The sequence below is a fragment of the Erythrolamprus reginae genome, chromosome 2, assembly GCF_031021105.1.
Source record: "Erythrolamprus reginae isolate rEryReg1 chromosome 2, rEryReg1.hap1, whole genome shotgun sequence".
Classification (NCBI taxonomy): Eukaryota; Metazoa; Chordata; class Lepidosauria; order Squamata; family Dipsadidae; genus Erythrolamprus; species Erythrolamprus reginae.
In genome coordinates, this window is record NC_091951.1 from 92314162 (window position 1) to 92458340 (window position 144179).

The 144179-nt window shown below is 40.2% G+C and overlaps 4 protein-coding genes across 15 annotated transcripts; 2 read left to right on the forward strand and 2 right to left on the reverse strand.

Moving 5' to 3' along the window:
- Positions 1-2647: 2647 nt before the first annotated feature.
- On the reverse strand, positions 2648-16659 carry ABHD14A (abhydrolase domain containing 14A). 3 transcript variants are annotated; one of them, XM_070738690.1, is made up of 6 exons: positions 16613-16659; positions 11314-11393; positions 9974-10244; positions 8289-8404; positions 5753-5988; positions 2648-3782 (listed from the first exon to the last, which is right to left on the reverse strand). In XM_070738690.1, exons 2-6 carry the CDS (start codon positions 11318-11320, stop codon positions 3600-3602), a joined length of 813 nt encoding a protein of 270 aa, XP_070594791.1. In that variant the 5' UTR covers positions 11321-11393; positions 16613-16659; the 3' UTR covers positions 2648-3599. The 3 variants fall into 3 exon arrangements, with proteins under 3 accessions (XP_070594791.1, XP_070594790.1, XP_070594789.1); XM_070738689.1 differs by lacking the exon at positions 16613-16659 and adding an exon at positions 12973-12998; XM_070738688.1 differs by lacking the exons at positions 11314-11393; positions 16613-16659 and adding an exon at positions 14675-15866.
- On the forward strand, positions 9991-35393 carry LOC139160611 (putative protein-lysine deacylase ABHD14B). 5 transcript variants are annotated; one of them, XR_011557975.1, is made up of 5 exons: positions 16704-16807; positions 28593-28823; positions 31995-32236; positions 33305-34051; positions 34308-35393. XR_011557975.1 is itself a non-coding variant. In XM_070738692.1 (4 exons), exons 2-4 carry the CDS (start codon positions 28616-28618, stop codon positions 33485-33487), a joined length of 633 nt encoding a protein of 210 aa, XP_070594793.1. In that variant the 5' UTR covers positions 9991-10289; positions 28593-28615; the 3' UTR covers positions 33488-35393. The 5 variants fall into 5 exon arrangements, 3 of the variants coding, with proteins under 3 accessions (XP_070594793.1, XP_070594794.1, XP_070594792.1); XR_011557974.1 differs by lacking the exon at positions 16704-16807 and adding an exon at positions 24811-24942; XM_070738692.1 differs by lacking the exon at positions 16704-16807 and adding an exon at positions 9991-10289 and having other exon boundaries at positions 33305-35393.
- A 12761-nt stretch (positions 35394-48154) lies between these two features.
- On the forward strand, positions 48155-105993 carry PCBP4 (poly(rC) binding protein 4). Of its 6 annotated transcripts, XM_070738695.1 has the most exons (16): positions 48177-48382; positions 55702-55814; positions 60374-60460; positions 78564-78733; positions 79907-79930; positions 80020-80052; positions 82123-82239; positions 82937-83068; positions 83486-83614; positions 84993-85067; positions 87590-87634; positions 88316-88391; positions 91550-91602; positions 100325-100494; positions 101874-102148; positions 105592-105993. In XM_070738695.1, the coding sequence occupies exons 4-16, from the start codon at positions 78623-78625 to the stop codon at positions 105630-105632; spliced, it is 1281 nt and encodes a 426-aa protein (XP_070594796.1). In that variant the 5' UTR covers positions 48177-48382; positions 55702-55814; positions 60374-60460; positions 78564-78622; the 3' UTR covers positions 105633-105993. The 6 variants fall into 6 exon arrangements, with proteins under 6 accessions (XP_070594800.1, XP_070594796.1, XP_070594797.1 ...); XM_070738696.1 differs by lacking the exon at positions 60374-60460; XM_070738698.1 differs by lacking the exons at positions 55702-55814; positions 60374-60460 and having other exon boundaries at positions 101874-102186.
- Positions 105994-122046: 16053 nt separating this feature from the next.
- Positions 122047-123351, reverse strand: GPR62 (G protein-coupled receptor 62). The gene has a single exon (XM_070738710.1). The coding sequence runs from the start codon at positions 123349-123351 to the stop codon at positions 122131-122133; it is 1221 nt and encodes a 406-aa protein (XP_070594811.1). The 3' UTR covers positions 122047-122130.
- Positions 123352-144179: the final 20828 nt, after the last annotated feature.

Here is a 144179-nt window from a genome sequence, read left to right on the forward strand (position 1 = left end):
AATCTAGGCCAAAAGGAAAATTAGTCTGAAAACAACTTCTATTGCATACAAAATGTAAGAGTTGGACTTTGTATGTGCTGCATTGTGCGCAGATAATTATTACCTAACTAGCCTTTCAATAATTATCTTGAGCATCTAACTGTGCAATTTAGCCTCCCTCTGGATTTTGTATTATTGTACTGTAGGTCAGCCTTTCCAACTCAATGCCTTACAATGGGCTGGATACTGCCATAATATCCAATTAGCTAGAAATCATTTGAGCACCAGGCCAAGGAATGCTGTTTTAAAATGTTAACATGCTTTCCAATATTAATCCGTATCAATGAAAAAAAGAACTAAAGCATAAGCCTAGTCTTTTCCATGTTACCCTATAACTAAGCAGCAGAGACACTAAATATTTCACTAAATAGTCCTTCATTCCTCTTCTCACAACAAAATACCTTACTCTGCCAGACTTGAAATTCTTGGTTTAGACAACTTACAACTCCGTCATCTCCGTTCCGACTTAATTTATTTATTTATTAGTTGGACTTGTATGCCGCCCCTCTCCGAAGACTCGGGGCGGCTCACAACAAGTAAAAACAGTCACAACAATCCAATTAATTAAAATGTTTAACGATTTAAGAGAAACCCCATGTAATAGCAAACGCACACACAAGCATACCATGCATAAATTAACGTGCCCAGGGGAGATGTTTAGTTTAATTATACTGTAGTTCATAAAATCATATACCAAAATGTCCTACCTGTTAACGACTACTTCACCTTCAACCGCTACAACACACGAGCACGAAATTGATTTAAACTAAATGTCAACCGCTCCAAACTTGACTTCAAAAAATACGACTTCAGCAACAGAGTAATCAATGCCTGGAATGCACTACCTGATTCTGTGGTTTTTACTCCTAACCGCAAAACCTTTAACCTTAGACTATCTACAATTGACCTCTCCCCCTTTCTAAGAGCTCTGTAAGGGGCGTGCATAAGCACACCACTGTGCCTACCGTCCCTGTTCTATTGTCTTCTTTTGTTACTTTTTCTCATTACTTATCTAATGTTTTATTTGTACAAATTATCACCCTATAATTGTGTGACAAAATAAATAAATAAATAAATGTGTAACACAGGTCACTATAAGCCATGGGTGTCAAACGCAATTTCATTGAAGGCCACATCAGAGTTGTTTGACCTTTGGGGCAGGTGCATGGGCTGGGGGAGGGCATGGCCAGCTCAACATTACTCATTGAGGCTCCATTTTCAGCTGTGACAGCCTCCTAGAGCCCTCTGCCAGTGAAAACAGCCCAGGGAGGCCGTCCCAGGCTCCAATTTGCTGGCAGAGGGCCAGCCGAAAATGGTGTCTGGGCGGGCCACGCACAATCTCCCTGAGCTCTGTTTTCACTGGCAGAGGTTTGCAGGAGGCCATTGCGGCTGAAAACAGAGCCCAGGAGGGCCGCATGTGGTCCTTCTGAGCCTAATTTTTGCTGATCCATTGTTTCCAGGGCAACCTCACGGGCCAAATCTAAGCAACCCATGGGCTTTGAGTTAGACACCCCTGCTATAAGCTAAGGAAAAGTTCACAATCTCCAGAAGAATAGGAGAGACCTGTTGGTGCAAGGACACAGATCCAAATGTTTCTATCTACAGTACTTTCTTTTAACCGCACTCTCAAATGAACACTTATAATTCTGACAAATAAAAGATGTGTCTGGATAAAATGAAGGTGCTATTAAAGGAGAACCGTAAAATACTGTATAGGCAGTTAATTTCTTCAAAAGCAATGGAATGTACTATATCAGGTATTTTCACTCTAGCATTAGTTTCAAAAGGTAGCTAAAAGAAACATACACTTCTGTATTACTTTCTGTCCTACTTTAAAACTATTACTCATTTTAAAAAGTACAAAATTTTCAAACCTCTTAAATATCATTGCTTAGAAATTTATGAATACCAGAATTGTTCAGACATAGGTTTTATCTCTTCTAATAAATGCACAGCTCTGTTTTGAGACCACAAGAAAACAGAAGTTCTTAGCTTCATTTATCATGGAAGAAAGTGAATTATCACCTTTTCTTATTCATATGTGGGTTGAAAATACCCCAATAATTCTGTGTGGAACAGACTACAGTATAGGAAGAAACTCACTTGAACATATTTAGAAGGAATTTAGTAATTGGGTGAAAACTCATACTAGGAGTCTGTGCATTCAAGCTGGCAAACCTGTTTGAAAATACAAAATTAGATTATAGGGAGGGAGGTAATCATAGGCATAGTTCTTGTAATAGATTATAATTAAAACATCTAACAAAATAGAATCTTATTCCATAAGGCAGGGGTGTCAAACTCGATTTCATTACAGGGTTGTGTTTGACCTGGGGGGAGGGGCAGCAGGGGCATGGCCAGCTTGATGTCACTCAAGTTGGGGGCACCTGTGGTGGCCTGAGCACTCTGCCAGTGAAAATGGGCTCCTGAGCTCCGTTTTAGGCTGCGATGGCCTCCTACAACCCTCTGCCAGCAAAAACTAACCTCGCAGCCCTCGTGAACTCAGTTTTCAGTTGCCATGGTTTCTTGTAACTCTCTGCCAGTGAAAATAGTCCCAGCATAGTCTCTGTCCAGCATTGTATATTTGCACACAGACACATAAACCAAATACCAATATAAACAATTTATTAACCCTTAAACAGTTTTCAACACTCAAAAACCTAGATAACGTGTGACCTAACGAGTAGGAGAAATTATCCCTCTCCTAACATGTGGCTTGTTTCTTCGAAAGGTTGACTCATTCTCCTTATGTCTTCCATATATTTCTTGCTCAGATGAGTCTGGATGACAAATTCTAACTAAATAGTTCATTCACAGAGTCAACATGTTACAGCTGGGCAACCAACGGATTACAGTGGTCATGAAGGTTAAAGGGAAAAAATACACTTTAAAATGTGTTATTTCTTTTCCAAAGCTTTTCTTCAAATTTCCCAAATGTCTCTTGGACAATTTCAAGTATTATCTGCTTCTAGCAAAGACAAGCACATCATTTTTTTTCTCCTTCCACTTGCACAGATCCTCCAAACCACAACAGTACAATTAAGATAAAGTACAACAAAATACGCTCAAAACGGAAGTAAGCCCACTAAAAGTAGTAGATGGTGGTTAATTGGGGGGCGGGGGGAGACAATCTTGAGATAATATTTGTGGCCCAAGTTTCTGAAATAAGATTTTGGAATTGATGCTGTACCTTTCACTTGAGAGATCAGCTCTTAAAAATGAATGAAAATTGAATAGTGATGTGCAGATCAAGTTCTTCAGTCTTTTCACAAACATGTTGTAAAAATGCTACCCTGCTCTGTATGTCCTTGATCCAATACTTCTGCCAATATGTAGGATTCTTGGCAATTATACATTGAGCACTTGTAAAAGAAGTAACCCCACAAAAAAGTAGAGATAAATTCTTCTATTAACAGTCAGAAAGCTCTATAGCCCTTGAAGTATATGGACCAGATTTATATGCACATCATCCAGGTTACATAACAGACAGTCAGTCTTCACTTTTTTCCTGGGAAAAGGAACACGGGGTTCAGCAGAGCAAGTGAGAATGGATACCACAGTCATTTTAATTCACCAAGGAAGTTCAGCAGTGCTTTGTGGAACTCCTGAGGCTTATCGAGATAGCAGGCATGGCCAGCTCCCAACAGCATGATAACTTTAGATCTGGGAATCTGCTGAAGACTTTTCAGAGACTGTATACCCAGGTCAGTATCACGCTGTCCATAAAGGATCAATGTTGGTATCTAGAAATAGTAAAACATAAATAAATGAGTAATGATCAACAAGCATTATGTAAACAGACACTAATAACACTTCCCGATCACTGCTAAACAATTGCCATTCCCTTCCGTGCAACTTGCAAAAGGGCCCTGTGAAATATATCAGCATAACATATCTAGATGCCCTTTCCAATGGTTTCACTTGAGGCAGTGATCAGAATCTGGATACAATGGGAATGACCTTGGGAGACAGGAGGAAGAACTGCAGACAAATAACAGCTAAGTCCACAGAAGGAATGAGGGTGTGGTGAACATATCAGAAGGGACCTTTGATTGTTTAGTTTCTTAGTGAGGCCAAGCCTAGTGAGGCTAAGTGAGGTGGGAGAAATGTACTGTACTTTCAGATTCTCAATATTCTGTTAATGTAACCATACAATGAAAGTTAAGAGCTAGTACTCCCAAGACTGTCATTAATACAGCAGATAAAGAGGGCCAATTAGTCTATGAATCCTAGAGGGTGGGATCTTCAATTATGGACCCTTCGGCCAGCTGCTCTTGGCTACTCAAATCAAGGGACAGAACATCAGGCACTTCAAAGGGTATTGTTATAGAAATGTATATTTTATTTATTTGCTCATGTGCATAGTTATTCATCTTTTACGCTTCTAAGCTTCTCTTCCAGCTTTTAAGCAGCTTATAATAAAGCAAAAAATGGATAACTAAAAAATAAGAACAAATAGCAGCCAGGCACATTCTAAACTTATCATCCATACAACCAGGAGATAAACTGTAACCTGTGCTTGTGCTCAAGCACAGAGGCAAGTTTTCAGGATCTTACAAAAGGCCAACAGGGACAGAGACAATCTAATCTCAGGAGGCATGATGCTCCAAAGGGCGGGTGCCACGGTAGCAATAAAAATAAATAAATGGTAGGAATTGGTGATGAAATGATATTTGGAGTACTGCAACCCTATGTGAACTATTAATACCTACTTGCTATGTCTGACATAAGGAGAACTACAAACCCAGCAAGTGTCTAGAACAGGAACAGTATTTCTTAAGTGGGGTTCCAGAAGAGATCATAAATGGAAAAACAATGGTGTTATTTTTTTAAAAAATTACACACTTTGTGCAGTGCTGGCACCCACCGGGAAAGAAATTTTACATTCTGCAACTTAGCTGCTGGCCTGCTGCTTAGCTGTTGTTGTGGACAGTGTAAAATGAGGATTGAGTGGGTTAGAAGTGAATTGTTTTGTGTTGTTGTTGTTATGTTTTTTGTTTTTACTATTTTTATGCATGAGTTTCCTGAGGCCTGAAATTACTTCCAGGGTTTCTCCAGGCTATAAAGTTTGGGAAAGACTGGTCTATACTGGTCAGCATATTGACACAATGATTATGCTACCTAATATCTGCATAGTAGAACTTCTACCCCCACCAGTTTCTTCCTGGCATCATTGTCTACATAACTTTCCCCATATTATGAGGCCCTATAGGCTTGTATAAAAAGCCCTCTATGCCAGACATCAAATTCTACACTCGCTATGAGTCCTTGAAAGGTTCCATTCATCCTCCTTTTCCACTTCCTTACTAAAATTGCAAGGAAAATTTAAAACATCTTTTCTTAATAAACTCTAGACCAGGGACCGTACGGTCTGCATTCCCAGGGAGACACATGTTGTTGCAAAACATCTGTAACTTCCCCCCCCCCCCGAAAGTTAATACTGAAGAGTGACTATTTCCTTGGGCTGTTAGAAAAAAAGGGTTAAACACATGGAAAATAGCCACTCTAATTTAATGGAGTTAAACGTTTATATTAAATCAAATCACTTGTATTTGCTGGGAATTTATGTATGTATTTTTTCCAAAATCATTTCTCTTTAAAATGGAGGATCTGCTTAGATTCACTGAGACTTTTTTTTCCTGCTTTGGTAAGAGAGATGTCGTCTTTCATGCAAATAAATATAATTAGCTTTTCCAGGCCATTGATCTCTTACCTCCAGCTGCTGATATTGTTCAGTTGTAAAATCTTTTGTACCCACTGGTGCAATAGACACAAAGCCCTTTAGCTGATCTCCACTAGAAAAGAGGAATGGAATGGAATATCGGCCACTCATAGATGAGCTTATCAAAATGGGCTTCTGAAGGCCCAGCTCCTTGAAGATTTGCTCCAGAAAGGAAATGCGGCCTTTTGCTGTCCCGACAGAGGTTGAACGTGGGGAGTTCCCATAACCTATTCAGAAACAAACAAAAATTGGAATGACTAAAATAAGTACAATTGGATAATAATTTTAAGCAAGCAGTGAGAATCTTTAAAACAATTCTAATAGCTTAAATCATTGATACCAAATCTAGAAATCAAGACATGCATTGTTCTAATTCATATCATTCTGATCTGCCTTTTTATATATAAAAAACCCTCCCTCCAGGTATGTTGAAATCACAGCTCCTAGAATTTCTCAGGCCACAGAACTGGAGGGTGCCAGCTTCAGGAAGGCTGTCATAACCAGCAAGGTACCATTATCCTACAACTTTCAAGGAAAAATTTGGCTCTTTTTTATGATTCTCTAGTCAAATACAACTTAAAGAAAAGCTGTGGCAAATTTACGTCCTTCCAAAGTAGCATTATTTATTTAAAGTATGTTTAAACAACACAACTCATTCCTGTGAGACTGAAACATGCTATAAAATACAGCACTGAATTTATGCAGAGGTCAAAGTATTCTCAAAGAGAAAAACAACATGGCTATGCAGTTATCCCAGTAATCTCTATAACCAAACTATTACTTCTGGCTTTTTTTTTTGACTAGTTAAGCAATTTCCCTAATTCTATAGCACCAGACATTAGAAATTCTTTTAAAATATAAATCATTGATAATGCAAGCTGAACTTTTATAAACTGACCCTGCAATATATCCATAGCGATAATTATAACTTTGCCCTTTGGAACATCTTGCCTCCAGGGGTGAGATTCCTCCTCCAATCTTCTGGTCTTCTGGAATGGCCTTAAAACCTGGCTCTGCTGGTTGGCTTGGGAACCCAATGGGAGGGCGCTCTGCTGGAGGTGGCTGACTGACTGAGAGTCAAAAGCCTACCTTGTGCTTTTGATTTTAACCTTCTATTTAATTAATGTTAATTTCAATTTTAAAGCTATTAATGTTTTCGTATTTATGCTTTTCATTAAACTTAAGACTACCCAACCCCAGAGACACTCTGAGGCTTACATTATAAAGAATAAAAAACAAAGACATTATACATAGCCAGACACAAATTCCAAGCACTGTACAAAATGTACTCAATAGGGACTCAACACCCACCTTACTCCCAAAGCCTAGAAGAACCAGGTTTTTAGGGACTTTTCAAAACTACTAGATTAGGGGCTAAAAAAAATCTCAAGGTGGGGAGGGGGATGCTAAACAAACACAAACCAAACATTTTCCTCCAGCAAAGACAATAAAATACAATAGTATTTCAAAGGGGGGATAAATCTGGCAAATATATTTGGCAATGAAATCTTCAGTGTGCTGCTCATCACAACCTTTTACAAGGCATGCCATTCAAACAAACCTGGCTCTCCCTTCTACTTAACAGATTCCAAGAACTTGTTCCCCTTATTAAATAATAAACTGCATTCTCCCTGTTATGAAAATAGATCAGAGACATTAGAAGGGCCTCTACAACTGTTGGTATTCACTCCAGGGGGTGAGAGAGAGAGGGATTACTGCCAATCATGGAGATGTGAGTGATTTACTAAATAATGCTCATCGCTCTAGAATAGAATAGAATAGAATAGAATTTTATTGGCCAAGTGTGATTGGACACACAAGGAATTTGTCTTGGTGCATATGCTCTCAGCGTACATAAAAGAAAAAAGATACATTTGTCAAGAATCATGTGGTACAACACTTAATGATTGTCATAGGGGTCAAATAAGCAATGAAGAAACAATCAATATTAATAAAAATCTTAGGATACAAGCAACAAGTTACAGTCATACAGTCCAAAGTGGGAGGAAAAGGATGATAGGAATGATGAGAAAAATTAGTAGAAATAGAAGTGCATATTTAGTAAAAAGTCTGACAGTGTTGAGGGAATTATTTGTTTAGTAGAGTGATGGCGTTCGGGGGGAAAATGTTCTTGGGTCTAGTTGTCTTGATGTGCAGTGCTCTGACGTATTGAGGGTAGGAGTTGAAACCGTTTGTGTCCAGGATGCAAGGGGTCAGTAAATATTTTCCCCGCCCTCTTTTTGACTCATGCAGTATACAAGTCCTCTATGGAAGGCAAGTTGGCAACAACTGTTCTTTCTGCAGTTCTACTGCAGAAAAAACTCTACTTTGGTTTGCTGCCTTCATCCAAAATGTGTTGCCAAAGCAAAACCCCCAGAAATGTATATTATTACTGAATATCAGCCCCAAAGAGAAAATGAAGCCAGAACTGAAAACCCAAAGTGGGATAATAATAATAATAATAATAATAATAATAATAATAATAATAATAATAATAATAATAATAGATATCACTGTTTACTCTTACCAGGCAAATCAATAGCTATTGCACGATAGCCATTCTCTGCAAGCAAAGCCAGTGTTCCTAGAGTCTCCCATGTCTTGGATGTGAAGGACTGGCCATGTAAGAGGATCACTGCCAGCCTGCGAAGGAAAAGAAATTGCAGCTAATGTCATCTTTTTTACTATTCCAATATGAGTAATGTATTAAAAAACACTCAAAATATTTTATTTTTATTGTAAAGCAAAATCTCTAAAATAATCTCAAAAAAGGAAGAGGGAAAAAAAATGGTCACTTCGAAACATCCTTCAAGTGTCTTTCAGGAAAATTAAGAATTGAGGGATTTTTTAGCACCAAAGTAATATTTGCCTGAAGTATGGTTAGGAAAAGTTATCTGGCCATGAGATACATAAGCAATATAACGAATACAACTTGGGGAAATAGATGCATATTCTATTGTTTATGACAACATTGTCTGGTAGATACATTGCAATACATCAGATCAGTGGTGGGTTGCTAACAATATGGTACGATTCTACAAGCTGGTAGCGGTGGCGGCAGGAGGCTCCACCCACCCATCCTGGGCACTTCTGCGCATGCGCAGAAGAGTTACACGCACAAAAGAGAGTGCATGGAAAGTAGTAGTGATGGGCTTCAGAACCCATCACTGCATCAGATATATTGCAATACAATCAATAGCGATCTGGTAATGATTACAATACATCCAATTCCCATCAATTAAAGAAGACTAATCTCAAACAATTTGAACACTTGAAAGAATTCATAAAACATGCTATATTATTAAATAAATTAGATATATTTGGCAATCTTTGCCATATTTATTTTCCAATCTTTAAAAGGTTATACACTATAGGTACTAGTACAAAAGGAAATAAATACTCAGATTATCTGATAGAAAGCATTCTTAAATAGTTTGAGTAAGTGCCTCAATCACTCATTAATGGAAACGTATGGCAGACATAGAGTAGGGAAAACGTATAATGCTCCTAATTGCAAATAATTTCTAATTAAGAGAAACCATTTTTTAGAGATGAAAAATTATGCTTTTACAATGTTTTACAAAATGAGATTGCTTTGTGGCAAATGTGGTGAGAAAAATTTATTTTGACCGCCTGCAATGTCTGAGTAGGAATTCTGTCTCTTATTTTATACACCAAAAAAGCCATAGATTAACACAACAAATGCACAGTAGAAAGAAAATTCCAGCATCAGCCATGGATTACCAATGCTGAATTACTCTGCACTCTGCAAAAAGTACTGTATTCTCTCTGTGGATCCAGGATCTAGTTTGGAATAATAATTGGGTTTTTTGAAAGCTTGCACGGTCATACAAATAGGAGCAGCTTTTGAATCAAATGAGTAATATGACATCCATCTTGGAAGTGCCAAGGAAAATAAATCAATAAATATATATTTCATCACCTATTCACTGAAATACAGTAATGCCAAAATGCAACTTTTACTGGAGCAAAATAAATCAACCATTCAAGAGAATTATTTACTTTTAAAAAGAATCAGACAATATTTGTCACATTTTGGTACTCTTTAAACTAACCAGAATTGCTGCCAGCAGCCCAAACTCAAGTTAATGTTTCTGTGTACTACTGGAATAGATAGGGTGCTTGAGTATTATTTGTTATGTGAAGGAGATTTAACTCTCTGAAGTCTGAAAAATCAGGAAGGTAACTTACCTTTCAGTGGAGGAAGCTCCATCTTTTTGTACCAGCACAGCTTCTCTGAAATAAACGGAAGGCTCCAAAATTGTCCCTCTTGTGAAGGTGACATTCCCAGAACCTGTACCCTTCACCTCTTCCTCCATGGCTCGTGGTTTAGGGATGTCTACTGAAGCAGTAAATTTTTCATGCTGGATTGTAGGAAGCAACAGGTAGAGGACAAAAGTGACAAGGATTCCTAGGACCAGCAGCGCCAGCCTGTTGCGGATCAAAGTCATAGTCATCTTTTCTGAAAGGATTTGAAAGAAAAAGAAAGATCCACTAGCTTGCTATGGTAAGGCAATGAGCTAACAAATACGACGCACCACAAAACTGCAGGATTACTGCTACAGTGTGTAAGACCATGGGAAAGCAAGTGACTTGATATGTTTTCTTTCCTCCTCAACCATTATGCCTTTTTTGAGGAGGGAGGGAAATAATTATGGCTTTATTTGATAAAAGAAATCAAGCTTATGATTGAATGTTTAGGATAATCATATATCAAGTTCATCTTGCTTAGTGTTAGCTATATTAACTTGTCCTTGCATCAGGGCTTAAATCTTTCAATCTCCATTGTAGCTACTGAAGTTGGAGATGGTGGGTAGCATTGCATAGTCTGACCTAGGGTTAGGAACTGAAACTCTTTGTATGCTTCATTAACAGTACCATATTGAATTACTATTTAAGATTCAAATATCTTTTTTTAATCAATACCAATATAACCAGCTTTAGAAAAATGGGGCTGTAAAAGTTAAGAATATTGTAATATGATTGGAGAAAGCCAGATTAAAATCCACACTCAAAGCATTAAGATCACTCGGTGATTCTGATCAGCAAACAAGGGTTATTACAAGGATCAAATTGCATGCAGAATTATAGAATTAAGTACATAATTTTGAAGATAGAGAAAGTGGAGGGTATATACAAACTATAAATTAGAACCAGTTTAGTATAGTGGTTAAGGTCATGTCCTAGAAACCAGGTGATTGTGACTTCTAGTCCTATTTTAGAGGGGAAAACTGGCTGGGTGATTTGGGGCCAGCCACTTTGTCTCAAGCCAACTAAGCTCAGGGGGTTGTTGTTGTGGGGAAAATAGGCTAAGAGAAAAATATTGGTATATTTTCTGCCTTGAGTACTATATGAAAAAGGCCATCTTAGGGTTAAAGTTAGGGTTGGAAATATTTTTTCAAAAAGCTCTCCTGTATCATTTCATCTATCCCACCTGTCTGGCAATAGACAAAAGCAGCTGCCAATATTAGATCCCACCTTTCTCCTTAGCAAGTATGTATCTATATAAATAAAAGCCAAATACCACTCACTCATCATGAAATCTCCAGAACCGTAAAGCCTACAAACTTGAAACTTGGCACGTATGTTCCTCTTGGCTTCTAGGTGCTCGCTAAGAAAGGATTTTTCGAAATGACCATCAGATCATTAGTATTTCTTATACAGTATTATATTAATTAACACACACTGATGCTACAGAGTTGGATGGTCTACTACCCCTCCCCACCTGAAAAGAACGCTGTTCCAACTGCCAGTTGCCTTATTAACACACTCTGATACTAAAGTGTACATAACTTTTCAAGCATTAGCTGTCAATGTATCAAGCCCGCATAACTACTCATAAATTTTCAAACTTTAACAGTCAATTTATCCAGCTATAAATCTTTTGGAAGGTATAGGATAGTCCCACCCGCCTTGCACAAATGACTTCTAAAGCCCAGAATTTGTATTAGCAGGATCCAGCTCATAATCAGAAGATAATTGTAGAAATTGTCTCCTTCCCTATAATGCTTAATGTTTTTATCAGCTGGCTGATTAAAAAGAAATGCATTCTACTATTTATTGCCAATAATTACAGTACTTTCTACATACCCATGCCACTGAAAACAATTTTAGTACAAGAATATGAAATACTGTAGATCTTAAATATAAGACAGCAACTATACCTCTTCCTTTTTTTTCATTTACAGTTTAAGATCTACCCAAGCCCCCAGGAAGGAAGATTCCCACTTTCTACACTTTCCTTTTTCTAAACTACTTATGTTAGACCCTACTGAAACTCAAAAAGATCTATCTTTCCTTTTATTTTGCTACTGAAACAAAATTCTGCTAAGTTTACTCAGTCAGTACAGAATTAAAATGCATTATATGTCTTTCATATTGGTGCTTACATCAGACCAGATTTTGCAAAACATTTGCCTATCCTTTCTTTCTAAACCTTCAGGTTTTGCTGTTCCTCTGAGGTTTTTTTCAGGTTTTGTTAATGATATGTCCAACTTGTCAAATTAGTCCTTTATCCATATTATGTGGTAAGACAAACACAAAAAGTAGTTAGATTTAATGCACAAATAGTGGAGTCTATGGCCTTTTCTCAACAAAAAATATATTAACCTTTTTTTACTAACACAGCAAATTTTATTTTCAAAAGTGATAGGAAAGCTGTAGAATACCCCATCCAGCATTCAGGGTGCATTCCAAAAGTAATGCAATTGAATTTCCTGTGCCGCTCCTATTGGTCAGAGTGGGACCGAAGCACTTGGAGTGGGGGGGGACAGTAAGCTTTGCCACAAAACCAGTCTCAGTGCTCTCCAAGCTGTGTAAACGGCAGGACATCAGTTATTGTAAACCTCTGCGTGCCGACCGTGTCCCAAAAAAATTGGAATCGACGATTGAGCGATGTTACGTGATTAAGTTTTGTGCTAAACTGAAATTGAATCTCTGGGTTTTTTAATACGACCCAGAAACAAAACGCCAAAACTCCAAGTGGCACACAAACCAGTCCCCAAGCCCCAAAAGGCAAGAATGAGCAAATCAAAAATGAAAACAATGCTCATTGTCCTTATCGACAATAAAGGAGTGGTCCATAAGGAGTTTGTTTCTCAAGGACAGACAGTTAATGCTGCCTACTACGTGGATGTGCTGGAAAGACTCCGAAAAAGGGTCATCAGGATGAGAAAAGACATCTCTGCTACCTGGCAACTCCATCACGACAACGTGCCTTGCCACAACGCGCTATGAGTCCGCAAGTTCCTGGCCAAACACCAGGTACCAATGTTGCCCCACCCTCCCTATAGTCCTGACGTCGCCCCAGCAGACTTCTTTTTGTTCCCTCGGATTAAGGCAGCCCTGAAAGGAGCCTGTTTTTTATCCATAAAAGAGATCCAATCAGCTGTGACAAAGACCTTGTGAGAGGTCCCTGAAGATGCCTTCCAGGGCGTGTACTGGTCATGGCAGAGTCGCTGGAAAAAATGTGTAGATGCCCAAGGACAGTACTTTGAAGAATTTTAAGTGTTTGTGCAAATCTGTTCAATAAATTACTTTTTTAAAAAGTGCATTACTTTTGGAACACACCCTGTATATTGTATCCATGCAAAAGCGCTTACAAAGGAACAGCTATTTCTGTGCCTTTGAGGAAAATAATTCAGTTTCCAATATGTGAGACTGCCTTAGATAAATATTTAGGTACCTCATTTTCTAGCTGATCTCACAATAATTGGGATTTTGTATTCAAATATTTCAGAAGTCACCATCTTGATGCACAGATTTTAAAAAGCACCAAGTGCTTCTCCCACCCTTTTACCATTAGCCAGGACAGCTGTAAACAGCAATCAGACTAATTATATTAATAACATCCAGTCATCACAACAATCAGGAGAGGAATTATTTTCCAGATCTCCTAAGCATACTGATCTACAACTATACAAAAGTTGAACACGAAGCTTTCTGTCTTTGTCACTTTTCCAATATGAATTTGCCAAATCCCACAAGTGAGGTTGCCATTACAGTATAGACACTAGTCTCTCCGAAAGCAATTCCTGCTGGGCCTTCTAACAACAATTGAGTACTAATGATGAAAAATATACTGTAGGAATGGCCATATATATTTGGAGAGATTATCAGTTGTAAGGAACATGCATTTTTTAAAATCATAGCAAAGTAATTGTTACGTTTATTTATGTACAAACCTGGTTAGTATTTCACAAAATCAAGTTTAGGCAAAGCCCATCTGCAAGCAAAATTGAGTATGTGAAAAAGAAACATCAATCCATTATTTTCTAGAACTATGGGATATATTCTTTTAAAGAGTTCTGTATGCTTGTAAACACAGTAATGCAAACAAATCTCTTCCTAACATAATGCCATTTAATAATCCTTTATAAATACGTATATGATGTAGTAATTTTCTAATTGATTACAAGGATTAAAAGCACTCTTTTCACCTCTATCAATATCAGAATCTTGCAAATGAGTATAAAAATATCTCTCAAGCTTTTATGCTTACTAGTAAGAGATAAAAGACTCGCAGAGGAAGCAAACTCAAAAGGAACCAATATACTCTATTTCATTAAATAGACTCAGGTAAAAATCCTACGTCATATGTTCCTGATTGCATATTTACCTATTCAGACCTATGCAATGTGTGATGAGGAAGACAAAGGCCTTCCAAAATTACAAGCCTTCCCCAATCTAAAGTGAAGGCTTGGTTTGCATGTCTGCAATATCATGGCACACCAAAACTAGATTTCATTCCACTGAATCTGTTACTACTGGTATTCATTATCCTTGCTTCAAAACAACAGTCAAAGATTTCTAAAATAATCTTGTCAACACTATACACAAAAGGAGCAAAGTCTTCTCAAAGTCTGTACTAATTTTTCTCTATTTACCAACTACCTTTTTGGATTTCATCCAGTAGATGAACTGCAGACTGAATGTCCTTGAAGATGTATATTTTCCCCTGGAACAGAACCTTTAATTTTGCAGGATACAATACATAAGCCTGGACTCCTTCCTTTAGGAACTGTTGTTTGAGAGCCACAAAACGTTTCCGTCGCGCATATGTCGGTGGGCTGAGGTCAGGAAAGAAGGATACCTTGTGTCCACAGAAGTTTGTTGTACAGAATGTCTTCAGTATTTTCTCCCGATGCCGCAAATCAGAAAGAGTGATTAGTACAGTACTACCGTTACCCACCTGGGCATTATTTACTGGGAGACGGTAAGCACTTTCTATACATTGTTTGCCATTTAAATCTAAGGCAGCCGGTAACAGATTTTCTATGAACGGGATAAGGTTCACATTTCCAATGGCTGCTGGGATGCCAGTGACCCTCAAGTTCCGAGCTCGCAATTTGTTTTCTAGAGTCTCCAGCTTGTAGTCAGCTACCAATTTCTCTTCTGCCAGCTCCTTCATCAAAGTCGCATGTTTGACAACGCAGCTTTGAGTAGATACCACCTTTGCTTCCAGGGCTCCCACGCGTTGATCTGTGTCTTCCAAGCGTTTCTCAAGTTTTGCTAAACCAGCAGAGAGAGATACCAAGGCCTGGCCTAAGGCATCGTGTCCCGATATTATTTGCTCCAACAGCTCCTGAACTGAATTTGCCACATGAGGGGGGAAGAAGTGTGCATCCTGAGTTCTTCCAAGATCCATCATAACCCTTGTTCTAATTCCTTTTTGGATTATTTGGAACTACAGTATTAGCTAAATTCCCGCTCAGAACTGATGAAACATCGTATGTGGAAAATAGCAGAAGCGGCACCAATCCTGCTGAGACAAGCTGAAGCTTTCCACTGCCTTTGCTTGGTTTAAGTATACAAGGACACACCTTTGTTTACCAGGTAATTTTTTTAAAAAAACCTCAGACTGCGCACACCTACTCAGACAAACCCTGTTTCTCTTCAAGCAGTGTCACTGGCATGTAAGCGTGAGAGGAAGGGATTGCTTAACGAGATGGGAAAATATAAATCTTATTAGGACCTTCACAAAGGCCCATGAGACCAAGCAAGAGTTTCACACCCATCTTCTCCCACTCTGCTCCCCACAGACTTCTTACGCTGGCCCAGTAAGCTTTTCAATTCCAACCTCTGATGTTTCAGGCACTTTCCAAGACCCCTTCGCCCCCCCCCCCCCATAATGAGCCCACTCCTAGGTGGGAGACCCAAGCATCTGCAGGGCTCCTGTTCTAACTCCCACACCCGGCATCCTGGACCATAGGCCATCAATGCAAACACCACCACCCCCAAACCTTTTTGCATTGGGAACTGGAGGAGGGCAACCAGTTCTGCGCGAGGGGGGGGGGCAGTCTCGGCTTCCATACCATCATCATAATAATAATAATAATAATAATAATAATAATAATAATAATAACAACAGTAGTTGTTTATTATTATTATTATTATTATTATTATTATTATTATTATTATTATTATTATTATTATTATTATTATTATTATTATTGCTGGGTGTTTTCCCCCTTTGACAGGGCGCTTCTCTCCAAAGACCTGAGGTGCAACACGCGTGCACTTAGGAAAAAAAAGCAATATCTGCAAGAAAAACTTCCGAAGGCTGCGAAGAGACACCCGCACAATTCTTCCCCGACTACCCCAGGCGGGGCAGCGATCCCTCGGCGGATCCCTTCCATCGGCCCCGGGTCCGGAGGGAAGGGCGCCTAGGCCGACAGCCAGCCACCCGCCTCAGGTGTCTCTCCCCGGCCCGCCCAGCGCGGGAGGGCCTTTGTCAGCCGCCGGTCATGGACCCTGCGAGCCAAGCCGGACGCCGCGGGAACAAAACGCTCCTCCCTCCGCGGGGCAGGCCAGCCGGCCGGCCAACAGTACCTGTGCTTTGCAGCCGCTGCTTCTTCTTCTCTCTCTCCCGCTTTCCCTCTCCCTCCCTCCCACGAGCGGGCGCTGCGCGGGCTGGTGACGCGAAGTCTTTTCCTCCGCGACCCGGCAGCCTCCCCGTGCCGGGCCCCATCTAGCGGCCAAGGAAAGCCCTGCCGCCCGGCGAGGATTGGGAGGCGCAGCTGAAATGTGTGTGTGAGGTGGTGGTGGTGGTGGGTTTCTGTCCTTCGGTGCCGGGGGAAGGGGGGGGGGGGGTTTCTGGTCCTTGTGCCTTCCTCAGACCTTCCGCATCTCCTCAGAAAGTGTCTGTGGCCTGGTTTTGTTTGCGGGCGGGATCGGAGCGCGTTCCGCGTTTGAGGCGAGGGGAAATTCAAGGCGTTTTATTTCAATTTAGAGGGGCTTTTTTTTTCAAAAGGCAAAGTGGGCTTTCTGGGTTTTTTTAAAAGACGTTTCGCTTCTCAACCCAGAAACAACTTCAGCTCAGAGCTCAAAGAAGCTTCTTGGATGATAATAAATAGTAACTACGATACACATTAAAGGAAAAGAAGACTCTGTCTTCTATAAAACCTGGAAAAAATGGTACAATTGGTTACAAAAGAGAACAAATAAAGGGGAATAATTAATCTACCTACGCCACAAAGAGGAAATTTGACAAAATTTATTTGGAGTGATTTACCTTTTTTCATTGATGTCAGAATTTATAATTAGATAAACCTCAGATTTTTTAAAAGACCTGGCAAATCCTATCAAATTGATTAGGAAGGTATTAATCTGTTTGAGTATGTTTTTCTTTTATCTAATCTTTCTTCTCTTGATATAAATTATGTGTTTAAGCCCCTTTTATGTATGTTTGTGTGTTTTGCTTGTTTATTTGTTTGAGCTTCTTTTTTATTTACATATGAACATAGAATTAGAAGAAATATATCGATATGAAAAACCACGTAAGATGTAAAATTGTATATAAAGTAAAATACGCAAGGAAAGAGAGACTAAGGTATCTATTTTCTGTATGGACCATTGTTTGCTTTTATGAATTTTCAATAAAAACTTTTAAAATCAATCAATCAATAAATAAATAGTAAGAACAGAGTTGGAAAGAACCTTGGAGGTCTTCTAGTCTGATGAGATGAGGGTGAGGTGAGATGAGAAGCAAAACATCTTCAAAGAAAAAACAGAAAGTTGCCTCTTGAAAAAGCACCTTTGGGACAACCAGGTCCTATTGTAGTAGTAGTAACGATGATGATGATGATGATGATGATGATGATGATGATGATAATAATAATAATAAAATGCAATAGATAATAAACATTGAGAAAATCACAATCTGTCAGTTGCAAAAGGCCATACGTACTTCATACACGCATCATACAAAAATACATGACAGTTCTAGATGCTTGGGAAGTGTTTGACTTGTGATATTGTGATATGAAGTCCAGCATATAACTCTTGTTTGCTGTGTATTACTGATTTTTTTGATGATGATAATAATAACAACAACAACAACAACAACAACAACAGTAACAGGTTGGAAAGGGACTTTGGATTCTTCTAGTCCAACCCCCTGCTTAGGCAGGAAACCCTACACTGCTTCAGACAAATGGTTGTCCAACATCATCTCAAAAACTTCCAGTGTTGGAGCATTCACAATTTCTGGAGGCAACCTGGATGACTGAATACTGTATCTCCCTAGACATCTAGAGGGGCAAGGATATTCCTTTATTTACTGCCTTAAAAAAACAACCCTGTGTGGATATGTGATTCCTAGGAGATAAGCTTGACTTGGAGCTGCTGGATACAGGAAAGCTACTAAATGGGAGGAAGAAGATGGGAGGAATACTAAATGGGAGCAAAATGTTGGCTAGATGCCTCTGTTGCCAACTTGTAATCAAGGTTCCTAGTTTAGAGACTAAACTAAGGAAGCCAAACAATTCCTAAGATAAGGGTGATTGGGAAGGAGCAATCTTTTTCCATACAGGCCTTTTCTCTCTTTCTGTCTCCCATCGAACATTTTATGAAGGAAACCTGATCTTTTCTGGTGTTTTCCAAGTTTTTGAACTTCAGACACTCTTATCCCATAAGGCTGGGTAAGGGGCTATCAAAAGAGAAATCCAAACTCACCTGTGGGCTGCCCAGCCAAAGAATGCACACTACCTTTGGATAGATACTTAAGTGATTAATTATGCTAAGCCATGGTTTGTTCAAAAAGCATAGTGTGCTATTCACCTATACACCCAGAAAGCAATGGCTTAAATTATGGTTTTCATGCAACACACAAAGTCAAAAGCAAATCATATTCAGCATGTTTCATGACAAAATTATTCACACCAGGGGGGGAAAAACCATTGTTTTGGGAAAATGAATGTGCAGATGGTGAACATTGGCTGCTTATGATGTATTTAGGCTGTATTTCCAATTCTGCTTAGTCTATGTATGGCTGTTTTTCTTTCACATCAGGCTAAACCATAAATAATAAGATTTGTTTACAGCAATCAGATTGCAGCTGCAAAATTGACATGATCAATAGAAGCAGCGGAGATGTCCACAAAACTGGATATTGTTTAGTACTTGGCTGCACTACAATGAGTTTATTTGGATTTAGTTTAGTGAAGGTATGGAAATACAGATTTAAATTGTGATTTATTTAAGACACAATAATGGCTCAATGTGATAAGCAAATTCAGCCTATTTGTAAATAGATTACAAAGACGTAAAATATTATTAGTTTGAACCCTTTCTAATCCAGCACAAATCCAGGCCAGTTTTGTGTCATAGATATTTTTGGACCAGACTACCTCTGAGACTGCCTTCTGCCGCACAAATCCCAGCGACCGGTGAGGTCCCACAGAGTTGGTCTCCTTAGGGTCCTGTCGACCAAACAATGTTGGTTGGCGGGACCTAGGGGAAGAGCCTTCTCTGTGGGGGCCCCAACCCTCTGGAATCAGCTCCCCCCAGATATTCGCACTGCCCCCACCCTCCTTGCCTTCCAAAAGAATTTAAAAACTCATCTTTGCTGCCAGGCCTGGGGGTTTTAGATCTTCCCCCTGACCAATGAATGTTTCTTAGTATGATTGTTGAATGAATTGTTAATGATAGTTTTTAAATCAGAATTCTAAGGATTTTTTTTAATGTATTATTCATTGGATTGTTTATTACTTTTTTTTTTTATATGCTGTGAGCCACCCCGAGGGGCGGCATACAAATCCAATTAAACCTTAAACTTTAACTTGTCACTCAGAGAAATTATTATTATTATTATTATTAATTAGTTTTGTATGCCGCCCCTCTCCGGAGATTTGGGGTGGCTCACAGCATACAATATAAAACAGTGAATACAGAGACAAATCTAATTAATTAAAAAAAACTAGGTAAGCTAAAAAAAACCATTATATTAAAAATCAAATAAACAAATTCAAATCGCAGCCATACATCACAATTATTGGCCAGGGGGTCAGTAGAAGAGACTATGTTTGTTTCTATTTTGTTCAGATGCTTAGCAGGTGTTGATGTTATTTTCAAATGTTGATGCCTAGTAAGGAACAGTATTCCCCAAGGAAAACCTTGAACAATTTTAATGAGCTATTGTTATGGAAAAAAAGGAGCTGCTCTTAGTATAGTTCCCCCCCCCCTGAATTTTTCTTAGTCATTAGATCAGAGTCTTAGGCTGAGTTTTGTAACCTAAGAATGCATGACTTGGTTATTGAAAATGTTGCTTCTATACTTGTTGGGAGAAAAAAGCATAGATTAGCCAATAGTAAAGATAAATATATTATTAGTATATAAATATATTATCAATTTTTTAAATGAAACCTGCCCTGAACACCAGTATATGATTGACTAAAAATTTTAAATTGCCCAACCAAGTGTTGCTTCTGTTTTTCCCTTCCTCTAACAAGAAACACAAGGTTGCCTTTTTCTCCTTAACTTAAAAAAAAATCACATAATTTCTACAAAAACCCAGACATTTGCACTTTTATTCAATCCCTTGCAACTTGTATTTTGCATTGTGCAAGAAGGACAGATTAACAATACAAGTTATTCTTCAAACATAGCTGAAAAAACACAGAGGGGGGTCAAAATGGCACCAGGTTTGGATATTTGTTTGTATGCATTTATAAATTAAGCCACACGAACTGAGTTAGGTCAGATGAAGAGATTAACTAGTGCAGTGTTTGTCAACCTTATCAATTTTGAGATATGTGGAACAAAGCCTGGACTAACTACAGGAAAGTTCATGCCGCAATGCCATATAAATGTTTCTGTGAGTGCTTCATACTATACACCAGTGTTTCCAAAACTTGGCAATTTGAAGATATCTGGACTTCAACTCCCAGAATTCCCCAGCCAGCTGGATGGGGAATTCTGGGAGTAGAAGTCCAAATATCTTCAAGTTGCCAAGGTTGGGAAACACTGCTATACACAGTTAACAGGACTCTAAGTACCCGTTAGGTCCTCCTGATTGGCTAACACACAGGCAGCCAGCAAGCAAGGAATATGGGACATCTTGATTGGTTGCCAGTCTGACAACTCAACTATAAAAGAAGCTGTCAGACACTTGGTTGCTGTTCTATTCTATCACTGTTGCCTATGGTGCTAAAGGTAGAAATCTTACCTCTATTCCTGTCAGCCTAGGTTACCTCCAGTCTAACACTCGCAATGAAGGAGTGGAACTTCTGACAGAACGGCTGGCATTCTCCCGGGAAGCTAGCATGCTTAAGCTGAGACACTTCACAGCTGAATCACTTCAGAGCTAGTCACTAGCTGGGGCGATGAGAAGTCGCTAGGCGCCTGCCGCTCGAATCCATCCTTGTCAGGATGGCCGCCCTACCAGCTTTCGCTCCTTTCGAGCCTGCTACTGAGATATTCGATGATTACCTCATGAGCTTTGAATGTGTTCTTCATGCTAACGGCTTCACAGAACTCTCCAGCACCAGAAAGCTGGGCTATTTTCTCAGTTCCTGCGGTAGAGAAAAGTTTTCCACAGCAAGGACTTTAACAGCCCCGCAGGCTGTCTATACAGTGCCATGGGAGACGCTCTTAGAGAAGCTATTTAACCATTACTCTCCAACTCCATGTTCCATTGCAAAGTAGCATGCCTTTTGCCATAGGTTCTAGAAAGAAGGAGAATCTATTATTTATTTATTTATTTTATTTATTTATTGGATTTGTATGCCGCCCCTCTCCGCAGACTCGGGGCGGCTAACAACAATAATAAAAACAGCATGTAACAATCCAATCCTAAAACAACTAAAAAACCCTTATTATAAAACCAAACATACATACACATACCATGCATAAAATTGTAAAGGCCTAGGGGGAAAGAATATCTCAATTCCCCCATGCCTGGCAGCAGAGGTGGGTTTTAAGAAGCTTACGAAAGGCAAGGAGGGTGGGGGCAATTCTAATCTCCGGGGGGAGTTGGTTCCAGAGGGCTGGGGCCGCCACAGAGAAGGCTCTTCCCCTGGGTCCCGCCAAACAACATTGTTTAGTTGACAGGACCTGGAGAAGGCCAACTCGGTGGGACCTAACTGGTCGCTGGGATTCGTGCAGCAGAAGGCGGTCCCTGAGATAATCTGGTCCGGTGCCATGAAGGGCTTTATAGGTCATAACCAACACTTTGAATTGTGACCGGAAACTGATCGGCAACCAATGCAGACTGTGGAGTGTTGGTGTAACATGGGCATATTTGGGAAAGGCCATGATTGCTCTCGCAGCTGCATTCTGCACAATCTGAAGTTTCCGAACACTTTTCAAAGGTAGCCCCATGTAGAGAGCATTACAGTAGTCGAACCTCGAGGTGATGAGGGCATGAGTGACTGTGAGGAGTGACTCCCGGTCCTATTAACAAATGCATGTCTGCTCTTCGCACAGCCTCCATGAACTGTCAGTTCACAGACCTGCATGATCTCTTACTGGACCAACTGGTCTGTGGAGTTAGAAACCTCAGACTCCAGTGTGGACTTTCAGCCCACACAGAGCTGAACCCAGAGACTCCTTAAATGAAGCCAGAGCTTCAGAACTCTCTGAGTGGTCAGTCATTGAATTGTAGAAGTACCTTCCCTCTAGCTCGCTGCCCAGCAGAAACCAAATGAGAAGTTGTGGGTATTCCATCACTGGGGGGTTTTAAGGAAAGATTGGATTTGTATAAACCTCCTGCTTGAGCAGGGGTTTGGACTAGAAGACTTCTAACATTTCTATTATTATTTGACTTTCCTCAAAAATTCAAAAGGACTGTGGAAGACAACACTGGAGGTCAGTTCAAGGTATCGCCATAAGTGGCTTTTAAGTATGGCATATACCAAGGTGATACACTGTCCCTGCTATTATTCTGTATAGGTTTGAACCACTCAGCTAGGTAATTACAAGGATCAGATACAGATATAAGTTCAATAGTTGAACTACCATTAACATCCTCTTCTACATAAATGACATTAAGGATGAACAAGCCATCAACTTGTTGATCCACCTGATGGATTTACAGTAAGGACACCAGGATGTCATTCAGACTGGAGAAAAGTGGCAGAATGGGAGTCAAGAGTGGGAAAAGTTGTTACGACTAACAGAGTGAAACTACCAGTAACAGACATATACACAACTACAAGTACTTTGGTATCCCACAAACACATAGGGGTTAGTTGATGATACTACAGGGTCAGGTAGTGAGTTAGATGCATCAACTACTCAGTTACTAAAGTTGTATTTACTGCAGTCGAGTTTAGAGCGGTTTACTTTAAGTTTGTATCTGTTATGTGCTCGTGTGTTGTTGTGGTTGAAGCTGAAATAGTCGTTGACAGGAAGGACATTGTAGCATATGATTTTAGGTCATGTTTAAGGCGACATAGTTCTAAGCTTTCTAAACCTAGGATTGTAAGTCTAGTTGCATAGGATATTCTGTTGCTTGATCAGGGTTAAAATGTACATGTAATGGTCCCTGGTAGCTGTTAATGGAATTTATTATGGACTAAGATTAAATGATAAGGCTTTAAAGATTTACTTATAAGTAGGGAGAGATTTCTTCTCTTTTATTTCTTAGAGAAACTGCTAGGTTTTGATTATAAATTGATTTTTTAAATTAAGATTAAATTATGTATGTTAATATTTCTGATCTTAATATGCTACTAGGGTTAAATTATGTGTTTTTGTAATGACTATTGACAAGGTATAAGATATGGGATAAAAGGGTTTTTTAAATTGAAATATTATTGAAGCTGTTAAGTTACCCAAATTGTTGTCTGAGGGTAGGAATCACTTTTATGTATCTTCTTTTTCTTTTTTGTTTTCTACCTCCGTTCACTTTCTTTTTACATTTTTATTAATTTGTATTCATTTTTTATCTTTGTATTTGTAAGTATTAATACCATTATTGTAAAAAAAAAAAAGAATGACAGGGAGGGAGAGAAGGAGGAAGGAACCCTGGAAGGAAAGATGGAGGGAAGGGAACAGAAGGGAAAGGAAGAGGGAGGGAGAGAGGAAGAAGGGAGGGAGGGAGGGAAGGAAGGAAGGAAGGAAGGATTTCTGATGTTTCCTGCCATCTTTCCGCAAATAATATGGAAGTTGCTCCTGTTCCCATTGGTTGTTGGGTTTGTTTGTTTGTTTGTTTGTTTGCCCAGCTGTGATCATTCTGTGTCTCTATTTAGGTAAGGCAATATGTCTGAAATGATGATTTAACATGGCATGGGTTGTTTAATATTACTTTGCAATTTTTAAAAATTGTAATATTAATTTGGATTTAAGCTTTTTTTAAAAATGACTTAACTCTGCCTTAGTTATAAAGCCAGCTGAGTGGTTTTAGCCAATCACACTCAGTCCTAAGAATGAGGCAGTGGCAAAACTATTGCCAGGAAAACTGCACAAACTTGTTTAAACACTTGACAGAATCAAAAATTAACTTGAAGGCATGCGCGCGCGTACACGCCCCCCACACACAAACACCCCCACATACAAACTTACAAAACCATACACACAAATGTTTGTTCATTCCTTGTTAAGAATAAAGATCGGAAGACATTGGAAAACAATATAAATACCATATTTATATAGTAAGTGGTAATATTAGAACCGCTTACCTGCAAATTGTATTGAATTATTCTAGAAATAAAGTACATATTTTGTTCATGACCACTAGGTGTCCCCAGTGTTTGTTTAAACTTTTGCTTAGAAAGTGTTGCAAGTTTCCCTTTGCCCCTCTTTCGTCAAACTTTCCCTAATACCTTTGGACCCGGAAGTTCTGGCGAGTGCTAAATCTTTCAGTGATCGGTTTGCATGCGTCTTGCAAGTTAGCCTGTTCTGGAAACTTCACCGTTTTGATTAATTAAAGCAATAACTTGGTAAGTTTTACAGAGACCGCATTTGTTTTTGTCCCCCCCTCCCTTCGGCTGCTCCAAAGCAGCCGATTCACTCTTGAGAATGGGTCACTGGATATATTATGAAGGAGATTGCATTGAGAAAAATTATCTTCATTTTATTTGTCTAGTACTGTATACTTTATTTTGGACTCCCTATTACACTGCAGTTTACATAGGAAAACCTCTGACGAAGAGTGATTTGGTTCTTGAATCTTTCCATATTACCTTATTGAAAAGACATTAAAAAGATCGCAGCCGTTTGCAACGAAACCCAAAATGTCTGTGGGAATCCTGTCCCACTAACTGCAGTTTTCAGGCAAAACATCTTTCTTTCTAATTATTTATTACTTGTTTAATCCAATTATGAGATTGCATGATTCCTCAATGACTGAACAGCTTACAGATAAGAGGAAAAATACAGATAAGAGGGAAAATACAGATAAAAGGAAAGTACAGATAAGAGGGGAAATACTATATGTTAAAGGAGAACATGGATGTGACCAGGAGAGCTAAAGCAAACTGAACGGAAAGGGATTGCTTGTATGAAGATTTATTTGCCTGGATAGGAAATGGACATTTCTTTTAGTTCAGTTTCTTTGGGAGGGCTTTAGGGGACTTTTAACAGGTTAATGTTATATATATATTATTGGAAATTATTAATTATATATTATTATATATATTGGAAATATATATAATGTTCTATATTACATAAATATAATAATATAATAATAATAATAATAATAATAATAATAATAATAATAATTTATTAGATTTATATGCCGCCCTTCTCCGTAGACTCGGGGCAGCTCACAACAATAATAAAAACAATATACAATGTAACAAATCTAATAATTAAAAGAAAGCATCTAAAAAATCGTCATTTAAAAACCATTGCATTATATATGATATATATATTATATTATATATGCAGAAGAGAGCAACCAGAATGATAAAGGAACTAGAAATTAAAACATACAAGGAAAGGTTGCAGGAATTGGACATGGATAGTCTAGCAAAGAGGAGGTCCAGGGGGGACATGATAGCAGTCTTCAAATACTTGAGAGGCTGCCACAGGGAGGAGGGGGTCACATTATTTTCCAAAGCACCAGAGAGACAGACTAGGAGCCAAGGTTGGAAGCTGTCCAAGGAGACCTTCAACCTGGAAGTAAGGGGGAACTTTCTGACTGTGAGAGCGATCAACCAGTGGAACGGCTTGCCCGCAGAGGTGGTGAATGCTCCAACACTAGTGACCTTCAAGAAAAGACTGGACTGCTATTGGACTCCTGCACCAGCAGGGGGTTGGACTAGATGACCTGCAAGGTCCCTTCCAACTCTAATAATAAATACATAAATGATATGATATGATATAAAATTATATACACACACACACACACATTAGTATTAGAAATAGAAAAAAGCAGTTCATAAATATTTTTATATCTTACTTACATCCTACTGTTTATAGCATCAGTGTCCATTCTGACCAGTTCAGGCATTTACCTGTGACAAGGACCCTGCAGTTGTTTCAGTATACAGACAATACACATAACACAACCAACAATCCAGTTATTCCACTTATTTTCTTCTCCAGGTTTATTGTATTCTACAAACAGAAAAGTATTGCCAAAGTTTTGTTATACTCCTTGCCTAATCCTCACTGGCTAAGCAGGCAAAAGTGGTTGTGTCTTGGACATTGCAGCCAGATAGTTGTAAGGGCATGTTTTATGTCTGTTTTGTGTCAGAGTGCTTTGTTGTTAGTTGTACTGGCATTCATCTTATTTCATTCTCTGGCTCAAATCTGGGCACTACTTCACACTTGACTGGATTTTCAAAATTACATAACAGCTCAGCAGGTAAGAACATGTGAGTAACAGATTTGAATTACATCCCCCTCCTGTGTTAAGTAGGTCAGTAGTTCGCATGACATGCAATGTATTAATGATCTAGAGCAGACCCAGCTCTATTTTTATAGCAATTTAAAAAACAGAATTACAGAGAAAACTATACAAAACATTTTTTGAAAACCAGGACTATGCAGAGATCTAATAATTTAATTACTAGTTATAATATCAAAAAGATAAAAGAATTTTTAAAATGTAAGTACCAGATCAGCGAAGGAGGACGCTTTTAAGAATGAATGTACCAAATCAGTTACCTAAGTATGTCATGCAGTGGTGAAATACATTTTTTTTTTACTAGCAGTTCTATGGGCGTGGCTTGGTGGGCATGGCAGGGGAAGGATACTGCAACATCTCCATTCCCACCCCACTCTGGGGCCAGCCAGAGGTGATATTTGCCAGTTCTCCAAACTACTCCACATTTCTGCTACTGGTTCTACTCAAAATTTATTTATTTATTTATTTTATTAGTTATACTTATAAGCCACCCAACTTCTTGCGGACTCTGTGTGGCGTACAATATTTAAAAAAAACAATATAAAACAGTCTAAAACCCATTAAAAGAAACATTCATATCCTTTGTGGCCAGATCAAGATAGTATATCAATGGCCACCCCAGGCCTGCCGGCAAAGCCAGGTCTTCAGGGCCTTCTGGAAGGCCAATAAGGTGGGGCCAACACGGACTTCAGGGAGCAACTGGTACCAGAGAGCCAGAGTTACCACAGAGAAGGCCCTCCCCCGTGGCCCTGCCAGCCCACACTGTCTGGCCGACGGGACACGGAGAAGGCCAACCGTGTGGGACCATATCAGTCGCTGGGAACTATGTAGCAGGAAGTGGTCCTGAAGATAGTCTGGCCCTAAGCCCTTTAGGGCTTTATAAGTGATAACCAACACTTTGAATTGCACCCGGAGACCAACTGGGAGCCAGCGCAGCTCGCGGAGTGTTGATGTGATGTGGGTATATCTCAGTGCACCCACAACAGCTCACATGGCTGCATTTTGGAGCAGTTGTCTCCAAATGCTTTTCAAGGGTAGCCCCATGTAGAGTGCGTTACAATAATTGAATCATGAGGCGATAAGGGCGTGAGTGACCATGAGAAGAGTCTCCTGATCCAGATGAGGTTGCACTAAGTGAACCTGTACAAAAGTCCCCCTAGCCACAGCCGAGAGATGTTGCTCTACTCTCGGCTGAGGCTCTAGGAGGATGCCCAGATTTTCCATAAAGGGCAGGTTGGAGACAGGATGATAGTTTTTAAGGTCAGCTGGATCCAGGGAGGGATTCTTATGGAGGGGTCTCACCCCTGCATCCTTTAATGGTTGCAAGCAAGACCCCTCACTCAGAAGGCGTTGATCAAAGCCTGGAGCCAGCCTCGTGTTACCTCCCTACTGGCCGAAACCAGCCAGGAGGGACATGGGTCCAAAAAACAAGTGGAGGCGCTCATCGCTCCTATGGCTCTGTCCACTTCATCGGGTATCAAAGCTCTTAACAGTATTTGGTCCGATTCAGATTTACTGGTCCTCCAATGCCTCTCCAGACGTCTCTTCTGCTACCGGTTCTCCAGAACCTGTAAGAAACTGCTGGATCTTACCTCTGATGTCATTTAATAACAAAATTTAATCTGTTCTTGCAACATATTATAAAATCAATGCCAAAGGGAATCATATTGAATCTTTTTTCTGCCTGCTTTTAAAAATTTGCTACATTTTCTCCTTGTTTGATATTCCTGTCTTCAGGCTTCCTAGGAGATCCCAAAGTGATGGCTGCCATACAGGTGACAGAGGAAACCATCATAGTGGGTGGGCAAACTCTGTTCTCCCGCCAGGCTAAACCTACACAACCGGCTCCTCGTCTTTATGTCTTGCTGCTCCATGGCATTCGTTTTTCATCAGAGACGTGGCTCAACCTGCAGACTTTGTCTAAGTTGGCAGAAGCTGGATACCATGCTGTAGCTATTGACCTGCCAGGTGAGCTTGACTCTCGGTGGTCAGTGGAAATTTGGGCAAAAGAAAGACATATGTCTACAATTTGATATTTAAGAAGACTGTCACTTTTGCCTCTGTTTCACCAGAAGCAAAAATAAGGCAGAATATATAAAATCTGATTTCAAAAATCTGGTTAAAAATGAGGCTTTTGTATTAAGTGATATAATACCCAAGTAAAAGGATTACTATTCTTTCTCAGACTAATTATGATGTTAACATGATAAATTATGCTTATTTTTTAATATGTCTATTTGTGTGTGTCGTGTTTGTTTGTTTATTTTTCTGTTGAATCAACAGAATCAACCATATTCCCAAATATGGGAGGGGGCATACTGGTTCCTTTTTATCACTACAAACACACACACACACTGTGTGTGCACACTGATTCTAAAATACAATTTAGCTCAGTTCAAACATCAATACAATACAACACATTGATTGTTTTAGACTAACTCTGGTCTCACTGTCATGTTATTCAACTTCATAACTCTGTTTCCATCTTTATGGTGGTCTTATAAAATGGGCAAACAAAATATAGCATGTAAGAAAACATATAAAAGCTGTTCCTTATGAAAGAGATGTGTCAACCATTTTATATGTTTTTATGGGTTCAAGGGAAGACATAGATTTTCCCTCCAATGCTTTAAATGCAAGGGATATTTTCAATAAAATACATCCAATTTGCTGGTTGTGACTCTTCCTGGATACTCTAGTTCATTCCTTTTTCCTATCTGCAGTCAGTAGCTTATATTCATCCTCATTTCTCAGTGTGCCCTTTTATGTTTTTTTTTCTTAACATTTTTTAAAGTTGTGAAATCAGGGACTACCTTCCTCTTATGATATATTGGTTACCTTATAATAAAAGTTTAAATATTGTATAAATATGTGGGAACGTAGATTTTTAAAATCAGTAATAATAGTTTGCAATAGTGGTGAATATCTGTAGCTTGGGTGCAGAGTGAGGGTGATGTTCAACATAGTCGCTTAAGCCAAAATAAAATGATTGTGATGGGCATAACCACCTTATTTCCCCTTTGGTTTTTAAGCAAAGTGATGGAGTCAGTAAGCAAAAAATAATGCCACTTAAGCTTTCATTTCCGCATCCCCTATTAATTGCTTGTCACAAGTATGAATGGTAATCATGTAACTGCAGGATACTGAGACAGTTGTGAATGCAAGGATTGGTTGCAAAGTTATTTTTTTAATGCTGTCATAACTTCAGTTGGTTGTGGCATAGGGCCATCAGTAAGCAAGGTCCATGAGCAATGACAACTGGTGAAAGGGAAATACAAGGGTCGCCCAGAAAGTAATGCACCATGTTTTTTTTTCAACAATTATTTATTGAACACAATGAAACTTACACACAAGAAAGAATGATGTTTCTTCTACACTCCCTATTTTTCCACGTAGCCTATGTTCTATTGCCTTCCTCCAGTGAGACACAGGGCGTGTATGCCCTGTCAGTACTACTCCTTGTTCTGGTCACGAAGCCATTTCTGCACTGTGCAAATCACCTAATGGCCTCACTGTCTATGCCATACTTCTGTCAACTGCAGATTCTCCACAAACACTACACAAACGTTTGTGAGTGTTCCCAACAGTTTCTTTCTCCGCAGTGAGAAATTCAATGACGACACGCTGCTTGTAACATACATCACTTACAGACGCCATTTCAAAACACTGCTGCAGCTATGCTTTCTGTCTGAAGGAACGCAAAATTTACACACACCCTCCTGAGAATTCAAATAATGTATATCTAAAATTTCACATTTATACCATTACTGTAGGCTGAGAAAAAAAATGTGGTGCATTACTTTCTGAGTGACTCTCGTATGTACAGGTCTTAGAAGGACTTAGTTGTTTTCTCTTCTGCCTTGGAAAATCTAGTGAATCAATCCACATGGAAACATAGAATGGTCCTTGTATCTTCCGGTTGCAGGGACACATACCTTCACAAAGCCAAGACTTGCAATTGGATGATGTAGTGAAATATAACAGGATTTTAGAGGTGTTTCCTATCTGAGTCTACCTATCCACAGTTCTCTGTCCTGCTGAAAAGAATAGACAAAAACATGATTTACCACAATTTTGATGGCATTCTATTGGGGGCTTCAAGTGTCACAAAAATGAAACTCAGGGATTACATGCAAGCCATGAATCCCATCTACCCCATTTATAATGTAAGTGCTTATAGATGGCTCAATCCTCAAGCAATCCAAAAGGGAAGTTGTCTCTCTGAGCTGGGAATGATAGGAGTTGTAGTTTATTTATTTATTTTATTGATTGATTGATTTTGTCCAATACACAATGAGGGTTTTAGTGGGTATACACATAGTAAAATACATGTTGAAGGTTATAGAGGATATACTCATAGTAAAATATATCTAAGAAAGAATAGAAGAGAAGTTATAGGAATAGAACATATCAATGAAAGAATAGAAGAAGAGATATATGAATAGAAGCAAGGTATAGGAGATATAGGAGAGCAATAGGACACGGGACGGAAGGCACTCTAGTGCACTATACTCGCCCCTTACTGACCTCTTAGGAATCTGGATAGGTCAACCGTGGATAATCTAAGGGTAAAGTGTTGGGGCTTTGGGGATGACACTATGGAGTCAGGTAATGAGTTCCACGCTTCGACAACTCGGTTACTGAAGTCATATTTTTTACAGTCAAGTTTGGAGCGGTTAATATTAAGTTTAAATCTGTTGTGTGCTCTTGTGTTGTTGTGGTTGAAGCTGAAGTAGTCACCGACAGGCAGGACGTTGCAGCATATGATCTTGTGGGCAATACTTAGATCTTGTTTAAGGCGTCTTAGTTCTAGGCTTTCTAGGCCCAGGATTGAAAGTCTAGTCTCATAGGGTATTCTGTTTTGAGTGGAGGAATGAAGGGCTCTTCTGGTGAAGTATTTTTGGACATTTTCAAGGCTGTTAATGTCTGAGATGCGATATGGGTTCCAAACAGATGAGCTGTATTCAAGGATGGGTCTGGCGAATGTTTTGTAATGTGTGATGTAAAGTAGTGTGAGATTGCCAGAGCAGAAGCTACGTAGGATTAGGTTTAGTTATTGTCCAACTGAGGATGCTTGGTGGGGAGGGCTACATGTACAGAAAATGTGTGATGCGGGATGTCTTGTTTCTTACGATCCAGGATTCGGCCGCTCTAAAGATGCTGTTGCTCCAGCTCCTGTTGCAGAGCCCGCCCCAGGCAGTTTCTTGAAGGATGTCTTAGAGGCCCTGAAATTCGAAAAAGCAGTGGTGATCAGTCCCTCTCTCAGTGGCATGTACTCGCTCCCATTCCTTTTTCAGCACAATCACCTTCTGAAGGCCTACATCCCAGTGGCTCCCATCTGCACAGATAAGTTCCTTCCCACCCAGTATGCCAGTGTCAAGGTATGTTTAGGGAATTCTGGGGCAGGTCTTATTTGGTACAATGGATAATTAGAAGGGTTGAGTTACCTCAGTTATGCAGCTGGCATTTCACAACTATGTGAGGAAAATGTGGACGGAAGTGGGTTTACAGATTTATTGTAAACCTTGCAGGAATTCGTCAGCTGTCCACTAGGGGGCAATGCACACTGCCTTACCCTCCAATACAATACCAATATGGTAAAACAGACCTATATTCAATCTGGAGAATATTTATAGCTTTGTGAAGATATACCAAGAAAATGGGCAATACCATTCTAAAAGAATTACTCAGATAAGTTCAAGAAATTCTCTCTGGGTTCAGTTTCATTTTATGCATGTTTTATTGCATTAGCCAAATAAGTTCCACATTCGCAGCAACAGTAAGAATCTGGTACACTTAAAATGAATTGTAGTTTTGAATGTAGAAGAATTACAACAATCCCTGTGATAAATTTCTGTGAACATTCTCTAACCATTATCATGCCTCTTGTCACGCATAGAACATTTAATTTGACCCCTGTCAGATTGCTCCATTTTGGGATTTTAGCATTTTCCAATATTAATCTCTAGCATGTACCTTTGCCCTTGCAAATATGACCTGCACATTTTTTTTAGCTAGGGTGATGGTGGGTTTTTGATAATAATGGGAATTCCCCGTGGTCCTGCTGAAAATATCTGCTGCAGTCACTCTGTTTTTGCAAATGTAGAAGGTTTGTTTTTGCTGAAGATTTGCATTTCTATCACCACCAGGAAAGGATCATCCTCTTGCTAATACTGACTGGATGTATTTATAGCCTGAAAACTGGGCTAAGAGCATGCCATTATAAAACACAGAGAGCAAGTACAAATTAGCTGCATGGTTAATGTAGCCACATAAATTGAACAGCAATACGGGAAGCATTTTTTTCTTCCTGGAAGAGAGCACCTCCGTCTCTATTTTTCATCTGAACTAAGTTTCATTATTTTATTAGGATCTAAGACAGGCAAGAATGCTCATTCGTTGATTGAACCAGGCTTGATTTTATCTCTCTCTCTCTCTCCTGCATACAGACACCAACTCTCATTGTATATGGGGATCAAGATGCCGAACTGGGTGAAGTGAGCCTGAACAACTTGAAGAATTTACCTAATCACAAGATAATGATGCTGAAAGGGGCAGGCCATGCCTGTTACATTGACAAGCCAGATGAGTGGCACCAGAGGCTGCTGGATTTCCTGAAGAACATAGAGTAAACAGCAAATCAGCCAGCACTGGCCTAGCCAACCCATAATCAATGAGGACCTAACCAGTTTTTCTAACATACACATGTAAGGAGCTAGGATTTCTTTCTGCAGTTCTGTCAGAGTGGGGCCCAGGTTCTTTATGGACTGTCTAACCATGATAGACCTAAAACTATCAGAAAGTGTTACATCCAGAATACATTCATTGATTCATTATTTGTTATTGCATAATTAAGATGACCAGATACGATTTTTCTTGCTTGGGTCATGAGATATTTGAAGTCAAATTTACATAAAGTAATCATTCATAGATCTGTGCATGGATATATTTGGAATTGGTCCTCAGTATCATGAGCTCTACTGCCAAGATTTTAATCAGGAACATTTTTTTTCAAAGCTGATTGAGTGCTGGCTGAGATAGATGTAATAAAGGTAAGGCAATGTCTGGGATATCTTTATAAACAATAATGATTTATTTATTTTTACTTAGCACACCAAAGAATCTATCCATTAGTATCATCATGTATGACATTGGAGTGGTGATTAAAATTTTAATCCTGGTTTGCTAGCATTCCTGCCTTCCGTAAACTCCTTAAAACCCACCTTTGCCGTCAGGCATGGGGGAACTGAAACATCTCCCCCTGGGCACGTTTAATTTATGCATGGTATGTCTGTGTGTGTGTCTGTTAGCATATGGGGTTTTTAATATTCAAACATTTTAAACTTGTCTGATTACCCATGATTTGTTTCTACATGTTGTGAGCCGCCCCGAGTCTTCGGAGAGGGGCGGCATACAAATCTAAGTAATAAATAATAAATAAATAAAAATCAGACAAAGTTACTATGACTGATTTGCTGTATTAACACAAAAATGTCAAAATATATTTTTCTAACCCATAGATTCTTCTATAACCTAACTTTCACTGAGTCCTATTATGTCTTTGTCCTTGCTATCTTTGTTAGGACACTTTTTAGTTTTGATGACTGGACATAGCGTTCTCCAATTTGATGGACCACATGTATGTTGGGTTTTAATTTGCATAATTCTCAGCTGGCTTGGAGACCCTTCATGGGGAATTGTGATAGTCAAAATGTATCTGAGTTGGATATTGAGTAGCAGGTTTAAAGAAAGCCATACTGCAATTTATGCTATTTGACCCACACATATTTTTGCATCTGGATGAGCTTCTTTGGGATGGAAGAACTGCATACAGTTTTCTATTGCCAGAGCCCATAATGGCACTAGAGACTTTGTGAAGAGTACTGTTGGGGCAGAATATATCTTAGCATTATCCTCTGACTTTAATGAATGCTATATTGGGGAATAATGTTTTACTTTCCCCTATTGTTTTTCAAAGAAAATTTACAAGGTCTATACATATGTTACATGACATCTCCATTCTTGGAAGCCTAATTTCTTCAAGAATGTATAAGTAATTCATAGTGATAAACTATCCACAGATAGTGTGTTCATTTTCTTGGGCAGATATTTTTAAAGGTTTTTTAAAAGATTATAGGGGCTACCTAATTAGAGCTGTGCTTGACCATAGCTGTAGAACTAGCAGGATCCCCTGGATAGTACCTATATAGTAAATTTAAGGAGAAACTGATCACACTTTTTGAACAAGAGAGAGTGAGCATCCTGTTGCACTTTCATACTTTTTCCTTTGCTCTCGAAAAAGAATCAAAGGGAATGCAGACTTCTGAGAATAAGATTAGAACCAGAAAAGTAATGATAATTGTACAGGTGCTGTACCAGTTTTGATTATCAAAATGGATTCATTTGTAAACAAATAAACCTGATTAATATCTGTTTTTAACAGTGATTCTTTTTAAAAAAAAAGAAATCTAAATACACTGCACTTCTGGAAATTATACTTGGAGTAGCTTTACAATAAAGGTATGAAAAACTTGGTAATATTTTGTCTGTGTGGAACTGGTTTTAGTATTACTTGAAAGTCATACTATTTTACTTTTTCTCATAGATAAATATGGCCTATAAGTATAAATCAGAGACAGAGTCCACATATATTAACAGAGATCAACATCATAAATAAATGTTTAATCCATCATTTGGACAAAACATTCTGGAAAGTGGCATTGCCTTCTTAAAACATCAGAAGAGTATCAGTAGCCATGCAATTAAATTCAAGACATGATTCTTGACGAACTTATTTTTTCTTTTAGGTACACCGAGGGCATATACCAAGAGAAATTCCTTGTGGGTCCAATCATACTTGGCCAATAAAAAAATTAAATACAATTCAATTATATGATAGTCCAATTGTAAGTGGAAGAGGCTCATAGCCTAAGAAGCTGAGACTCTGCCAAATCTTAACTTGACGGTCTTCAAAACTGAAATTTAGTCTCAGACAGTATAGAACTAAAATTCTAGAAAGAGAGAAGAACTCTTTCTATTGGGGAGAGGGGAATTCGTGGTGTAGCAAGTGAGGATAATTAGAATACTGGGAGAATCTCAATGAATCCCTGTTGTTTTACTCTTATTTTATCAGGTTGGTCAAAACTTCAGAACAATGGGAAATCATGCTGTAAAAGAGAGAATGAATCTGTAGTTCCCTTGATCTGATTAGTTTATACCGGGGCAGATTGCTCTTACCTGCTGCTACCGGGATTCTCATGTGCATGCGTGCGCTACACATGTGCATGCACCCCCAGTGGGATTTTGCTTCTGTGCATGTACAGGAAGCAAAAACCACCAAAAATTAAAGAAAAAGATGGCGCCCGAAGGACTGGCACAGGAGTGGTCGTGCGCAAATTGCACAATATGGCAGCCGCTACCGGTGTACAGTCGCCTACTGCACCGGTAGGCACCCACCACTGGTTTATACTTTTCATATTTCTCAATCACTGCTCCGAAGGACTAATGGGAGCTGAGCATTTGGAGTGCCATCAGGAACAGATGGATCTGTCTTATACAAGACCAGATTATCCAACCAGGATTGGGATTTAATTTAATTAATTAGACGTGTATACCGCCCCTCTCCGAAGACTTGGGGCAGCTCACAACAAATACAAAGCACAAATCTAATATTAAAAACAATTATAAAAACCCATTATAAAACAGTCATACCCTCCAATTAAACCAAACATAAAATGAAACAGCTAAGGATCAGTTATGTCCCCCAAGCCTGGTGGCATAGGTGGGTTTTCAGTAGTTTGCGAAAGGCAAGGAGGGTGGGGGCAGTCCTGATCTCCAGGGGGAGTTGATTCCAGAGGGCCGGGGCCGCCACAGAGAAGGCTCTTCCCCTGGGTCCCGCCAGACGACAGTTTTGTCGACGGGACCTGGAGAAGGCCAACTCTGTGGGACCTAATCGGTCGCTGGGATTCGTGCGGCAGAAGGCGGTCCTGAAGGTATTCTGGTCCGATGCCATGTAGGGCTTTATAGGTCATAACCAACACTTTGAATTGTGCCCAGAAACTGATTGGCAGCCAGTGCAGGGATTTTCTCTGTGTAGAAAAAAAATACATAACATTTGGGATTAAAAAGCCACAAAGGCCTTTTGAGTGTTATATGGGTACTGTATGCAAAATATAGACGATTTTGGGAGAAAAATAAAACTTGCATTCCTTTTCAATTTGATTAAAATCAAATTAAATCCGTTAGCATAAATACTCATGTAACTAACAACATTTGCCTTCATTTACCAAATTACAACTTCGTGACAATTTGGGGATGGATTTCAGAAATCACCTGCAAGGCTTTCTAAACAAGCACCCACCTCAGACTCTGCATCAGTGAGGTAGGCCATGTACCCTGCCTACGTTGAGGATAACATCTCCCCACTGTGCCTTCTCTCACTGCATGCACAGTCCAGCTTAGTACAATATGAAAGAAAATGCCAGCTCAGCCCTAGTATAAAACCACAAGTAGATTCCTTTAAACTCCTAGGGGATTATTACATTAGCAACCAAGGCGAACAGATGGGAAACAGGTTAAAGATGGCTATTCCAGAGCCACCTGGCCTAGTTCCTTTGTGTTTGTTTTTCCCAGATGGACTGTGGACAGATGGAGCCAGCGGTAAGAAGTAGAGAAGAAGGCTGTAATCATCACACTGAGCTCTGAGTAGCTGAAGGCCAGCCAGGATGGCTGTGAAGTATCCTGCCAGGCAGAGGATTTGTTGGCAGAGGGTGGGCCAGGCCTGATGGGCCTTTAGTCCACAGCCAGAGACATCCCTTGAAATCTAGGATCTAAAGCCCTGGGATTGACTGCATCTCAAAGTGCACTGGCATTTCTAAGAAGCTGAGACCTTTAATGTGGAAATGTTGTGGTATGAAAACACATCAAAGCTACTGGAATGTGGAGTGGACCCATATGCAGAGGCATTAGTGTAAAACGAGTAACTGGTGGGAAAGGATTCAAGTCCGACAAGACCAACCACAGCTATATTGGCCGAAAATATAATCTGCTATGGTAGCATCACTGTTAATGAATCTTCAAGGCAAAAGATGTTAGGGACCTCCACGCGTTACTACACTATCCTTCCAGCCAACTGCCATAATTAAAGTCAGACTAATAGTGAGAGATGCTGATAGGTGTAATTCAGCAATATCTAGAGGCCCAATTTCCTTCATTTTATTCAAAGCATTCCATAAGATTTAAGTCAGACAATTTCAAACCCACTTCTAAGTGTCTATTGAAGTTACAGCTTCCGGAATCTCAGCTCTCAAATTCTCCCTAAGAACTTTTTAGAAAATTAGTATGGTTAGAAAACAGCCGTACAAATTACTACTCATCTGTAGCAAATGAAGTATTTCAGTGAGAAGGCAAGGTAGTTTTTACAACTGGAGAAACATGTTTTACTTCTCTGTATTTCTACTTCCAGGCCTTTGAACAAGCTCTTTTATGCCTTAAACAACATGTGATCGTTTTATTTCATGGTAATTCAGTGTAACGTATTATCTTGCCATCCAGCCTTTGGTCTTGCATTTGATTCTAAAGCAGTAGTACAGATATTTCTGTGTTTATTATGGATTACATATTTCTTATGTATTTTTGTATTATTTTATAACAAAGCATGGGAATATCAGTAAAACCTTTACCTTTTTCATGTGTACAAGTATGTAAACATGGATTTTAGTAGCTACTAAAAATTCATCTAATGGCTGGATGAATATTTTTATTTTAGCACTTGAAGGAACACGCTTTAGAAAATCCAGTTAGGCTTTCATTAATATCCTAATATGGTGCTGAGGCTGTCATAAGAAGCACTGGATTATTTCCATATAAATATAAAAAACAACAAGTCTACAAAGAATAATTACTTACATTAGTAATCTTTGCCCCAGTAAAAGCATGTTCTCCCCTCTTTTTTTCATGGTGGTGGGCTCCTGCCTACTAAGAAAGGTTGACATCACCCGAACGACAAGTCTTGACGGTTCCCTCTCTGCAAGTTAATCCTCCAATCTGCCCGTTCATGGACACATACATGCTTATGCAGACATGCATACATGATGTCTCATTTCCAATTTCTAGATAGAACCACTAACTTTCTACCTTTTTTAAGTTTAAGTAGTTGTCTGATTATACTTCTGGTGGTTCACTAAGGAAGTTCAAAGAAGAAAAATCTTCACCTACAAGATTAGCTAAAATGGGCCCAAATCTCTCTCAGATGCGCTGGAAATGGAAAACAACACCAGGGACATACTACCACATGTGTTGGGAATGCTCAAATGCACGGGAATTTTGGAATAAAATAAAATAATGGCTAGAAGCAATATTGTTAAAAATAGAACGGAAACCTGAACTCTTCCTATTAGGTATTAATATGGATAAATACGATAAAGGAACAATATATTTAATGTTACACATTTTGACTGGAAAAACACAAAATACAGTATTGTCTTGTGTCGAAATGGACAGACTCACAATGGAACTAAAGGATAAAACTGAATCAGAATACATTGAAATCAGGGAATTTAAGAGGAATGTTGGTATTATATCAATAAATAGGAGATGTGTAGATTTTCATATTATCAAAAGAAAAATGGAGCTAACACTACATAAAATGGAGATATATGTATAAGGAGATAAAGACCTATACAGTGTTCCCTCGCTTTTCGCGGGTGATGCGTTCCGAGACCGCCCGCGAAAGTTGAATTTCCGCGAAGTACAGATGCGGAAGCAAATACACTATTTTTGGCTATGGACAGTATCACAAGCCTTCCCTTAACACTTTAAAAACCTAAATTGCAATTTTCCATTACCTTAGCAGCCATTCAGATTATTACTCACCATATTTATTTATTAAAGTTTATTAAAAAAAAATTATTAAAGGCAGACGAAAGTTTGGCGATGACATATGATGTCATCCGGTGGGAAAAACAGTGGTATAGGGAAAAAACCCGCAAAGTATTTTTTAATTAATATTTTTGAAAAACCGTGGTACAGTATAGACTTTCCGCGAAGTTCGAACCCGCGAAAATCAAAGGAACACTGTATTTAGAAAGAGAAATAACTCAGTGGAAACATGAAAACTGGAATATCACGTCATGTCCATGTTTTTTTTAAATTTGTTTGTTTTAAATTGTATTATAAATAAAATCTTAAAAAAATATTTTTAAAAGAAAATCTTCGTGATTGTGATTTTAAATATTTTCCACATTCACTGCTCTTTCAAGAAATCTCCTGCTATGTAGAGTGTGAGCTACAGTACTTCTGAATGTTTAAGTTCTACTTACACAAGATTTGGTGCCACAACAGGTGCTTGGCAGTGAACTCTTATGAATACAATGAAGCAGACAGATAACAATGACAGTTCCTTCTCCCCTCCACCTTTAGAGCAGTTGCTGTTTAGTGCACACACAATTTCTTATGTACTCAGTTGCATCCAGTTCTTCCGTTTGGATAGTTGGTAGCAGCTCACATTACTGTGTAGCTTTTCTCACATCCCACACGAGCGCCACACATCACTGCCAAGGCTGTGATGATGACTGCTCACTGGTGTAAGCTGCATTCTTCATTGTGTGCTTCAGATTTCTGTGCAGATTTAATTGTGAGTGAATGGGGTGAACTCTATGTGTTCGGAAAACAAGGATGGTGTCATAGAAGTATAAGCCAAAACAACAGATGGGTTTTTGTTCAGTCATTAAAGAATCGGGGTTGAGAAGGAATTTTAGTTCAGGAGAAATCAATAATCAGGACTTCTGGGCAAGAAATTGTGCAGTGTAGCCAATGGCTTCAGCAAATGAGAGCCAGAATGAAAAGCCAACTCTTTGGAATTCCTCTCTAGACCAGGAGAGGAAGAAGATCAACCCCAGGTGCTCTAGACAGTTGCTCCTTGCGAGGAGACCACAAATCAGTCATTTTCAGTGGGTTTAGAGATCTGGGATATGAAAAAACACCAAACTAATAGCTCAGTGCCTTTAAAAAGGACTGCATACATAGACTTCTTTCTTAATCACTTTTGCAAATTTTGTAAATTTCAGATATTAGGAACTTTCATAATGCCATGTTCTTACTAGGCCAGGTAAATTTGATTCAATCTTTCATTCAAAAGACGTTTAAAAAAAAATTGGTTTGGAATAAATAGCAAGTAGGTAATTAGAACATTGATGTTTGAAAATTACAAATGAACAAAGGATCTAGATGGATTTCAAATATATTTTGAAACAAATTGTAAGAACCATCCCATGGGAAAATGCTGTTGTTCTGAATTGTGTATGATAAGATGGGATCTGGGAGGTAGGACATTAGATGGAACTAAAGATGTGGCTTAAGGCACCACACCAGTGGTGGGTTGCTCCCGGTTCAGACAGGTTGTGTACGCGAGCATTCACACGAACTGGTAGCAAAATAATTTACAACCCACCACTGCACTACACCATTACACGGTCAGATGTCTATGGGGCTCCAACTCTCTACTTGCAATTGAAATCACAGAGAAATTGAACTTACTTTGTAGTTTAGATCAGTGTTTCCCAACCTTGGAAGCTTGAAGATATCTGGACTTCAACTCCCAGAATTCCCCAGCCAGCATTCGCTGGCTGGGGAATTCTGGGAGTTGAAGTCCAAATATCTTCAAGTTGCCAAGGTTGGGAAACACTGGTTTAGATGACTCTATACTTTAAAACTGACATTGGTTCTGGAGAAGACTTCTGAGAATACTATGGGCATCCAAGAAAACAAGCAAATGGACCATTGAATAAATCAGTTCAGAATTGTTCTAACTTGAGGCATGAAGGACTAGGTTTTAGACTCATTATCAAGGACCTATCTCTCTGTAAAAAGCTGCAATGCTGGGAAAAGTAGGAAGAAAGAGGACCGCTAGTGGTAAGGTGGACGGACGCATTTACAATGTCGATGAGTGCTCTGCTGGAAGACCCGAAGGATCAATTTAGGGACAGATCATCATGGAGAAAATCTATTTATGTGGTCGCTAGGAATCAACAATATTTTGATGGCCTATAATTGATCAATGAAAAGGACTTGATCTTCAACAGTTGCAGGAAAGGATATCTAGAAGCATTATCAGAATGGTGCATAAGGTCCAGATTTAGTTAAGTTCCTTAAGCAAAGAGATACAGATCTTATATTATGTCACAATCCCATTTAAAGGGTTTTTACATGACTTCTATCCCCCCCCCCCCCTTTTACATGGCTTCCAGGGATGGGAGTCATGTAAATCCCCATGCTTGGAGGTATATTACATCTGACAATATTCAAAAATAAAAATTTCCTTAATTTGATTATTGAGTGAATGAATCCATTTTGCAAGTTTATATTTTCATTATACACTATACACAAAATGTCCTAAACCAGTAAAGTCATTAAAGTCTGGGTTATTGATAATCATGTTTCATTTGCTATACTCTTTTTTTTTAACTCAGTGGTTAACAATGTTAAATAAACTGCAATATATTATACAATAACCATTCCTAAAATAATTAAATATTTACAGCATATAAAAATCACCTGAAGTTTTTAAAAAGGGGATTGATTCTTACATCTAAAAGTAGGTTTTTTATACATGATTTTACCAAAACATATCATGTGAATAAAAATTCAATATAACTTACACAGGTTACTCAGATATAGAAATATAAGTACTGTAAATGTTTTATTTTATTTATTTATTTTGTCCAATACAAAATGAAGGTTGGAGAGAATGAACATGTAGTAATATATATCAAAAAAAGGACAGAAGAGAAAATATGAAAATAAAATACGTCAATGAAGAATAAAGGAGAAGATATATGAATGGAAGAAAAGATATAAAATATATAGGAGAGACAATTGGACAGAGGACGGAAGGCACTCTAGTGCACTTATGCATGCCCCTTACTGACCTCTTAGGAATCTGGAGAGGTCAACCGTGGATAGTCTAAGGGGAAAATGTTGAGGGTTGGGGGTTGACACCACGGAGTCCGGTAATGAGTTCCACGCTTCAACAACTCGATTGCTGAAGTCATATTTTTTACAGTCAAGTTTGGAGCGGTTAATATTAAGTTTGAATCTATTGCGTGCTCTTGCGTGTTATTGCGGTTGAAGCTGAAGTAGTCATTGATGGGCAAGATGCAGGATATGGGCAATACTTAGGTCATGTTTAAAGCGTCGTAGTTCTAAGTTTTCTAGACCCAGGATTGTAAGTCTAGTTTTGTAGGGTATTCAGTTTCGAGTGGAGGAGTTAAAGGCTCTTCTGGTGAAGTATTTTCGAGCGTGTTGATGTCCGAGATGTGATATGGGTTCCAGACAGATGAGCTGTATTTGAGGATGGGTCTGGTGAAAGTTTTGTAAGCTCTGGTGAGTAGTGTGAGATTGCCTGAGCAGAAGCTATGTAGGATCAGGTTAACAAGTCTAGAAACCTTTTTGGCGATATTGTTGCAGTGGGCTTTGGCACTTAAGTCATTTCATATTGGTATTCCAAGGTCTTTTACTGAGTGGGGGTTGTCTGTGAGATTTTGTTTATTCAGTTTGTATATGAGGTTCGGATTCTTTTTGCCGATGTGGAGGACAGAGCATTTACTGGTTGATATTTGAAGTTCCCAGGTGTTAGACCAATCTGAGACGAAGTCGAGGTCTTTTTGGAGAATAGCTGTGTTGTCCGTGCTGTTGAAGTGTTTTACATCGTCAGCAAAAAGAACAGTTACTTGTGATATGAAACTAGAAACTAGAAGGCAACACAGTATACCTCTTTTAGAACACCTTATATCTCAGCCCCACCTGATAGAAGCAGACCTAAAGAAACCTCTTTTTACTGTATTATAATGATAGTGTCCCTGTAGGCAGAAATGAATTTCTTCATGTACATATGGCTTGTTTTCAAGATAATTTTAATAGTCCTTAATAGAAAAATTGGATCGGATATTTATTTGAATGTAGAAGCTTGCAATCCTCATAAATAAAGCATTGTGTGTTAGAAAATCAACTTCTTGTTTCAAGAACCTAGTCCTGTATACTTGGCATTGTCCATGGTACACAAAAAGAGGAGTAATGCTGCCTTTGTCATGCTTTTGATACACAAAAGAGAGGAGTAAATACCCTAGAGGAATGATGCTGTCTTTCTACACTGAGAGTACACTTAGATCTATACCATATGCATTAGCTCCTCTTCCCCATATTCTTAGGTATAACAATGGATGGATCCATCTCTTCTCATAGAAACCAGTATATAACAGACCTCTTACTATTTTATAGGGCTGAATGTTTTTACCTGCATGTTCCCTCCACCCCCGCTGCAAAAAACACGCCTTTATGGCAACAGTGGGCAATTTAAAAGATCTGTTGGCAGTCATCTGCTGGCAGAAATATTGCTGCCAACAAATAATTAACATGCATGTGTGAACTGATTGCTCTACTCGCCTTTCTTTCTGTGATGCCTACTAAAATAGATAGGCGCATTTAAACAGCAATTGCATTATGAGACAATGCTAAGCATCCAAGTTCCCTTCATTACTTCCCTTGCAAATTGTCCGTCCTTCGCCTGCATTTTGCTAGCCTGGTGCAAACAGCTGGCTATGTTACAGAACCTACTGCACTGCCTGAACAATTATACATTTAGGCGTGGAAGGCACTCTGTGACCACAGCTGGGTCTGGTCATCAGAACATATTGTAAGGTAATAAGGAAACCCTTTTACATGTTATGAAAGCAACAAAGACATTGGGAAGTTTCTTAAAATAATTTGCTTAATTTCACTGCAGAAAAAAAGGGAGGGGAAGAGACTTGGCTTTAATACTTTGGGAAGATAACACATTTATTTCTCTTCTGATCAAAACGATAAAGAGGAACCGATTTCTCCTGGAAGTGATGGACTCCCTTTCACTGCATATTTTTAATTAGACGCTGGGCAAAACTTTGGGGAAGTTTTAATTCTGATTCTTGCCTCGAAGGGATGGGGGTCTCAAGTTGCCTATCTCTGATTCAAGGAATCTTTCTTTCATGACTGCTATAGAAGATAACTGACCTAAATTGGCTGCCGATCAGTTTCCAGTCACAATTCAAAGTGTTGGTCATGACCTTTAAAGCCCTACATGGCATTGGATCAGAGTACCTCCGGAACCGCCTGCTACCGCACGAATCCTAGCAGCCGATAAGGTCCCACAGAGTTGACCTTCTCCGGGTCCCATCGACTAAACAATGTCGTCTGGCGGGCCACAGGGGAAGAGCCTTCTCTGTGGCGGCCCTGGCCCTCTGGAATCAACTCCCCCCAGAGATTAGAACTGCTCCCACCCTCCTTGTCTTCCGTAAACTACTTAAGACCGACCTATACCGCCAGGCATGGGGGATTTGAGACATCTTTCCCCCAGGCTTATTATAATTTATGTTTGGTATGTATGTGCTGTTTGGTTTTTAATTATGATAGGGTTTTTAATTTTTTAATATTAGATTTGTGCCATTATAATATTGTTTTTATCGTTGTTGTGAGCCGCCCCGAGTCTTCGGAGAGGGGCGGCATACAAATCTAATAAATTATTATTATTATTAAAGACCACAAAAGATTGCAGCTCCATGGCAAAGCTCACGTGGCATAAGCGGAGAGTGCCGTAATCAAAGCCTAATGCCCAGATCCGGTAGCAAATGATGGAGGTGAGACCCTCGGGAGTTGCCGGCAGCTGGAGAGAGAAACAGCTTGATCTGCTGCATATACAAGGGGGCAAAGGTGGCATAACCGACAGCTGAATGATAGACAACACATGGTTTTCCTTTTCAGGACCCATTACTGTAAATGTATTATATATTTAATCAACCATCCACCATCTATTTCTTTCAGCTACAAGCAGCTTCTGCTAGATGACAGAATTTATTTTCAGGCACTTTTTTTCAGCTAAGGGAAGCAAGGAGTGATCATGTGTCAAAATGCTTATGTGGCATCTCTAAAGTGCTGGGTGGTCTCTGGTGGGTTCCTGCAATGCAACAGCATTTCCATTTAGCACCACTTCCCCCCTCCCCATTTTGCTTTTTATTAGACAAGAAAGCTTTTTCTTTTCAGTCCAGAACTATTGTTTAATTTAAAGGCAGGGGTGGGGTGGGGGAAGCAATCCTCAAATAGACAAGACAATGCAAACCTATATTTTAGTTTGCACTTGAGGACTGAGACAGGAATTCAGTGTAGCGAATAAGGGGTTGTCATTGAAACAGTCCAGCAACAGTTCAGGGCATGGCTGTAAGTCTTCTAGCTCTGAGTGGGTGATAAAAGCACCCTGCTTTGTCATCCTCGTGGGCTCCTGGTGTATTTTTGAGTTAACCATTAAGGCTCTTTGTCACAACTCAAGATCAGGGTTTACTCAGTGCATGCCTTTCAAGTGAAGCAGGCTGTGCATGAAGAGAAAGCCTATTTGGTGGTGGCCTCCAGCTATAGAACAATCTACTCCGAGAAGCAGATCCATTTTGGTTTATTTTGGCACTAGACAAAAAAAGAAAAGAAAACTTTTGAAAGCCTTCCTAATCCATGCTAACATCAAAAATACCTCTGCAACTGTTCTTCTTGGTTTGATTATTATTGATTATACTGTATTTTTAAAAAGAACAACATCCTTCTGTTCAGCCCTCCTATAAATAACCAGAAGCATGGAAAGGGCACAGAGGTTTTTAAAAGCAACCTATAGGTTTCCTCTGGACTGGCAGGAACACAGTGTTCGAAGGACATAGTTTGTGTTAATGGTGCCGATACTTTCCTCTGATGTAAGACTGCAATGGTCTTGAGGGTGTAAGAACAGTTTAACCATCTTCTTGAATTGTATTCTACAAAGATGGAAAGTATATTACAATAAAACAGCTATAATCCGCTTCTCTCCAAATGTAACATGAATAGGTTCTGGCTCCTTGAAAGATATATAGGATTTAATTCAGCAACCTCTCCCCCAACTTAATGCCTTACCCACCCACCTACCCACCCCCTTTGGGATTTAATCACAATAATTCCCCACAAATATGTCTGGGACGTCAGAAATCCAACCACATTGTGGAGGCGGGGGGAGTTACTAGTTTAGCAGTGTGCTGGAAATCAGGTCGAACTGGGGGCAACAAACCAAGAGATATATTAGCGGAGAGCATACTTTAATCGGGTTTAAAAAATGCATTAAATGCATTTAATGGTTAAAAAATGCATCAAATGCTAAAGACATCTTAATCAATCCCAAACTCACACATGTAAAGGATTCCAGCCTATCTTACTTTAGGGATAATCTGACTCACTTTTCCTGCTGGTAAAATTGCAGGGTAGTGCACAAATCACCACAAAGATGTGGTAACCGCACAGCAATTCTACCAACTATTTTTATTTATTTATCTATCTATCTATCTATCTATCTATCTATCTGTCTGTCTGTCTGTCTGTCTGTCTGTCTGTCTGTCCGTCCGTCCGTCCGTCCATCCACCCACACACACACACACACACCTACGTACCTACCTGCATCTATCTATCTATCTGTCTGTCTGTCCGTCTGTCCACCCACCCACCCACATCTATCTATCTATCTATCTATCTATCTATCTATCTATCTATCTATCTATCTATCTATCTATCTATCTATCTATCTACCTACCTACCTACCTACCTACCCCCTCTATCTACCTACTTACCTACCTACCTACCTACCTATATCTATCTATCTATTATTTTGTCAAGTACCTATTGGTAGTAAACATAGATATAACGCTGTTTACATACATGAGATGGGTACTAATAAGTGGGAAACATTAGGACAGGGACTGGGATGGCTACTAATAAGAGGGAAACATTAGGACAGGGACGGTAGGCTCGCTGGCGCACTTACGCACGCCCCTTACTGACCTTCTTGAGAGTCGGGTGAGATCAACAGTGGGCAGTCTAAGGGTAAAGTTTTGGGGGTTCAACTCCTCTCCCTCCAACTCCTATTGCAGAATCACACGCGTTCTTGTTTTGACAAGACAGCCGGCAGGTTTGGCGTAAACAAATTGAAGGGAAAAGCGGGAAGACCCAGCATCGCGGGCGCACAGGAGGGCCAGCCTTCCGCCACCTCCTGCTCTCGCTTGGCTGCAAAAGCCGAGGCAAGCGATGCCCGCTTCGCTCACCAGTTTCCAGGAAAAGAATTCAAACTACAAACAGAGGAAGGGCAATCTGCATTGCGAGCGGGGTGGGTGGGTGGGGGAGAAGGGGGGGTGTATAATGTCTCTGTCCTTGGCAGATGGTCTTACCCAGTGTGCATTGTTCCTTTAGTGTCTCCTTTATCCACTGTAATTGGATCCTGGAGGGAGCCAGCGAGCCAAAGGGAGGGAGGCTGGGCGAGATCGCTGGGGGCGGGAGGGGAGGCAAAATAGTCCCGAGGCTTTGGCCTGCGCCTCCCTCGTCTGTCAAGCGCTCGGTTTCATTGTTCCAGGCTGATGTCACTCCCAGTTGTTACAAACGCTTCTTCGGGTAACAATGTGGGACTAGGAGGCACAAAGGACCTCGCCGGAGCTACCCCAAAGGTAAGAGGTGGAGAGAGCGAGGAAGTCGCCGCGCGTCTTCGGAGTTGAGGGATGATGCTAAAGGAGCCGGGCGTCTTGGGGCTGTGAGGGGGGGGGGGGCGCGTAGGGGAGCGAGGCCGGAACAGCACGCGCGCCCCAGCCCCACCATTCGCCTGCAGAGCAACTTTAGCAAGCCGCGGGAGTCGCTCGCTCCCTGGCCGCCGCCGCATGCAAAAGCGCGCGACCACTGGGCTCGGCTCGGCCGGCGGGAATTCGAAGGGGAAAGAAAGGGAGGGGAGGGAAAAAAAAGTTTGGCCGCCCATCTGCCCGAGCCCTGTCTTTCCGTGACTGGTTTTTGGACCGAAGTTGGAAGCTTTCCTTCAGGGGAGCCGTCAGGCCGGTGTTCCGGTGGGTTGCGGCAAGCGGGAGTGAGTGGCGCTAGTTGTCGGCGCCCGGTTTCCCCTCAGGCGCGCGCGCGCGGACCGCCGCGCGCCATCCCATCCCGGCGCTGTTGGCTTTTTTCGGATCCACAGCGCGGTTCAAAATCCGATGCCTGGGAAGATCGCCCCCCCCCCGACTCTCCCCTCCTCCAGGAGTAAATCCAGCGGCCTGATTTGGCGCTGCGTCTTGGCAGAACTTTAGCAGGTGCGACCGGTCGCGCGTATTTCTCACGTTTCCCAGTTTGTGGGTGGGTGGGTGAGTATTCAGTTAATTGAGGCGGTCGGAGTCCCAAGAAAGGACTACCCTCCCTCGGAGAAATTCGGCAGTTCCGCCTTCATCTCAATTCCCAGCTCTGGTATGTATGTATGTATATAAGTATATACGCATGTATGTGTGTGTGTAATATATATACATAGAAACATAGAAGATTGACGGCAGAAAAAGACCTCATGGTCCCTCTAGTCTGCCCTTATACATACATACCTATGAGTGTGTGTATGTATATAGATATAGATATATAGATACATAGATATACACTGCTCTAAAAAAATAAAGGGAACACTTAAACAACATAGTATAACTCCAAGTAAATCAAACTTCTGTGAAATCAAACTGTCCACTTAGGAAGCAACACTGATTGACAATCAATTTCATTTTATTGTCAGCACATTCAACTTTGTACAGAACAAAGTATTCAATGGGAATATTTCATTCATTCAGATCTAGGATGTGTTATCGGAGTGTTCCCTTTATTTTTTTTGAGCAGTGTATATAGATACGGTATATAGATATATAGATACATAGATGTGTATGCCGCCCTAGGGACTCAGGACGGCTCACAATAAAAGCAGGTATAGATCAGCATAAAAGATGTTTCAGTTTAAAATACTTATTCATGAGATCGACCTTGGTAATCACCTCCCCCCCCCAGGTCAATGGTCCAATATGTACCAAACCTCGCTACTGCTCGAGGATCTTTCATCCTTCTTGTGCCACTCTGTTCTCTGGTGATTCCCTTAAACACAGGCTTTTCTGGTTTGGAACCTTTGAGCCTTCCCCGGAGCTCTTTTGATTTTGTTAGCTTCCTGTCCTGCTTTATGTGTGTGGTTCCTCCAACTTCCTAAATTGTCTGCTGGCACAGATGAGTTGTTAGCACTTTTCGACTAACTTCAGGGCTGTGCCGTTCTCTATAGCTTGTAGTTTACACCTGCCTGTGACATCTCCCCTCCCTCCTTCCCAATTCCTATATTTGTACCATGTTCATCTTCCTGTCCTGAGCTTAGAACTGGCATGGCCTATTTCTGTGCTCAGATTACTATTGTGGTGAGGCCCTTGGGGACAGCTTGGGCGATGAATCTCTACCCAGCTCAATACATTGGTTACACAGCCTCTGTTTCCAGAACCTGCCCCCCCCACCCTGCACTTGGACAGCAGATTGCATTCGTTCTGTACACATCCTTTTGTTCCCCACCACTACAGAATGCTAGCCCTCTTCCCAGTCATTTCCCATCCTTTTTATTATGAGAAGTGGGAAGGCGGGACCCATTATGATAACCAAAAGCAAGGATGAAGATAGTACTGGCTTGGTCAAGGGAGGGCAATTTTGTTCAGCCAGCCTTAGGTTAAGATGATGCCAAGAAGGGTATACAGCAGAATTGGGTTCCTCCCGGTTAGGACTGGTTCAACTGAACCAATAGCAACCCGCTGGTGATGTCACAACGTCACGGAACTGGCTTGGTCAGTGCCGCTCTATGGGTGCTGCCATCTTTCTTTTTTAAAATCGAATTTTGTTTTTCTTCTGAGCATGTGCAGAAGCCGAGTTTCCGGCACTGCGCATGCATCTCCATCTTGTTTTTGGCTTTTGGGGGGAGGGGTCTTCAGATTTTTCAGCATTGCACATGTGCATACGTGGGAGGAAGTGAACCGGCAGCGAGGTAAGTTAAAACCCATCCCTGGTATACGGTATTTTATTTTTTGGTGATAAACTCTTTTTTTACTAGCAGGTGACCTTCTTTCCACCTGGTGTGCTCCTGATATGTTAAGAATGCAACTCCCACAATTCTCATGATGGAGAGGGCCACCAATGACCTATCACCATACACAAAGTGGTCCATTGTGTCACACGACCACTCTAGGGCAACTTGTGGGGATAGATTTATCTCCCCAGAGCTGTCTGACAGTATTGGGGAGGCTCTGATATGAGGTCCTTGTATAAAATTTCTTTATTGTTTTCAAAAATATTTATCACAAGACTTGATCGGTTTTACAGATCTTAATCCATCTTCATTACCTTTTGTGTATATCTTTAATTCTTTTACATCTTACATTTAATAGTACAGTATACGTTTATTTATTTATTTCATTAATATAATACAGTTTCTGAATAAGAGAAAAAGAACATTTGCAAGGTATCTGATATGAGGTCCTAAGCATACTTGCTTTAAAAAAATAAGTTGCTAGTCCTAATTCCAAGCAGATGTTTTTCTGCCCAAGTTGGTACCTCCCAATTTGTTAGAATAGAATGAAACAGAATTCTTTATTGGCCAAGTGTGATTGGATTGTTACAACTACTGACAGCCTGAATGTCTAGCCAGAGCAGAAGCGCAAATTTAGGAAGGGCTGGAAAAGCTAATTTGCTAAAGAAATTAAGTTAAAGTGAGCTTTGAAATGTTGTTTTCTCCTAAAAGGCAGAAGCATGTGTGGCCGTAAGTAAGTTTTACATGTTTTCTTTCATGTTGCAAAAATGAAAGTACTGTATACAAATGTGATCCTGCGAGCCCCAAGAACAAAGGTTGGATTTTATTCCCATCCAGAGTTTTGCTCCTTTAACTACAGGGACCTGTAGTTGAAGGGCCACCCCGGGCTTTTATGCAGCATGTCCAGAGCGACAGTCCAAAAAAGACTGGGCCGGAGCCCATTTTGAGTGCAGGATCAGGAGTTTAAACACATGAAATGGATTCCTGGAATATCCACAAGGCATAAGAGACCCCCTAACCCTTGTCCTTAAAAAGGGTCACAGATCTTTGGTTCCACCTGCTCAGCAAAGAAGCGGTGGAGGGCTACACACAACTCTGGACTGTACCTTTTATAGAATTTTCTCTAACTAATTTTGCCTTTTTAAAAAACAGCCCTTGACCTCATTAAATAAGTAAATAAGACCCTTGTCTCCTAAGGGGTGCCTCCTCCTCCCCCTCCCTCCGCTCTTCTGATAATAATCTATTTCATGTGACCAGATAACTCATCCATAAGGCCTTCTGTTGAGGAATTCTGCAGGGCATCCTCTACAGTAAGAGCCCTGTTCTAGTGGATTTTTCATCCTCCTCTGGTGCTTTTACAGCCTTTATTACATTATCCCAGTTCCCTCTTTCTCCTCAAACATTTGCCTCTTTGTCTTGCTGAGATCCACACATCCTCCACCCTTCCCTGCCCATGCAGTTTGGGAACTGCACATCAATATTCAAAGCAGCAATGAGGTCATTTTTCCAAGGGCTTCTCCTCTCCTCCTCTTCACTATTCAGGAAACACACCAGGAATTGTTCTTGTGCTCCAGTAAGAGATCCCTCTCATGTGAAAGCTGGGGGTGAGTGGGGGAAGATTAATGAGAAAGCTGCCCACATAAGCAAGCTTCCATTGGCAGCTTATTAAAACTATGTTATTCTTTGTGCTCTCCAGCTGCATTGGTAGGAAGTGGAAAAAGAGTTCTTACTTAGAGTGGCTTTGTAAAAGTATCAGTGTTTAGCCATTATTTGGAAGATAAACTAAAATCACTAAATGATGAGGATTTATCATTTTTAATTGCTTTAGGGTGTGATTAGAATCAAGCCCAAAGATCCTGTCTTACCAGCCCATCATGTCCCTCTATTCTCATCAGTGATAAAAATAAGTTCTGCTAATACAAATTTCAGACTGGTGAGGTACTGCTTTTAACGTGTCCTCTTCTGAATATTTTCCAGTAGACACATTCATATTTGGTTCTTTTTACCCAGTAAAAAGAATGAAAGGCACTCACTCTTTAAAAAAAACAATTGGGAATGATTGGATGGGAGAAATTGTTAGTCAACGTTCTTCGTGACAAAATCCACATTAACGTGTAGCAAAGTTAATGCTGGTTTTATTATGCTGAAGCTGGACTATTACATCTCAGTTTCATTTCTGTACCTTCCAAAGAAGGTTCTCATGGTTAGTAAGTTAAGGACGCTCTAAAGAAGTAGCAGGATGAGCTAAAGAAAGATAACACTGATGATGTCATGCAACAGGGGGGAAATTGAGTTTTCTCCGGGGAACAGAATGAGACAATAAATCAAATTGCAGATAATCAAGGTCAGGAATGAGAAATGATGCAGAGCCCTCTTTACCACAATGCAAAGTGAAACCCATTTCTCAGATATCAGATTGTTAAGGGAGCATCTTTTTCTTTTCCTGTTCCCATATATTGGAGAACTCCAAAGACTATAGGCATTATTTTCATTAGCAAACATTCACTTGTCAATACGCACTTTCAGAGGGATATACATGTACACCATACACAAATATACACACACACACACACACAATTTGAAGGCTGTTGTTCGTGAATGTTTACGGGTAATGTTAGATTTGCCTGTAGTATTTCAGAGCAGACTGGGATAGGCCTGTGGGATTTACTACGCCTGGGCCTAGGTTTCTTCAGTTCTGAATCTACTTTGCAGAGTCTGAATGTCTACTAGTCTGAATTTAAGGTTATAAATTTGTTGATAGAGTGATTTTTTAAAAAAAAAAAAAAAGGAGGGGGGGAGAAATTTCCAAGTGGTACAAGCATGGTTAAATGCTTTTCCCACATCTTCCTTCCTTCCTTCCTTCCTTCCTTCCTTCCTTCCTTCCTTCCTTCCTTCCTTCCTTCCTTCCTTCCTTCCTTCCTTCCTTCCTTCTTTCTACTGGAAGAGATAATGCCCGAGGTCTAATTGATTTTTAGAACAAAAGGTGGCAGATCTATTCACCCTGAAATTTTGAATGTGCAAATTATACACCCAGCACAAAAACTATAAAACAAATCTCATCAGTCTTGGAAAAGAATGGGAATACTGCCAGAAGGCTGCTTCTGAATGCTCCAAAAGCTTATATAAAATTAAAAATGGCCTGGGAGTCCTATGGGAATGTAAAGATGAAGTAATATTTATTGAATGCATGTATATTGAGATGTGAATAAGATGATATACATAATAATAAGGAGCATTTGTGTATGACATTTAATGTGTACTGAGTTCTTCAAGTATAGTAATATATCCTGGCAATATAATTATTGCTATGCACAATTGCTGCATACGGTCCAATGCACAGGCCTATTCCCTTAGCTTTCTTGTAAAAGTAGATATGAAAAGGTAATAAGTTTATATATATATATATATATATATATATATATATATATATATATATTCGTAAATTTTCACGGGTATATGTATGTAGATTGTTCTGAGTTCGGGTTTTGCCCTGTGTAATGTTTTGCATGTCTATGCGACGTTTCGGCGAAATCACAAGATTGGAACTACAGCCTGAAGATGGTGAATGTGATTTCGCCGAAACGTCGCATAGACATGCAAAACATTACACAGGGCAAAACCCGAACTCAGAACAATCTACATATATATATATATATATATATATATATATATATATATATATATATATTTGTTTTCGTAAATTTTCACGGGTATATGTATGTAGATTGTTCTGAGTTCGGGTTTTGCCCTGTGTAATGTTTTGCATGTCTATGCGACGTTTCGGTAAAATCACATTTACCATCATCAGGCTGGAGTTCCAATCTCTGTGTTTTTGCAAAAACACAGAGATTGGAACTCCAGCCTGATGATGGTAAATGTGATTTTACCGAAACGTCGCATAGACATGCAAAACATTACACAGGGCAAAACCCGAACTCAGAACAATCTACATATATATATATATATATATATATATATATGACATGTTTTTTTGCTGAATTTGAAAATTAAGGAGACTAGGATAGATCTATTATATATATATTGTATATATATTATACACACACACACACACATATATACAGAGAGAGAGAGAGGCAGATAGATTGCCATCTAAAGCCCAATGCCAAAATTAGTCAGCTGCTCCATTGTCTCAAAGTACACCTTGCATCAGCCAGGAATGCTTCTTAGATTGGCAAAGTACGTTACAAACCAGTTGCTGGAAAATGGGCTAATGTATTAAGCTTCTTCTTTGTAAAATTCTAAACTGGTAAGTTCAACTTAAAAACTATGTAGGGGGCAGCTCTGTGGCTCCAGGAGAAGAGACTAATGCTAAGATTCATTGAATCCTTGATAATTTATTTTGAGCAACAATTTGACATTGGACTTTATGATGATGATGATGATGATGATGATGATGATGATGATGATGATGATTATTATTTATTGGATTTATATGCCGCCCCTCTCCGAAAACTCCTTTGTGTCAAAGAGAACATGACGGGACAGATAGGCTAAGGCAGTGATGGGGAACCTATGGCACGGGTGTCACAGGTGGCATGTGGAGTCATATCTGCTGGCACCCGAGTTGTTGCCCTATATCAGCTTAAAGGTGCATGTATGTGCCAGCCAGCTGATTTTTGGCTCACACAGAGGCTCTGGGAGGGTGTTTTGGGCTTCCAGAGAACCTCCGGAGGGATGGGGGAGGGCATTTTTATCCTCCCCCCACCTTCAGGGAAGCCTTTGAAGCCTGGGGAGGGTGAAACACGAGCCTACTTGGCCCACCAGAAGTTGGGAAACAGGCCATTTCCAGTCCTCCAGAAAGCTGTTTTCGCCCTCCCCAGGCATTGAATTATGGGCATGGGCACTCACACGTGCATTATTATTATTATTATTATTATTATTATTATTATTATTATTAATTAGATTTGTATGCCGCCCCTCTCCACGTGCACACATACTCTTTCGGCACCCAAGGGGAAAAAGGTTCACCATCACTTGGTTAAGGAATAACTAAATCTAATGTTTCAGATATTCTGGTAAGAAATTAAGATTTATTTGCCCGCATATGAAATAATTTTGTCAAATAATATTTTATTATTTAAGAACTGCATATAATGAAAAAAATGTGTATTCACAAACTAGAATGTAGCTAGGGAAATATTGTAATCCTAGCTAATAGAGAAAAAGTTTGTTTTTTACAAGAAATAGAATTACAAAAGCTGTCCTATCCGTGCATTAAATAGATGCAAGAGAATGAAATTAAGACAACTTTCTAACTTTCTTTTTTCTAGGTTTCTTGCATTCATTAATTAGGATATCACAAAACATGGTTTCCATGATTTTTATACATGGATGTGAATTCAAATACTTGGACTAAAGTTAGTTTTTTTTCAGGAGAAGTACTGTAATAAGATATGTAGCTTGGATTATCAGGAAGATGCAAGCCCAAATTCCTCTCCCCATAAATTAATTCACCCAAATAATTCAAAGAATCAAATGTCCAAATTAAAAACAAATCTCTTTATCAAGCTACAGCATTTGACTATTAGATTGTGATTTGCTTTTTAGGACTTGAACTCATGTTTTCATATTTTTTAGTTATCCATATTAATATTGACTAATAACTAATGAGCCTGTGCGAGTACAGTACTTAGTTTTCAGTAATACTCCACTATTCTGACCATTGGGAAATGTTTGATCTTGGCTTTCCATGTTGGGTTGCTCTGGTTTTTTGTTTTTGTTGTTGTTATTGTTCAGTTGACTTTACACTGCATAATTTCATTTTTCTAATTTCAACAAATAACTAGAATACATTTGAAGAATAGTGATTGATCCCTTCCATTTTTAGAAAGCCTACCATAAACATATTAATCTGATGAGACAGGCAAGGGCTATCTCCAAAGGAAAACGAATATCACATCTCTAATCTTTTCCAGTGGTAGCCCCTTGCTAATCTTGTCTGTGCTGAAAAGCTAGGAAGGATTTGGTATTATTAGTACTTGGTTGAAATACATATGCCACACCCTCGAGAATTCCAGAGCCCTGGGAAAATTGAAAAATCACTCTAAAAGAAGGCAGTACAGCCAACCATTTCTGGATTATTGTCAGGAGAACTGTGTGGTTATGTCCATGAAGTCACCAGGACTTGAATTGAAGTTGAAGAAACTTTAAGCTTACCTATATTAGATGTTTATTTCTTATCAATCGCCTAAATATTAATGTGTTTTGACATAGGTCACCAGTGTATTAGTGCCTACCTTACAAATTAAGAAAAATTACCGTACTTGGTTAGGCCCCCTAGAGAAAACAAGAAAAGTTAATATTTTCTGACTTCCGGCTCAATAATTAACAGGTTCCACAGCACTTTGACAGCCCAACACCTGAACTGTTTGTGGCTGAAGCTGGATAAAATTCAGTTTCCTCCTCCGATGGTAATCTGGGGGTTTTGAGAGCTGGGCTGAGACCTGGGAGCCAAAGTGCTGTCAATGGATCAGGCACTAATAAGATGTGAGTGCTGATGATCCCTTCCATTGGCAAATATTGCCATTCTTACCATCTGTTGTCTTTTCAAGCTGTGGGTTGCTTATATTGTCTGTGGCATCTTTGTTTTCCCTGTCATCTGTGAAACCAACAATAGCCACAGCCGGAGATTTCCTGTCTGACAGGCTTACTTTTGCCTCAGTTTCTAGAAGTGGGGGTCTGGCATTTCTTCATATCGCCAAATCCATCTAAAGTATGACAATATGAAAATGTGCATTGAGATCAATCATATTTGATGCAGTCTAAGCATGTATGTTCAAAAACAAGTTCCATTGATTTAATGCCAAGTCAGTAAGGACTATATGTTTGGGACTATAACCTCAACAATGCCGTAGTTCTTTGACCAGAGATGAATTCAATTCAACATTCAACATTTCTGATACCCTTCTGGTTTCAAGTTGCTTTGTATCTCTTTTTCTTTCTTGTTTTTAAGATGTCTGCTAGTTCATTATCATTCCACATAACTGAATAGCTGTCTACTTTGCACTTGTCCTTTATTTTTGAAATTTTATTCAGCTGGGAACAGAGCTAAAGCTGCATTTTGTAGTTTTCTACTTTCTGTGAGCAAGTCGCATATTTGCTCCTCAGAATTTAATTCCTGCAACTTTATGCCAGAAATGTAACAGTGACAGTAAAATGCCTATGTAACCCACTGAGCAGTCCTTTGTTTTTTTAATCACAAGATCCATTGTCCTGGTAAAAATAACTACTGTACTTGGATTGTGCGAACAAACATCTAGGATCTAAATTGACCCTTATAGCATTGACGTTACTGCTGAAACTTCTGAACTAAGCCAGTCTCCATGGTCACCAAAGAACCAGGATATAAATGAGATTAAATGCTTAATGAGGTTGTGTTTCAATCACATGTATGGAGTTATATTGATTACTTGCTCAGGAAAAGTATTTTGCTATGTTGAACCATGCAAATGGCATGTCATTGTGTGTGATCTGCCAATCTAGATGTAGCACCCCTTGGATAAGAAATATGAAGCACTTGAAATGTAACATTACACTTTAGTAACAAATGATAATACATTTACATGTGAAAGTTCAGTGTTCTTTAGTCAAAATAAACTCTGTTTACAAAGTTAAGCCGCCTCTCTTATTTCTACTCTTATTTTCTTGTCAATGTATTTGTTCCCTAATGTATAAATCTCTAGCTGCACATTAATAATAGTAAATGCTTGGTATGGGTCAAGAGCTGAAATCCATCTGCAGAGATAATGTTAAGTATTATCTTGGCAAGAGTTACATTTTCATTGCATGACTTTAGAAAAATAAGTGCCCTCTGTCAATTGGCGTGTGAGTAAATTAAAATATAGAAAGCAAGTCCTTTTACAATGAACATATACTAGGTACAGAAATATATGGGTGTCCTCCTAGATACACAGCTGAAGATAGAGCAACAGCTCTCAGCTGTGACTAGGGGGGCTTTTGCACAAGTCTACCACTTGCAGCCCTACCTTGACCAAGAGGCGCTCCACACAATCACTCACGCCCTCTTGACTATTGCAATGCGCTCTACGTGGGTCTACCCTTGAAGAACATTCAGAAACTTCAGCTAGTGCAAAATGCAGCAGCGTATGCAATAACGGGTTTACCAAGGTATGCCCGTATTACTCCAACTTTACGTGAGCTGCATTGGTTGCCAGTCGGTCTCCAAATGCAATTCAAGGTGTTGGTTATTACCTTTAAAGCCGTAAATGGCTCAGAGCCAGACTATATACAGAACCACCTCCAACAGAAAAAACATATAGCCCCTCCCTGATACCAAGCTGAAGGGATCAGATCAGGTGGCCTAGAGGTTAATTCTCTGCCTTACAAGGCGGAAGCCCCGGGATCAAATCCCATTAAGGGTATGGCTAGCTGATGAGGCCAGAGCAAGGCCGAAATAGCGCTATCCTAGTCTCCCTTAATTTTAAAATATTCAGCAAAAATACATATGTGATACATACAGAACATAGTTTGTTGGCTATGAATAAATTAACTGCCTCAAAATGGCCCTGGGTTGGGCCTAGAGGCAAAAAGGAGCTGTGACGTTCCATCAATATACCAGAGTGATCCAACAGAAAACACACACACACACACACACACACACACAAACACACACACACACACACACACATAAAATAAAATAAATAAAAAACATCCTTAATAAAAAATGAAGTATTATGGAGCATACAGAATAAGTGGAATACTTACATGGATAAGTAATGGTATAATTTTGTTTAAACTGATTTTGTTGAATTGGCTTATATACAGTATCTTTTTAACTCAGAGAACATATAATACCTTCATCTATATTAAAATTTAATTCTCAATTTACGTTGTCATCTAAAGTTTATAACAGCATTTTGGATTGTTCCCAAGGTAAGGGAATGAATGCATCTCATTTTTAGTTACATGCTTTGATGAAGTTGTCAGTTCCTAGGATTGTTTTGGTCCTATTGAGAACTCTCCTAGAATCGGTGCTACTATTCATTCATTCATTCATTCATTCATTCATTCATTCATTCATTCATTCATTCATTCAATTTTTATGTCGCCCTTCTCCTTAGACTCAGGGTGGCTTACAACATGTTAGCAATAGCACTTTTTAACAGAGCAAGCATATTGCCCCCACAATCCGGGTCCTCATTTTACCCACCTCGGAAGGATGGAAGGATGGTTCAACCTTGAGCCGGTGATAAGATTCAAATCGCTGATCTGCAGATCTACAGTCAGCGTCAGTGGCCTGCAGTATAGCATTCTACCTGCTGCGCCACCCCGGCTCTATGGTAGCACTTGCTATGCATAGGCCAAGAAAGGCTCAACACCATAAATCCCCTTAAAATTATCTTCCAGGCCTCACCAAACGTTTGGAGTTGGTAGGTATATTAGGAATTTTGAGAACATGTTATGTCCACTAGGCAGCTTTTTTATTCACCAAATGGCTGCCACAGACCAGTACAGTCATTTACAAAGTACTTTGGTTTACAAGAATACTAGTCTTTCCCATTTCCCACCGCATGATGCTCTCTACCACCCGTGCTTATCTTTGTCTTTTTTCTAGGCAGCTGTGCACACTTCTAAACAAAGTACTGTACTTCAGCCACTGATCATGCTTATGGTGAGGCCCAGAAGCATCTTGAAAATAAAGGTGATGTTAGATGTGTGTTTGGGGGTGGGGCATTTTGCAGCAAGATGGAGTTCTGTAAACAAAATGGGTGGGAATAGGAAGATTGATGGGTGGAAAGAAAAGTGCCATGTTGGTAGATGTGACCTTGGAGTGTTGTATTTTGTCCTGTGCAGTTTGGAAACTTCTTGCCAATCTTACCATTCTAGAGCCACTTGAATTGTACGCCATGTTAAAAGTCCACTCTGCTTTTTTTCATAGCATATCAAACTTTAGGGTTTATGGAATTAACATGAATCATTACAAAAAGAACTTTAGGAAATGATGTCCTATAGTTTTCTAATGAGTTGGCCATCTGTCTGTCTGACTGTCTGACTATCTATCTATCTATCTATCTATCTATCTATCTATCTATCTATCTATCTATCTATCTATCTATCTATCGGATATCAAATTGGCAGCCCGCGGGCTGGATGCATCCAGTGTAGGTCACAACCAGCCCAGCTCTATGAAGGGGGAAAAGTCATAAAATGTCACGTGACGGCAAAATGATGCGCCAAGTTTTACACCTATGATCTATCTAGATTAGTTTATTGAGACCATGAAGTCAGAGTAGAGTATCCGAATTTAAAATCACAATTCTTAAAATTCCATTTCTTTCAAACACTCCCAGTTCTGCTGCCTTCTACCTGATTTTGTATATGGTAAGGATATAAAAAGAAAAGCATAATAGAAGGAAGGTATACAAATACAAAATTATATTGGTATTGTATTTATCAGTTAAACCATTTAATTCATATTATTAGAAATTCAAATAGCATTCAATCGGTAAAATTTGAATTAGTCCTGAAGTAGCTATTTACAATATCCTTCTTCTATGACATTCAGAAATTAATATCTACCATCTCAAAGCTATTTTTAAAATTATGTTAAAATTTTTGGAACAAGTACAAACAATATTTATCTCCAGATCTTTCTCTTTCCCCCTCCATTCCAATCATCCTTTTTGTAAGCATGAAAATAAATTTGTTCTATTCAAGGAATAGCACAGAAGACTTTATAGAATTAACTATTAAATTATTGATGGAAACTCTGGTAGTGATGAATATATTCTACAAAAGATTTGTCACAAGTTCTAGTGAGTCAAGTTCAATCCTTCTCTCATGAATTATTTATGTTTCATCAGCTCAGACTATTATCAGCAGTTGAAGGATGGTATACGTATACCGTACTTCATTGAAAAGCAAGGGATTTTTTCAATCTTATATTAATCATACCTCTTATATTAATCATAAGTCTTTAAGAACTTTAGGAAGGCAATCTAGAATCACTACTTGATGAATCTGATTGGAACTTTTGGCAGAGAATGAGATGCAAATTATATGAGCATGAAAGTGATCTACGGGTGGCATTCCATTCTGTTAAAATTTCAATTATGTAAGCTTTTTAATTTTGTTGATATGGTTGCTATCTTTGTTGATTAGGGACAATTAGGTAGTTGCTTCAAATGAATGTTGCTAATGAACTATTGTTGAAATTAGAGGATCATTCAACTGACTTTCACAGTTAATAATGTTGTTGATTTATTGTACATTTCCCCCAATAGATAAGAATTCCTGCACCCTAAGGAATTGATTCCTTTTCCGTTGTGAATACAAGGCTTCTTAGCTGATAAACACTAGAAAACTACAAAACATCTGATTAATGACATTTTAAAGTGTTACTTAATTGTTTTAGCTGAAAAAATGTAAATACTTCAGAAACCAATTATTAATTTTTGGCAACATTTTTTCCTAGGGAGACCACTAGGAAATTCAAGAATTATAGGAAACAAACATTCTTTGGTATTACAGTAGTATGAAGCATATACATGTGTCCATATTATGATTAGGAGATCAGCATTTTTCATCCTTCCAAGTGATGGCATAAAGTCATTTTTCAAGACAAGTGGTGATTTTACAGGCACACCTGTGTAGCTTTGTTGTATTATAAAGTGGTTTTCTTTCAGCTTGATTGTTGTGAGCTGCCCCGAGTCCTCGGAGAGGGGCGGCATACAAATCTAAGAAATTATTATTATTATTATTATTATTATTACTGTTGTTGTTGTTGTTGTCTAGACCAGGGGTGTCAAACTCACTTTCATTGAGGGCCACATCAGGATTGTGTTTGACTTCGGGTGGGGGAGGCTTGACATTCCTTGTGTCGGCGTTTGTGGTGACCCCAGCACTCTACCAGCGAAAATGGGCATCTGAGCTCCATATTCGGCTGCGAGGGCCTCCTACAACTCTCTGCCAACATGGCCCTCTAGAGCTCCATTTTTTCTGGCACAGGCACCGTGAGCCAGTCCTTCACTGTTTCCAGCCTTGTGGGCCAGATCTAAGCACCTGGCAAGCCTTAAATTTGACATCCCTGGTCTAGACTGTAGCCCTACAATAGAATTTATTGACATCGTTCACTTAAAGCTATTGCCTTTGGCCCTGCTTTATTTTAAACATCAGATATGGCCCCTTTGCTGAGCAATAGCATAATCTTCACTGATTGTTTTTACAGTTTTTTGCAAAACAAGAGGTGTGATTTGGTTAGCAAGGACGCTTCTGTTGGCCAGTCCAGGCAAGTTTAATCATATAAAGCTGCAATCCTCACATCCAGCAGACTGCCTCACTTGAATCAGTGTAAAATGTTTTTTGAATAAAATAATATTGGATTATTGAATAATAATGGAATGTAATCAAATTTAATCATATGTGTGTGTATATATATATATACACACACACATCAACAACATTAGAAATCCAAATATCTGAAGATAAGATAGGAAGCATATGTGCAAATTTACATAGTGACACAGTAACAACACATTAAAATTCATAGTATTTTGATTATGATATTTCAAATAATAGTCCAAGGTGGTTTGGTTTGGCTCAAAACATCATCTGAAATAGACAATTTCTCATCCTGTGTTTTAAAAAAATTACATGTTATATGTTTTTCTTCGAAATAAATTATTAATAAAATCATCATGAAATTTAACAATTTCATGATGGCATTTAACAATTTAAATTTAACAAAGGTAAGTAGAGAAAGGGTTTATTGGTAACAGCCAGTTATGTTGAAAAATACCTGAAAAAAGACTTCATAAATACAGGCTGGCTGCCAGTAATTCCTCTGATTGAAAGCATAACTTTAAGGTATATAGCAAAAGAACTTAGACTCATATACTCCTTCATAGTGTTTTTTACAGCCCTCTCTAAGTGTTTTTACAGTATCAATATATTGTCCCCAACAATCTAGCTCCTCATTTTACCCGCCTCAGAAGGATAAGAAAGCTGAGTCAACCTTTAGCTGGTGAGATTTGAACTGCTGAACTGCAGCTAGCAGTCAGATAAAATAGCCTGCAGTACTGCACTCTAACCATTGTACCATCTTGGTTCTTTCTAATATAAGATCTAACATTTAAAGAAAATTTATCCTATGTTTGATCAAAAGGCTTATCAAAAGGAATGTGTTCAACTAACCATTGTCCTTATGTTTTAAAAGGTATGCAAATATTTACTGAGATTATATGTTGTCAGGTAAATTAGAGTTGATCATAGGCATTTACTACAAAACTGTAGTGCCCAAAAACCATGAAACCTATATTGTGACATCACAGCATAGATTCCACAATACCATAATCCTAACCTTTCCCACTTGCATTCTAGGGGTGTTGTCACAAAGCATTCACAAACCTTGCTTGCTTTTCTCTACTGAATTTGTGGGAAATTGTACAGTAGTGATTTTTGCTATTTGAAAGAGAAATAGTTTGCAGTGACTTTGATAAAAAATACAAGCATTTTGTTTTGTAATGTTCCTCTGGAACAGTGGTTCTAAACCTGGGGGTCGGGACCTCTTTGGGGGGGTTGAATGGCCATTTCACATGGGTCATATAAGACCACCATAATAGACAAATTTCCCATGGTGTTAGGAACTAAAATTTCTATTCTGGCGCCTTGGAACATATTTTTACAATCTGACAAATCAGGCGTCTACAGTGGGGGTGTCCCTCTGACCTTCCTGCCAATCAGCTTAAAGCTCTGATGGGAAAATTGACGCTGGACTTATGGTTAGAGGTCACCACAACATGAGGAACTGTATTAAGGGGTCGCAGCATTAGAAAAATTGAGAACCACTGCTCTGGAAGAACAACACTGGAGGTTCAGAATATTTTTGAATCTTTTTTTGAAGTAGTCAGTTATCCCATTGGTGATTGTTATTTATAAAATTAAAAATAAAACTTGGCCATTAAAAAAAAGAAATACAGAGAAAACAACATACAAAAAACAATTTAAAATATCATATCCATTTAATTAATTAATAATCATAATATCGAAGCAAGCGAAACAAAAATAACCCAAGAATTAATTTGCTGAAATTATATGGACATTTAATCCAGCCCTTTCCAGTAATGGAAAATGGTTAGGCTGAAAATCAGAATTGAAGCACTGATCACATCAGAAATAATAATAATAATAATAATAATAATAATAATAATAATAATAATAATGTATGGATCATCGACATCGCAATCCCAGGGGACAGCAGAATTGAGGAGAAGCAGCTAGAGAAATTAGTGAAATACAAAGATCTAAAAATCGAGCTGCAACAAATCTGGCATAAGCCAGTGAAAGTGGTCCCAGTGGTACTTGGCACGCTGGGCGCAGTGCCAAAGGATCTCAGCAGACATTTGAAAACCATCGGAATTGACAAAATCTCCATCTGTCAATTGCAAAAGGCCACTTTACTGGGATCGGCAAACATAATTCGCCGCTACATCACGCAGTGATGGGAAGTGCCCGACTGGTGATGAAATATGAAATCCAACATAATGATCTCGTTTTCTGTGTTGTATTGACATAATAATAATAATAATAATAATAATAATAATAATAATAATAAATAATAATAATAATAATAATGTCAGTTGTTGTTGTTATTATTATTATTATTATTATTATTATTATTATTATTATTTTATTAGATTTGTATGCTGCCCCTCTCCAGAGACTCGGAGCGGCTCACCACAGGAATATAAAATACAAACCAATGATTAAAAAAGCAAAACAGTTAAGGAGTGTGAGAAGCTGGAGAAGTACCAGCAGGGCTTGAAGGAGGAACTAGACAAGATGTGCAGCATCATGACTGCAAGTAGTTCCAGTCGTGGTAGGAGCACTCGTGGTAGGAGCAAGATCCTGTGCAGAACTCTCAAACCCTCAGCTCTAGGTAGGGAATAGGAGATTGTGGAAGACAGATACAGAGGGGTAAAAAGGGAATGGTTTTTTTAAATAATTTGTTTATATACATTTGGTGCAGTGGTTAAGGTTAATCGGGAACCATGACCTCTGATCTTGCCTTAGGCATAAAAACCACCCGGGTGATGTTGAACCAAAAAGCACAAAACCTACACACTGTACACTAAATTCCATATTATAATGTGTTTGTTCTTGTAAAATATGGAATCTATAAACAAAGGGAGGAAAACAAATATCTCATTTTTTAAAATTAGTAGGCTACAAATGAGAACGTTCGTGTGTGTGTGTGTGTAAGTAAGTGTGTGTGTGTCTTTGTGAAGGAGAAGCAAAGTAAGACTTGCACTTCTGAGACCAAACTTGTGTCTGGAAGCAGTGGTACCTCTATCCTTCTCTGTGCCCCACCTCATGACTTCACTTTCCTAATCCTTTTTCTAAAGTCTTACCGCATAGGAGCGGCATGCAGGGCTCCCTTCTTTAGAAGGTGGAAGAAGTCTGATGGATTGACGATAGTTGTCCAGCCTGCCATGACTTGTCCTCCCAAACAAAGCCCCAGGTTTTTCTGACACTTAATCTGCCAGGCACGAATAAAGGCGGTGGAGTCTAAGTAAGCCCCTTAAAACTCTTTGATAAGACAGTTGCCGCCTGGGACAGCTGAGAGATCAGAAGGGAGGTGGTGACCGCGGCTGCATTTACACAGCTGTTGCTTTCTTGCCTCATCCCAGGGTTAACTAGCATTTTCATCCTGCTTTGCTTTTGGATTTTCAGCAGGGATTTAATATCATTTACCTTAGGTAATCAAAGAGGAAATCATCATAATCACCAACCCAAAGCTGCTTGGAATCCCTAGTTCCCCAGAAAAAATGATATCTATGAAATCAGGTCAAGGTGCGGGAAGTATATTGTCCAGCACTGAGTGTGAGGAGTAAGATTAGGATTGAGACAGCAGGGCAAAGGTTACCTAGAGGGCAGTACTGGTTTAAAGATGGATTAGCAGGCAGACATGCATTGAGCATGGACATTTTGGAGTGGGGAAGGTTTTTCCACGGAGAAAATAGAAAGAGGGAGCTGAGAATGAGGAGTGGATTCATTTCATGCAAAAACAATAAAAACAGCAACAAAAGACAAAGTAGACACGGGGAAGCCTTATCATGGCTTGATTTGGAAAATTATTTGGCATCCATGTGTGCTAATTTTTTTAGAGAAAAGAGTAGGCTAAAATTTCACTTGCCAGCTCATGTGAGGATGTGAGCTCCCATCTCTGAAGATATTAGGCAGATCTGGCACTTGGGCACATCCAAGTACATCCATTGCCATCTTCCACCTGGCAAAGCACCTACCTCTATTAATGGTAGGGCCAACCTGAACTGGAAAGGAAATAGAGGCATAGAGAAAGTGTATGCAGACTAATATTTGGTGCTCCTAATATATACCTCCCAAATGACACATTCAAAAACTCAAAAGCAAAGGAATGGCAAACATGGGAAAATATATTTCACAAGTTACAAGCTACTTTATCATATAATATTTCCAGTGGGAACAGTTACACCCACATTCTAAATTAAATATGGGATGGGAGATGGTTATACAAATCGAAGCTGGGGCGGGGAGGGGGGATTGAAACCAAATAAATATTCATTCATTCATTCTATTTTTATGCCGCCCTTCTCCTTAGACTCAGGGCAGCTTACAACATGTTAGCAATAGCACTTTTTAATAGAGCCAGCATATTGCCCCCACAATCCAGGTCCTCATTTTACTCACCTCGGAAGGATGGAAGGCTGAGTCAACCTTGAGCCGGTGATGAGATTTGAACCGTTGACCTACAGATATACAGTCAGCTCTAGTGGCCTTCAATACAGCACTCTACCTGCTGCGTCATCCCAGCTTATATATTTATTGCATTTCTTTGTTATCTTTCAGTGTAATTCTAAAACAGTATTTCTATGCATTTTTGTTTGGGAATGAACTCTATGAAAGTTCCCTAGAGTAATCTCATGGCCAGATAGGTGGTAAATAAATTTAACAAATAAATAAACAAAGTCACTAAAATGCATAACATTGTATTAAGCAGTAATATATATAAACATTTTTTTTAAAGTAAAAGTTCTAGATTGCCTTTCCATCATTTATCTTACCCCTGCTTCCTACCTGATAAGAATGACAAAGCTTTTATTTCTACATAGAAATTAGCAAAAGACAAAATTTCAATTAAAAAGAGTAAAAATTACATTAGTGCAATTTTAATATAAATAGTTTCAAGCAAAGGGATGTAATAGGACCGTGTGCTTGGTGAGGCTTTGGTTTGCAACTTCTGAAGTCTTATTTTCTACCAATATGTGATCATGACTTTTGACACTTGTTTTATTTCTGTAAAATTACACCTATAGAACAGCTTAAATGAGACAGATAGGAATCTGATAAATTAGAGGGCATAGGTAGGGTTAGAACCTGTTAGAAAAAAACAAATTCAACCTTACCAGCACTCATAGTAACCATAAAACATTTATTTAGGAGGTAGGGAAGGAACAGCCACAACATTTTCTTATATCCACAAAGCATTCCAAACACTTCCATGTGTTTATTTTTTTCCAATGATTTATCTATTGTACTCACTAACCCTAAAATAATTTGGTATAACTTACTTTAAATCCCCATTGGAAATAATGGGGATAATTAGAAGAAGGGGATGGGAAATTCATCACCACTTGTACATCTGGTCTAGCCATCAGATGCCTTTCTTCTTTCTTGGCTGAGCAACTGTCTAGTTCTTTTGTGTTTTTTTGGAGGATGGGGAGATATTTTTCCTTCTTTCTAATTCCAACAAGTGAGCAGGGAATTAAGAGAAATATTTGCAGCAACAGGATGAAGCACAACTTGAAAATAAGGAAGGGATAGAAAACTTAAAAGTGTATATATTAAACTCAACTTTAATGTTAAGATTTATTGTTTTAATGTTTTATCCTATTGTTTTTAATTGATTGTAAGCCGCCTGAAGTTTTCTTCCATAATAAACAAAGAAATAATGACTATATCATGAAAAACACACACATTAATCATGATGACTTTTATGGCTGGCCCTAAGCAGCTTCCAAAGTCGAACAGTAACATGACTTGCAAAATACGAATAAACTTGGTAACAAATCCATTCCACCAAGCACAGCATCACTTCTGACCTAAGACAAGATAATGTATTCCATGTCCTCTTCAGTCCCCAAGGCTTTTCAAACTTGCCAGGTGTAAGCAAGTTTCCAAACAATAGGGGAGGGGAAAGGGCTGCTTGAGGATCAAGTTGATTCCCGGGAGGGAAACCCGCAGTAGGGAGTATTCACATCAGAGCCCCCCACTGCCAGCTTTCTTGATGGGTGGGGATTTTCAGAAAGCATTCTCTGCAACAACAAAAAAAGAGAGAGAAAATAGGATGAGATTATTGCTCTTGTTTATTGAGGACTTTTTGAAACTATTTATAACACCCGAAAAAAGAGAAGTAAAGAAAGAAGTAGATAAACTTATCTTTATCTGCCTGTTCTTGAGTGCAAACATAAGATTATTTCATTTCATTTTTTGACCATCCCTAATATTCATACAAATCTACATAGTCTACAATATACAAAACAAAATGTATACAAATAATGCATTATATATATAAAAAGGCTGTCTGTTGGTATGTACATATTTTCAGACCAAACGGTATCCAGAAGAAAACTATTAGCTATTTTTCTAAATAATATGATCTCAGGGGGTAAATTGTTCATGCAGCTACTGTAAGAATATCCTTCAGATTCCAATCCCTGATGCCTTCAATATAGATACCTGGAGACTTTGATCACTAACAGTCAAAAACAAATGCACTAGCTACATTGGGGGCCAGCATTTCCATTTCTTAAGAAGCAAATGTTGTCACCCTTCCCATAATTATAAAATTAGGTTTCTTTGAAATGAATAGTATTCAAGATCATGCAAAGTGTTAATACCACTTTTTAATGTCTTGGTAAGGCTATACTGCATTCAGTTTTGTTCGAATCATCGTAAAAAGGACGTTGAGACTCTAGAAAGAGTACAAAGAGCAACGAAGATGATTTAGAGGACTGGAGGCTAAAACATATGAAGAATGGTTGCAGGAACTGGGTATGGCTAGTTTAATGAAAAGAAGTACTATGGGAGACATGATAGCAATGTTCCAATATCTCAGGGGCTGCCACAAAGAAGAGGGAACCAAACTATTCTCCAAAGCTCCTGGAGGTAGAACAAGAAGCAATGGGTGGAAACTGAACAAGGAGAGAAGCAACTCCGAGTCTATGGAGAGGGGCGGCATACAAATCTAATAAATAATAATAATAATAATAATAATAATAATAACAACAACAACTTAGAACTAAGAAGAAATTTCCTGACAGTTAGAATAATTAATAAGTGGAACAGCTTGCCTCCAGAAGTTGTGAATGCTCCAACACTGGAAGTTTTTAAGATGTTGGATAACCAGCTGTCTGAAGTAGTGTAGGGTTTCCTGCCTAAGCAGGAGGTTGGACTAAAAGACTTCCAAGGTCCCTTCCAACTCTTTTTATTATATTATTAAGGCGCACAACCCCCCCCCCCCCCGATTCTTCACTAGTTAACCGCCTTGTGTAATGGTTATTTGTAGGACCATGGTGGTGAGGCTATTTTTTCCCCTTAGTTTGGCATCTCATTCAAGATCTGATCTGCAAAAATAAAAAAACCCATTAGATGGCCGAAAAGAAACGATCATCTCATGGCTATCCAAATTTTTGCAGCTCTGATCTAATATTCCACCTATTATTTTGCTTAGACCAGAGTCTTCACCACGCACACACATACTGTAAAGTTTGCTTCATTAATATTTGTTCATTGAAAACAATAGTCCAATAAACAGGAACATGGATAAAAATTGGTATATAAAAAGAGTCCTTTTGATGTCCCAGTTCTTAATGTGTGTGCAACTTCTTCTTTCCTGATCAAGGAATTCATATTTTTCTTATTTTATAAGAATTATGTACCACTACAGATAGTGTATCTTCTTTAATGTAGTTGTATTTTTAGCCTCTTTCAATAGAAACTGACTAACACTACCTAAGTCCTAATCTAAGAACCTCTTTCATTATTCATAATAATGCTCTCCTTTCCCCAAATGCACACTCTTTCTTGCAAACTGTAAACTGTTACTGTATGCATGCACTTAGGGGTGCAGTTAAACAATTACTATGTTTATTAAGAAAACAATTAAAAACAATATTATTTTCTTCCTGTGCTCCTCTAGGAGTAGGCATGTATATCTAGAAAATGAAGATCGGTATGACGATATTAGAAACCGGTATGATTCGTAAATAGATTTTTGGATCAGAAAGAGAGGGAATAACCTGGATCAAATGAACTTTACTAAACCAGGACACTCAGTTTATAATCTGGAGCACTTTTTAGCTTCATCTGTTTTGCAGAATTGTTGTGAAGATCAAGTGGAGGAAGGAAAGAATGCAAAAGAAATATAAATTGACATCCTATTATTTCTTTAGTTGAAAGCCTCTTTTAAATTTATGTCTAAAAATATGAATGTGACTAATACATATGTTCATTGGAGAGTTAGATTAGTAGTGGAAAATCGGGGTTTGATTGACAGGTGAACTATAATATCAGCCGCTTTCATTAATGTTGCTCTCTTCACCTGATATTTGTTTATCAGGATTAAAATTCCAAGATGTTTTTATCTAGCCTGTGCCATGTCCCCAAAGCCCTGAGCTGGATCCTGTAAATGTTCTCATTTTATTTCCTTACATCAGTGCTGTAGAGACATCTATGAAGGTTTTTAATTATTCCTTTTCAGAATGATTTATTAGGCTTACAGTAAATTGTGATAGTAAATTAATAAAAATAATTCTCAAAATATTCACCAACAAAAGACAAGTAGCAAAAGACATCTCATTCTGAGCTTCTAATTACATATATTAATGTCTTCATAAAGATTTGCAAGTGGCCAACCAAATGGGTGGATAAATGACCCCATTTTTCATTTTCTTCTACTGTATATGTTACAATTTCTAAAGCTCCTGAACAGAATGAAGCTTGTTAAGACAAAACATGTTTTAAAAAATGCCAGCTATACAAGGTCTGCAAAAAATTGATATTATTACACACTTTATAAATGTCTTCTTGGAGTTACGAAAAGACTGTAATGGTGTATTACTTTAAACATAGAGATTAAGTGTTAAAATACAGAGATATTATGATCTATGCAAAGGCTATAATAGTACTACAGCATTAATTGTAACCTATCCCCCTTGCAGATAAATAACATGTAAAGGGTTTTTCAAGTGCTCTTAAAAAAGATAATGAGACCTTAGTCTTTCTGAGCTTGGCAGGAAGTATTTCTAAGAAAAGGGAGATGTCTTGAAAAATAAAAGCTCTGCTTTAAAACAAGATGACAGCTCAGTACATTTGAATTCAAACAATTAATTTACTTTGCAGTCTGATTCTCTACATTGTACTCAGGGCAACTTCCTCCTAATTTCAATGCTTGTAACAACTCACTTTAAGATGATGTTATGTGGTTTTAATTTAAGGAACTTTCACATCATTATGACTTAGAACATAAGAACATAATAAGCATAGGAAGACCTTTTTTTGAACCCAGAAATATACAAATAAGCAGATTTATTCTATTTATTCTAAATCACGGGAGAGTTGAAGGTCTCAGCTGCAAAATTAGGAGCAAGTATCAAGATCCAGAAGTGGTTTAGAAAAGAGATGAAGGGGAGGATGTATGAGAGGCATGTAAAATGCACTCCAATCAGAAAGTGAATAGAAAGTAGGTTTCTCCTTCCTCTCATTGAACTTGATATGGGTCATTCAATTGAGCTGAATGATAGGAAATCCGGAGCAGATTAAAACAATGCTTCCTCGTGGATTTTGCTACAGTGATACCTCATCTTACAAATGCCTCGTCATACAAACTTTTTGAGATACAAACCCGGGGTTTAAGATTTTTTTGCCTCTTCTTACAAACTGTTTTCACCTTAAAAACCCGCCGCCGCTGGGATGGACCGCCTCCGGACTTCCGTTGCCAGCGAAGTGCCCGTTTTTGTACTGCTGGGATTCCCCTGAGGCTCCCCTCCATGGGAAACCCCACCTCTGGACTTCCGTGTTTTTGTGATGCTGCAAGGGGATCCCAGCAGGGGAATCCCAGCAGAGCAAAAACGGGCGATTCGCTGGCAACGGAAGTCCGGAGGTGGGGTTTCCCAGCAAGGGGAGCCTCAGCGAAATCGCAGCATCGCAAAAATACAGAGGTCTGGAAGTGGGGTTTCGAGGACTTTGGTGTTTTTGCGATGCTGCGATTTCACTGATGCTCCCTTCACTGGGAAACTCCAACTCCGGACTTCTGTTGCCAGCGAAGCGCTCATTTTTGCGATGCTGAGATTCCCCTGCTGGGATTCCCCTGCAGCATCACAAAAACACAGAAGTCCGGAGGTGGGGTTTCCTATGGAGGGGAGCCTCGGGGGAATCCCAGCAGCGCAAAAACGGGCGCTTCGGCTGACAAAAGGGGTGAATTTTGGGCTTGCACGCATTAATCGCTTTTCCATTGATTCCTATGGGAAACATTGTTTCGTCTTGCAAACTTTTCACCTTAAGAACCTCGTCCTGGAACCAATTAAGTTTCTAAGACAAGGTATCACTGTATTTCTATATCAGTGTCTCCTCAGTTTGATCCTAGAACCCTTAGGGCCAGCGGTGGGCTACGAGCCGGAACGCTAAATTGCGCTCGCCGCCATGGCTCATAAGTTCTTGCGGGACCAGTGCAATTTTGCTGCTGCACCTGTGAAGGTAGCAAAATTATGCCTGTGTTTCAGTGAGGTTTTACCTGCGGCTCCGTGCGCAATTTTGCTACCTTCACAGGTGCACTAGCAAAATCACGCTAGTCCTGCAAGAACTTATGAGCCGCTGCGGCGAGGGCAATTTAGCATTCCGGCTCGTAGCCCACTGCTGCTTAGGGCTCTCCGAAGACACCCTCAGGGATCTGTAAAATCAGAATTATACCCAGCCCATATTGAAAAATACAATATTAAAATTCCAACAAACAGTGGTGAAAAGTTGCAGGAGTAAGTGTGTCAAATTTAATTTAATATAATAAATAATAAATATAACACACACAAACAGAAGTTCTTTGGTGAAGCCCTACACAATTTTTAAAAGTGGGAAAGGGTTCAGAGACAAGTTCAAGAAACACTCTTCTAAATGTAACATCATCCACCCACCCACCCTCTTCTGAAAAGATTAAGAGGCAGATTCATAAAAGTTAAGACCCAACTGTTATCAGCCTTAATAGTTTTACGTGATGGCCCCAGCATAGCAGTTGATGCAGTAAGAAAAAGGAAGAGCATTATGGGACTCAGGTGGTTTCACTTACAAGCTTCCCAAGGGAATCTCATTATCAGCTCTATTGACTTGACCTGAGCCAGCATGGCTGTTTCTTCTAATCCAAGGCCATCTGGAGTTAGCTCAGTACTTACCGTAGTACTTGTTATTTGCCTGAGAGACAGTCCAATATTGTGGCTAAATCTACTAATGTTTACTGTTATTTATCATGACATCCATACTGTATTTCTGGAGGTCTGATTCACGGGACCAATCCCAAAAGGATTTATTCTGACAGTCCTGAAACAATTTCTTGGGGAGGGTTTTTGCCTGTATATTGTCATATGGAGAACCCTGTAATGTCAAACCAGATTGTCTCTGAGGCCAGGAGTTTCAAAATAGCCCTTTATCATATACCCAGTCCTATTTTTAAGCCCTTGGTTGCTTTGTTGTGGTTGAGCACACAGACTGGAGAAATGCTAAATCTTTTGTCCTTCTGCACTCTCTCTCTCTCTCTCTCTCTCTTTCTCTCTCTCTCTCTGTGTCTTTCTTTCTCTCTCTCTCTTTCTCTCTCTTTCTTTATCTCTCTCTCTCTTTCTTTCTCTCTCTCTTTCTCTCTCTCTCTTTCTCTCTCTCTCTTTTTCTATCTCTTTCTTTCTCTCTCTCTCTCTTTCTTTCTCTCTCTCTCTCTTTCTTTCTTTCTCCCTCCCTCCCTCCCCCCTCTCTCTTTCTGTCTTTTTCCTCACTATCTGCCCTGATATTATATAGAATGTTTCCAAAAGGGGGAGGGGGAAGCTTTTGAACAATACTTTGTACACGCTACACACATACATCCAAAATTCAAGATGACCACCAAGACTTTGAATAAATTGGTAATATTTTCCTATTTATATATTGATCATGTGGAAGCAGACTGGCACCCAGACAGTCAGACGGCATCAATCTCTGAAGTAGCATCAGTTTTCCTAACAGCAAGCACTACTGGACGGAGCCTCTTAAGGGGCCCTTTCTGTAGCAGTTCAGATCTTTGCTAGGCGTATTGCAGTTGACAAACGGTTTCCTCATCTACAGCCGCAGAATATTGGCCGAAGCCCCACCCTTTTTGGTAGGCATGCTTGGCTGGGGCCACTGGAAGAAAAATCACTAAGCATTAGCAAGCAATCAAATATATGAAAGATGACCACTTAGCAGCTCTTCCAATGCCTTCCATTAAGCTGTAAAGAAATAGTGAAGGAAAAAAGAGAGTACCGTTTCTTGATTCCATGCCAAAACCTGCATCAATCTCTGCAAATGTTTTCTCTCTCTCTTAACAGCTTCTCCTCAGCATTTACTTGTATTCAGTTTATCATGGAAATTGAATTCAAGGGAAGTTTTAGATATATATTTTGATATATATCTAAATACAGAGAGAGAGAGACTTAATCTCTAAGTGAGACAAAAGTATTTGTGGAGGTTCTGCTGTCTTAGAAAGACAAAGCAAGTTAGATATTTTGAGAAAAGAATAAATATCCAGCACTACCTTGAAGCTAAGGGCTACGTTTTGTAATACCATTGTTGTGAGATCCATCTGTGACATGGTGGTAGAGTTAGTCATGCTCTATACATATTTCCAATGAGATACCTAAAAATATTAGGACAAAGATGGGCTGAGACAACCACCAGGAATCTTTGCAATATATAAACTCTTTTGTCAGGCTTCAGTGGAAGCTTAGCTGAAACTGAATATATACACGGTAGTTGTTTCTTCCTTCCTTCCTTCCTTCCTTCCTTCCTTCCTTCCTTCCTTCCTTCCTTCCTGCCTTCCTTCCTTCCTTCCTTCCTGTCTATCATCTATGCATTTGTATTAATCTTCCTCCAACCTGGCACCTCATATAATTCCCCAGATGGCATGGTCAGCAGAGGGATTATGGAAGTTGAGCTGCAATACATCTGGAGGACCTCAGAGTAAAGCTGATTTAATATCTGTATGTTCGTATCTATAAACAGGTCACTTGATTTTTGTTATTGAGTTATGATAGATATCTGGAGACAGGTGTCATTTAAGTAGAGATTTGTGCATATAGGAAACACTTGGAGTCCTCGGAGAGGGGCAGCATACAAATCCAATAAATAAAATAAATACTTGCAATCATAAATTGGATTTTTTTTTGCGGGGGTGGGGCTCTTATTGCTAAACAGAATCATCAGTTTATTCTGCTTTGGTTTTTATATGTCGATTGTTGCCAGGAAAAGAAGGATCTCGAGCAAGGAGGAAATATATCTTTGGATCTATTGTCCACAACTTCATAATACAGTGATATCTCGTCTTACGAACTTAATTGGTTCCGGGACGAAGTTTGTAAGGTGAAAAGTTTGTAAGATGAAACAATGTTTCCCATAGGAATCAATGGAAAAGTAATGCGTGCAAGCCCCAAACTCACCCCTTTTGCCAGCCGAAGTGCCTGTCTGTGCACTGCTGAGATTCCCCTTAGGCTCCCCTCCATGGGAAACCCCACCTCCAGACTTCCATGTTTTTGTGATGCTGCAGGGAAATCCCAGCAGGGAAATCCCAGCAGCGTAAAAATGGATGCTTCGTTGGCAACAGAAGTCCGGAGGTGAGGCATCCCAGTGGCAGTGGCTTGGGTTTGTAAGGAGAAAATAGTTTGGAAAAAGAGGCAAAAAAATCTTAAACCCCGGGTTTGTATTTCAAAAAGTTTGTATGACGAGGGGTTTGTAAGACGAGGTATCACTGTACTTGCTTTCAGCTATGAAAAATTACCATTCCTTTCCCATCGGGGAGACATAGATAGAACAATATTATTTCTGGAACAAGGAAGATAGGAAGGAATAGCTGGCTTTGGTTTTGTTGGGCTCTAGGATCCAGGATTTTGTCAACTGACTCTGGATGGATACCCCAGAAAGACACGGTCTGCCACTTGGAGGGAAAGCTAGGTCTTAACAGCTTTCTGGAAGACCAGTAGGGAGGAGATAGCACAGATCTCTGGGGGTTGTTGATTCTACAGGGACAGAGCCACCATAGAGAAGGCTCTTCCCCGAGGTCTTGCCAATCAACATTGGCGGACGGGTCCTGGAGAAGGCCGACTCAGAGGGCCCTTACTGGCCGCAGCGAGGTATGAGGATGGAGGCAGTCCCATAAATAGTCTGGTAAATAGTAAAACGTAAATGTTAGGTTTTAGAATAGAAAATAATTCTTTATTGGCCAAGTGTGATTGCACACACAAGGAATTTGCCTTTGGTGCATATGCTCTCAGTGTACATAAAATAAAAAGACACATTTGTCAAGAATCATGAGGTACAACACTTAATGATTGTCATAGGGGTCAAATAAGCAATGAGGAAACAATCAATATTAATAAAATCTTAAGGATGCAAGCAACAAATTACAGTCATACAGTCATAAGTTGGAGGAAATGGGTGATAGGAATGATGAGAAAAAACTAGTAGTAATAGTAGTGCAGACTTAGTAAATAATGTGACAGTGTTGAGGGAATTATTTGCTTAGCAGAGTGATGGTGTTTGGGAAAAAAACTGTTCTTGTGTCTAGTTGTCTTGGTGTGCAGTGCTCTGTAGCGACGTTTTGAGGGTAGGAGTTGAAACAGTTTAGGATGCGAGGGGTCAGTAAATATTTTAACTGCCCTCTTTTTGACCCATGCAGTATACAGGTCCTCAATGGAAGGCAGGTTGACAGCAATTGTTTTTCTGCAGTTCTGATCCTCTGAAGTCTGTGTCAGTCTTGTTGGGTTGCAAACCAGACAGTTATAGAGGTGCAGATGACAGACTCAGTGATTCCTCTATAGAACTGTATCAGCAGCTACTTGGGCAGTTTGAGCTTCCTGAGTTGGTGCAGAAAGAACATTCTTTGTTGTGCTTTTTTGATGTTAGGTGACCATTTTAGGTCTTGAGATGTGATAGAACCTAGAAATTTGAAGGTCTCTACTGTTGATTCTGTGTTGTCTAGTATTGTGAGAGGTGGTAGGATAGGAGGGTTTCTCCTAAAATCTACCACCATTTCTACGGTTTTGAGTGTGTTCAGGTCTAAATTGTTCCGGTCGCACCATGAAGCTAGTTGTTCAACATCCCATCTGTATGCAGTTTCATCGTTGTCACGAATGAGACCAATCACTGAAATGAGACCAATCAAATATTATGTTTGAATTAGGATGTAACTCTAAGCCAGTGATGGGCTACCAAAATTTTTACTACCACACTGTGGGCGTGGCTTATGCATTTTGTTTCAACACCTTTCAGTGCAAATTGGGTGCTCTGGGGTGGAGCTCCAAATTTTGCTACCGGAACTGCGTTCCTGGCCGTTCCCATAGGAGCCCATCACTGCTCTAAGCTTCACAGAGTTACCCTAAGATGGGTGGCCAATAAATTTTATAAAACAATAAAATGCTCTTACCCCTTCAACTTAAGGGGATGATTTACAAGCAAGGTACCATGTGATGATTTAAAAAAAAAAAAATTCTCTACATCTGCAGATTTGCCAACTTCAATACCTTCTAGGCCCAGGGTGTTGATTTTCCTTAGAAGCAAATCCATGCATTCCTACACCGTGGCATCACCAGATAGGATGAGTGGCTCAGATAATGGATTGGAGGAAACAGAACTCAGCATTACTCTCACTCTCCGGATGCTTATGCATGGAAAGGTAAGTACATTGAGGACTGCCATATTAGGCTTTGGTTTTTGTCTCTTGCATAGTCCATAACAAATCTCGCACAGGGCAGAACTGCCATTTAAACTACAAGGAAGTGTTACTTTGCAAATCCCAATATTAAAGCCTGGTGTTCTACAATATGATTCCAAATTTGCATGGGAGTTTGAAATATTCTCTCCAACCTAGCGTATGTTTTTCAGCACTCTGCAGAGACGCTTGAGGTGCAGTTGTGAATTAATCAGTTAAAGCAAAATAGTGGGTTAAATTGCCAAGATGACAAGATTACCTTTGAAAAGTGTTCGGAAACTTCAGATCGTGCAGAATGCACCTGCGAGAGCAATCATGGGCCTCCCAAGGCATGCCCATGTTACACCAACACTCCGCAGTCTGCATTGGTTGCCCATCAATTTCCGGTCACAATTCAAAGTGTTGGTTATGACCTATAAAGCCCTTCATGGCATCGGACCAGAATATCTCCGGGGCCGCCTTCTGCGGCACGAATCCCAGCGACCGGTTAGGTCCCACAGAGTGGGTCTTCTCCGGGTCCCGTCGACTAAGCAATGTTGTTTGGCGGGACCCAGGAGAAGAGCCTTCTCTGTGGCAGCCCCGACCCTCTGGAACCAGCTCCCCCCAGATATCAGGGTTGCCCCCACCCTCCTTGCCTTTCGCAAGCTCCTTAAAACCCACCTCTGTCGTCAGGCATGGGGGAATTGAAATTTCCCTTCCCCCTAGGCTTATAGAATTTATACATGGTATGCTTGTATGTATGAGTGGTTCTTTAAATTGGGGTTTTTTAGATTGTCTTTTAATATTAGATTTGTTCACATTGTCTTTTTATATTGTTGTTAGCCGCCCCGAGTCTTCGGAGAGGGGTGGCATACAAATCTAATAAATAAAAATAAAAAATAAAAATAAATAAAAAAGATTAATGCAAATTCAGCATTAAGGTGGGTTTTTTTAATCTAATAGAAGGAAAAGAATGGCCATGAAAGGAAGAATAACCCTTTCGTTTAATTTGTCAAATCCTGAATGACCTTTATTTTCCTTTTTTGAGAAGGTGGGTGCGATGGCTTCCTCGTTTTCCAGCCAAAAGTATATGCTCAGGCATTTCTAGACACAGATTCGGATATCTCTTCTAACCCCATTTCTCTTTTGTCTCTGCAGGAAGTTGGCAGTATCATAGGCAAGGTAAGATCGATGCAGGTCACACTGTGATTTCAAAATTCCTTTGCTCTACGTTCTAAGACTAATTGTCTTTATTGTCCTTAATCCTACAGAAAGGGGAGACTGTGAAGAAGATACGAGAGCAGGTGGGTATCATGAGGGAAGATAGCCCAAATACACATGACCTGATATTCCAGAGTTTCACAAATTCAGCAATTTTTAAATGTGTGGATGTCAGCTCCCAAAATTCCCCAGCCAACCAATCTGGGAGTTGAAATCCACTCAAGTTGCTGAGGATGGAAAATAAAATAAAATAAAATAACAAAATAAAATAAAAACATAACATAACATAAAAGTGATCTACTTGATAGTTCTAGCCGGATAAATTTCTAACAAAAGCGAAAATCTGTTGTAAGAAAGTAGGGAGTCAAAATGAGGATCAAGAGGAAAGTGCTAGAAAATATGGAGAGACGGAAAGCGGGATCAACCTACTTGTAGTCACTGTTTTTCTGAATTTAATTGATAATTATTCTAAAATAATGAGTACAATTCTCTCTAGCTCCTCATTGTCACTGAATAAACTTAAATACGATCTAAGTATTGCCCACAAGATCATATGCTGCAACGTCCTACCGGTCAATGACTACTTCAGCTTCAACCGCAACAACACAAGAGCACGCAACAGATTCAAACTTAATATTAACCCCTCCAAACTTGACTGTAAAAAATATGACTTTAACAATTGAGTTGTCGAAGCGTGGAACTCATTACCGAACTCAATGTAGTGTCAACCCCTAACCCCCAACATTCCTATCCACAATTGACCTCTCCAGGTTCCTAAGAGGTCAGCAAGGGGCGTACATAAGTGCACTAGTGTGCCTTTTGTCCCCTGTCCAATTGTCTTTCCTTTATCTCATATATCATATATATTTTCTTCCTTTCATATATCTTCTCCTCTATTTTTACATATTATCTATATATATTACTTCATGTCTATTCTCTTCCGTATCTATTGTGTATTGGACAAATGAATAAATAAAATAAATAAATAAAATGCTACTAGATGAGATCAGTACTGGTATTTCTGCCTCTTCAGGAGGCAATTGGACTTTCTTGTTTTTTCTTTGAAGACATTTTGCTTTTCATCCAAGAAGTTTCTTCAGCTCTGACAGGATATCGGGGAATGGAGGGATTTATATTCCTTGCAGACAACTATCCCCACTATCCTGTCAGAACTAAAGAAGCGTCTTGAATGAGAAGCAAAACGTCTTCAAAGAAAGTCCAGCGGTCTCCTGAAAAAGCACCTTTGGGACAAGCATGACCTGGATGACTTGAGAATCTTACAGAATCCGCAGAGATGCTTTAATGCTATACTGCATGAACCTGCCCAACGATGCTGCCCTTTGCTTTCAGAATTTGCTGTGCCATTATTATTTTTTTGAAGCTCTGCATCATGTCTGTATTTATAATTAACTGCCGCTGTTGGATTTGCCAGTTTTATTTCAGTATTAATCTAGGTTATGCTCACAATGCAAAAGACTTAATGAGAAGAGGAATGGAAAATAGAAATGAAACAGACTTTATTATCTGTATTAAACATATTATTACATTCTATGATGAAATAATAATAATAAGCGTATGAAGTATAGGTATAGGTATGAAGACCATTGACTTTTGAATTTATCCTCTCTTGAAATGAGAGAATTTGATTCTCAAGTAGCAGGTTTATTTTTATTCTGTTCAGTTCTATTCAATTTTTAGGGATTTCCTGGACAAGCCCCTGCAGTTTTTTCAGCACGATTTTTCAGAAGTGTTTGCCCGTGTCTCCTTCTTAGGGCTGAGAGAAAGCAAGTGGCTCAAGGTCACTTTGTGCCCAAGGCGGGATGAGAATTCGCAGCCTCATAGTTTCTAACCACAACGTTGTTCTTTTAGCAGATACCTCCCAGACAATTGCAGATGTGAGCCATGAGAAAAAGAGGTGGGAGCCATGAAGTCCTTGCTTCTAATTTAAATTCAGACTAGACTCCCCAAACAGACAGGGCCTATCTCTTCTGTCCCTCAGCCACATCTGCAGTAGGCAGATAGCAGCCAGCTACTTGGCAGAGGATTGAGATGTTTATGAAACATCTTGTGCGCTTGATAAAAGCGTTCTATAAACAATTAGAAAACTTAAAGCGTATTTCCCCTTGATTATTCCTGGTTTGCTGTCTCTTTAGAGCACTGCCCGGATTACCATCTCAGAAGGATCCTGCCCTGAGAGGATCACAACCATTACAGGTTCCACGGATGCTGTTTTCAGAGCTGTTTCCATGATTGCCTTCAAGCTGGAGGAGGTGAAGTAGCCTCAGTCTCCTTCTGCTGCATGTTGCTCACTTGCTCACATTAAGTATATTGTAGCACTAAAAAAAAATCTTATCAGTTTTCCTTTAAAGCTAGAAGCTTTCCAGTGAAAGCTGGCATAAACCATATCTAGTTATTGAGAGCTTACAACGGCTGTTGCGTCTGTGATCCAATGGTGATATTTCATACCCGTTCCTGCCAAAAAAAGAAGGAAGAAAGTCATGCAATTTATTTTTTGAGAAAATTGATTTTGTAGTGGGGTTTTGAAACAGGGGAGTTCTTGATAATTTTCTGGCACGTACTGTATCTCGTTAAAGCATTAAAGTTAAACAGCAATTTGTTGTAATGTACTTCTCTCTGTATATATAATTCAAGTTTCCCTAGGAATTCCAAACCACCGTATTAAAGCCAGTGGGGGTGATGTGACTGTATTTATATCTCAGCAAATTGTATCTGTGATTTAAAAAAAATCAAGTTAGAATATTATTAGGAATGCAGCATGCAAAAAACCCTGGATATCATCAAATAGTCAATCTTAGAAATTAAGAGAGAAGAACTAGATTCTTAGGGGGGGGGGTTTAACCTATAAATGGGGATTCTAACACAAAATGCTGCATGCTAATAATAATTAAATGTGGCTTTGAAAAGATCCCTTTGCACTTGAATTGAATAGCAATTCTTTTATTTCAGGACTTGGGAAATGGAGCAACCAATGGAGGCACCGTCTCCAAACCGCCTGTAACACTGAGGCTAGTCATCCCAGCTAGCCAGTGTGGTTCACTCATTGGCAAAGCTGGAGCCAAAATAAAGGAAATCCGAGAGGTAGAGCCTTCAATCATCACATCTTGTTCACATAAGCATTACTGTTACTTTCTTAATTTTCTTTTTAAAAAATGTGCCTTAACTTTTTTTCTTTCTAGTTTCATTGTCATTGATGTGATGCTCCCAGAGTGAATGGCTTAAATCTCAGAAGCTGGCTTGCCCACTTCTTTCTCATTAATTAAAAAACTGAAACTAAATTTGCAACTTTTTTTTCACTTGCATTTCTTTGTGAAATTCAAATGTACAAGAAGTCATATCTATGCCAGGGAAGAGGTATAACGGGAAACGTTTAGATCTCTGAATAAATTATCTCCTTCAGCAATGCCATAATAATCTCGCGGGATTACAAAAATATTATTGACCCAGCTCCATGTAGGTAGAGGCTGCTGAGAAAAACAGAGCATTTCTTCATTCCAGACAACAGGTGCTCAGGTCCAAGTGGCTGGAGACCTTCTGCCCAATTCCACTGAAAGGGCTGTAACAGTCTCTGGGGTACCCGATGCCATCATCCAGTGCGTGCGACAGATCTGTGCAGTTATACTGGAGGTACCGCTTTTGTTTACTCTCATGTGTCGGGCAAGAATAACACTCTGTTCCTTTGTAGAGAAGTGGGACTTTGGGACTTGAAATTCAAAGGCACTTCTTGGATACTTCAAAACCTTGTATCTGCTTGGAGTTCCATTCGGATTTCCCCCCCTCCCTATTTGGCCACTGGGTATACCAAAAAACCCTCCCAACCACAATTGCAGATATAATTTTAAACGAACAGTGATGGTAGCAACACATGTGTCTTGTGAGCTGCCCAGAGTTGGACAGCTATCGTATTTCCCTGAAAATAAGACCAGGTCTTATATTAATTTTTGCTTGAAAAGACACATTAGGGCTTATTTTTTGGTTAGGTCATATTTGGGGGGAAATATGTCTCTGACGATCTTCATTTGGGCTTTTGGGGGGGATAGAGCTTATATTACAAGCATCTTGAAAAATCAAGCTAGGGCTTATTTTTCAGTTGTGTCTTATTTTCTGGGAAATACAGTAAATATATAGGCAGGAAGGCAGGGGAGGGAGGGAGGATGGGAGGGAGGGGGGAGGAAGGAAGGAAGGAAGGAAGGAAGGAAGGAAGGAAGGAAAACACACCCGCTTATGCACTTTTTTACTTGCAAACATTTTTACAGTTAATAGTCTGCTGTCTAGCTGCCTTTCTACTCTAAGGAGAGTTCTATTGGGGTAGCAGTTTGATCGGTCAGATGGTCTATAAAGAAATATTTAAATATGCCTCTAGCACATTACTGTTAATTCCTATTCACAGTTGCCAGACCTATTTCTTAGGAAAGCAAGCAAGCAAAAAAGGGCATTTACATAACTGTTGAGTCAGACATTTCAATGAGTTAAGTATCAAGTACCCTCTTCTAGATACTCTGCTTTAGGATTTCAGGCAAGAATCTTTCTCAGCAGTGCCTGACCTGTACATCAATCTGGCACTACCTTTCTGAGTTGTTTGCCTGGAAGATTTCTCCCACCTTTAATTGCACAGGGGAAGATGATTTCCATAGCAGAAATCTTGGGATAATTTTGATTCATCAAAATCTGCAATTTGCCGGGCAGCCATGTCAAAGATAGATTTCCTTCCCAAAGGATATAGAATAAGCAGCAACGTTTCTTACACTTTTGTATTCTCTTCCTTTAATTGTCTGCTAGGGGCAAGAGACTAAACATGATCAAAGGTGATCTTTTATTTTTCATATCCTGCCCATGTTTGAAATTACTCAGCATAACCAAATGGGAGTTAGCTAAAAATATCCCCTCGATGCAATGCCAGAATGCCTGTTGTATGATAGAAGGCAGTGCCTGTTGGCATTAGAAAGCAGCTTGGGGTACAGGAAGATATAATTGTGCAGTGATACTTTCTTCTGATTTATTTCAGTCACCCCCAAAAGGTGCCACGATTCCTTACCATCCCAGCTTGTCCTTGGGCCCGGTTCTTTTGTCAGCCAATCAGGTAAGAGACCTTTAAATAAACTATCAGTAGATTGTTTTGCCAAGACATAAAGAGGTTTTGGGTTCCCCTGTTATTTATTTATTTATTTTATTTATTTATTTATTGGATTTGTATGCCGCCCCTCTCCGGAGACTCGGGCGGCTAACAGCAGTAATAAAACAATGTACAATAATAATCCAATAAATACTAAAAATGAGTGAAAAACCCATTAATATAAAAAACCAAACATACATACAGACATACCACACATGAAATTGTAAAGGCCCAGGGGGAAAGAGCATCTCAATTCCCCCATGCCTGGTGGCAGAGATGGGTTTTAAGGAGCTTACGAAAGGCAAGGAGGGTGTGGGCAATTCTAATCTCTGGGGGGAGTTGGTACCAGAGGGCCGGGGCCGCCACAGAGAAGGCTCTTCCCCTGGGTCCCGCCAAGCAGCATTGTTTAGTTGACGGGACCCGGAGAAGACCCACTCTGTGGGACCTAACCGGTCGCTGGGATTCGTGCAGCAGAAGGCGGTCCCTGATATAATCTGGTCCGGTGCCATGAAGGGCTTTATAGGTCATATAGGTTATGATAGCATTAGCGGGAAGAGGTTTGAAAGATGGGAGTTTGATGAACCAGCAAGGAGACACATGAAAGGGAGGATGGTGAGAAAGTACTAAGAAGAGGTTGAGCAGGCCATCAGGAATGTGCTGGGAAGGTGGAGTCAGATCAAGAGGAAAATTAGCTACAGCAGTGGGAAAATGCTGGAAATCAGGTATACAAATCAGCTTCTGTCTGGTGTAGATAATACTCCCAGCACAACTGGAATTTGGATTGCCACTTATTGAGAGCAGTTGTGATATACTATTAGGAGCCATAATATAGCTTACTATCAGTTAAGGTAGATCCCTAACTGATGGCACCCATAGCCTATGCCATTTCTTTCTTATACTAACATTGAAATCTTGGAACAATTTAATTGCTAATATGAACCAAATAAATGCAGAATGAGCCATAAAAGAGGAAGAAAAATGTTCTTCACCAAAGCTGCATAATAACAATTGACAATATAATTCAAATTCGGAAATGTCATAATTTTAATTTCAGATAGACAGGATTGCCATCTGAGCCTATAAATGCTTAAGGAGAAAAAACCCCCAGAAATTAAATGTATTATATAGTAAGTCAGTTTACAAGGATTTCAGTGAGACTTCACTATAATTTTGAACAAAATCCATTACTGTTTTGTTTTTCTTCTATGCTGATGATCATAATGCACACAGAATTAACTTTAATCACTTTTTATACTGCAGTACAACTGAGAAACATTAACTACTGTTTAAAAATTAAAACATGCTTACTAGATGGCCAAAGCTGTGTGAGTTGATGCACCAAAATGCTGAATGACTGAATAAATCAAATTATTACTGCATACAAATGCTCTTAGTAAAAAATGAATGAGGGTGACTTAGTCTTAGCCAGTGACAAAGCACTGATATACATTCAACTTTTCTTGGTAACAATAAGTATTAATTGTAAAGGTGTAATGGTGTAGGTGGCCATTTTAAAATAATATGTAATAGTACTTAACTCTTCTGAATATTAAATTCAGAGCATCTCATTTGCATTTCAGCTCAGATAAAATAGATCATAAGAGGAGAATATTGTGTGAATTCAACACACTAAAAACTTAAGGCATTAGATAGGGAAATGACCTTTTGCAGCAGAGGCGGAGTAACGCCACGGACACAAGAGCTGGATTTAAAATGGGTCATTTTATTAATTAAATTTGCATAATTTATTTAAATAAATTAGCATAAATTAACTATAACCCTAAACAAGGACCCGCAGGGTCAAACAATTACTTCCGGGGCGGAAAATGACGTCAGAAAAACTTCCGGGGCAACTTATGGGCGTAGCTCCATGCTGATCCAGGTGAGGGGCCACGCCCTCACCTGACTCACTGCCATGCACCTGCATGTGGGAGGTCTCGCCGTCTATCCCATACAAGGGGAAAGAAATGGGCGGGACCCAAAGACAGGTTCCCCCCAATTGCTCAGGTCGTTTCCACCACAAGCCTTTGGAGAGAACCTGTCAATCATCCCCAAAGATGCCCAACGGAGAACAGCTGGCTGGAGAAATCTGGGAGTTGAAGTCCACAAATCCTAAAGATGCCAAGTTTGGGGACCCTGCTCTATCATCAAGAAAGCCTGAGCCTTTACTTAGGGTAACATCAGAGGGCAGCTACTGTATGCTTTAAAGAATGGCAGACAGGTGCGATGTTTGCTTGAGCTCTGAAATATGTTTTTGAAATCAAAATGAGAAATATTGTCCAGTTTTCTAAATTTTCAGGATATCTACTTTTGTTTTGTTGCTGTTTTGGGATTTTTTTTCCTGTTGCAACTCTTCCTGTCCTCCCCCCCCCCCCGCTTTTCTCTGTAATTTTCGTTCTTTATCCTTTCAATAAATGAACTTTTCAAGGAAGCTCTAATATATTTTCAGAATACCTTTCTTTTTTGTCATTATTCTTCCGTTTTTTTAGGGATTTCCCATGCAAGGACAATACAGTGGAATATCTCAAGCTGAGGTGAGTCCAGCTGGCAATTTATATTTAAACTCCAGGTCTTCCCCTCTGTGGTCCTCACATCTTGGTTTTGGTCTCTGGCCTTGACCCATCCTATGCTACTTTTCTTGAAAAGATTATAGAAGCGTCATCTTTCCAACCAGGTATTTCAAGCATATTGGCCTCCCCATAGTGTCTGGAGATCTTGGGGGCACTGTATTGAGGTCAGCTATTAAAGGCAGTAGCAGAATTTACAAGAACAGACAAAAGCACTTAGAATGACTTAGTTTTAACCAGTCAGTGAATCTTGATATTTAGGAAAACCTTTTATGTCCTTAGTGGGTAACTCTGTTTAACCGGACGGAGATGATCCTACAGCTATAGCCGAAACCTAATTTAAAATTGGCACAAACCACAGGGAAAAAGAACCTCTGTTGTTATGAGAGAGATAGCTCAAGATTGCTTCATAAAAGACATCTTCATAAAGTTTACTACCCCAGACTTATTTGAAACAGTAACACAAACACAGTGGTTGATAAAGTTTTATTGCTTCCTTTTCACATACAGGTGAAATGAAGCACAGTTTTTCCAGCCATGAAAAAGTCTTGAGTTGTGAGAGACCCTCTAAGATACTGTCAAGAACCACTTGTCTAGAATTGACAATTATTTATATTTAAGGATTATTATTTTCTTCCTGTTGTGCAGGTGACAAAGTTGCAGCAGCTTTCGGGGCATCCTGTCTCATTTTCATCCTTGGCCCAAACTCCATCCCTAGTTGCAGGTAAGAGAGTTAGTTAAGAGTTCTGAGATTAAGTCTGATAATATCAGATTCTTAATTACAGTTTAAAGATTTTGCAACTATACTTTTTTTTGCAGAGAGAGTAGACAGAAACATATTTATAAATAAACCTAATTAGTAGTAATTCTTCACCAAGAAATGTCACTAGAACTATATAACATGAACAAATAAAATATTACATTCCGAAGAAAAATATGAAAAATGTATTGAAATGTAAACAGTATTTTTATTAGAGTTATTGATAAACTTATGGAGTCATTCTTTCATGCCATATCTTTGAATTGCATAAAATAGGCATAAAAATGAATCTGCCTTAAAATGATTTTTACAGATCAGGCAGAGGATTGGTGACAAATATGATATTGGTATTGGTAACTGATATGAAATCTAGTGAATTGTTAAGGATTTATTTGGGATATAAATGCTAAAAGAAAAAAGAAAAAGAATTGTGGAGAGCATTTGAGAGCCTCCATCAAAATACTTATGTTTCTAGCCCGTAATTTTATACCAACCTCCCATCCTCTTAAGTGTGAACACTATCCCAAGTTAGCAAGGGCAGGCTGGGTGGATGAGTATTTTGGAAGTTGTGGTCCAGCATTCATGGAGGATGCCGGGTCAGTAAGGCTATTTTTCATGGGAAAAGAAAGCAATCTAAGAAATGATAAAAAATAAATATTGGGGACACTTGAGTCTGAGACATAAATAGGAAATGTGTCTGTAAAAGTACGCAGTTGGTGTGGTAGCTTTGTTGGAGTAATGCTAATTGATTCTTTAATGTGCACCTCAATTGTTATACATAATCCCTAGAACAGTCACCCACTTATTAAGATGCTTACAGAGCCCAACTCTAGGTCACTTGGGTCATTCTCAGTCTGCTTGTAAAATTGTAATTGATTGCACCAAACACAGACATCTGGATTACATCATCTACAGCAGGACAGGAAAGAAATATAGCCAGAGAGAGAGTGGGGGAGAAAGCTGTTAGTTCATTTTCCAAAGTGGTTTTTCATCTTCTAGAACAGTCGGTGGCTATTTCCTAAGTACCAACCAGAATCCTAATTCATAATAATTCATGATGTATTGAATAAATTGCAGTACACCGGGTTCATACATAACTAAAGCAGAACCTGTAGTTTACAGAAAAACAACTTTTGCACTCACAAAAACAGGATAAGATGAAACCATAGAAGCCACATTGTTTAAATTCAGACGTTGAAAATAAGTTATAGAGCACCATCAGTCAGTCCCCCTGTCAAAGAAGAATATTTTGCAAATTCGCCTTCCTAGTATTTTTGTTTTTATTAACTCTTTATTTTCAATATATCCATCATTATAGCAATCTTCAGATTAAAATTCAGTGGAAACAGAGGAAATCAGCTCAAAAGACCAAGGATACACTTTTTCTCAATGTCTCCCATTTTCTTTCTCTAAATACAACACAGAGAGACAGAGACAGAGAGAAAGATACGAAGGAATAAGTGATTTGGAATAAATCTTTGAATGTCTTGGGCAGTACTCGAAACTTTGCCTGGATACAGATCAAGCAGCCTGTATAGTTGTTGTAAAGATGTGATCTCTTGCTATCTATAGCCAATCTTGAAAAGCAGCTTTGTGGCAGCAGTCAGAACCAGCGGATGATTTCGAGCAGTTTTCAAAGGCAGGAACCAAGCACATTGCAGGAATCCAAGTGAGGCATAACAAAGGCATGTATCATTCTGGCTGGATCTTATATTGCTGGAAATAATTTTAGCATCTTTGTTCTTATCACAGAAAAGCTATTAAGCAAAGAACAAAGCACAATCGTACACAATATCCTTTGATTTTTATCCTAATGTAAAACCTCTATGCACAGGACAGGAACCCACCATCCACACAAACTAACAAAATAGACTAGCTCCACATGGCAAAAGAGTGAGACAAGATTTTCTCCTTTAAAAAAAAAAAATCTACATCCTGAATATATATTGATGGAAACTAGATTGGAAAAAGATGAGTGTGGTTTTTAGAATTGGAGGAAGAAACACCAATAGCCTTACTATGCTGATGAAAAGAAAGAACCAAAATAGCTAAAAATATAAATGATTTCATTGCATAATGTTTTTTTCCCTGTGACACTTTGTGGAAGTGAAATCTTTACAACAACTTTACAGATTGCTGATCTGTATCCAGGCAGTTTCAAGTAGTTTGAAGAAGCAGCCTAGAAAAGACTATTGATATTTTAAGACAGTGATATTGGATGGCAAAAAAACCCGATCATGGATCATAGAACAAATCAAGCTATGGCTCTTATTAAAGAGACAAATGCCCAGGCATACCTAATCGTAATTTAGACATATCTGAAGACTCTTGAGAAGTCTGTAAGTTGGAAAAAAGTGAAAAGAAACAGAAGAAGACAACCAGGTACATGGGCTCAATTACAGAAGTGGTGGGGGCAGGCATTGTTATAAGATTTGAAAGTCTGGGTCAGGGGAGGATCATTCTGGAGAAGGTCTATCTTTGTGGTCACTCAAAGTCAATGTTGAATTAATGGATTCAGTTATTCCAGGAATAATTAGGAGCTGAACATCTGGATAAAGCCAGAAGTCCAAAGTTAAAATATCTTCTAATGGAAGGAGCTCAGATAAACAATGCACAACAATAAGAATCCTTCTTTTGGGTTTTGTTTATTTATGCATTCATTGAACTTGGTTTTAAAAATGCAGCAAATCCATGCAACTGAACCAAAACACTCAACCATCTGAATAAGGACCAGAATTGTTTCTTACGTTGACAAAAGAGTATCTTTAGCCAATGGGGTCTGCGTCAAGCAGGAAGAGGCAGGGATAGGCTGGAATTCCACCGGGACTATCTAAAATTAGTGCTGTGTAATGTGACCTAAGTGAAATGGCATAAAACAAAAGCCTCTTCTTGGAGCTGCTGATTGCTTTGCAAGAACTGGGAAGCCATCCAATCCTTTTTGTGTCCTCCCTGCTCTTTATAACTATGGTGCCTAGAAAGGATCTTTAAGATGCTAACGTTTCAGTTCTAGCTTATTCTACGGAAGGCAGGATTATGAAATACCCATTCAAGGAGTAACCAGGGGTGGGGCTAAGGCAAAGCGCCCCAATAATTCTGTGTCTTCTTTCTCTCTTTCTCTGTAGGCCTGGATGCAAACTCTCAGAATAGCTCTCAGGAGTTTCTAGTTCCCAATGATGTAAGTCAGACTTTGATGTGAGCTACCTACTCTGCTGGGTTAATGCTGTGGTTGGTTTGGTCTTTTGTTTGCTCCCTTGTAATTGTACCCACTTCCGTTCCTCCCATTTCACATCAGTATAAAAGCTCATTGGGCATAAATCCAGAAGCTTTTTTCATTCCTTTCCTCTGCTCCTGTTCACCAAAGTCTGTAGAGAGAGACTCCATTCCGATAAATGCAGAAACCTACTCCCCAGCCAAATCTTTCCCAACAAAAGAGCCACGTTTTGCCAAGTAGCTATGTCAGAATCAAAAATAGCATTAACATTAGCGATAGCAATTAAATTTATATACCGCTTCACAGTACTTTACAGTCCTCTCTAAGCGGTTTACAGAGAGTAAACATATTGCCCCCAACAATCTGGGTCCTCATTTTACCAATCTTGGAAGAATGGAAGGCTGAGTCAAACTTGAGCCTACTGAGATTCGATCTGCCAAACTGCTGGCAACCAGTGATCAGCAGAAGTAGCTTGCAGTAAAAAAATCCAAATTCTTTTATTGTTGCAATTAAGAAAGCTTTCTTATGGCAGGTCCAGCTGTTTTTTTCAACTAGACTAATAGTGTTTACTCAGATAGATAGCAGATCTGCAGAGTCTTGGATAGAGAAAGGGTTAATCCATTACAATTATTTTGTATAACTGGAGTAGCCAGTTAATTATTTAGGAATCGTATACTCAGGAATCTTGTGTTCTGCCAATATTCTGGGGTATTTTGTTAGATAGCAAACAGCTTTTAAAAATAGAATTAATATGCTAGCCGTCCATAACAAGCACAAGCAACTTTTAAAATTTGAGACAGTGCAGTTTTAAATTGTAATTATTTTTAGCTTTCAGGGCTGGCAAAAAGTGTGGCAGGATACAATAATTTCATTAGACTTTGGAAGACTTGAAAATTCAAGATCTCTTTTTTTTAAAAAATGGTCATTGTGTGAATTGTTTGTCTTAAGATAAAATGGGTTGTCGAGCGTAAATGAGAACATTTAACTTACCTATTTTAAGAAATTAATTTTGTCCAGAGTTCTTGAGAGGCATCACATGACCCAGACTTCAAGGATAATATACAGCAGTGATTCTCAGCCTGAGGTCGGCGTTGTCACAGGCCCCCCGTAAAGCTTTGACGAAATGTTATGATCTGTGTTTTATCCACAGTAGTCCTGTGGTCACAAAAGATATTTAAAGCAGGTCTGTGGTGAATAAAGGAAGGCAAATCCAAGGACAAATCCATGTAGGGTCCACGTCTTGATGAGCAATATCAAGAGTATTCGTTTCTAGTGGCAAAATCCTGTATCTGATAGAGTTACAAATAGCATGTTCGTCAACATTGGGAGAAATTCCCCCAGTTAGAGCTTCAACCAATTCACCATATAATGAGAATCCTAAAGGATCCTAGGATGTAGCCCCACTCATTCAGGAGTAATATTTCATGTCAAAAGAAAACAGAGAGAGTCTGGTGCACAAACAGCTCTCCCTTGCTTGTATTCAGGTCTACCCTACTGTCAGGCCAAAGTCTTCATGTGGAACTCCACATGAAGACTTTGGCCTGACAGTAGGCTAGAGAGTTCAGCCTGACACAAAACAAGGAGGGATGGGAGGGGTAGTGAGTAGTCAGAGGAGAAAGTTACTAGACACAACCAAAGATTCCTTTCTCCAAGCCAAGGCCACCGTTTGTTCTGCCTCAACTGAAGATAAGAGGAAGTTGATAAGCCCCTGCACAAGACTGGCTCTGGTGATGAACTTGTGGGTGTGGGGGATGTAAGATGAACCTTAACCTAGGTAGGATTCTGGGAAGGACTCAGAATTGGAATGACAATAGCGTAGCTGACATGGTTCTGTTAATAAATCAAGCTCTGATTGAGAGAATTGGACTGGGACTTGGTTTATTTCTCAGATGCTATTTAGAATGCTGATGCCTACTCTATCTCATCCAGATTCTGACATTCTTCAGATATGAGGACAAAACATCTCTAGCATTGCCCAGTGTAGTAACACAAAGAAGAGATTCGTGTAGATATCAATAGCGGGGAGGTGGGGAGGGAAAAAAATGAAAACAAGCCCTATAGCCATGATTCAATTCAATTCAATTTATTAGATTTGTATGCCGCCCCTCTCCGAAGACTCGGGGCGGCTCACAACAATAATAAAAACAATATTCCAGCGAAAACAAATCTAATATTAAAAAGCACATAAAACCCTATCATATTTTAAAAAGCAAACAACCTATACATACCCAAACATAAATATTAAAAAAGCCTGGGGGAAAGGTGTCCCAACTCCCCCATGCCTGGCGGTATAGATGGGTCTTCAGTAATTTACGAAAGGCAAGGAGGGTGGGGGCAGTTCTAATCTCCAGGGGGAGTTGATTCCAGAAGTCCGGGGCTGCCACAGAGAAGGCTCTTCCCATGGGGCCCGCCAAACGACATTGTTTGGTCGACGGGACCCGGAGAAAGCCAACTCTGTGGGACCTTATCGGTCGCTGGCATTCGTGCGGTAGCAGGCGGTTCCGGAGGTACTCTGGTCCAATGATGGCGAACCTATGGCATGTATGTCAGAGGTGGCACACAGTGCCCAATCTGATGGCATGCAAGCTGTTGACCCAGTTCAGCTCCACCGCTCATGGACGCATGTCTCCTGATGGCCATCTGATCTTAGGTCTTTGCCGCACATGGCTGAGGGATGGGGCAGGTGCAAGGGGGCGTAGGGGCGGTGTGTGTGTGAAAGGCAATGCAATTGCATTTGGGAGGGTTGGGTACACATGTGTGCATTTGCACATACATGTGCATGATTTGGGCAGTCGGTCCGGAAATGGTTAGCCATCATTATCCCACAAGAGAGTAGCCACGGGCTACCTCTTCATTATATCTGCCAAATGTAACCGCTGTGAAATTGTGCTTCCAACCCCTCACAAACAGTCTAGAACAGAGGTCTTCAAACTTGGGAACTTTAAGACTTGTGGACTTCAACTCCCAGAATTCTCCAGCCAGCTATGCTGGCTGGAGAATTCTGGGACTTGAAGTCCACAAGTCTTAAAGTTCCCTAGTTTGAAGACCTCTGTTCTAGAAGGAGACCTTGATCTCAAAGGTCTCTCGGAGGAGGAGGACACTAAAAGTAGGGCATTACACCATCTGGAATCTGACAAAGATAATTAACTTGAGTGACCTGTGCTACCTCTATCCCAGGTCTCAGCATAATGAATAGGGTGTTATTTATAACTCTGCTAAGACAAAGAAGCAGGTGGAAAGCCAATTCCTAAGCTTAGTAATGCTTAAAAGCCCAAGCTTCATCCCCTTACCTATGAGAAATGTTTTAAAGCAGCAGTCACCAACTGATGGTCCGCAGGAAAATTTTTGGTGGTCCGCAGAAACATTATTTGCATTTTTTATACTGCATTAAATATTAAATTTTCTATATTTGCATTAAATCGTATCTGGGACAGATAAGTGCAATGAACGTTTGTGTTGTTGCAGAGAGTCTCTTCCTTCAGGGTCCTTTTGTGTGAGTCGGAGGGGGACAGAAATCCTGACTTGGGGTCTGCTTCAGCCTCCTGGTGCAGGGTTTGGGCAAAGGCGGAAGGGAAGTGCTGCTGGGGCAAAGAGGTGAAGGGCCTTGTTCCAGGGGGACTGCGTCATGGCCTGGAACTGACTGACCATTTCAGCCCATTGAGTCTCCAGGCGCCAGTACTTGGCCTTGCACTTTTGCAGGTCTTCCCTTTGCTTGGAAAGCCTAAGCTCATAGTCCTCAGTGAGGTGCTTCTGCTTAGCCTCCTTCTCTGCCAGATCCAATTTGAACTGAGCCAGCTTTTTTGCCAACTCTTTCTTGTGGTGGCTGCTTAGCTCCAACAACTACTTCTTGTTGGGGCCCTAAGGGGCAGGCAGGCAAAGAGTGGCTGAGAAGGGACGGGAGAGTAATTGGTGGTGAGGCGCCCCTCGACCTGAGTGACATTAAGTTGGCCAGACCCACCCAGTCACATGATCACTTAGCCACGCCCACCCACCCAGTCATTCGGCAGATCATTTTATTTATTTATTTATTTATTTATTTATTTATTTATTTATTTATTTATTTATTTATCAGATTTCTTTGCCGCCCCTTTCCGTAGACTCGGGGCGGCTCACAACATAATAAAACAATTCATAACAAATCTAATAATTTACATTTTAAAATTTAAAGTAGTTAAGAAACCCCATTCTTAAGCAGACATACCTACAAACATACCATACATAAATTATATAGGCCCCGGGGAGATATCTCAATTCCCCCATGCCTGATGACAAAGGTGGGTTTTGAGGAGTTTACGAAAGGCAAGGAGGGTAGGGGCAGTTCTAATCTCTGGGGGGAGCTGGCTCCAGAGAGTCGGGGCCGCCACAGAGAAGGCTCTTCCCCTGGGGCCCGCCAACCGACATTGTTTAGTTGACGGGACCCGGAGAAGGCCGACTCTGTGGGACCTAATCGGTCGCTGGGATTCGTGCAGCTGAAGGCGGTCTCGGAGATATTCTGGTCCAGTGCCATGAAGGGCTTTATAGGTCATAACCAACACTTTGAATTGTGACTGGAAATTGATCGGCAACCAATGCAGCCCATATTAGTGGTCCATGGGATCTAAAATTATGAATTTAGTGGTCTCTAAAGTCCAAAAGATTGGGTACCTCTGTTTTAAAGAATAATGTAGTCTATACCAAGGTGGCCATCCCAGGGAGGAAGGTTTGAAACCACAATTTCCGTTTTAATACTAATTGTGCTGCTGCATCTTTCATGGCAGCCTGACATGGAAACGTGTAACTTAATCATTGTACCATGAAGGGATTATCTGGAAATAATTGAATCTCCAGACCTTAAAGGAATTAAAGATTGTTTTGCATCAACAGTTACTTGAGTCTGATCAGCATTTGGCCTTTTTCCTTTTGTCACAAGGTTCAGTTGTCATTGCGGTTGTAGGAATGTAGAGATGACTTTGGAAGGGAGTAGCTGCTAAGGGAAATGAAACAACAACTCAGTCCTGACAAAGTGAGAAAGAGTCTCAAAATAGTCCTGTCTAGTTTCTGTTTCGTGTAAGAGGGGGCAGAGAGAAAGTCTTGTAGGCTTTTAGGATTCTGTTATTATACCCAACTACCAGCGGTGGGCTACGAGCCAGAACGCTAAATTGCACTAGCCGCCGTGGCTCATAAGTTCTTGCAGGGCCAGCAAGTGGAACCAACTCCCCCCGGAGATTAGAACTGCCCCTACTCTTCCTGCCTTCCGTAAACTCCTTAAAACCCACCTTTGCCGTCAGGCATGGGGGAACTGAAACATCTCCCCCTGGGCATGTTAATTTATACATGGTATGCTTGTGTGTATGTCTGTTAGTATATGGGGTCTTTCTTAAATCTTTAAATATTTTAAATTGTCAGATTATTTATGATTTGTTTCCACGTGTTGTGAGCCGCCCCGAGTCTTCGGAGAGGGGCGGCATACAAATCTAAGTAATAAATAAATAAAGTGGAGGTATCAAAGTTGTGCACGGAGCCACAGGTGCACCTGTGTTTCGGCATGCGCGGAAGCAAAAAAACCTCGTTGAAACACAGGTGCACCTGCTGCTCCGTACATGATTTTGCTACCTCCACAGGTACAGCAGCAAAATCGCACTGGCGTCGCAAGAACTTATTAGCCACGGCGGCGAGCACAATTTAGTGTTCTGGCTCGTAGCCCACCGCTGCCTACTACAGTAACATAGCATTCCTCGAATCCTTTGTGGCAGGGCATTTCCTGTTCAGGCCTACCTCACCGGACTAGCAGTAGTCGACAAAGCCCAGTAACCACACAGGAAAGTCCTAAGAGAGAGCGGTGGGAAAGATGCATTTTAAACCCACCCACCCCCACCCCCTAACTTCAGAAGCCTCACACTCCCTCCTCCCTGGGAGCAAAAGCCAGAATATCAAGCTAAAAGAAGAATGTGCCAGTTGCTCACCCACACAGCTAACCCAGCTGCAAGCCTGCTCTGCAGATACCAGCAGACACTGTTGGGGGAAACTGAAGACTTTATTCAGTCCCTTTGGAAGGCAGGAAGCATGTGGGTAGTAAGCAACAGTGACCTTTACATGGCGCCCCAATTTTACATGCAGAAAGAAAAGGAGGATGGAATATTTTGTTTAAAGAAAACGTCTTACAAAACAAGCTGCACTGCTTTATTATTGTAGGTCAGTTCCTGCCACAGTCTGGTAGAAACCTGAATTACACGACTTAATTATTTTTTTCTTTTCCCATTCGGTCTCTCGCTTGTCTAATGGAAGGGGGTTCAGTCCAACAAATCTTTGCAACTGAATAATTTATAAACAGCACAATCCTGGGGACCCACTCAGCTACAAACAGGATTGATGCTGTCCTTTACTAACATTTATTTATTTATTTTTAATATTAGATTTGTGCCTGTATAATACTGTTTTTATCGTGTTGTGAGCCACCCCGAGTCTTCGGAGAGGGGCGGCATACAAATCTAATAAATTATTATTATTATTATTATTATTATTATTATTATTATTATTATTATTATTTGAGTTTGGATCCGTTAGTCCTAGAAAAAGACAATATCCCTGGGCTAATGAACCTGGCCACTTCCATATTAGATTATGTACTTCCTGGTGGGTGATGGCTATCCAGTGATGTGCCATTGGCCAGTGTGGTGTGTTTCTTTGACAGAATGATGGCACTTCCTGCCTTGTACATAGTGTCCTCTCCTCAAAAAACCTTAGCTGGATCCAACTGTCAACTACCCCTTAGGCCAGGGGTAAGCAAACTTGGCTCTTCTATGACTTGTGAACTTCAACTCCCAGAATTCCTGAGCCAGTTATACTAGCTCAGGAATAATGGGAGTTGAAGTTCACATGTCATAGAAGAGCCAACTTTGCCTACCCCTGTCCTAGGCAGGTTTTATCCAGATTTTATCCAGGTTTCAACCTTCCCTGGAAAGAAAATGTTGTTGAGTACCGTATGTCGTTAGGTTACAGTTTCAGTGGCCTCTGAAAGATTCAGATCGCCTGGACCGGTTTCAGTCTAGTTTCAGGCCAGGGCATAATATCAAGATGGTATTAGAATTTGTTGATAACTTTGATGGAGTCGGAACTTTTGTTGTAATCATTGTGGTTCTAATTAATCTCTTGGCAGCTTTTGACACTATCCTGGCCTGGAAAGGATGAGCTTAGACCCATCTCTGACAAGATTGAGTAGCTGAATTTTTGCACCTCCTGGGTCTGGAGTGGTGTCATTGTTGGCCCCAAATAGGATTGTACTCCTCTCTCAAGGACTGGTACAAAATGTGAGGGTCTTCTTAGACTCATAGCTTTTGCAACAACTGGCAGTTGTCTCCAGAAAAACTTTGACATAATTTATCTAATGTTCTACTTTGTGACCAAACTTACACTGAGAAGCATTAAGGTAGTCATTCATGTTTTGATTACCTTGTGGACTCCACTAATTCATTGTAGATGAAGCTGCTCTTGAAGCTGTAGCTTGTCCAGAATGCAACAGTGTGAGCAGATTTGGGTACCATGGTGTGCTCCTATAATAACCTTCCCATGAGATACAAGGATAGCTCCACATGCAGTTTGGTGCCTCTGTCATGCAACTGACCTCTGGAACAAAATTTCCTTCCATATTTATATGGCCTTATTTAAACAAGTCCATAAAATATCACTAGGCCTCAGGCTAGATTGGATGATGGAACCTTTTATTTTGTTCTCATCTGTGGAACACCTGTTTCTAAATGTTACTTTCCTTTTTGGCAAGGTATTTCTTTGGTTTTAGAGCTGTATCCAGTTTGTGACAGATTGGGATGGCACATCAGTTCCATAACTTAAATAAGGCATCTCAAAATGGGTGAGCAGTGTGGTCGGGCGGTAGGAAAAGCAAGTAGGATGTTTGGCTGCATAGCTAGAGGTATAACAAGCAGAAAGAGGGAGATTATGATCCCACTATATAGAGTGCTGGTGAGACCACATTTGGAATTCAGTTCTGGAGTCCTCACCTACAAAAAGATATTGACAAAATTGAACGGGTCCAAAGACGGGCTACAAGAATGGTGGAAGGTCTTAAGTATAAAACATATCAGGAAAGACTTAATGAACTCAATCTGTATAGTCTGGAGGACAGAAGGAAAACGGGGGACATGATCGAAACTTTTTAATATGTTAAAGGGTTAAATAAGGTTCAGGAGGGAAGTGTTTTTAATAGAAAAGTGAACACAAGAACAAGGGGGCACAATCTGAAGTTAGTTGGGGGAAAGATCAAAGGCAACATGAGAAAATATTATTTTACTGAAAGTAGTAGATGCTTGGAACAAACTTCCAGCAGACGTGGTAGATAAAACCACAGTAACTGAATTTATACATGCCTGGGATAAACATATATCCATTGTAAGATAAAATACAGGAAATAATATAAGGGCAGACTAGATGGACCATGAGGTCTTTTTCTGCCGTCAGTCTTCTATGTTTCTACGTTTCTATATTTCTACTGCATTTATTTATATCTCGGGGGCTTTCTTGACTAAAAAATAAACATTACTGTAAATAAGGCACCGACAGTCCCCCTTTTCCCACTGCAAGAAATCTATCCCTTAATGATTCAGTATTCTCCATGCAACCTAGTGGTTTTCGCGGGGGATGGAATTCCTCGCACCCTTCCTTCCTAAAGATGGTTCTTCTTTGTCCTCCTTAGCTGATTGGCTGCATCATTGGCCGCCAGGGGAGCAAGATCAGTGAGATTCGGCAAATGTCCGGTGCACACATCAAGATCGGGAATCAGACAGAGGGTTCCGCTGAACGTCATGTGACCATCACAGGCACACCTGTCAGCATCACTTTGGCTCAGTACCTCATCACAGCCTGGTAAGAGCCAATGCAGCCTCTGGGGCAGATGAGGCAGGGAGGAAACCTCATTGTCACAGACACATGCAGGTATTGCTGTGGCTTCTTCCTCCTGCGTCTAAGCCCTGGGACTTTTAGATGGATAGCTTTGTAGGAGCCGAAAGGCAACCCTTTGCTATGGCGGGTGAGTTGTTGAGTTTGCAACCATTCTGCCTTTTATTTAATACACAGGAATGTTAAAAGGTAACATCCTGTCCCATTCCCACCAGTGTCAATAGTTTTGCACACTGCCTCTCCACCCTAGATGGCAGCCTCCAATCTTTGAGTGTCTCCTGAGCCAGCCTAAGGCTATTATCATTGATTACAGTATTTTAGGCAGCTGCCTCTGATTTCCCCTCAAATTCCCCTTGCAGCTGCAAGTCCTGATGCAGCCTTCCGCTCTGCTCAGAAAGGACTCTTGTTTTCAGTGTGGAATAACTGCCTTTTATCCGCAAAATAACAACACTTGAACGGAATACATGAAAGGATATTTGCCATCGTGTATCATCAACAATCTGGCTCTTGAGATGCTTTAAAGATTTGGAGCGGGAAGTAATTGTTGCTCTCTTTTTGTGCGTCATGGCCACTAGGGTACAGGCTGATAGGACACGGCCTGCTTCTTGAAAGATGGGCTCTCCTGTTTATACAGTCAGTTTTCTTATGGAAATCATTCTGGCACTTATTTTATATATTCATACGTTTGCGTATTTAAAACCAAAGTGAGCTAAATTTCATCACCACCGCCACTCACCGTCTTCATCCTGGACAGGTAAATTGGTTTCAGGGTGCATAAATTCAGATATTGATTCAAGCCATTGGCCCTGGGTCCAAAGACACATAAGTGCCTGAAATACCTTGGAATGTTTTGATTATATAAACAGGAGCTGCTAAAAGGTATCAGATAATTCCCTTCAACATAACCAGCTCTGAACACTGATCGAGGAAATAAGTTCCTCTTAATCACAGTAAAGATTCCTTACCGTAAATGTACGGTCATCGTCCTAGGGGGATCCTGGAGAAAAAGGTCTTATTATCCGGACGCTGAAATGCTTCAGAGCACTTTGTTCACTATTTCCAGTCTCTCTGTGTGTGTGTACATATTCTGTTGCACATGTCATTATGCATGCCAGTAAAAACACTTTCTGTGAATGCATATCCATATCCATAACCACATTGTTATATATGTATTAAGCAAACTATACATATTAACCCATACCTATGCATATTATGCTGTGTGCACGCTTGTTCCAGCACACATTGGCACATATACGTCCAGGTATATGTCCACAGATGTCTGCATTTTTATATGTCAATGGGCATGCATGCACAGGTCTCATTCTTTCTCCCTTCTTGTTCTTCAGTTTAGAGACGGCCAAATCTACCTCCCAGACGCCCCCCGTTGACCTCGGCATGACTTTCTCCCAGTCCCTCACCCCTTCGCCAGCCCCAGCGCTGACAGCAGTGGCCGCACCTCCCCCAGCCTTGCTTGGTCCCCCCTATGCCATCTCCCTCTCCAACTTCATCGGCTTGAAACCCATTCCCTTCTTGACACTGCCCCCTTCCTCAGCCACGGGGCACAATGGCAACCTTGCCACCTACACGACCAAGATCTCCACAGCCAATGCAAGCAAGAAGGGTGAGAGACAGAAGTTCTCCCCATACTGAAGCAGGAAGGTGGGCTGTGGGGCAGGGAGGGGAAATTTTTTTTGGGGGGGGGGGCCCTCCCATGCTTCACGAGATGGCATCAACATCATGCCACTCCAAAATGAGGTTACATGGGGGAAGACTAAGTACGATGTGAGAGGCAAATCAATTGTATTGGAAAGTAAGGAGATGAGAGAGAACTGGTTCTTCTCCATAGTTCCTACTTGATCCTAGCTGAGAAGTCTGTAGTGATTAAGACCATCTAAACTTAAAGTTTCACCTCCGTTGGACAATTCCTGCTCCACGCTCAAAGCGTTAACGGTTTTTCTCAGCATCTGATTTCCTGTTGCGTTGTTAGGAAATCTACCAGTTTACTTAGAGAAAAATTGAATGCTATACAAATTCTCTATTTCAAATTGAAGGCACTGGAGGTCTTGGGAAAGGTCTTAACTCAATTGTGGGAGTAGATGAAGCTTATTTGACCAATGGTAATGATAGAGTATATGCTGTGCCACTGCTATATCTCATGGATGGCTGTTTTCAGGGGTAGGTGGGTGGGAAATCTGATAAAGAAGAAGAAGGCATATAGGATTTAAATATGAAGGAACATACCAAGAAGCAAACTTTTTGGTTCTCCGTTCTAAGTATTTCTCTCTTGATATGAAACTGCTTGTGTATCTCATTCTAACTATATAAAAATCTCAATTTTTTTTTTAAAAAAAATCATGGCTGTTTCTGACAGACACACAGGGTTCTGAATTTTTGCTTCCCCCTAAAAGCTGGCTAGAACAAAATGAGACTGGAAGAAGTAACTTTTACCAGAGGCCCTCTCTTGTTGACAAGGAGTTGCATAGCAACCATTGGCTTATATTTGGCTTCCCTGCTAAAAACCTGGGCAAAGGCTAATAAGATAGTGTAGTATATTACTAAATCTGAATCTCCAGCACTGGCTGCCAATTCTGCTTTGTCTCAATGGAAGAAAGCTACTCCAAGGTCTTTTTTTATGGCAGATACCTCAGGAAAACTCTTCTTAGCAGGTCATAGAATAGCTATCATGCCATGAACACATCATTGAATTTACCTTACCCTCATGGGATGTTGTCTCCAATGAGTGTTTACTAATACTGTCCAGTCCTTCATAGTTCAGCTCTAAGCAGGCTTATTCAGTAATATTTTTTTTTTTAAAAGACCCTATTTACTCTAAGCATAGGAAACTGCCACCTAATAGCAAGTCCAACTACCAGCCATCTCTGGTTCTATGTTGTCTCCTATGCCAGTGTTTTTCAGCCTTGGCAACTCGAAGATATTTGGACTTCAACTCCCAGAATTCCCCAGCCAGCATTCGCTGGCTGGGGAATTCTGGGAGTTGAAGTCCAAATATCTGCAAGTTGCCAAGGTTGGGAAACACTGTCCTATGCTAGTTGATAGTGGCTCTCCAAGGTATCCGAGAGAGAGTTTTTCGGCTTTACCTGGAGATGACAAGATTACACCTGGGACCTTTTCAATGCAGCCTTAAGGAATGAGTACATGCTCCAAAAAGAGTCCCCATTATCCCCATCCCCTCTTATCTATTGCTATTGGGAGGGCACTTTGCAGATAAATTCATGTGAGTAAAGAGACAGGAATTGTAACTGATCCTGGCCCTTCTGTCTAAGGTTAAGTGTCATCCCTGAGATATTCAACCACGTTGCTACATTTGGTAGTCACCTCAATAAATTGAGGTCCTGTCTAGCAGGAATTCAGCGTAGCTTGCTCCTGAGTAAATAGTTACAGGTTTGCAATGTATAGAAAATATACTGCCAAGCCAAGGATTTTACAACCAAGTTCCTAACTGGTTATAAACAGTATAGCTCCTCCAAAGTGACTCAGATTGCTGACTTAAGTTGGCATGTTGTATTTCTTTATTCAAATACTGCATTAATAGCAAACTGTTATCTTTATAAGGCATTGATGATGGAAAGTGCTTGTTCAGTGAATCAGGCTAGAAAAGAAACTGAACTTGCCTTTTGCTCTCCTGTGGAACGAACTGAATTCATTAGCAAAGCCCAGGACTGTGCGTAATGTCTGCATTCAAATAAAACAAAACGAAAATATTTAAAATTCTGCATGCACGCAACCACACCCTGTGCCATAAAAAGTTCGTCACCTGACCTGTATAGAATATGCAACTATGCATACATATCTCCTTTGTGCATGGTAATTTTGGGAAAGGAATGTTTGTTTGTTTGCATTGTACCCAGATTTACAATTCATGGGAGAAGCAAGAAAATCAACCTGCCCCTTTCTAAATAAATGCTAGTCCCCAAGCAGCACATCCTGTTTTGTTTTGGGGGATTTTTTTATTTTTTTGCTGGATTCCTCCAGGAATCACAGGTTTGATTATGTTGAGCTCACGCAATTGGGTACGATGCCAAAGGTGTTTGGAGAAAAAAATATTAACCAGGCTGACCAAAAAAAAAACCCCAAACCCGCCACGTTTCAGGATAATTGGGTTTACGGATATCTGCAGATGCTGAGTGCTGAAAGGCGGTGGCACCTGTTTGCTGATGAGATTATTTCATACCCCCAGCATTGCAAATATACGTTTTAGATGGTATAGAAAGGGCACCATGCAGGTGTAGTCATTGACTATATGGTGATTTGCCATCAATAAGGGTTTATTTATTTTATTTATTTATTGGATTTGTATGCCGCCCCTCTCCGTGGACTCGGTGCGGCTAACAACAGTGATAAAACAACATGTGACAATCCAATAGTAAAACAATTAAAAACCCTTATTATAAAACCAAACATACATACAAAACATACCATGCATAAATTGTAAAGGCCTAAGGGGGAAAGAATCTCAATTCCCCCATGCCTGACGGCAGAGGTGGGTTTTAAGAAGCTTGCCACCAATGAAGAAATGTTGTAGGTTTACTGAGCTAATGAGATAAAATTCTCAGAGGGTGTAAATCAATATGCATCCCGGGATTTTGATTTCACAAGAAAGGGAAGGATTGGAGCAAAAAGCAGACGGGGAGGGGCTATTCTTATAAATCAACCCAACCAGTTGTCCATTTGGCATTATACCCTGGCTGGTACAGATCTCTTTAATTTCCCTCTATCACTTCCTGGCAAAAAGCTCTCATCTTTTCTTGCGGCTCTGAGTAATTTCCCTCCTACCCCATAATCCCCTTTGGCTTATCTTTGGAAATGCTGTACATATAATTCTATATTTTTCCTCCTTTGTAACTTATCATTGATTTAATAAAAATATAAACTTTGTCAACTGAGAATTAATTGTTGTACCTTTGAGTCAGGCCAAAACCCCGAAAGTATTAGCTGACCACTGGAATGATTAATAAAAGGGGGGAATAAAGAGGAGATTTTGTAATGTTTTATCTAAGAACACAGTGAAGGCTAGCCTTGTTCGCTTTTTCTTTTCCCTGGCAGCTGGACTCCTGCCCTTTGACAGCCAGGAAATCAGCAGGTGAAACTTTTCTCGTTGTCTTGTATGCTGGAGAAAATATTGTTGATTAAATTTCCACTTGTCACCGATACTATGTTCACAGAAGACCTGCAAAGGGGCAAAGATGCATCTCAAGAACATGTAATTAATTCAAAACAACCAGCACACCTTAGTTATGTTTTGATTTGCGGTACAATAAACCAGAGACTCAAATTCATCAATCATAGAAATTAGAAGAACAAGTATTTCTAGATAAGCTTTAAAGATCAAGGTTAACCTTCTGTTGCGTGACAGGGGTTTCCACAGTTCTGGACTCTACGACTTTGTGCCTGTAGCACGCTACGCCATGATTATGATTCGTTAAATAAAGAATTATTGCTGAGACATATTAAGCCATATACTATAACTACAATGAATGGCTCTATCCTGTGATCGTGGATCTTGATCCATGACATTGTGATTTTTCTACTTTATTTTTCAGCAATGCGGTAGAAGGATCTATGGAGTTTTTGTCTGTTTAACAATAGCAATAAGACTTACATTCCATTTCATGGTGATTTACTACCTTCTCTAAGCGGAATTAGCAGAATTCTTGCCCCCAACAATTTGGCTCTTCATTTTACTGACCTCGGAAGGATGGGAGGTTGAGTCAACCTTGAGCTGGTGAGAATCGACCTTTTGTACCGCTGGCAGTCACAGAAGTAACCTGCAATACTGCATTCTAGCCACTGCACCACCAGGACTCTTAGTACCAAGATGGGCAGCTTTTAAACAACGTTTGCCACAAACTGGTTTACGCTTAAAATATTCGGGGGAAATCCAGATGGCCAGTAGATGGTATTGAAAGGATATCGGACATTCTAATTCTTCACTGTTATCCCAGAGATCAATCAGATATTTGCAGTCCAGATATCCTGACCCTAACTGTTACTCCATTCAGAACAGACACAGATGTGCTTTCAGTTAGGAACAAGGTTCAGCAGATCGGAAGAACCGGTAGTGGAAATTGTGAGTAGTTCGGAGAATCGGCAAATATCACCTTTGGCTGGCCCCAGAGTGGAGAGGGAATGGAGATTTTGCAATTCAGAGTCCCTCTTCTTTTTTTTTAAGCCTTAAAGTTTTGGATTTTTTTGATTCCCCTCAACTTACCTTCTTCCTTCGGCAGTGACTGTCCTCCTCTTCTTCCTCCTCTTCCTTCCACCCAAATTCTGAGCTTTTATTTCTTTCCTAATGGGTTTGCATGCATTATTTGCTTTTACGTTGATTCCTATGGGGAAAATTGCTTCTACTTACAAACTTTTCTACTTAAGAACCTGGTCACAGAATGAATTAAGTTCTTAAGTAGAGGTGCCACGGTATTGTTGAAACATTTCTCTGTGTTGAAAAGAATAGAATGGATAGCCAAGGCCCTTGGTAATCACCTGCACAGGTTGCCATTGGTCCCAAGCCTAGCTTCCCATTTAGCTCCAGCAAAAAAAAATCATTATGGAAGCATTCCCAATCTCAGTAGCAGCAAGAACCCAGCAGTAGTGACTCCTTTAGTGGATGGAAAGGGGAACATTATGTAGACATATTTCTCCAACATTCTTTTCCCTTTCAGAGCTAGCCACTTAATGTGGCATGCAAAAAAAAAAAAAGTTTAAGGAAACAACCACTTCATGCATTGCATTTTGTTCTTTAAACTTCTCATCTCTCTCTCTTTTTCAGGAACTCTACAACTCTATATAATCACAACTTTCCCCATCTTCCCCTTTCTCTTAACCTAGTCATTCTTCCTTCATGTATTTATTTTAGTGATAATAAAGTATTAAACTTGGATGCAGCCCATCTATCAATGACTCTGGGCAGCTCACAACAATGAAACAAGAAAAAAATCAAGATAAAGAATTCCAGAATCCTGATAAAGGACATTGTTCAATCAAAGGAAACTGGAGGGCATCAGCCCTGTAGGACAGTATCAGCCAGGCAGATGTCACGGGAGGCAGGCAGTCCCTTATCTAATTGGTACACCTTCCCATCTTGCAAGCAGGAGACTCTGGGTAGGGTACAACAAGATTAAAACAACAAGTATCTAAAATCATTATTATTCAGAATGACTAAACAAGGAGAGAAGTAACTCAGAACTAAGTAAAAACTTCCTGACAGTTAGAACAATTAATCAGTGGAACAGCTTGCCTCCAGAAGTTGTGAATGCTCCAACACTGGAAGTTTTTAAGAAGATGTTGGATATCCATCTGTCTGTAGTAGTGTAGGGTTTCCTGCCTAAGCAGGGAGTTGGACTAGAAGACCTCCGAGGTCCCTTCCAACTCTATTGTTATTTTTATTATTAGAAATTTAAAGAATTACCGAACTAATAAAGACAGCCAAAACAAGATTAATAGAGGAAGGGATGTTAATAGTAAAGGTTCCACATAATTTGTATACCTGCCCCTTGATATCCCGAGACCCATCAGCATAACTAAACCTTATAGACTTTTAGAAGCCTAGAAGTAATGAGGTTATCTTCACTTTAGGGAGTGGAGTAAAATTCCACATGTGGGGGGTGGGAAGGCCAATGGCCTAGGTCCCACCAAAAGTAGCTGCCCTTTCTATTAGATCTGGCGCATAGCCTGGATGAAAATTGGGTTGAGGCTGCCCCTCAAATAAGGTGGTCCCATGCCATGCAGGGCTTTAAAGGTCAATGCCAGCATCTTGAATTAAACCCAGAAGCAAACTAAGAATCAGTATAGCTCTTGCTGCAGAGGTGCGGTGTGTGCTATGCATGATATAATTGCTCACAATACTGCATTTTGCAACAGCTAAACTTTTCAAATACTTTTGAAGGACAGCCCGATGTAATGTGAATTGCAATCATCCAACCAGGCAGTCACCGGGGCAAAAATGACTGATCCAGGATTGGTATAACTGGTACACAATATGAAGTTTCGCCATGACTGCCGCTTGCTCCTTGAGCAGGAATCATAAGTCTAAAAAATTGGTTAGAGTTGGCTTGGGGGAAAGGCAACCTCATCTAGTACCAAAGCAATAACAATAGCAATACCACTTATCTACTGCTCTGCAGTGCTTTACAGCAGTATCTGAGAGCATATACATTTATAACATCAGCATATTGCCCCAACAATCTGGGTCCTCATCTTACTAACCTCATAAGGATGGAAGGCTGAATCAACCTTAAACTGGTCAGGATTGAACTTGCTGTGGGCACAGTCAGCCTACACTACTGCATTCTAACTACTGCATCATCACAGCTCCTGCTGGAATGGAACCCAAAACTACTCAGTCTTGCCAGAGTTATTTGGTATATGTTGTTTCTCATCCAAACCTTCATAGCCCCCAGACACCAGGATAGGATATCCATTTCATTGCTTAATTTACCAGGGACCAAGATGTACAACTGGTTTTCATCAGCCTACTGACAATACTTTATCCCATGTCAACAGATTTGTTCACCCAGTCAGCTCATGTAGATGTGGAATAGGGGAGGGAAAGTAACCTCTGTGACATATCACATAACAGGGGTCAAGGGTGGGAATGTCTCCTCCCCTATCATCACCAACTGGAACTGACCCAATAGGAAGTGTACTGCCATTCACAATCCTCTAAATCGGTCCAGAAGGATGTCATGATCAATATTATAAAAAGCTGCTAAGAAGTCAGGTAAGGCAAGGATAGACATCACCACCCCCACCACCACTGTCTTGCCTTTGCCAGAAGTCATCCCAAAGTGCAACCACTGCTAATTTTGTTCCATACCCAATCTGAAATCTGACCCAGATAATCTGATGTATCTAGGGTTTGCTGAAGGGATGACACAACCACTTTCCCAAGGAAAGGGTGATTACTGGGTAAAAGTCCAGTGTTGCATGATCCAGCAATTGCTTATTGAGGAAGGGACACATGAAGCCTCCTTAAGAGGTAAAGGAACAATCCCTTTGCTAAAAAAAATTAATCACTGCTAGGATCCACCCTCTATTGACTTTTCTGAGCCAGGAGGGGCATTGATCTGAAGAACAGGTGACTGAGCTCACTGGTCTAAGTATCCTGTCCACTTCTTCAGGTCCAACAAATTCAGAACATTCCCAGATAACCAAGCAAGACTTTCCTAGACTTCTCCTAAAGGCCAGCATCCATGTCAGTAGTGGGTTCCTACCAATATGGTTTGGAGCGCCGCACTGCAGGATCCCAGCGGTGATGTAATTTCCGACTATTTTTTCCCGGTGTCTCTGCACCCTCGTGTTAATGCCGATCTTTATTCTTTGTCCGAAGCACCTCTGAGAAGCTCCTCAGCTGTGTTTTGGCTTGTAATGGCATCCTGAGCATGCACGGAAGTGAAATCGTGCAGCGGGACGCACGCGCAGATGTGCACCAGTAGCGAAATTTAACTGGAACCCACCCCTGATCCAAGTGTGACCAATCTGAGCAATTTTATCCAACAGATGCTGGGCAAATTATCCCATCAATTCCTACAAAAGGTTTCCTTGCTCCATTTTACTCAAGAGGGCTGTAAAACAAGTCTGTGGGGCTACACAACACGGGGAGAGTAGCATTGCCACTTCACTGTCTTTGCTGCTAGAAGCCAGGCCTCTTTGCCATTGCAAGTGATGTTCTAAATCAAGTTTGTCCTTAGTTGAGCAGCAGTGCTGTTCTAGACATCTCCCATTTCATCTTCCTCAGCCCATCTGTAAACTATGAGGAATGACAACATTTGCGAAAGGGAGATGTCACATAGGCATGATCCAATCCAACACCTCAATGAATCCTGTATTCCAGACAGCAATAAAAACTTCAGAAGGACCATGTAGCAAAGCAACATGAACCAACCCCAGCTACTCTCTGGGTCCATCAATTGCAAGGGGTAAACCAATCTAATGGGGCCAACCTCCCTCCAGTGGGTTGCAACTTCAAAGAATCCCATTGTCATCTGACCATGACAAATGGGACACTAAAAGCTCCACCACGGAAAGGTCACAGCCACTGCTCTGAAAGTAATACTAGATATGGGTGTGTGACCACTGCCCCATGATGCCCACTGCCATAATGGTAGCCATGAACTAAGCTACACCAGATTCCACTCTCAGGGAAGGCAAATTGAAGTCCATCAAGACCATAAGTCCGTAGAACAACGCAGTGGCTCACATGGTATAAGATGCTGAACCTGCACTCTGCTGAGGTCGGCAGCTCAGCGGTTCGATTCCTGTGAGTGAATAAACTGGGTAGGTACAAGAAAGGAGCCTACCTACAGTTGCCTACTGCCATTCAGGCATCCCGCAGGTAAGATAACACTGCCTGAAAAAAATCCTTTCACAGAGGCAGACAGTAGTTTTGATTATCTCTACCTAACATGTGCCATACACTAAATAAAAAACTACCAACCAGGAAGTGGATTCAAGGAGCTCAGGCAGTCAGCAGCAGCTGGAAAGTCTGCTATCCAGGTATTAGGGCTAAGATTAAGGAATTGGAATGCAAAACTGATATAAACCCTGGTCCAGTGTTCTCTGGGAGTGGCCAGTTTCTCATCTCCTGCCTTATTTCTTATGCTGGTAACCTGTACTAAATGCCATGCAGGGCTTTATAGGAAGCAACCAACATCTCAAATCACACTCTGAAAGAAACCAACAACAGTACAGTTTGTGAAGCAGAGATGTTACGTGGACACATGAGATATGCTGATTACTGCTGATGTGCTGCCACATTTTGGACCTGTGAGTTGACTAGGGCAGTGTTTCTCAACCTTGGTAACTTGGAGATATTTGGACTTCAACTCCCAGAATTCCCCAGCCAGCATTTGCTGGCTGGGGGATTCTGGGAGTTGAAGTCCAAATATCTCCAAGTTGCCAAGGTTGGGAAACACTGGACTAGGGCATGCCTGAGGAGTGGCCCTTCCGCCTGTAAAAGAATGCAGGTGGTGTACCAGGTGGAGTTGTGCAAAGATCTTCCTGGCCATAGCTAACACCAGCTGCCATCAGATCCAAGGAGATTCCCAGATTGTGTACCAACCTTGGACAGCGAATTATTACCTCACCAAGTAAGCAAGATCTAAGATGGATTATCCTCAGATCTGGGTGAACCAAACACCCACAGCCTTGGGAAGATGGTTGGCATACAAATCAAATAAATCAATAACACTGAGGAGACATATTGCTCCTCATCCAAACCCATGGCAGTGGGTTTTGACGGCCTCATTGCCTGGTCCAGAGTCAAAAGATATAATTGGGTATCCTCACATGTCAGTTCAGCCTCTCTGGCTTATTAAGCAAGTCATGGCCAAAGCTAATTGCAGCTCATCATGAGGTAGGAAGCTTTTCAAGCTGGAGGATTGGCAATGTAACCCTCTATAATACGTCTTTATGTTACAAAAATATGTATTTTGTAAGGATCTCCTTCAAATGCAATAATAGTCCCGAGGAATCACTATAGAGAAATCTTTGTTGGGTACAGCTTGCTTCCGTGCATCCTTCCCACATGGAAAGGCAGGAGAGCTCTGCAGTGCCATTGGGGCCGCATAGAAATTCTATAAAATAAGCAGAAAATGCACTGCTCAAAAAAATAAAGGGAACACTTAAACGACACAATATAACTCCAAGTAAATCAAGCTTCTGTGAAATCAAACTGTCCACTTAGGAAGCAGCACTGGTTGACAATCAAATTCACAATATATATTATTAATTCAGGAATTTTCAGGGATGTTAGTCTTGGGGAACGTTCCCCAAACTTCCTTTGATTTGATAGTTTTGCTTTTCTTCTGCATTACTCTTTGCACAAACACCGCCTCTGAGACAAAAGCATCCAATTTGTAGTGTCAAGGATGACCAGGTGGCCGCTCGACAGAGCTCCTCGATGTATGCCCCGGTATTCCAAACTGCCATGGTAGTGACATTACATGTCAAATGGGCAGTTATTCTACTGGGTCATGGTAATGACAGTTGGTCATAAGTTTCAGAAATAAGCGCTCAAATCAAAACGCCACCGTGGGGAAGGATACCTTTTGGCCCATGGAAGCGGGCTGGAAGGAAACAAACAGCGACTCAATTGTACGGCAGGTCAATGTGTGTTGCAAATAAATGTCCAAGGTACGTTAAATGTCTAGTAGATGCCACTATTGTTCTATGGCATTAGGAGGATATGGATAAAAGCTGGGTAAGATTATCTCTTGTGCCCTATGAAAATGAGAGTTAACTTTTGGGGCAAAAGTAGGGTCCAATCTCAGTACCACCTTATCATGATGAAAGACTCAAAGGTCAGGTCTCACTGAAAGAGCAGCTAATTCTGAAATTCTACGTGCCGATATGATAGCTATCTCACACTACTCACAAGAGCCTACAAAACTTTTGCCAGATCCATCCTTGAATACAGCTCATCTGTCTGGAACCCATACCACATCTTGGACATCAATACCCTTGAAAACGTCCAAAGATATTTCACCAGAAGACCCTTCACTACTCCACTCGAAACAAAATACCCTAAGAAAATAGACTAACAATCCTAGGTCTAGAAAGCTTAGAACTACGGCGCCTAAAACACGATTTAAGTATTGCCCACAAGATCATATGCTGCAACGTCCTACCGGTCAATGACTACTTCAGCTTCAACCGCAACTACACAAGAGCACGCAACAGATTCAAACTTAATATTAACCGCTCCAAACTAGACTGTAAAAAATATGACTTTAACAATCGAGTTGTCGAAGCGTGGAACTCATTACCGGACTCAATAGTGTCAATCCCTAACCCCCAACATTTCTCCCTCAGACTCTCCACAATTGACTCTCCAGGTTCCTAAGAGGTCAGTAAGGGACGTATATAAGTGCACCAGTGTGCCTTTCGTCCCCTGTCCAATTGTCTTTCCTTTATCTCAGAGGTCCCCAACCGCCGGTCCGCGGACCAGCACCGGGCCGTTGGGGGTTTTCAGCCGGTCCGCGGCGCCAGGGGCCCCTTGGCCTTTCCGCACCACCAGCGGCGCTCCCCCCGCCAGCCAGCCAAGCCCCGCGCCCGCCGGAACCGGCTCCTCGCTCTCCCCCCGCCGCCCGCCACGTTTGCAGGAGGTGGGGAGGGTCGGGCGGCCCGCCAAGGCCAGGAGGGACGCCGCTGCCCCCCCTTCCCTCTCTCCGCCCGCCGCTGCGCCTCCTTGACGCCGAGAGGAAATGCCGGCAAAGGCTTTTCTCAGCGGAGGTCTTCAATGTCGGGGGCGCACGGGCAGTTGCACGCGCTCCCTATCTCCCTGCTAGCCCACTCGGAGTATTCAAAATAAGAAAAACCTTTGCCGGCGAAGGCTTTTCTTATTTTGAATATTCCGAGTGGGCTAGCAGGGAGATAGGGAGCGCGTGCAACCGCCTGTGCGCCCCCGACATTGAATATCACCTTCGCCGGCCCCACCTCTCCTGCAAACCCCCTTGCTGAGAGCCCGGGGCGAAAGTGCTCTCGCAAAGGTGAGGCGGGCAGGGCATGCGCGCGTCACCGCTGAGAAGAACGGAGAACGAGAGTGAGTGATAGCAACAGACAGCAAGATAGAGAGAAAGTGAGAAAGAGAGAGTGAGAGAAAGGGGGGGAGAAAGAGATAGCAAGAGAGAGAACAAGAGAGAGAAAGAGCGTGAGAAAGAAAACAAGAAAGAGTGAGAGAGAGAGAAAGCAAAAGAGACAGAAAGAAAACAAGAGAGAGAAAGTGAGAAGAAGAGAGAGAAAGAGGGGGAGAGAGAGAGAAGGAGTGGGAGAGGGAGAAAGAGAGAGGGAGAGGGGGGAGAGATAGCAAGAGAGGGAGAGAGAGAAAGAGAGAGGGAAAGGGGGGAGAGATAGCAAGAGAGGGAGAGAGAGAGAGAGGGAAAGGGGAGAGAGGGGGGAGAGAAAGAGAGAGGGAGAGAGAGAGGAGATAAAGGAAGAGGAGAGAGAAAGGAAGAGAAAGAAAGAGGGATAGAGAGAGAGAGTGAGAGATGCTCAGTGAGCCTTTCTTTGAAGTTGCCTTTCTTTCTTTCTTTCTTTCTCTTTCTTGCTTTCTTTCTTGCTCTTTTTCTTTCTCTCTTTTACCTTCCCTTCCTCTATTTCTTCTTTTCTTTCTCCTTCCTACCTTCTTCCCTTACTCTCCCCTTTCATAAGTTTCCTTGCTTCCTTCCTCTGTTCCTGTCCCTTCCCCCCTTCTTTCTTTCTTTCCTTCCTTCCTTCCTTTCCTCCCTCCATTTCTTGCTTTCCTTTTCCTTCCTCCCTTCTTTCCTCCCTCATTCCCTTTTTTCACTCCTTCCTCTCTTACTCTCCCCTTTCACACCTTTCCTTGCTTCCTTTGCACCCTTCTTCTGTTCCTGTCCCTTCCCTCTTTCCTTCCTTCCTTCCTTCCCATCCTCCGTCCATTCATTCACCCATTCCTCTCCTGATCGCCCCTTTTACGGCGCCGCTGACAGCTCGCTCCCCCCCCCCACCGGGCCATGGAAAACTGGTCTAGCTTAAAGCCGGTCCCTGGTGCAAAAAAGGTTGGGGACCTCTGCTTTATCTCATATATCATATATATTTCTTCCTTTCATATATCTTCTCCTCTATTTTTACATGTTATCTTTATATATATTACTTCATGTCTATTCTCTTCCATATGTATTGTGTATTGGACAAATGAATAAATAAATAAATGAAATAAATACTAGAGATACAACCTTATATGTCATATCACAGAGAGAAACAGATTGCAAAGATTCAAAAAAATCCCTCTGTGTGCATTGAGTACTTTAGATAATTCCCAGGTCGGGTACCTACACTATGTATGACAAGAAGACATAGGTTGGCTGCTCCTTCAAGTAATCTGCGAATCAGAGGGAGTACAAGGACTCACAAAACAGCACCATTCATAGGGCCGCCACCTGGTGGCGGAGTGTGGTGGGGAAGAAACCCTTGGCCAGACGCTGTCTCAGAAACCAGAGGATGTTAATGATGGATGAGGAAAGCAGCACTTCAGTTACAGAAAGCCCTCTAGGTGGCAGACCTGTATGCGTTCCGTGGACAGCCTTCTCGAAGACACCATGACTGGTATAATATCCTCCGGGACCTCTTAGAGTAACCTGCTCTTAGAGTAAGTTGCTCAAGTGCCAGGGGTCAGTTGCAACCAGCATGGGTCTAGATGCTGGACTGAGCCCTGGGCAAGTGCCACTCTGTCGAAGGGATTCTCCAAGGGGTGACACCAAAAAAGGATACCAGTTCTACATACCAGCACAAGCACCTCTGCTCTCTCCTCCATGATCACCTTGGGAATCAATAACGGGGGGGGGGGGGGGTTTACGCATATAATAGCCCTTGCAGCCAGGTGCAACAAATAGTATCTATTCTGTCTGGCCCCTGGGTCTTGTACCTGGTCAGGAACCTGGGCAACTTGTTATTCCCCAGAGTGGCAAAAAGGTTTATGGCTTGTGGACAGAAACAGCTCGCTAGTTGTTGGAAAATATCTGGGTGGAAGCTCCACTCCACTGGGTCGATTCGATGACGGCTGAGCCAGTCTGCCATCGTGTTGCTCACCTCGGAAATGTGTTCTGCCATTATGAACAACAGGTGTTGCTCTGCCCAGAGTCCCAACCTCCTGGTCTTTGCATTCAGTGACCTGGGTATGGTCCCCCCTGCCGGTTTATGTGAGCCTTGGTAGTCATGTTATCTGTCAGTACCAGGACATGCTGGTTCGACAGGAGGTCAGTGAAATGTCACAGAGCTAGAAACACAGCATGAAGCTCCAATAAGTTTATGCTGAATCCTGTTTCTGCCTGTGACCAGGTTCCCTGGGCTACCTTTGAACCCACCCCCACCCCAAAGTATTGGCATCGGTGGTCATTGTGATCTTGTGGAGTTCCAGGAAGAAGGTCTATGTCTACCACTGGAGCGACTTCTGGACCGGGTTTGAAAGTCTGACTTTTGCCGGGGAGACGCTATGTCCTAATCACGGAAAAGGGAGAAGAGACAATTGAAGATCCCTGGAGTGCAATTGAGACCATTGGGTAATGCGGTTAGCTGAAATCATTTTGTCCAGGAGAGAGGACAACAGGTTTGCAGAAACCAAGGTTTATCTCTGAACTTGCTAGATTAACCCCATGAGGTCTTCCCTGTCTTCCTTGGACAGATCTACCTTGTACTCCAAGGAATAAATAATGGTCCTCAAATGGTTAAGCCTGATGGAGGGAGACAATTGGCTCTTGCCTAAGTTGACCAGGAACCTATAGTGCCCAAGGATGTTAAGGACTACTGTACATCCTGCTCTGCTTAGGGAAGAAAAGACGATTGAATTTGTTGCGGGTCAAAGGAAAGGGAGGGTTCTGCCTTCTCTTTCTGTTCAAGATCCCCATATACAATTGGTGGGCCACTGTGTGACACAGAATGCTGGACTCCATGGGCTTTGGCCCAATTCAGCATAGCTCTTCTTATGTTCTTATGAATGAATAAGTCATCTAATTAACACTGGACAGATATGAACACAGTTATGAACCTTCGATGGGCCGTCAAGGTGGATGCAGTACTCTAGGTGCGGTCTAATTAAGGCTTTATAGAGAGGTATTAGTAACTTCTATTAAGTGAATCTGGCTTAACAGAAGATGTGAAACGGGGGTCAATCACATGACCAAGACACTGCAACCAACATAAATATGAACCAGTTGCCAAACATCTGAATTTTGAACATATGATCATGCTGCAATGGTCATGAGAGGGGAAACGGTCATAAATCCTTTTTTCAGTGCCGTAAGTTTCATACAGTCACTAAATGAATGGTTGTAAGATGAGGACTACCTGTATCATCTATAGCTCTTTATATCCATCGTGCATTTCTATGATCAAGGGAACAAATTATTTGGGTCAAAGACAGAGAAAGCAAAGAGACAGTCCTATGAGCCTTGGCTCAGCCAAGCTGGGTATGAAGGATACAAGCACAGAGGAAACCGCAAAAGGAATAGCAAGATAAACCTTAGTCCTCATCTGATCTCTTTTTCATCCTGCTTCTGAGCAGCACCAACTCTGCTGATCTTCTGTTTTAAAACTACTTTTTATACATACTGTGAGATATATCAACTCCTTTTATTCTCAACTAAATTCATCCCACGAGCAGAAACTGGACCACAATGGAACCAGATCTGAGCCAATGATGAGCAATTGGCATGCCATCACTAATGCCCTGGCAAGGATGTCCATCCCTTTAAGACAGTGATGGCAAACCTATGGCACGGGTGCCACAGGTGGCACGCAGAGCCATATCTGTTGCAACACAAGCCATTACCCTAGCTCAGCTCCAATGTGCATGTGCATGCCAGCCAGCTGATTTTTGGTTTACCTGGATGGTCTAGGAAAGCATTTTTGGTTTCCGGAGTGTCTCCGGGGAGATGGGGGAGAGTATTTTTGCCTCTGGAGCATGGAAGGAGCAAAAAACATGCCCACCAGAGGTTGGGAAGTGGGCTGTTTTAGTCCTCCAAAGGCCTCTGGGTGGGCAGGGGAGGCCATTTTCACTGTCCCTGGGCATTGAATTATGGGTGTGGGCACTTAAGCATGTGCGATGGAACACACACACACACTTTCGGCACCTGGGGGAAAAAAGGTTCGCCATCACTGCTTTAAGACATCAAAGGGTGCATCATATAGGTCAGCACAGTTTAAGTCCATGTCAGTCCAAGTCAGTTTTAATCTAAGCTCTAAATGAGTTTCACTGATGTGCCCATTAAGAGTCCACAATTCTACATTCACATCAACCTGATACTCAAAAGGCTGCTTTTGCACAGCTGACTCTTCTAATACAAAGCTCCTTTAGAGACAGAAAACTCAAAAAGAACTGCTCAAAAATCTCTCCAAGTTTTGCTTATACTGTATTAACAAAGAATTGTTAAGATACATATAATTCTTAATAGTAATGAGATGTTTTATATTCTGTGCAAGCTTTTATTTTAGGCAAAGGCCTTAATTTTTTACTACTGTAGTAAATAGCTAGATCTTGTGCAGGTTTCTAGGCATATACAGTTTATATATAATACAGTTTATACATGGTATGTTTGTGTGTATGCTTGCTTTTAATAATGGGTTTTTTAGTGTTTTTTAAATTATTAGATTTGTTCTTACATTGTCTTTGTTATTGTTGTGAGCCACCCCGAGTCTACGGAGAGGGGCGGCATACAAATCTAATAAATAAAATAAATAAATAAATAAAACATGCCCTTGAAAAAGTGAAACTCAGTATATATAAGCAGGAACCAAATAATGCCCTAATTGAACAACTCCCCATCTTGATCTCACCACTTACAGCATATGCCACATCAAACCAATCAATAAATAAATAAAGGTGGTAAATCAAGGGTGTATTTTGCAGTGCTGGCTCAAGGGTATTTGGTGCCCATAGGCCAGATTGAGTGATGGCTCCATTCCTATTGATACAAAGATTTGCATTTTTAAAGTGAGGGGGAAGGAGGCATTCTCTTATCTTAAAGCTGATGCTTTCTTTTCAGATTAATTTCTTTTGGCACAAAAGGAGTACACCATCTTAACATACTCCTATGAGCCATTTCATCACTCCCAACTTTGTATCCATTTTAACTGTATTTTCCTAGATGCACGGAGAAAATAAATTCAGAATTAGAGCCGCTGGGCTATCTTTTGAATCTTACTTAGGACCCAAGATTTACAATATGATCCCTACCTTCTCCCCTGACTTCCCAAAACCTTGGAAAGTGGCATTTACCACCTTTATTTATTTATTTATTGGATTTGTATGCCGTCCCTCTCCGTAGACTCGGGGCAGCTAACAACAGTAACAAAAAACAGCATGTAAATCCAATACTAAAACAACTAAAAAACCCTTATTGTAAAACCAAACATACATACATACAAACATACCATACATGAATTGTAAAGGTCTAGGGGGAAAGAATATCTCAGTTCCCCCATGCCTGACGGCAGAAGTGGGTTTTAAGGAGCTTACGAAAGGCAAGGAGGGTGGGGGCAATTCTAACCTCTGGGGGGAGTTGGTTCCAGAGGGCCGGGGCCGCCACAGAGAAGGCTTTTCCCCTGGGCCCCGCCAAATGACATTGTTTTGTTGATGGCACCCGGAGCAGGCCCACTCTGTGGGACCTAACCGGTTGCTGGGATTTGTGCGGCAGAAGGCGGTCTCGTAGATACCCTGGTCCGGTGCCATGAAGGGCTTTATAGGTGATGACCAACACTTTGAATTGTGACCGGAAACTGATCGGCAACCAATGCAGACTGCGCGTGTTGGTGTTACATGGGCATTTTTGGGAAAGCCCATGATTGCTCTTGCAGCTGCATTCTGCACGATCTGAAGTTTCTGAACACTTTTCAAAGGTAGCCCCATGTAGAGAGCATTACAATAGTCGAGCCTCGAGGTGATGAGGGCATGAGTGACTGTGAGCAGTGACTTCCCGTCCAAATAGAGCCCAAACTGGTGCACCAGGCGAACCTGGGCAAACGCCCCCCTCGCCACAGCTGAAAGATGTTTCTCTAATGTGAGCTGTGGATTGAGGAGGACGCCCAAGTTGCAGACCCTCTCCGAGGGGGTCAATAATTTCCCCCCCAGGGTGATGGACGGACAGATGGAATTGTCCTTGGGAGGCAAAACCCACAGCCACTCCGTCTTATCAGGGTTGAGTTTGAGTCTGTTGACACCCATCCAGGCCCCAACAGCCTCCAGACACCAGCACATCACTTCCACTGCTTCGTTGACTGGACACCTGTCCCCCATATAAATCTATGAATACTAATAGTTGCCTATTTGAAATAATCAACACGTTAATCCAAGGGATCCAATCTTCCTTTGCAGTATGAAGATTTCTGCCTCCCCTCTTCATTCATAGGCTCTAGATTAACCTGTGATCTGGAGAAGGAAGTGGAAAAATTAGGATATAGGATGAAAGTTTAGATTTCTGAAATGGTTTCTCAAAAGAAATGGAATTAATTCTTTGTCAGGAATAAGTTCATTTCTGAAGGTAATATCACAATGCAAGTATTTATTTATTTATTTAATTGGATTTGTATGCCGCCCCTCTCCGAGGACTCAGGTAAGTAAATGGTTTGTAACCAAGGGAGAGGCTGATGTAAGCCATAATCAGCATGTAATCATGGGTTTGCTAATTGTGTGATGCAACCTGATTGACTGTAACCCATTTAAGGAGGAACACCCTTGCATGGGTGTGGTTTGTTACAGAGAGTGGTTCGTTACAGAGTGTGGTTTGGTACAATGGGTGGTTTGTTATAGTGTAGAGTGGTTTGTAGTTTAGTGGTTAGCGCTTAGTGGTTGCAGTGGTGGATATTATAAGAGTTATATGAAAGTATTGTATGATAGTTTATTTAGAGAAGCAGTTTCATAAAAGAGAAGTAAAATATATTTTTACAAGAAAATCTGCTGCTGTGTTTCATTTCAATTAGGTATAGTGGTTAACTGTGGTTAATTGGTGGGTTAACTTCCATGCTGCGCAAAATGCTCTCTGCCCAACATTCTCAAGAGATCTTTTTTCAATGTTGCCTGATTGGGTATGTGTGTGTGTGTGTGTGTGGATAGAATTGACACAGAACTTTAGTACCATTTGAAAAGTTCAAGAACTACCACAAGTGTAAAGGATTCTGCTTTTTATGATAAACCTCTGTATTAGAATTTTTTCAAAGTTATTATTGCACAGTAGTTCTTATATGCTGAATGTGATTCAGAGAACATTATCCTAGTCTTCTTTTGAATTCTTCCTAAGATCTGTATATTCTCTCTACTGCACCAAATTACGGGAAATTACAACTTTACCTTTCTTCTTCAACCATGCCAGCAAGAATAGTTGCTTTATCTGCGACACTGACCATAATAATTTCTACAAGTCTGTCTTCTCCCCTTTCTCATACTAAAGAAATCACAACAGTTCTAAATCTGGCCTGTATTTTTGGAGACTGGGCATTTTATTTATTTAGTTTGACTTCTATGCTGCCCAGTCCCAAAAGACTCAGGGCGGCTTACAACAATATGAAATTACAATATTGTAATTGTAATACAATTCTGCTCTACAGCATTGGGGGTACATATTATTTTCTTAAAGACAAAGTGACTTTGCCTTGGGTGTACAAACCAGACAGGCTCTGCATTTTAAAACTAAACCTGTCCATTACACTAAGCAAATAGGAAGAAAGACCACTTTTGGCCCTGACTCGGGATTAATTTATTTTAGGAAAGCACTTTGTAGGGTTTTTTGAGACCTTCCTCCCCCCGCACATATAATATTTTCCCAGTGTCTCTGCAAATATTGTTAAGGTGTCAGGTCTTTGCACACAGCTATCATAGTGAGTTCCATACAATTGCTTATTAGTACAACTGATACATCTGAGTCATCACTTACAATCTTGCTAGCCCCTGGAAAGAGAGAGAATGCTGACAATACATGTAGTACATTTCCATTTACACTTAAGAGAAAGCCATTGCTCAGCTGACAATCCTTCTCATAAGGAAAGCCTGTTCAACATTTTCAGTGCAGAAGAAGAAAAATGCAAAGCCAGAAGGAAAGGAATAGGGAAATGACAAAAACACAACACCCCATTCTGTCTTCAGTTGGTTTCTTCTGGGATTTGTCCTGGGATTCTGAACCCCAAGGCAGTTTGGTCCAAAGTGCTCCTGGGGCTGGAATTGGAATAGTTGGAATGGTTATCAAATGTGCAACTAGTCCTCTGAAGAAACTGCAGGAAATTCTCATGCATGGAGCCTTCCGCGCTGGAGATACAGAAGTCCTGGTTCAGAGGCTTACTGAGGCAGTGCCGTCCCATCTTGGCCAGTTCTTCCCTGATCTGACGGTTTAGCAATCCGTAGAAGAAAGGGTTGATCGCAAAGGAAGAATACGCGAGCCAGGTTACCACTATTTCAATGGAATCAGGGGCCGAAGGGGCAGAGTGGAAGGAGCAGTGGAGGTGGAAGGAGAAGAAAGGAAGCCAGCAGCAGAGAAACTGGCCTACAATCAGCACCAAGGTCAGCGCTGCTTTGTTCCCGCCAAAAAAGCGTTCGGGAGACACCCTTGGAGGCACGTTCCTGGTAGTGATGATGGTGACTTGGCTGTGGATGGACTCCGACCTTTGTCTGGGTGCAGCTGTCCAGGATGGGACAGGAATATGCTGCAAAGATGCAATGCGGGCCACTTTGTAGATGCTACCATATACTGCGAAGATGATTAAACTGGGCAATATGAAGCAGAGAAGGCTGAAGATGATCACAAAAATCTTCTTGTGGGCTCCAGGGCTCCAGTTAACCGTACATCTACTGGCACTGCTTGCACCATTGTCTTGGGGCCAGCCTGCTAACGCCAGGGCAGCAACCAGCATAGACTTAATCCAAATGAACACCACCACAGTAACAGCCAGCCCAGTCGTCATTTTAACTTCATATCTCATAGGATGGACAATGTAGTAGTATCGCTCAATGCTGATGACAGAGATGGTGAGGATGGAAGCGCTGATGAAGCAAACGTTCAAGAAGATCAGTGTTTGGCACTCAGCGATGCTGTACAAAAAGTTTTTGAAGCACGCGGAGCTGGAGATGATCCCCAGTGGCATGATGAAAATGGCTGACAACAGATCTACCAGGCAGAGATGGCAGACAAAGATGAATTTCCTCAGGAGAGGGGTTTTGAGAATGACAACCATCACTGCTGGGTTGGCAACCAAAGCAATGACACTCAGCACAACCATGAAGAAAATACCAATGGCCTCCTGGAACTGGGATACTCCAAAAGCATCAAGTCCATGAGTAGAGTTAATCTTAGTTTTGTTTACCATCATTCCGAGGAAGTCTATTCCTAGGCAGCCTGGCCTTTAACAAGAAATGGTGGTGGTGGTGCGCCTAGCTTGCATGTCAATACGGCTGTGTCTTTTTCTGGCATCTTTCGATTCCTGTAAAAGAAATTTTAAAAAGCATTAACAAAATAATGACTGGGGTAGAATGAAATGGAATTTCATTGCTTTTGGTGAGATATCTTGAGTGCATCACATAAAGTAGGGGTGTCAAAGTCAAGCCCCACAGGCTGGATCTGGCCTATGGGGTTCTTAGACCTGGCCTCTGGGGCTGCCCTGGAACAGTGAAGAACTGGCCTGTGGTGCCTCTGCTAGCAAAAAACAGCTTGGGAGGGCTGCATACGGCGCTCCCGAGTTCTGTTTTTGCTGTCAGAGAGTTCTAGGAGGCCATTCCAGTCAAATACAGAGCTTGTCGTGGCTGTGTGCAGCCCTCCCAAGCTCTGTTTTCACTGGCAGAGGGTTGGAGGAGTCCACCCCAGCCAAAAATGGAGCTTGGGAGCCTGTTTTTGCTGGCAGAGTGCTCGGGTCACAACAGTCACCCCCAACACAAGTGACATCAATCTGGCCATGTCCACCCCGTCCCTCTCAAGGTCAAACACAACCCTCAATGAAATTGAATTTGTCATCCCTGACATAAAGACTCTAATAGGCTACAGATTGGGACACTGTAAGAAATCTTTGAAGAAGGTGTTGAAAATCACTGTGGAGATACACAGTGAAGTCATCTTGAAAGAGGAATTCAACAATATTTATCTAAGCATCACTTTAACTTGGATAGATGGGAAGAGATGAGGAAAAACTTCAATGTTGCCCCAGCTTGATTCTCTTTAGTATAAAAGGGGAGGGTAAAAAATTTGTCTGGCTTTCAAGATTCTGTTATTATATTCTACCAGTACAATAACCAAGTTCTAACATTTCATGCAGAATCTGTTTCCTGACCTAGTTAACTTGAAAGGCTAAATTACTTCTCTATTCTGGCTAGGAAAATCACACTTATCCCTATGAGACAAAGGCTACTTTTATACTACGTATTAGGCTGCAGGGTGTATAATTTGTGATATAGTCTGTTATGAGAAATCACTTCTTTGTGAATAACTTATGGGATTTAACCATTTAAATGTGATTTATTTAGATTTTGCATTACAGCAACTTGGGCTGGATGATCTCTGACATTGAAAACAGTAAGCTCATGCTTACATAAACAGGTCTCCTTTAGGAAATTAGCTAATGGAGATAGTTAAAAATATGGATTATAGATTTCTGTTAGAGTCCAACAATTTCCCTCTATTATTGAAGCACTGGACTATTTGTTATTTTAATTACTACACCAGCTGTGACTTTTTTCTTCCAGCTCAATGATAATTAAGGCAATTAAAATAGATCCTTTCAGACAGTTTCTCTATAGTAAGACTCATGACTGCTGAGATATCCTACTCACACTGTTCAATATTCTCAGTTTACTATTAAGTTTAATATTCACTCAATTTTCAGCTAATTGTATATAGCATGACATTCTGAAATAGTATGGAGAAGTACATAGCAAATGTAACTCTGGCTTTTTATTTATAAGCAGTGCAACATTTTATCTGATTTTAAAAACAAGATTCTAGCTTATATGACTAAATAAGAAACAAGCCTGTAGAAAATACCTAATGAATTTCAAAATCCTTCTGTGATTTTTTTCAGAAGTTCAAAGTTGAATTTCAGCTCTCTGCCCCTTCTCATAAAAGGGCAACATAAAATACTACTTATTAGCGAAGTAGTGACTGGCCCCCAACCTAATTTTTATAACAGTTCCGTTGTAATTACAAGAAAAATTCCAACTGATTTTCTACACTAACAAGCATAGGCACTTTATTTGTGTTTTACACCAGTAAGCTGCAGTGAATAAGAAATTTCAGCCAAATAAATTTCTGAAGCTGCTTTAATTCTTCAATTAACTCCATCGTAGTACTCCTTTTTACACTGGTCTTTTAAATACTGATTACATTTATGTGTGAAATGAACTGTCATAGCGCTATAATATTATGTGATAGTTTTAAAAAGATGGTTTCTAAGATTTTTTATTTTAAAAAAACCCTTTCTTTTGAAATTCAAACTCCATAGTGACTCTGTGATGACCTGTGAGAGACTTACCAGACTATCTATTGTTATCTACCTCAATGTTTCCCAACCTTGGCGACTTGAAGATATTTGGACTTCAACTCCCAGAATTCCCCAGCCAGCAAATGCTGGCTGGGGAATTCTGGGAGTTGAAGTCCAGATATCTTCAAGTGGCCAAGGTTGGGATACACTGATCTATTTATTGCTGCCCACATCAAAATCTTGCCTTTTACAAAACCAGAAATACTATTCCACTTGAGGCAGGGTTATTGCTCATTTGTAGGGTGAGGGGACACGACACCCAGATTTTGCATGGCTATATTTGGTAGACGTGCTAAAAAGGAAGGAATGGTGCATTGAGGCATGTCTGGAAATACATACATCAGGTATGTTTAAAAGAGTACAACCCTCCCTGTGCCCAAATAGCATAGTCCTAGAAGATAGTTTTAATGTTTAATGTTTCCCTGTGACAGAGGGGGAGAGTTGATGTGGCTGCACCAGTCTCAAGTGGTTAGATAGGGCTGTCCTACTCCCAGGGGTCAACAGTCAGTACCTTTGGTGAAATTGCTGTATGCTGTTGGCAACTTCGGTGTATGTGTGTGTATTACATTATAACTGGAATAGTTAAGAAAGGCTCTAAGCTGTCTCAGATATGAGTGGACTCAAGATGAATGTGGCATATATAGGACATGGCAAAAAGACATCATTACCCAGGCAAGTCCAAGTTATAAAGTAAACTGAATAAATAAATTGGATAAACTGAATGCCATCACTCTGCTAAACAAATAATTCTGTCACCACTGTCGAATTATTCACTACGTCTACATTACTATTATTATTAGTCACTGCTATCACCTACAGTATCTCCTCCCACTTATGACATTATGACTGTAACGTGTTGCTTGTATCCTTATGATTTATATTAATATTGATTGTTTTGTGATTGTTTATTTGTACCTTATGACAATCATTAAATGTTGTACCTCATGATTCTTGATGAATGTATGTTTTCTTTTATGTACACTGAGAGCATATACACCAAAGACAAATTCCTTGTGTATCTGATCACACTTGGCCAATAAAGAATTCTATTCTATTCTATACTATTCTAGTCTAGTCTAGTTTAGTCTAGTCTAAATAAATGGTAAGGATGAAAAGGGAAAGGCCCATTGTCTATTAAAGTTCATGCCTTTTATGCTAATACTTTGATCTGAACTAATTCAGTACTTGTAATGTCAAGAAGAGATTTCATCTTAATTTTTGTAAGATTCCTCTTGAAAGGAAAGAAAGAGCCTGCATTTTATAGTCATTGCTTGCACAGAGATAGATGTTGTGCCAAGAATACTACTGCTGCTTTTCACTGCTGCTTTCATTTCCGTTAAGAGATCGGGAGGGAATTTCCTGATAAACCTTATCAAGTTCATCGGCAAGGAACAGGCCACAACGATCATTTCCAAAACTGCTATCTCCTGGAAATATATTGCTAATTAGTTGTTATGAGTTTTATCTCCCGGACTGAATATTTACTTGTTAAGACTTATTCTGCTTCTTTCCCCAGAGCCCAAGTAAGGATTCATAGCAAGTTCTTATTCAATTTTTTCATACAACAATCAGCCTATTAGAGAAAAGATATTGACTGGTCCCAAATCACTTAATCAGCTTAATGAGTAGAGGATTAACTTAAACCTGTGTCTTCCCAATTCCCAAATAATCTTCCTTCTTGCAACTATTCTCCTTTTGCTGTCATTTTGTTCACTCCAAGTTCTACTTTTGACATTACCAAAAAGGTATATGAAAAATGAATAGAATTAAGCATTGGAAGTTTAAAATAAAGAACACACCAAAAATACCCTTGAAAAAAGGTAGGAGCAGACCATTTTCCATACAGCTGCCAAAATATCTTCATTGAGGCATCCATCAAGTCAAGGACTCTATTCAATATTTGATTGACTTATATCCCCTGGCATTCTGACAGGTATTAACATGAGAATATTCCAGATACTTGATTCCTAGCATCAGGGTGGTCACTACCCGTGACTCTTACACCATATGTTAAACCATTACTGCTATAAGCGTGTCACTCAGTTGTACTAAATGATTTGCTTTTTGACAACACAGTAAAGGGAATTGGATATTAAAGGAAGAATGACTGAGTCCTCATTAGAACTTCTGTTCTGCAATGTTTATGTATGGATAGATAAGAAAAAAACAACAACAGAAGATTAATAATAAGTATAGATGTTTTGGTTTAAATCTTTCTTTTTCTTGTATTAAGAATAATATTAGAATTAGTTTATATACATAGAATTGATAAGATTGTTTGGTTTTATATTAGTTATAACTATCTTTTTTATAATATCACTTTTTCCTTATTAGATATTTTGTATGAGTAGTATTGAACTATGCATTTAACTATGTATTCCTTTTTCTGTATCTGCATTTATACTTTTGAGAGAAGCGGGGAAGATACATCCCCACATTTTATGTTGAATGTTTGTAAGTCTGTGTGTTATTTTAAGAAAATTAATAAAAAAAATATTGAAAAAAAAAAGAACTTCTGTTCTGGAGCAATTGTTCCACATCACTTCAAAATATAATTAATCCTGATTTTTGTAGTCTATTATACCTGGTATTCTCTTGGTAATGAGTTTCCCCGAGAGCCTGATTGTCTCCTTACAATAGCCCTCTTGGAAGTTTTCAATTGTGACTCATTCTGACATGGTAACAGCATGTATAAAGTGGATGTAAAGGAGAATTAAACTGTAGTCTAAGATCTCACCACTGAGATATTCTCATTGAAATAGCTCTATTAAGAAGAGAATGCTGAAGATCTGGAGGTTGGAGCTTGGAGAAGAGACATATTCATCATATTCTGAAGAGGCAATCCATGTTAAGCTTTCATTTTAAAACTTAAATAAAAAAACAACTTGCCTTTCTAGTGGCATATGAACTGTACTGGAAACTTTCTTTAATTATATTCACATTTCTTTTGAATATCTTCCTGCACTGCCTGACACTATCTACCTATCTACTTTCATGGCTTTTTTTTTTGCCAATGAACAGCTATGACAACTTAGAGTGAGTTCAGTAACTCTGTATCTCTATCTATGGTTAACACAAGAACAAGGGGGCACAATCTGAAGTTAGTTGGGGGAAAGATCAAAAGCAACGTGAGAAAATATTATTTTACTGAAAGAGTAGTAGATCCTTGGAACAAACTTCCAGCAGATGTGGTTGGTAAATCCACAATAACTGAATTTAAACATGCCTGGGATAAACATAAATCCATTGTAAGATAAAATACAGGAAATAGTATAAGGGCAGACTAGATGGACCATGAGGTTTCTATGTTTCTATGGCACCTATAAGACAAAGGTTCCCCGCGAGGCACGGTCACACAGCGCAGGAGGGAGCGAACCGGCAGCAAGGTATGTTAGGACCCACCTGAGTTTTCTAATCATTTTTTATTATTTTATGGCTGGAGGTCACCACAACATGAGGAACTGTATTGAATGGTTGCAACATTAGGAAGGTTGAGAACCACTGCCTTATACAATCCCAGTCAAATGGTTGTCCAGACTATTTTTGAAAATCTCCAGTAATGGAGCACCCACAACCATGGAGCTAAATTATTCTATTGATTAATTGTTCTCACTGTCAGAAAATGTCTTCTTATTTATAGGTTGGATTTCTCTTTTGTCTATTAGTTCTTACACTGCCCTTTGGTGCTTTGGAAAATAAGTCAATCCCCTCTTCTCTGGGACAGCCCCTTTAGTACTGGAAGACTGTTATAGGCCCGCCCGACCCCCCTCAATCATTCTTTTCAATAGGCTAAGCTAGCTCCCTCAACCATTCATTATATGATTTAGACTCCAGACCTTTTATCATCTTTGTTGTTCTTCTCTGCACACTTTCTAGGGTCTCAGCATCCTTTTTGTATCATGGTTACCAGAACTGGATGCAGTAGTCCAAGTGGGGCCTCAATAGTGCAGTATAAGGCAGTATTATTACATCTTGTGATCTTGATGCTATTCCTCTATTGATGCAGCCAAGGACTGAATTGGCTTTTTTGGCAGCTGCAGAGCATTGCTGGCTCATACACAAGTGGTGACACCTAGATGTCTCTCACACTTATTACTGTTGAGCCAGGTACCGCCTATTCTGTACCTATGCATTTAGTTTATAGATCCTTTTCATGCAGTTGTTCACTATAGTTGCTTAGAGTATGATTTACTTAAAACCTTCTTTTTAGAACGCTTGAGCAGCAAACAGACAATAGATCTGGTATATAAACATATAAGAATTATATTCCTCTCTTATTTTGTTAGTCCTAACTTCTTTTTTTTACTGGACTAACCAAACCTAAGCAATTTTTCAAGTCTCTCCTAAGATGAGATGAATTCTTTGCCACCGCCTTCATTTTCATAGTTCTTGACACTTCTTTCCGATCAAACTCTTCCTTTTATAACAGAGGTGAGTGTTCTAATAATGACTCACTTGTGCCGTATACAAAACCATATTCATAAATACATTTGTCTTTTCCGGAAGTCAATAACCTAAAATATCCTCCAATTAAAATAGGAATATGTGTAAGAGATGTTTGTTTGATAAAGGCCCAAAGATCTATTTGAAAGAAAAATGGGATTTGCTTTTCATTAAAAAAAAACCAAGCTTCTGATGATCCCCATTACTTCCAACTTAAGCAGAGCTAGGCTGCTTGGGGGGGGGGGGGGACACAGTAGGGTAGTGAAAATGGAGCTCCACCCCAGAATACCCAATTTGCACTGAAATATGTTGAAAGAAAATGCAGGGCGTCCTGCAATGTGGTTGTTAAAAATTTTGTAGCCTTTCACTGAACTCAAGGTGCTTCCAAACGGATAGCTTCATATCAATCCAATTTCTCTCTTTACATAAAGCCCTTCATGGCATCGGACCACACTATCTCCGGGACCGCCTTCTGCCGCACAAATCCCAGGGACCAGTTAGGTCCCACAGAGTTGGCCTTCTCTGGGTCCCGTCGACTAAACAATGTCATCTGGCGGGACCCAGGGGAAGAGCCTTCTCTGTGGTGGCCCCAACCCTCTGGAACCAGCTCCCCCCGGAGATTAGGATTGCCCCTACCCTCCTTGCCTTTCATAAATTTCTTAAAACCCACCTCTGCCGTCAGGCATGGGGGAACTGAGATATCTTCCCCAGGCCTATATAGTTTATGTATGGTATGTTGTGTGTATGTTTTTTAAATTATGGGTTTTTTAAATATTAGATTTATATTGTACATTGTTTTCTACTATTGCTGTGAGCCGCCCTGAGTCTGCGGATAGGGGCGGCATACAAATTTAATAAATAATAATAATAATAATAATAATAATAATAATAATAATAATAATTTGGAAGGGGGTGGGTAGGGAAAGCAGCTACAAAACCTTAGATCACAGGTTATCCTGGAAAACTTCGTGATCTAAGTACCTTCACAGTTGTGTGAATAAGGTTGAGAGAGACCCTTCAGCATTAAAATCTAATCTGGAAAACCCAGCCATTTTTAACCTACTCCCTTCCCAGAACATCCCTTGAAGAAGTGGCTTACCAAACTTCAGTCCACCATCGGATTCTTTTGTGATCAGCATAAATGCCAGATTTAGTTTCCTCCTGGTCAGTGAGCTCTTCATAGCTGCCTGACTTGGTCTGGAACCACTGAGTGATATTCAAAATTGCTGTCTCAAATGTTCATCTTCCATGGGCCGCATACTGGTGTTATAACCAATACCTTTAAGGGGGAAAAAGGACTGCTCTCCCACTGTTTGCAACGACCAGCTTCGTTTGTGGAATCCAGGTTCTTTCCTGCTGTACGAGAAGCAGTTACACCTTGAAGATAGGTTGGTGAAGAGGCACACCTCTGGGACGGTGTTCCATACTCCCAATATTGTTAGATTCTCTACACCTGGAACAGGACTGGGTAGAGTGGCTACTGCTCTAACTCCTGGAGTAGCAGTTGCTGGGTGTTGCTTCACTGTGGATGGCACAGGCTGTCACATCTGGGCTCTGTGTGGCCTTTTAAAGCACTGTCTATCATTCACAGGGAGAAGTCTACTGGGTCCTAAGTACCTCCTACAGTGATTCTGATTTTATAAGAAGAGAAAGCACCATTCTCAATGCTGCAGGCAAGATAAATTGGGCATGGAGGTTTCATTTAGTAAAAAAATGAATGAAAAAAATTGTAAATTATTGTCCTCGTAGGGTGCTGGTTGTAGAAGAATGAGATCAATGACTGTTCACTGTGGACCTCTCCAGATTCCTAAGAGGTCAGTAAGGGGTGTGCATAAGAGCACCAGAGTACCTCCCATCACCTGTCTAAATTTCTCTTTATGTTTTACTTGCACTCCATTATTTTAATGTTCATTTTCTTTTCTATTATCCCAATGCTTTTCTAATCCATTTTTCATGTGTAGTGATATGTTATTTCTACTCATTATGTACTAGACGAAACAAACAAACAAACAAACAAAAATAAATAAATAAATAAATAAATTCTTTCTCAACTCCCTAGGCTCTTCACAGAATCACCAAATATTCTTTAAAAACACTTATTTGTATTGACAATTATTAATGTATTTTTTAACCTTGCTCCGGATTTGATAGAAACTTGACCTATCGTCCTCGGAGAGGGGCGGCATATAAATCCAATCAATCAATCAATCCATGTTCCTCCATTTATTTATTTTTCACATTTTTGGACCACCCATCTGCCTCAGACGCATACATTAAATAACCGATAGCTTTTTCTTTCATTTATTATCCTGGGTGACTTGGAGTAGGACCAGAGTGTATGCCTTCCAGAGATTTTGCTACTGAACTCACATCAGCCACAATTAGCATGGCCAATGACTTTGAAAATTATAATATTATATAATATTATTGTTCTGCCGGCGTTTCTCAACCGCCTGTAATTACAGGGTAATTAGTCCAGGAAGACACACACCACACGATAAAAGGAAAACCCAAAAGTTTTTATAAACAGAAAAACAAAAACAGCTCCCTTTTTAAATGTCAAAGGAATTTTCTGGTACACACAAGGCACAGGTTAAATGTAGTCCAATTGCTCATCTAATAACTGGGAAATTGAGTCCAATTGTAAAGTCCAGAGAGTCCACACACAAAATCCTGAAGAGCAAAAACCACGATCTTGACGAAACAATGAATCAGATAAACTGCCATGAGGCTAAAACACCAGGCTGCACTTTTATCTGTAGCGCTAATTACAGCAGCCCCACCCAACCACAGGTGGCCTCATTTTCTCTTGTAATAATCCTTCAGTTGTTGTCTCCTATGCATCACTCTACGCATGCGTGGATGTGTCATAAATTCTTGTTCAGAATCCAGGAATGATACAGATGATTGATCTCCTCCTGGGCTGTCTGCCAAACTTCCCTCTTCCCTGTCACTCACGCTTCCTTGGTCAGAGGAGACTTCGTCGGCAGATTCTACTGGGAGCAAAACAGGCCTGCGGCATGTGGATGTCTCCCCCACATCCACCTCCACATTCCTTGGGGCAGGAGCTTGGCTAGAGTTAACCACAACATATTATAATATTAACTATTATAATATTAACTAACTTATAATATTAACTAACTATTTGCTTACAATAGTGCTGCCTGATAGAAGGAAATGTACTGGGGGAGGAAATCACTCTCAGTCATGATACCCATAAAGATAGTTATCTATAGATATAAACCTAGTCAATAAAGCAGGTATATGTTTCCTCTGAGTCAGTAGTTACTGCAAGCCACAGGAACATCCAGGTCTTTTTCTTTCTTGGACAAGACAGCTCTCCACCTCATCCTTGTTCATCTCTCTGAGAAAAGGGGGTCACTCCATCCTTGTGGCAGGACCAGCCCAAAGAGCGCATATAGTTATAGAAACATAGAAACATAGAAGACTGACGGCAGAAAAAGACCTCATGGTCCATCTAGTCTGCCCTTATACTATTTCCTGTATTTTATCTTACAATGGATATATGTTTATCCCAGGCATGTTTAAATTCAGTTACTGTGGATTTACCAACCACGTCTGCTGGAAGTTTGTTCCAAGGATCTACTACTCTTTCAGTGAAATAATATTTTCTCACGTTGCTTTTGATCTTTCCCCCAACTAACTTCAGATTGTGTCCCCTTGTTCTTGTGTTCACTTTCCTATTAAAAACACTTCCCTCCTGAACCTTATTTAACCCTTTAACATATTTAAATGTTTCGATCATGTCCCCCCTTTTCGTTCTGTCCTCCAGACTATACAGATTGAGTTCATTAAGTCTTTCCTGATACGTTTTATGCTTAAGACCTTCCACCATTCTTGTAGCCCGTCTTTGGACCCGTTCAATTTTGTTAATATCTTTTTGTAGGTGAGGTCTCCAGAACTGAACACAGTATTCAGTATTATGCAATGCTCAGTCATATCTCTATCATTTATACAACTTGTGGCAGAAATTGAGGTCTAATTTAGAGGCTCCTGTATCCATGGTCCAATGTAATGAACAAAGAGAGAAGACAAATGGCACTAATTCTTCATTAATCATGTGTACACTTCAGAGGAGAGTTATAACTCTCTGTACAATCCACAATTGGTGGCACTTTCAGCTAGGATGACGCAGGACATACACTGTGTACACATTGCTTTACCAAACACAACACCTTTCAGAGTTTAAATGCTATTTCCTTGACTATTTTGCCATTGATGATTTAGAGCAAGTGGAAGCTGGAAAAGACTTTCATTTATCCAAAGAAGAGATAATACAAAATAGAGCCAGAATACCAAATATCATAGACAGCAAGCTCTGTTTGGTTTCTGTGAGAACACAGGTGATCTGCTCCTGTTGGTAACAAAACACTTTTAGCTAGGAATTTCGAATGAGATTTATAGTGCTAGTTTGAATGAGGGCCAAGTTCTCATAATGTAGTAAACCAGATTATGGTTTTACTTTACTTTTATTTGTTTATTGTGTTGTATGATATCACCCATGCTTTATGGTTTAGTGTATGACTTAATTTTAAAGATTTGTTTAGGACTGGATCAGTGCCCTATGCGGACACAACTATCATTATTATCAAGCTATGGCAAGAGTATACAACTTTTTATTCTTATATTGATCTTGGTCAGCAGAAAAGCCTCACCAGGATGAGAAGCTAATTGGTAATTCTTAATGACTTGTCTAAATCCTGTTTAAAGCTGGCTAGGTTGATAATTGTCAGCACATCAATAATATATTCCTTAGCTTACTTACACAAGTTGGTATATTTCATTGCATATTCTTCCCCTTAGCCTTCTGCTAAAGTTAAAAAAGAAAGAATATATCTTGCAAATTTGGGAGAAATGCGGCAAAAATATTTTTTTCTACAATGAACTAGTTTTCTCTTATGATGGTGGGGGGAAGGTTTTAAGGTTTTCTCCTTGGGCTGGAATTTACTCTTACATAAAAATAGAATTAAAGCTTTAAGTAAGTCTATTCCTGAGGTTTCAAGTGATACAACCCAATCATGAGCTGAATCGCCACAATAGCTGAAGCACACTTAAAAAAAAAATTAAAAAAAGAGATGATACTGATGATAAGATGAATTAGGTATATTGTACTAACTTTTCTACCAGTATTTCTATATAATTAGGTACATGGTACTGTTCCGCCAATGTGTCCCAACCGCCCGTAATTACAGGGTAATTAGTCCAGAAAGACACACACCACACGACAGAAGGAAAACCAAAAGTCTTTATCAACAGAAAAGCAGAAAAAACTCCCTTTTTTAAATGTCAAAGGGATTTTCTGGTACACACAAGGCACAGGTTAGATGCAATCCAATTTCTCACTCAATAACTGGGAAATTGAGTCCAAATTCCAAAGTCCAGAAAGTCCCCACACAGTCTTGAACAGGAAAACAGCAAAATCACGATCTTGACGAATTATGAATCAGATAAACTTCCACAAGGCTAAACCAGCACGCTGTTCTTTTTATCTGTAGCACTGATTACAGCAGCCCCACCCAACCACAGGTGGCCTCACTTATCTCCTGTAATAATCCTTCAGTTGTTCTATCCTATGCATCACTCTGCATGCATGGGTCTGTCATAAGTTCTTGTTCAGAATCCAGGGATGATAAGGATGATTGATCTCCTCCTGGGCTGTCTGCCAAACTCCCCCCTTCCCTGCTACTCACACTTCCTTCATCAGAGGAGCCTTCATCGGGAGATTCTATCGGGAGCAAAACAGGCCTGTGGATGTTTCCCCCACATCCTCCTCCACATTCCTTGGTGCAGGAGCTGGGCCAGAGCCAACCACAACAGGTACCAGCATTGAACACATGGAAATCTGGGACACTGTGCCATAATTTAAAAATGTTAGATTGTTTTTCAGTTAAGCTGAATACAGTGGTACCTCAAGATACGAACGCCTCATCTTACGAACAACTCGAGATACAAACCCGGGGTTCAGAAAAAATTTGCCTCTTCTTACGAACTTTTTTCATGTTACGAACGCCAAACCCGAACTTCCGGGTTCGGCGTTTGGGAGGCTGCTGGGAAGCCCCCCGGCTGTTTTAAAAGGTGACAGCCGGGCGGCGGGGCTTCCCAGCAGCCTCCGAATGCCGAACCTGGAAGTTCGGGTTTGGCGTTCGTAACACGAAAAAAGTTCATAAGAAGAGGCAAATTTTTTCTAAACCGTTCGGAGGCTGCTGGGAAGCCACACGGCTGTTTTAAAAGGTCACAGCTGGGCTGGGGGGCTTCCCAGCAACGTCCCGAACCCCGAACTTTTGCCGAACTTCTGGGTTCGGGGTTCGGGAGGTTGCTGGGAAGCCTCCCAGCCCGGCTGTCACCTTTTAAAACAGCCGTGTGGCTTTCCAGCAGCCTCCGAACGCCGAATGCAGAGGTTCGGGTTTGGCGTTCAGCTTCAGGAAGCTGCTGGGAAACCGCCCGGCTGTTTTAAAAGGTCACAGCCGGGCTGGGGGGCTTCCCAGCAACCTCCCGAACCCCGAACTTTTGCCGAACTTCCGGGTTCGGGGTTCGGGAGGTTGCTGGGAAGCCTCCCAGCCCGGCTGTCACCTTTTAAAACAGCTGCGCGGCTTTCCAGCAGCCTCCGAACGCCGAACGCGGAAGTTCGAGTTTGGCGTTCGGCTTCAGGAAGCTGCTGGGAAGCCGCGCGGCTGTTTTAAAATGTGACAGCCAGGCTGGGGGGCTTCCCAGCAACCTCCCGAACCCCGAACCCAGAAGTTCGGCAAAAGTTCGGGGTTCGGGAGGTTGCTGGGGAGCCCCCCAGCCCGGCTGTGACCTTTTAAAACAGCCGGGCGGCTTCCCAGCCGTCTCCCGAAGCCGAACACCAAACCAGAACTTCCGCGTTCGGTGTTCGGAGGCTGCTGGGAAGCCCCGCCGCCCAGCTGTCACCTTTTAAAACAGCCTGGGGGCTTCTCGGCAGCCTCCCGAACGCCAAACCCGGAAGTTCGGGTTTGGCGTTCGGCGTTCGGGAGGTCGCTGAGAAGCCCCCAGGCTGTTTTAAAAGGTGACAGCCGGGCGGCAGCGGTTTTTTGCGGGTTTTTTTTTTTGTTGCACGGATTAATTGACTTTACATTGTTTTCTATGGGAAACAATGTTTCGTCTTACGAACCTTTCATCTTACGAACCTCCCCCTGGAACCAATTAGGTTCGTAAGACGAGGTATGACTGTAGTGGCAGTTTTCGCAGGACTCCAAAAATCAAAGCACCTACACCAAAGCACTAATTCCAACAATCATAAGCACATCTAGACAGACAGCAGCATAAAATCATAGGGGTAGATTTGGATCCTTTCTTTCAAAAATTTAGGGACTGATCAGAGTTTATTTAGGAGACGTGATTTTGAGAAACAGAGACGATCTAATTCTGGCTTTCAGCTAAATCACATCTCCTTGCGGTTGGGTTGTGGTTTTAGTTTTGGTCAACTACAATTAAAACCATTAAGCTTTATCTTTTGCATTATCAGATGGAGTGTGATCCTGCACCACCAAGTCCAAACAGAGTGTTACCATGCACACGTGTAAGGTTAGGCATCGGTATATTCAGTGCATACACTGAACATAAAGGTGATTGAAACATAAGAGGTGATTAAATTAAAATATACATAAGTTTGAATCAACACAATTGATGTGATTACTCCCTGCTGTTTTAAGAGTTTCCCTTTCTATCAAAAAAAAATTGCAATTAGTTGACAACTTTTGGGATGGTCTTAAGAGATGAGTCCATCCCTGTGGTGTGCACCTCTGAGGTGGATCTATTCTTGGTGGTCTCTTATCTGCTTTAATCCGCTCTAGCTTTTAATCTCCCATCAACAAAAACAATAATTTAAAATAAAATTATCTATTAGCTATTTGCAGCACCCCAAATATTGATTCCGCTCTGGCTTTTTCTAAAGCTTTCAATTTCCTTGTAAATTATCTATTAGCTATCACAAGGCAGTGATAAGCGTGGTTCTCAGATGGCTTGTCTTCGCGGAGTCTGCCTTGCCTCTCTTTTCTCTTATCACTTATTTGCATTTAAGAAGGTGTGTTCCTAGACTTTCATGTTTGCTTAATTAATTAAATGTTTGCACAGCACTTGGAGAAAAAGTAGTTCAAAGAAAACAGATGGCACTTGCTGCCTTGTTTCTTTCCAGGAGCACTAATGACAAGTGGTCGAACACTAGGGTTCAAATTGAAAGGCTCCTAGCAATAGGTAGCACACAGCTACCAGCTCATTGGGTTATTTGGCAATTAGACATAACAGTTTATTTTAGCACTTTTAAAATATATTTTACATTGACAGAACATTTATTGCTCTCACTGAACACAGCACATCAATATGCATGATGTTAACAGGGGATAAAAACTTCAGCTGGCCACATTTATTGTCTGAGTAGTTTCAATCCACGTCACACTACATTTGGGGGTTGTCTTTAGCTGCCATATCCCAATGAAAACAAAGAGTAATTATTTTAGCAGATAAAATATAATATGAGGACGAGACAACCAAGTCCAAGGAAATATCTGTATTTCCTTGTTTGATTATTCTGAAATGGAACCACTGGAGAGATAAGCCATCATTTATTTGTAGATATAATGTGCTCCAAAGGAAATTGGAAATAATGGTTAAGCTCACTTAGGAAAATTGTGGCTCCAGGTTTACTTCTTCCTCCATGAACTCAAAGATCTCATTTAGGTATTTGAGGTATTATTAGGTGTTTGAAAGAACAGGAGAAATATAACAGGAGAAATATAACTGCAACTTCCTCCTTGAAGTATTTGCCAGGGATTTTTGACTTTTGCAATTGTATCTATCCAGATTTTTGCTATTTGATCATTTTCAGGTGCCAGGAATGGATCTGAAAAATTTGGGGGTATTATAAGCAGTTCTCTGTATTACTGCTAAGCCTGGAAAAAAAAGCGCTTTCTCCCCTACCATTAACCATGGGTCAGCCACACCACAAGAAAACAATCTATGTCTTGTTTGCCTTGTTTTTATACTATTGCTTTCATCTTGTCTTTGATATCTGTAACAACTTTAAATTGCCTACTTCTCTACTGTTACTGAAGCAGTGTTTTCATCTTAAGAAGCCAACAATCTGTTTCAGTAATTCATGTAATTCCCTGACCATCCCCGATGGTACCATCAAGTCATGTATAGGAACAGCATACCAACCAATGACTGCTTTAAACAGGATTAGACATACTGTATTCTCTGCTTATCAGTTCTTGGGCAATGTCTCCCCTGCAAGGCTATTCTGGTTTGAGCTGGAGAAGACTACAGCCCTTGGTTCTCACCTCTTTGTCAGATCTCAGAGTCAAGCCCTGTTCCAGAAACTTAGTTTTGATTGGGAGATCAATCTGGGGGTGGGAACAGGGCTACTCAGCCAATCAGGAGGCCCGGCCCTTGATCTGTAGATTTTCCTACTCCCTCTCCATAGTTTTAGCAGTTTGAAGTGGCTTTTACTGACAGAAATAAGTGTCTCTATGCTTAAGGGATTGTGTAGGGCTGCTACAGGGAGAATCAGCTCTGATTCCTGTTTCACTGGACAAATGCTTAGTGTTAATTAGCTGTTTGTTGGGCTCCCTTTGAACTTTGTGTTGTTATTAGTTCGACCCACCGCAACCCCATGGAGTTCCCCAATGTTCCTCCAAGTCTTTCCGTTGTCTACCATTCTCTGGAGTCCATTTAAGCTCATGCCTATTATTATTATTATTATTATTATTATTATTATTATTATTATTATTATGTCAATACAACACAGCAAACGAGATCACTATATGCTGGATTTCGTATTTCATCACCAGTTGGGTGCTTCCCAAGCACCTAGGACTGCGTGATGTAGCAGCGAATTATTTTTGACGATCCCAGTAAAGCGGCCTTTTGCAATTGACAGATGGAAATTTTGTCAATTCCGATGGTTTTCAAATGTCCGCTGAGATCCTTTGGCACTGCGCCCAGCATGCCAAATACCACTGGGACCACTTTCACTGGCTTATGCCAGAGCCGTTGCAGCTCGATTTTTAGATCTTTGTATTATTATTATTATTATTATTATTATTATTATTAGTAGTAGTAGTAGTAGTAGTAGTAGTAGTATGCCACCTCTTCAGTGACTCCATCCAGCCACCTCATTCTCTGTCATTCCATTCTTCTTTTGCCCTCAATCCTTTCCAGCCTTAGGCTCTTCTCCATTGAGTCCTTCCTTCTCATTAGGTGGTCAGAGTATTTGAGTTTCATCTTCAGGATCTGGCCTTCTAAAGAGCAGTCAGGGTTGATCTCCTCTAGGACTGACCGGTTTGTTCACCTTGCAGTCTGAGGGATTCGCAGCACCATAGTTCAAAGGCCTCAATTCTTTGGCGCCAACTTTCATAGCAATACATTGCAACTAGGAAAACCATAGTCTTGACTATAGGCACTTTTATTGGCAGAGTGATGTCTCTGCTTTTTAGTATGTTGTCTAGATTTGTTTTTGAACTTTAGTGGGATAGAGGAGTTGGGATCTGCATAACACTCTTTCTGGTTGAACCATACAGCTCCCATCATAAACCAATAATTAGTGAGGTTATATATGTTTTATTGATTTGTTGATATGGTATTTAAGATGTTTTATTGTTCTTTTTTATTGGACATTGTCAGGCGGACGGCTACATAAGCCTGATAGATAGATAACTAAATAAATAAAGCCAGGAGTGCACTGGGACAGAGGGCTAAATAAGGTCTTCTATCCAAACTCCCCTGCTCCCTTCGCCAGTCCCCTCAGAAAGGAGCATGATTAGTGAATAATCTCCCACTGTCTAGAACAGTGTTTCCCAACCTTGGCAACTTGATGATATTTGGACTTCAATTCCCAGAATTCCCCAGCCAGCAAATGCTGGCTGGGGAATTGTGGGAGTTGAAGTCCAGATATCTTCAAGTTGCCAAGGTTGGGAAACACTGGTCTAGAAAACAGTTTATGAGAAGGAAAGGCAAAAACACCAGGCCAATCCACTTGTCCCCTTCCTCTACTTGCTGAAGATAATACTATTTGCATGATAAATCAGGACATGGAGGACAAGAATGGTTGAAGTAAGAACAGCAAGTTTATGTTAGCAGTTTTCTAATGCATACTAGTAGTTTAAATTTAAAACGAGGAAAGGAACTTGTTCTCTAACCCATTTATTATATTGTTTTGTTAGAGTTTGCCCCTGCATTACTGAACCATGAGGCCGACAAGCAAACCAATGCCATTACCATCCTTTCCCTCTTTTGTTTAACCCTGAGTCTAAGGAGAAGGGCGGCATAAAAATCAAATAAATAAATAAAATCAAATAAATAAAAGAGAACATATGCAATTGATAAATCAAAGACAGGCATTATTAAGTTAGAGCTCTGGGTTTGAAATCATAGGTGTAAAAACTAATAATTATTGTTTAATAACGCAACACATTCACTATCTGAAATGTTGGGGCCAACATTGGACCCATGATCAAGGTTCCATTATGAACACATGTCCTCAATGATCAGATCTTGGAACCAGGGCAAGAAAGCTACAATGGATGTAGAACAGGGGTGTCAAACTCAAGGCCTGTGGGCTGAATCCGGCCGGCAGGGTGCTTAGATCTGGCCCATGGGGCCACCCTGGAAACCGTGAAGGACTGGTCCGTGGTGCCTCTGCCAGCAAAAACCAAACAAAAAGGGAGCCTGGGAGGGCCCCAATTAAAAATCTGACAATTTTGGAGTATTTTGCAATGAAGAATGGGCAAAGATTCCCAAGGCAAGATGTGCCTTGCCATTGGGCTCCTAACTCAAAAGCCTTAATGCGGTCATAAAATCAAAAGGTGCTTCAATAAAGAATTAGTTTTAAAATGTGCATCTTTATGCAATTATGTTATTGGGTTTTAAAAAATGTTTATTTCTCCTCTAAAAGATTTTGTTATGTATTGACAGTTAGAGATCCCTGGCATAGTTGGCTTAAGAAAGTCAAGACTGCATGAAGTCTTTCCTTGGAGAGAGTATGAGGAGGTAGCAGGATTGAGAATAAACAATCTCTCAAGTTTATTGAAGTTTGTGGGATCTATTTGATTTATTAGATCTGCAAGATTCAGCAATCAGAGATGGAAAACTAATCATCATGGAATAATGGCAGCTAGGGAAATGGTAACATATATAAAATGAAGAAACTGGGTTTGTCTTCATATATCCTTCAAATCACAATCCAACAGTCAAAACAAGCCTCCTATTCCATTTCCTACAACTCACAGATCAATTTTTAAATTGGCAGTAGAAAAAAAAAATCACATGGCAATTTATATGCATGTGAACAGCACGTGAGTGACACATGCAATTAAACAGCTGGATTTTCCTAAAGCAAACAAAGTAATGTGGTGTAAGAAAGAATAGGACTTTTACCTCATTGTTCATTGCATGGAAACCTTGATATTTAACGTACGATATTTCCACTTATTTTGCTATTGCTTTTTAACCAAAAGACAAAAATTGTAATCTAATAATGATTGGGTTTATATCTCTCCCCAGTTCATGGCTTATTTTAATTGAGTTTTGCTGTTTAAGCTAGTATAGCTGGATTCAGATTTCGCATTTTCATAAATTACAGTTTACAAATTACAGTTTGGGCTGGTTTCATATACTATAACAATGTTAAGCCATATAAATCACTTTTTTTTTTTGCATGAATCCATCCGTTTTATATCAAAACTTACTGGTAGACGAATGAGACTTGATACTCTTAGATTTGATATTGTATTTATTTTAGTGCTCTTGGTGATATTATCTTTTTGCATTCCTATTAACTTTGTTTCTTCTAACTTTAGCAGCACTTTTCTGTTTTGTTTTGTTTTTTTAGTATGTTGCACACACTGGCTAAAAAAGAGCAATAATAAAAACAGGACCACAGAAAATCAATAAAGATTGACGAGAGTTAATAATAGTAAATGCTAAGTGCCTGAAAATTATTTCAGCTTGGAAATATTGAATGACATTATAGCAAAGTAAATATGGAAATATATTAATTGATGCATTGGTGTTCAGATAGATTTTCATAGTATTATTAGATTACTATAATACTACGATAAATATTTAAGAAATGAAGATTTTTAAAGCATGGATTTATGATTTATTAATAGTTGTGTTTTTGGTTTTGCTGGTTGTTTTAGTTTTAATAGTAATAGATTTTGGTTTTGTTTTATTATTAATTTCTTTTAATAAAAAAGAAGGGATTTTTTTTCTTATTTATTTATTTATTTATTTTATTATTTATTTATTTACCAGCATTTGTTTGCTTGTTTATTTATTTATTTTTACTTCTATGCCGCCCAGTCCCAAAGGGACTGCCGCTCAGACACTATACTTTTCCGCCCACACCGAAAAAAGTTTAGAGGGAACACTGATGCCTTTCCAAGATATTCGTTTCCTTTCAACCTTCAGAAAACATATTTAGATTTTCTTTCTCTTGCTTCCAAAAAAGAAGAAACTCCTGTTTCTAATTCATCCTGTTTCTAGGTCTGTTTGTTCTTCCATTAGAGGAGCTGCTTTTTATTTTCCCCTTTTCACTAGCATTTCATTCTGTCTAACCTAAGCAGACCTCGAATTGCAATTCTGCTAGCATGCTATTTTAAGGTTTGCTCTGCTCTATTGATCTGGCATAACAGCAGAAGGTTTTTTTAGACTGCTCAGTATGCTTTTTAAGCATACTGAATTGGGCGGTCTATAAATCAGGAGACAGGAGTTGGGAGGCCTACACATCCAATAAAACTAAAACTAAACTTTTAATAATTTTAACTTTACCTCTTCCAGGAGGAATATGTTGCAAACCATTGGATACATGTATATACAGCATCTTATATTAATTTTTGCTCCCAAAGATGTGCTATGTCTTATTTTCAGGGGATGTATTTTTTTTCAATGAAGAAGAATTCACATTTATTGATGAACAAAAAAAAAGGAAATTTATTATATACTGTACAGTAGTTTTCATCACAAACCAGCATAACCAGACAAACGGTGAATCCTATCAATAATTTTTTACTACTACTACTGTACCATTATTTCCATGTACAACATTAATTTCTTCAAGTATGTTATATATGTTCTGTTCGGGAATGCTGTGAAACGAAATGTCTCCTACGTCTTACTTTTGGGGGATGCCTTATATTAGGCAATTCTACAAAATCTCTCCTATGTCTTACTTTTGGGGGTGACTTATTTTG

Bases quoted from the DNA above. Each gene is read 5' to 3' on its own strand.
- ABHD14A (XM_070738688.1), bottom strand. From the start codon at position 15,431: ATGATGGATCTTGGAAGAACTCAGGATGCACACTTCTTCCCCCCTCAT. The intron at 10,245-14,674 runs GTAGTTGGTAAA...AAATCCTTTCAG, and splicing joins ACTGGATGAAATCCAAAAAG to AAAAGATGACTATGACTTTG. The intron at 3,783-5,752 runs GTAAGAGATCAA...TACTATTTCTAG, and splicing joins AACAATATCAGCAGCTGGAG to ATACCAACATTGATCCTTTA.
- LOC139160611 (XM_070738692.1), top strand. From the start codon at position 28,616: ATGGCTGCCATACAGGTGACAGAGGAAACCATCATAGTGGGTGGGCAA. The intron at 28,824-31,994 runs GTGAGCTTGACT...CTTACGATCCAG, and splicing joins TGTAGCTATTGACCTGCCAG to GATTCGGCCGCTCTAAAGAT. The intron at 32,237-33,304 runs GTATGTTTAGGG...TCCTGCATACAG, and splicing joins CCCAGTATGCCAGTGTCAAG to ACACCAACTCTCATTGTATA.
- PCBP4 (XM_070738695.1), top strand. From the start codon at position 78,623: ATGCATTCCTACACCGTGGCATCACCAGATAGGATGAGTGGCTCAGAT. The intron at 100,495-101,873 runs GTAAGAGCCAAT...CTTGTTCTTCAG, and splicing joins CAGTACCTCATCACAGCCTG to TTTAGAGACGGCCAAATCTA. The intron at 102,149-105,591 runs GTGAGAGACAGA...TTTCCCTGGCAG, and splicing joins AGCCAATGCAAGCAAGAAGG to CTGGACTCCTGCCCTTTGAC.
- GPR62 (XM_070738710.1), bottom strand. From the start codon at position 123,351: ATGATGGTAAACAAAACTAAGATTAACTCTACTCATGGACTTGATGCT.